Below are 121,896 nucleotides of genomic sequence, written 5' to 3'. Positions count from 1 at the left end.
TTCTTTGTTGCGAGAGAGTGCTGGGAGAATTGTATTCCTTTATAAACCAAATGGGGATTAATGTTCTTTCTTCTGAGTCTGTAAGCTTTTGTTGACGGGCTTTTGGGCAGATCGGCGCGAGGGGGTTGAGAGAGAGGATGCAATGCTGTAAGCTGGGCGAGGAACGGATCCCAAGCGGGGGTCCGAGGCCGGGAGGTATTCCGAGGAGGGGGGGATGAAGCTAGATGTGCTTGGTTGACCACTCGGAGGGTCCTGAGCTGTTTGGAGAGTCGAGGAGTTCGGAGGGTCCTGAGCTGCGAGTCGAGGAGTTCGGAGGGGATCGAATGGTGGCCAGAAGACTTCAGTAATTGAGCTCCAACGGTTGTGCACGAAGTGGTTTGGACTTTGATAAGTTTGGCGCCTTTTCTTTATTTTTTCTCTTCATATATACTGTATCGTTATTAATCACTTAGTTATAGTAACCTTTATAAATTGTACTCATTTAATCGCTTATGGTGTCCTGTCTGTTTTTGGGCGAGGCGGGGACATCACACAGCATCCGCACCAGCTGATTACCCAGTTTGGCGGGGCCGAAGGCTGCTCCCCCTAGACGAAACGAGCTGAGCGAGCCTGAGGCGACCCAGGGGGTTACAGATATAAAGCAGCTTCTTTATTAGACAACACAAGGTTCAGCAGGCATCATATGGGACAGACGCTTTCGGTAGTCTGTACAATTCCATATCCACAAAGTATAGATCATGCTTTCTTTTGAAGCTACATACATTCTTCACACCTCCCGATTACACTCATCCCATAGACGCCTGCAGATCTGGATTGCTATTCACAGATTTTGGGAAATGCATTGTTACAAGGAACAGAAGACTGGTGTCTGAAGCCATTAGCTAAGTGTGAATGACCTCAACCCAAAAACTCACACGAACACACCGATTCTGCACATCCACATGCCTGGTTGGGGTGGGTGGGATTTTGGGCTCTCCAGCCTTAAAGGATTCCCTTCTAAGATTCTAGAAAACATTGAGCACCAACTTCTTGCCAGGAAATCTGTTGCAAGCTTTAGGGCTGAGGTTAAGGAACCAGTACTTGTCTGTTTGCAAAACTAGTAACACTGAAACTCATTATCCTGCCACACTGAATATTCACTAATATTCAACAGAACTGCTCTGCAACAGATGCCATAGCATCAGTCGTGCACCTGGCCCTGACACATCTAGAAACAAGGACACACATTAGAATGCTGTTTCTGGATTTCAGTACTATCATCCCAGAGACCTTGGTTCTTGATGCTCCACTGCTCCTCCCTCTCCATCATCCTCAACATGGGTACCCCCCTCCACAGCTATGAGCTGATCCACTGCCGTACACTCTGTTCACACGATTGCACAGCCAAACAGCTGATCAATTACACTGTCAAGACAGTCGTTGAGCTCATCACTAACAAAGATGAGATGACCTTTAGAGAGGAGATGGAAGAGCTAGAAGCCTGGTGGCAGGAAAATAAGTTCTTCCTCAATGTCAACAAGATGAGAGATTGTTAGTGATTTCAGGAAAATTCACACCGCTAACACCCTTCACATTGGCGGCACAGCAGTGGAAAATGCGAGCAGTTTCAAACTCCTAGGAGTGCTCTTCTCACACAACCTCATGTTCCCAGAGAACATACCCCAGTCAGAAAGTTCACTACTGTCTCTATTTTCTGAGAAAGCTGGACTATGCACACAATACTCTCAGAGATTCCCAATATACTGCATCACTGTGTGGTACAGAAACTGCACTGTGTGGACAGTGGGCTCTACAAAGTACAACATAGCACCAGCCTATCCACCATCAAGGACATGTATACAGAAAGGTGTTGGGAAAAAAGCCAGTAATATAACAAAGGATCTCACCCACCATGCTCATGAACTGTTTATCCCATTCCCAGCGGGCAGGGATGAGACTACAGTGGGACCACCAGACTCAAATTTTTTATTAACCACCTGGATGTGGGGGTAGAAGGGTGGGTTGGCAAGTTTGCAGATGACACACAGGTTGGTGGTGTTGTAGATAGTGTAGAGGATTGTCAAAGATTGCAGAGAGACATTGATAGGATGCAGACATTGGCTGAGCAGTGGCAGATGGAATTCAACCCGGAGAAGTGTGAGGTGGTACACTTTGGAAGGACAAAGTCCATGGCAGAGTACAAAGTAAATGGCAGGACTCTTGGTAGTGTGGAGGAGCAGAGGGATCTGGGGGTACATGTCCAGAGATCCCTGAAAGTTGCCTCACAGGTAGATAGGGTAGTTAAAAGAAAGCTTATGGGGTGTTAGCTTTCCTAAGCCGAGGGATAGAGTTTAAGAGTCACGATGTAATGATGCAGCTCTGTAAAACTCTAGTTAGGCCACACACTGTGTCCAGTTCTGGTCGCCTCACTATAGGAAGGATGTGGAAGCATTGGAAAGGGTATAGAGGAGATTTACCAGGATGCTGCCTGGTTTAGAGAGTATGGATTATGATCAGAGATTAAGGGAGCTAGGGCTTTACTGTTTGGAGAGAAGGAGGATGAGAGGAGACATGATAGAGGTGTACAAGATATTAAGGCAAATATAGAGTGTACAGCCAGCACCTCTTCCCCAGGGCACCACTGCTCAATACAAGAGGACATGGCTTTAAGGTAAGGGGAGGGAAGTTCAAGGGGGATATTAGAGGAAGGTTTTTCACTCAAGAGTGGTTGGTGCGTGGAATGCACTGCCTGAGACAGTGGTGAAGGCAGACACACTAGTGAAGTTTAAGAGTCTACTAGACAAGTATATGGAGGAATTTAAGGTGGGGGGGTTATATGAGAGGCAGGGTTTGAGGGTCAGCACAACATTGTGGGCTGAAGGGCCTGTAATGTGCTGTACTGTTCTATGTTCTAAAAACAATTACTTCCCCAAAGCTGTTGGGCTGATTAACCCCTTCCACAACGCACAAGAAAAAAATGTCCTTGCCTACTTTCAGTACTTAGAACAGCAAGGATGGAACTCAAGCAACACAAAGTGTCTCTGTAATTTAATCTGTTGGTAACCCATTAACCCACCCATAACACCCCCCTGCCACCACTACTTTATCATTCCCTGTCAAGAATGTCACACTTTTGTAATGCATTGGATCTGCAATAACAATCATTCTGTTCTCCTTTACACTTGTGTACTGAAGAATGACAATCTTGAATCTCAGTTGTTTTGTCAATTCTTTATATCAGATTTGAAAGAAGGCTGATACTTGATAAGTTGCCCCCTCCACCCCAGAAAGCAATAATTCAAGAGAAAACCGGTGGCCAGAAAGAGAACACAAGCCATTGGTTCGTGACACATAAAGACGTCTTGTTTGAGTTGTAAATCAGCAAAGCTAATTTTATAATCAGATATTTAAGTGTCTGCTTGTCTTTCAAGTTCTCTGTAGTTGAAACATCAGCAGCATCTAGTAATCAAAGTTGACTACAAATATGCAGTACTCAATTAAAAATAAAACAAATAAATTATGTAACCTTAGAAGGCACTGTTGGAAAAATAACAGACTGAACTGCCATTATTTCCATGCAAATTTTCTCTTGCACTCATATTTTCAAAATGCAAGTAACTGGTATTATATTTTCCAAGAGATTTTGTCAGTCGTTTATATTCCATATAATCCATGGGTATTTCTTCTCAATGCATAAAGAACTGAGGACAGTTTCATCGCTTTCAGCCTAGCAATTTCCTTTACAGTATACAAGCCAAGTCCTGGGTGGGAATAGGTACAAATTCCTTTAGAAACCTGAAAGCAAAGCAAACATACATTATGTTTAGGTTCAAATATTTACTTCCAGTACCCTGCAAAGTAATTTTTAATGTTAAGTAGTAGTAAGAGCATGTACAAAGGAATTTTAGTTTTGTTGCATTTATAGTAAAATCTTATCTGCTTTCCAGCATTGTGAAAAAGTACCTGGCTCTCATCTACATTACTGCCACTTTGATGAAAAATTATCTAAGTACCATCAAGCAGAGCAGTAGTAAAAGGGCGTTTCTTTGTCTGGAGTTTAAAGTGGGTATTCTGAGGTTTGCTAGGGGGACCTCTGATTTTAATATAGATTAATGAAGTGGACAATTTTAAATAACCTAGAGATGTAGTGAACATTAAATGGAGATAATAGGATTCAAAAGCTTAGATACAAGGCAGATTGTAGAGTGGGCAGATGGGTGGTGGGTAAAATTTAATGGAGGGAGATGCAAAGGGTCATGTTCCAGTTAGAAGAACAAAGGGGCAATATAAATCAACACTGGTTCACCTGCATCTGAAGTGATTATTTCCAATTCTATGTGCTTCATTTCAGAAAAAGACAGGAAGCCCTTAGAGTGCAGAGAGGGACTTTAGTTACATAAATAGGCTTCAGAATTTGCGGACAGAGGAAGTTGCAAAGTACAGATAGTTACAATCATGAGCATAGCAATATTAGAAACTTTACACTGGCAGAAGGATTGAGGTCTAGAAATACTGAGGGATATGCAGTACATCATCTGGAATGCAGGGTGGAGCAGTGGCAAAAGGAATTTAATCCAGAAAAATAAGGTAATACATTTTGGGATGTCACATACCAGTAAGACATAGTAAATGATGGGAAACTCAGAAGTGCTGATGTACGGAGGAACTTGGAGTGCAAATTCATAGCTCTCTGAAAATGGCTTTATACACGGACAGACTACAGCAGTGAACAGAAGAATTGGGATGTCACATTGCAGCCATGCAACATGGTAGTTGGGCGCTACAACTCTGATCCTCCATAGACTTTCAGTATTTTAACCATTTTAAATTCTGTCCAGATTTTCAAATAGACATCAAGATTGTATGTGTGTGTGCGTACTATGTATGAAATGCACATTTCAGTAAGCTTACAACTTCTGCTTTTATCTTTGGAGCTATTACAACATAGGAAATATGAAAATTGTACAACTGACCCCTCTAGGTAAAAAGTATGGTGCATCAGTCTCTACAACAATCCGTTCCATTGGGATTTTTCTGACTGCTTCCTTGGTCACACCAGCAGATGGGTAGGTGATTAAGGCTGTGAATCCAACGGATAAATTTGGAAATTCATGTAGAAATGGTTCAATCACCTCGTAAGAGCCTGTGAAGCAATGCCTGCAGAACCAAATTAAAACACAAGCAAATGCAACAAAATTATTGTTTCTCACAGGGATGAAGTTTCCTTAAGTATTTTTTAAAATTCATCTTTTGCCTGGGAACATATATGCTGGAGAAAAAAATATATTGCCCTTAGTAAAACTCAACACCATGTTACTAGTTAAAAATTCACTTCACTGTGACATCTGTGCACCTCTAGGATCAGGAGTGTGGTTGTTCTCGTATCCTTGTTGTGCAGTCAACTTACTGCAACAGTTTATCAATCTTGAAAATATGGACTATTTCTGATTTTGGACAGACCACATCTGAGAAATGGTAGTTAGATTGTTCTAAACCTATGGAACATATCATATTCTGAAGTGGTTCTGTTTGCCTGAACATGTCATGACGAAATTTTCCACCGAACTTACTCTCTTTTTGCTCTGGAGGTGCTTCTCTCAGTCAGGGGTAAGTGCAGGAGGGTGTTTCCACCTCCCTCTGCTCTTTATACTCATTATTTCTCTTGGTCCAGACATTGGCAAATTTCATCAAATTTAAAGAGATAGGAATTGTTCTTGTATCAACAGAGCATATTGTAGTGTCAGTGAAGTTGTTGGGAAAATTCTCCATTGGCTAGTCATACCTAGTACAAACTATTGGGAGGTCATTCAACTTCAGGACCTTGCTAGAAGAGTTCCTTACCACAGTATAATAAGCTCTATTATAATCAAATATTCCATCAATCACCTTCTCGACATCATAAAGGCTAAGAGTGGGAATGTTTGCTGTTGATTGCAAGTTCAGTTCCATTCACAACTATGCTAATAAAGCAGCTGTATCTGCATGTTGCATGGACTGAAAGTTAATTATCAAATGTAACAAAATCTCTATTGTCCACCTGTCCTGGACATTCAATGGTATAGATAGTCATTGCTCAGAAACTTAAAAGGACCTGGACACATCAATAGCACGACACTATTTTGGGATGAGACTCTGTTGACTCCCAATGTCTTATAATAAGAGCATGATGGAATGCTTACTATTTACGAGTTCGGCCACAATAATGTCCAAGAACAAAACAGCATTTTGGATAGAACAGCTGCCACATTGACCACTGTTGTCCTCCACACCAAAGCATTGTGGCTTAAGTACAAACCACCTCGAGGATGCAATTCAGCAACTAACTATAGCTCTTTGTATCTTCTCCTAAATCCACCACTCTACTACCTAGAATGGCAGAAATAATTGGTAGAACACCATCATTTGCAAAGGTTCTTATTCCCTGTTTGGATAAATTTGGAAACTGCAGAAAGGATATAGACAATAGGTGCAGAAGTAGACCATTCGGCCCTTCGAGCCTGCACTGCCATTTTGAGATCATGGCTGATCATCTACTATCAACACCCGGTTCCTGCCTTGTCCCCATATCCCTTGATTCCCCTATCCATAAGATACCTATCTAGCTCCTTCTTGAAAGCATCCAGAGAAATGGCCTCCACTACCTTCCGAGGCAGTGCATTGCAGACCCCACAACTCTCTGGGAGAAGTAGTTTTTCCTTAACTCTGTCCTAAATGACCTACCCCTTATTCTCAAACCATGCCCTCTGGTACTGGACTCTCCCAGCATCTGGAACATATTTCCTGCCTCTATCTTGTCCAATCCCTTAATAATCTTATATGTTTCAATCAGATCCCCTCTCAATCTCCTTAATTCCAGCGTGTAGAAGCCCAATCTCTCTAACCTTTCTGCATAAGACAGTCCAGACATCCCAGGAATTAACCTCGTGAATCTACGCTATCATACCTGATGAAAAAGGTGGAGCTTGTCATTGAAATATTGGTTAAAATTGACATGTAACGGGCTGGAAGGCAAAGAGCTTATGCATCATATACACAGGGAAAGCACTAGATCCTTTATGTAACAGTTTATTCTGCATTCTGTTATTGTTTTACCTTGTGTTACCTCAATGCACTGATGTGCTGAATTGATCTGTATGAGTAGTAATAAGGTTTTCACTGTATCTGGGCATGTGTGATAATAATAGAGCAATTTACACCTGATACACAGTAATATACCCAATGGAGCCAATGAGCATGTATATATATTAACAATAAAATAATCCACCTGACCACTTCTTCTTGTTTCCAATCCTGCACTATGAGGAATAGGTCTTGCACAAATCTCCAGAATGTTTTTAATTCTGGAAGTGTTCTTTAAGACAAATTTCCGACAGCCAAACAAAAGAAATACAAATTACCTACAAATTCCTTATATTATGTACCCTATAAAATATGAAGCCTCAAGACCATTTTACCATCAGGGAAACATAGCTGAATCATTGGTTGATAAAAACACTAAATAAAACTAAAACACAAATATAATGACCTTTTACCTATGAATTTTGTAGTCCTTTGGCACGTTGATTTTCATTATCTCAAAAAGATCCTGATCAGCGTCCCTGCAGTGGATAACGAGTGGCTTTTTTAATGCCACCGCCAGTTTCAGCTGCCTCTCAAAGACCTGGCATAAACAAAAACCTAATTATTTATAAATAATTTTTCTCGTATTCATTTACCCCTTCCCGCTTACCACTCCACCTTTGTGTGAGTACCTGTATTTTATTGATTTATTTATAACCTGATTCTAATTGTGACATTTAATTTTTTAAATTCATGGATTAATGGTGTGAATTTCAAGAAAACCGAATATTTAATGGCTTTTGAAGGACAGATTTTAGCAAATCTTATAAGTCAGCAGACAAATTCACTTGTTGATGAACAAGTTGTCCCACTTGTTTTTCCACTTACCTGTTTTTGTTTAGGGATGTCTGTTGTACACTTGTATGAATAGTCCAAACCCATCTCTCCAAAAGCAACAGCTTTTGGGTGTCTCAGTGCTTGGATAATTGTGCCTTCTTGTACATTTGTGTAGTAACGGGCAAAATGTGGATGACAGCCAAAAGCACCCCAGACAACAGGGTCTTCCAGTAAACTTTCCCATAACTTTCCAAGAACTAGATGGCGAGGGTCACAGAAATCGGTGATACAGCCATGAAACTCAGCTGGAAACGTGCTGTCATAAACTTTCATAAACTTTGCAAAAGTCCCCTTAAAAGATAATTTAGAGTATAAAAAGTCCAAATGACAATGTGTATCCACAAAGCCTTTCCTCTGGTAATTCAGTCCCCAGTTATGGTCCAAACATTCTGAATCTTCAAATGAAGAGTTGAAAGAACCTTTACTAAAATCCATGCTATTGCTATGATCAAACTGATGTGAGTAACTTAATGACTCAAAAGACAAATTATTGCAAGTAGCAGATGATGAGCCTTGTGAACATTTTTTTGAATGTCTTGAGGAAGATTCTGTTTCATCGTCACTAAGGTTAAGATAACAGCAGACATCATTAAATCTGTTGGTTAATGAAGGTCGCTGAGGTGTTTCAGGACTTGAACAATGTTTTGAACCTGGATAGGAAGGTGTAGAATACATGAAAGATGGTTGTATGATATTTTCGGCATTCGATGGTGTACCAGATTTGGAACTTTTCAAGTTAATCACTGGACTGGAATCTTCTTGTGAAAAAGTAGCTATTACAGCAGTATCTTCAACATCAGACCAGTCACTTCCAGCAGATGCATCATCATCAAAGTTCAGTGTCTATTTTTTTTTAAAAAAAAGAAGAGATGTCATAATTTTGACAAAATCAAGTTCAAAACAAAATAGAAATATGCAAACAGCTAAGGCAATACATTTGTATTTCAAGAGGTGAATATACACTATACTTTTTGGGCTTCAAAAAATTAACCACTGAAAACAAAAGATTAAGTCATAATAAGATTTGCTTTAATATCTCTGCAACTATCTGCTGACTAGTAATTGGAAAATAGAGAAAATGTCTTTGAACAACCGGCTCAATGAAAACAAAGAAAATATACCTTCTACTCATTCACAGGCAACGTTCACAAAATATAAATATTTTTGTAAAAGAGTTAAATAGGATAAATTAAAATAAATTAAAATGTTGAAGGATCAGTGGACAGAAGTAGCTGGCTTCAGGCAAAATTGAATTTTACCCCCTTAACCTGAAAATAAGAACTCCCATCAAATGGTTTTTCATTGACTTTTAACAAAACATTAATTAACAGAATACACACCATGGAAAACATTCTGAAAAGTTAGTTATAAGCAAGTAAAATAAATATCTTTCACTCAACTTGTCTGTGTGTATCCATACACCACAAGATTCCAATCCCATGCGCTTGCCCTGTTCTAAACTTATATTTTCATTCAAACACCTATTCAGTGTAATACAAGACAGTCTGCTTCAGTCACTGAAACCCTAGTAGCATATTCCACCAACCTTTCTGTCAGGTCAGTTTCTCACTCTTACTTTTCTAAATCTTGCATCCTATCTTTTTTTGCTCTAGACTTAGCCCCTTATTTACCATGTCCCATATTATTTTTAAATACCCATCAGACAGTGTTGAAATCTCCTACTAGTGGAGGATTTTTTCTTTTATATTTCCTCACTTAGGTAGACTTCTATTTAATATTTTCTGCATCCTTAGTATTCCTTCAATATTCTTTATTTGCAAATGAAGTCAGAAGATTTGTATAGATTTATAACTCACAATTCTTATAATTTATACTTTGTCATAAAATTGGTATTTCATTAAAATGTCGAAGGCTTTTGTCTTTTTCCACTTGGCACACTGCTTTTAAAATCATTTGAACCCCAGCTCACACAACAGCTCCCTTCTCATCCACAGCACTTAGATGTTTTTAATTATGATTACTAAAAAAAAGGGGAGATAAGCCAAAACTGGATAAGATCAGTTGCAACGAAGTGGGGAATTCAAGGAAATGTCAAATAAGTATATCCAAAAACAAATGGACACCCTGAAAGACTGGAAAAGGTAAAAATGTAATTTCTAATTACATTTAAAAGTACCTGGACATACACCTAGGAATGAGGATCAGTCTGAATAATTTTCTGGCCAGCCTAAAGATGATGGGCCAAATGACCTCCTGACTGTAAATATCTATAATTCCCCATACTATCTCCCAGCTACTGGTATTAGGCTCAATTTGTAATTATTTTTTACCCATTTTATCACCCCTCAAGGTCCAACCCTGTGAAGTTGGAAATGTGTAGGGTTGGCCAACAAGGCTCTGGTGATGTTGTATAGGCCAATTCCCTGTAACAATGGATTATGGAAACAGTGATGATCTCCAACCATACCATTGGCTTCAGAGGACAATGGAAATAGGAGGTCATCAATGTCCTTTGCTCCGCTAAGGGTCCAAGTAAGTAAGAACTTTACCATTTTATCATTCATTACTTCATAACCTCTTGCAGTTCTTTAGCTAAACATTTGGAATTAAATGTATTGTTGGTGCTTACTTTCATAAAAATGGTTGCAGGTTGAAACTAGATGATACATACCAGATAGCAAGAGTCTTTTGTAATACTTATGAACATTTTCCTGAAATCTCAGATTCTTAGATTCAAAAATAACATATGCAAAACAATTGTTCCAATTAGCTCTGAAAAGTATACCTCTATCACTATATAACATTGAGATAAAACAAAGTCTAGATATGAATACCTTGTAGCCAACGCTCTCACTTTGTGGACAATCACTGCTTCTTTGTTTCATATGTGTCTTAGCATTCACAGTTACATCTATAGATACCCGTCTTTCACTGGCCTTTAATCCAACATTCCATTTTTGCTCCACAAAATTATTTTCAGAATCATTTTCTTGTTGTTGATTGCTATATTGAGAACAAACCACATGAGATGCTTCCCGATAGCTGTTTTCTTCAGTTTTCTTGCATTCTTTCTTTAGATGTTTAGCCGATCCAGCCAATATCTCCTCCGAACGATCACTGTTTTTGGTACGGCAATGCTGATGTGCTTTCTGGAAATCTCTACCAATTGCTTCTGATATTGCTTTAAGGTAGAGAACCCTAGTACCCTGTGGTGGCACTGCCTTCCGAGCCTTTGGCTGAATGACGCTGTTGTCATCTCTGGTCTGAAATGTAGATTGAGAGCTTTGTTTTGTGGATCTACTTAATGCTGATCGACATTCCTCTGCTTTCACATTCTGAAATTTAGCATTAAAAAGTAACATTAATAACAATGCAAATAACAAAGAGCAAGTAACAGGTTTTTTTTAAAAATAGGGATTTTGCTTGTATGCATTCAACCAAACAGAACATCCTTCAGGTACTTTAATATATATAGTGCAACCTTTGTTAATCATAGTTAGAGTTGTCAGCACCTTTTATGCTATTCTTTTATAATCCTAAAACTTTCAATTTCTCATGCTAACTAATCTTTTTGTGTCTGATGTATGAAAAAGTGTTTTTCAAATGGGGCAATGAAACTGTCCAGGCTCCTTGCATATTTGGGAATACACTCTGATAAAGCAAACACGAATTTGGCTTCTTTCCCCCACCCCCCCAGAGACTTGGTGAAAACTTTCAGAAATGGTTACCAGCACTTCACAACAAAATGGTGATGATTTGTGTGCTTCATATAACATTTCATTGCTCATCACATTCTTGTTTGTCCAACAGATGGGGCACCAATGATGGAATCAACTATGGGGTTATTACTTTCTTAAAAAAGCTGTACTGAACATATTTGCCATTCACTATGCTGTAAACAACCCAAGTGATCGGCTGCACAAATCATTAAATACTTTTATCACAGAGTTAAATAAAATCAAGTCCCATACTCTCAACAATTTTGAGAGCTTTATATTTAGAATGATGAACATTTTAATTGTTTGCTTTTTGCACACACAATTCAGATGGTTCTCAAAAGGAAATTGCCTGAGACTCTTTTTGAGACGGTAATAAAATGCTTTGAAGACTCAAGCGCTTCATTCAATAATCAACTCAATAGTATTAGGCATGACATTGCTTATTTGTCAGAATTATTGGCAAAGTTTAATTATATCAATCTTCAATTGCAAGGAAATAATGTGAATTTAATCAAAGTCAAATTGGTCATCTCCACCTTTCTGTCCAAGTTAACCTTATATAAATTATTGCCATCACAATCTTTTCCAATTTCTGAGCAATTCTGAGTTGGAAGAGAAAGAAGAGAATACCAGATGATGATCTTTAAGAATATTGTGCCCACCTGGGTAAGCTAAATAAAGGCATATCAAAGAGATGTTAGGGCCTTCGCTCAATCCAACTTCTGGATTAGATAATAAATCTGTTCTTGAACACTTGTAATGAAGAATTAACAAGGATGGAGGAAGAACTGATCTCGCAACAAAATGATTTTGAGCTAAAGCTGAAATTTAAAAAAAATCATATCAAGACTTTTGGTTGCAGAAAGATATCGCTGAACACTATCTGCACTGTGGAAAAAGGTCAAGCGTTCTTTATTACTTTTCCAACATATATTAAGTGGAGCGCAGTTTTGGTGCAGTCACCCAACTTCTTTCAAAGCAATAAAACTGCAAATTACTGAATGTGGAGATCTGAGACGCATTCTGAGTGACATTCACCCTGATGTTCAGAAGCAGATATCACTGCACCAAGCCTGTGCATTTCATTGAAAGGGTTGGACTACTAATGTACACTCTAAAATTGCTGATGAAAACTATTGTTTTTTCAATTAATTAATGAAATAACTTTATTTGTAGCTTTGAATGGATCTGAAAAATTTTTGCAATTATTTGTTACTGCTTTCAATTTGCAGTTTCCTATTTTCTTTTACTATGCATTGTAAATCAAAATTCTTTATAGTTTTTATGTAATGGCCAGAAAGGGAAAGGGGGCACTAGGGCAGTGGCCAGGAAGCCAAGGGGGTGGTAGCCCAAAAGTTTAGGAACCACTAATCCAAGATAATCCTAGGCAATAATGGCTTTATACTTAATAGCCCTTCTACTCCTAATTTCTTTCAACAGTTTAGTTTGCTTTCCATAGGCTTTGCTCATTCTCATAGTAATGCTGTAAGCTAAGGGGAATGCCTACTAAAAACATGTGACTGGTTTGCACAAATTGTGAACTCACTAAATAGTTGTGCAAACATTGCTATATCATTTCCATTGACTTTACAACTGGAAAGATGATAGAATGCAGTAAACTGTAAATCATTCAGCAATCAACTTGCAGGCAATTGAGTTCTTTAAATGTTTGTGGTAAGGAGTTTCTCTTGCTGGTTAATACATGATCAATGTACAAGTGTAAAAGACAGTATAGGTTGGAGTGCTGATCTACAAAGAGGCAGCAATGCACATGAAGATCAGAATTTTCCTGTTCTTCATAACTTAATGGACAGGTGCTAGTTCCATCAGTCAGTGAAATTAATGTTAAACATGGGAAGATAATTTGTTTCATAAGTAACTCATGTCAGGACTATTAAAAAACAACCCCTGATGCTGATTTGGTGTTTAGAAATGTACTTTCGAAATGGTAATTGAGATAATAGCATTACAGTTAACCAAATCTTGAACAAGAGCTTCAGAGCAGGAAGAAAGCTCTGTCAAGTTGATCTTGGGTTGTAGCTTAAATTGGCCAACTCGCTTTCCTAGAATGCAAATGATTATCAATGACATACAACTAATTGTATGATTAAATTATTTAAAGTCTGCCATGCACAAAGTTATGAAGGCAGTTTGAGAAATTGCACAAATGAAAAACCAGGCACTAGGTGGAGATACAGTGCCACCCAGGGAAGGACATGCACATTTCTAAACACAGGTTTGGAACTGCATGACTGCTGGAAATGTAACATATGACAGAAAAATCATGTATTTTTACCTTGCATATAATTTATTTTTCCTAGTCATAAGGGACTCAGACATGGACATCACATTTCTGAACAATTTCCATTAGCAATAAATTACACAAGTTATGCAGCTAAAATCACCAGATTGCGAAAAGAATTGTTCCAGTGGTGCACACCTTTTCTTAAAATAGAGGGCTAGATTATACTGTTTGGAGAAAAGTACAGCCTTTCTAGATTGAATTCACACAAAAGTATTTTTTATTTGCATTACAGTACTGGTCACTGACAGTTTTCTAGCAGGAATCAAACAATCTTAGATAAATTTTGCAGCCAAATCTATTCCCACACTTCCCCCCGCCCCAGTGTAACTGCATTTATAGCAGAAACAACAAATCACTTCAGACAATCACAGATGTGAAACAAGTTAGCCATACTGAGATTCTTACCTATGCATTTGCTTACAAATGCCAGCCTAGTTTCTGTTTAGATTGCTATGAATCAACAAGTCAATAACAGTTTTGTTGTTTAAAATGCATGAAATTATGACTTGTTTTTTACTTGACAGCACAATTTGCACAGTCAGGTTTAGTCTTTACAAGTGCAGACAATTGACAAAATTTAATTGTCTGCTTATTTGATGCATCTGATAACAACTAAATCTAAATTCCACACCCAAGATTGGTCTTGTCAAATATGCTACACATCCTGCATTTAAACCAGTAAATTTAGAATATAACATTAAAAAAATCAAGAGCAGTAGCAGGCACGTGTGGTTTCCTTCTGGTGTTCCTTCCCCCTTCTTCTTTCTTCCATGGCCTTCTATGTCTTTCACCAATCAACCTCCCAGCTTATCACACACATCTGCTCTTACCAGACCCACCGACCAGCCTACCAGGGACAGCATTCCTCTTGCCCTCACCTACCACCCCACCAGCCTCCGCGTCCAACACATAATTCTCCGAAACTTCTGCCACCTCCAACAGGATCCCACCACCAAGCACATCTTTCGCTGCTCCCCACTTTCTGCTTTCCTCAGTGATCACTCCCTACGTGACTCCCTTGTCCATTCATCTCTTCACACTGATCTGCTTCCTGGCACTTATCCTTGCAAGCGGAACAAGTGCTACACCTGCCCTTAAACCTCCTCCCTACCATCTAGGGCCCTAAACAATCCTTCCAGGTGAGGTAACAATTCACCTGTGAATCTGTTGGGGGTCATTTACTGTGTTTGGAGCTCCTGGTGTGGCCAGCGAAATGTTCCCCATGCCACTGGCTGCAACACAAGCCCAAAGCATGATCAATCCAGCTCTGTGCTTAACAGTTGGAGAGGGGTTCTTTTCTCCAAATCCTTTCCTGCGTCCTCACCACAAAATTCAGCACCAGAAGTTTGCAAAGGAACATCAAACAAGCCTGATGCACTTTGGAAACAAGTCCTGTGGACTGATGAAGTTAAAATAGAACTTCTTGGCCACAATAAGCAAAGGCATGTTTGGAGAAAAAAAGGGTGCCGAATTTCAGGAAAAACCTCTCCGACTGTTAACCACAGGGGTGGATCGATCATGCTTTGGGCTTGTGTTGCAGCCAGTGGCACGGGGAATATTTCACTGGTAGAGGGAAAAATGAATTCAATTAAATACCAGCAAATTCTAGAAGCAAACATCACACCACCTGTAAAAAAGCTGACAATGCAAAAAGGATGGCTTCTACAACAGGATAATGATCCTAAACACACCTCAAAATCCACAATGGACTACCTCAAGAGGCGCAAGCTGAAGGTTTTGCCACAGCCCTCACAGTCCCCTGACCTAAACATAATTGAAAATCTGTGGATAGACCTCAAAAGAGCAGTGCATGCAAGAAGGCCCAAGAATCTCACAGAACCAGAAGCCTTTTGCAAGAAAGAATGGGTGAAAATCCCCCAAACAAGAATGGAAAGACACTTAGCTGGCTACAAAAAGCATTTACAAGCTGTGATACTTGCCAAAGGGGGTGTTACTAAGTACTGACTATGCAGGGTGCCCAAACTTTTCATTTGTTGTTATTTTGAAACTGTAAATGACAGAAATAAAAAAGTAATCTTGCTTAAAATATTAAAGAAATGTGTCATCTTTAAAACATTATGCCTTTTGGAAATCAGGTCATCTTCTACTCGCTTAGCTATTCACAGTAACAGAAATTTTGACCAGAGGTACCCAAACTTTTGCATGCCACTGTATGTACTTCTTCACTGGACAACAAAGATTTTGCTTCCTGTATATCTTTAGGTGTATCTTATGAAATTTGGGCTACTGATCATGAAAATCACCAGGAAATTTCCCTATTCCACACCATTTTTTAATAAACATGTTTATTATTTCAATTCATAATTCAAGTCAATTAAAATGTTGCCTACAATATAATCCAGAAAGTTTCCTATTTTGTCCAGGCATGCTTGGGCATGCTTAGGCTGCTGCATGGTAGGACAGGTTATAGTAATAATTATTGTGTTCAGGATGGAATTTGCTATCACCGGGCACAAAAATTTCTATGAAGGATTTTGATAAGCTTCCCAGAATAACTGATGCCAAGATTAAGCAAAGCATTTTTGTTGGTCCACAAATCAAACAGGCCATCAATGACAGGCAATTTGACGAATTTCTAGTGGGACCAGAGAAAATCATGTGGAAGGCATTCAAGGAAGCTGTTGAAATTTTTCTCAGCACCTACAGAGCACCAAACTACATGCAGCTGATTGAAAGCATGCTTCAAGCATATAAAACCATGAAATGCAACACATCACTAAAGATTAATTTTCTGCATCCCCATTTAGACTTCTTCCCTGCAAATCTTGGTGCTGTTAGTGACGAGCATAGTGAAAGGTTTCACCAGGACATTGTGGTCATGGAGAAAAGATACCAGGGCAACTGGAATCCATCAATGTTGGCGAATGATTGTTGGACACTTAAGTGAGAAGCCTCAATACAAATGAAAATTATTAACGAAATATTTTTAACTTAGTTGAACTATTACAAAGCATCAACACCATCATGCAATCAAACATATTATATACAATAAAAGTTAATCTGTTGTTTCTCCAAACTCCTACGTGATACAAGTAGTCTGAAATAATGTGTTCATCTTCAAGCAGTCTACCATAAACAAAAAATTTTGAGGAAGCAATTGAAAAAATTTGTTGTCCTGTGTAATAAATTTACTTTGAACTTTGATCACCTAAGCACAGACAGCCATGAAATAAGGGAATGAGGTAACCCTAACCCAAGGGTCGGCAACCCGCGGCTCCGGAGCCGCATGCGCCTCTTTGATCTCTGTGCTGCGGCTCCCCGTAGTTTGTTAGTTTTTGAAATGTAGTTCGAAATTTGAAGATTATGGTGATCTTGTACAATCTAAAAACGTTGTGGAGACCCCATTTCCTGGCACATCCGAACCGGCTCACAATTAGCCACCGTTCCGGCTAAGGGAGATAGCCTACGGGGGTTTGTGAGTACGTGTCTTTTGGAGCATCCGCGCCCACAGGGACGGGTTGAGGGAGGCTTTAAAGCAAGGCTGTTTAGTTCGAATAAAGTTACCTTTGACTGCAGTGTCTTTATTTTAGCGCTGCATGTAGCGCTACACCGCTACAACGTGTTTTTTATCGCTATTAATATACATCACCACTGCCAATGCCTGACACCCGCCAGTGCGCGCTTTCTTTTAATTCTTCGATCCAAGGTAGGCTACCTATGGAGTAACCTTCAACCCAACGTCTTTTTTTCGGAGTTCAAAATGTTTTTGTTGCATACAGAAATGTAATTTCGTTTTCTCTGCAGGAGTTCATCAATTTCATAAATGCAACACATTATAGTTTGTTTATACATAGCATAAAGGCAAAAAAAACTGTTGTATGCAGTGTTATTTCATTTTAAATGTCAAACGGGTTTTGTGGCTCCCAGTGTTTTCTTTTCTGTGGGAAATGGGTCCATATTGGCTCTTTCAGTGGTAAACGTTGCCGACCCCTGCCCGAACCCATCCACAAAACTCACTACATGTTAGACAGGGTCATTAAATTATAACATTTTAAATGATTAAGATAGGCTGTATTAATCGTAAACTCAGATTAATAGAGCATAGAAACAGACCATTTAGCCCAATCCATCCACGCTGATCAGTGGCATTATCCATTTTAATCCCACCTTCCAACCATTCGTTCATAGTCATCCATGCCTAGGCAATTCAAGTGTTCACCTAAACACCTCTTCAATGGTCTTAGTGACACAGCTTCAGCCACTCTCAAGCCAAGTACATACTACTTTCTAGGTGAAGAGAGATTCCACCCCCTCAGGTCTCCTCCAAATCTCTGCTCACTTACCTGATGTCTAGTTTTATACACCTCTGAAAAGGGGAAAGTTTCCCTACATGTACCCCTCATGTTTCCTCACTCCTGAGAGAAATGACCCATCTTCTCCAGTGTCTCTTCATATCAGAACTGCTCCATCCCACACACAATCCTGCTGAATCTCCTCTGTACCCTTTCTATTGCTATCACATTTATCCCATTGTATGCTGATCAGAAATCCATGTAGTGCTCCTGTTTAGGTCTGTTCAAAGTTTTAGAAGGCTGGAGCGTAACCTCCCTACTGTATTCAATGCCCTGACAAATGAAAGCCAGTATCCCATAAGCCTTCCTAATCACTTAACTACCTGTGTTCCACCTTCAAGGATCTATGGACTTGAAACTCATGCCCCTCCATTTCTCAATACCTTACCGTTCCTGGTGTTTGTCCCAGGCTCAGAAATAGTTGAAAGCGCATCACCTGACACTTGGATTAAAACCTCAACTGCCATTTTTCAGCCCGTTTCACCAGTACATCAATCTTTCAGCTACCTAAACATCCATTCTATCAACAACTCCAGCAATTTTGTATCATCTGCAAATCTCCTGATGTCTCTGACTTCAATTTCATTCAGATATAATTCAAACAGCAAAGGATCCAAAACAGAACCTTGTGTGACACTAGTCACATGCATTCCATCAGAATAAAATAATCCTCTACCTTCAAATGTCTCCTACTGCCAAGTCAATTTTGGATCCAATTGCCATCTTGACATGAGGGACTTGTCAAATGCTTTACTGATCACTTATATGATACTGCCTTCATCAATAAACCTTGTTATCACCTTAGAGCCATGCTTGCCATCTTTGATTAGCCCTACCTTTCAAGTGATCATTTATTCTCTCCGAGAAAAATTTCCACTATCTTCTGCACCACTTATGTTAGGATAATAGGGCTTGAGTGCTCGGTGGAGGGCGCATATGCTTTTCTTGCTGGTGGGGGAGGGGAAGTTGTTGCTTTGCTGCTGCTTATGCATGGGAGGGGGGCTTTGGGTTCTAACATTTAACTGACTTTCATTCTTTGGCGCACTCCTGTTTTCATGATGTTTGCAAAGAAGGATTTCAGTAAGTATATTGTACACATTTCTCTGACATTAAATGTACCTATTGAAACTATAATTATCATGCTTTATCCTGTTGTCTTTCTTGAGAAGGGATAGCATGGTATTTTCATTTGTATAAGATTTAAAAATCTTAAATCAGAAGTCTTCCCTTGCGTCCCATAACAGACTGGCATAAATCCCATTCCGTCCTGGGGAGTTTTCCACCTTTAACCCCATTGAGGCATAAAGTACTTCCTTAATTATGAAGAACTATGATTTGCCTTCATACGAAGGGGATCTGAACTAAATGTTAGGACTTGCAATCCAGCTGCCCGCACTGGAGTCAGCAATGGCTGAGTAGACAAAAAGACCCTGCGAACCAGCTGCAGGCGGTACATCATGCACCAATGAACTATCCCATCTCACATCACAAAAAGGAACTCATCAATTTAATTGTGTACATTTACAGGGATTATAGGTTTTGTTTCACCTACCTGATAGGTGATTTTTTTTTAAGAAACAAATCCTTTTGCACATAATGTTAAGTCCAAATAACTGCAACCATCAGATTAATGCAATATGGGTTCATAGCTCTTTAACTACAAAATAGAAGATGATACTGTCATAAAGTACCTTATCAGGCTCCACCATCACAGATCTTGACACAAAACTTCGTCGATGGTAACTTTTGTCACTAAATGAAGTTTTTTTCAGTGGATAACACCTTTCTTGTTTATCATAGAAACTGTGGCCTCGTGAATGATCAGAGTTTTCAGAAGGAATTATATTTGATGTGACATTCATTTGTTCATTATGGATATCAACTGGCTGCTGTCCTTTGCCAGTTTTCTGAATGATCTTCCTTGTGTGATCACATCCTAAGCCGCCACTATCATCTGTTTGGTCCTGTTGGAGCTGAATTGTGTATTTCCTGTATTGTAACGGAGAGGCAGTGATGGTATCATCCCTGAACATCTTTTGCTTCTGACAACTCGGCCTCAAAGCTAGTTCACTGCAATAAAATAAAATCTTGGTTATCAAGCATTCAAAGACTCTGATATAAATGAATGACTTCAGCATCAATACAAAGATAGCAAACACACAGGCAATTATTCACGATCACACCCATATTCATTGTCTATTTCAATGGATATAATATGGACAGTGAAGCTGTTTGCAAAAATTAATGACATAGATCCCCTGATCATAGACACTATATACTTCTCTAAATTCAATAAGGATTTTTTAAAAAACTTCAGATGATGTAAGTCTGCAATGAAAAACAAAAATGCAGTAAACATTCAATAGGTCATGAAGCATCTGTGGAAAAATAAATGTATCTGAAAGAGGTGAGAAAGAAGGGTACTGAAACAAAGACTGTTCTGGGGGCCGCAGAGAGGCATAACAGCCATGTCATAACTTGATCCTGACTTCTGGTGCTGTCTCCATAGAGAGACAGTAGAGCTTGCACTTTCTTCCTGTGCAATTCTGTGGGCTTTTCCTGTGTTCCTCCCGTATCAAAGATGTGGGCTGGCTACGATGAGTTGTCCATATGTACTGAAGAGTGTTAGAATTTGTGTGATGGGCATAAGAAATGAGTAAAATACATTAGTGCAAATGTGGATGCTTGATGGTCAATGTGGATTTGGTGTGCTGATGGTCCTGTTTCTGTGCTGTATCTTTCCAAATACTCCACAAATGAACAGATATAGGTGGGCCTATGAGAGTTCCCATAGCTACTTCCTTGATCTGGTGAAAGTAGACCTGAAGAAGTTCATCAATGCAAGATCAAGTCCAAGTATGTGAAAACATGTGTTGGTGGAGAGAATTAAGACCATCTAAGAATGGAATTGAAGTGTAAAGTGTTTGTATGTCCATGGTAAAGATGGACCAAATTGGCTCAGGAAGTTGAAAAAGGCCAAATGGCGGACAGTACAAGACATACTATATTTGTATCAGATGAAAAAGGATGGAATCAAATTAGGAAGAAATAAATTTGATGGAGGACTAGATGGTGTTCTCCGAAAGTCCTGCTCGTGGATCTTGATTATGACATCAAGCTAGCCATACAAGGATATGAGATTATAGTGCTGGAAGATATAAAGGGAAGATCTAAGGAAATATTACGGCTGATATTGATTAATGGGGTAATGGTCTACATGGAGATGAACTAGTATCTGAAAGATGATGCTTGGCCTCCTGCAAGAAAGAAATAATTTCAAAGTGTTATACTGCCAGTAAGTTTGAAGATGGTACTTACTTGGTCCTGAGTGAATGCAATGCTGTAAGATCAGAAAGAGATAGGGTAGAATGAGCAAGGGATGTGGAAAAATCAAAGAGGTCAATATTGTGTCAGTGATTAGTAAGAATAGGTCTGAAGAAGAGACCAGGAAGATGATCCAGGTGAATTGGGAATTCTGGAGAAGGACATAAATTAACAGTGATATGTTTTTATCTACAATGGCAAATGAATGCCCTCCAACATCAATATGTCCTTGGCTACGTAGCATTTTAGCATGTAGGACCTCCAAAACATACACTATTACTACTGTCTCAGATTTTGCAAAGGAATCCCTGTCTCATTCCTCTGTGTACTTGAATTCTCATTGCTTAAGCCTAAATTGTACATTACCTATCGTTGTTCTTATCCAAGGTGTCTCTCCTCATCCTCACTTCCCCAATACCTTAGACAATCTTAACTCATAACTGCTATTTATACTTGCTATCTTTCCCCCCAGAACACCCTCAATGTTCACCTGTACAAAACTAGTAACCTACACTCTTACTCAGTCTTTCTCATTTTCCCTTTATGCTTACTTTAAACCTCCATCTTCACTTTGAACATCATCATACCCCAGGCCCCCGCCAGCATCACCTCACCGCTCCTGATTTCCGCTCCTTGAATTCAATATCAGTCTCATACCCCAAAAGCACCTCCTCAGACTTGCTCTCACTCATGGGGACCTCCCACCATACATCACTCCTCACGTTAATTCTCTCCTCCCCATTAATTCTGCCCACCCCACCCCACCCCAGCCACGCAGTGCAGGCCATGACACCCTAAAGCCCATTTTGGAGCTCGTCATTCGCCTCTCATCTTCCACAGCAACCTTTTCCTCACCCTCGCACTTAATTGGGACAACACGTTTCGCGCACCTTCTCTCCTCCAGCCCCAGCACGCACACCTTCTCTTTCCTACCCCGACCTGTCCTCCCCTCCCCCGCACGCACCCTCTCTCCTACCCCGACCTGTCCTCCCCTCCCCCGCACACACCCTCGCTCCTACCCCGACCTGTCCCCTCCCCTCCCCCGCACACCCTCTCTCCTACCCCGACCTGTCCTCCCCTCCCCCGCACACACCCTCTCTCCTACCCCGACCTGTCCCTTCCCCTCCCCCGCACACACCCTCTCCTACCCCGACCTGTCCTCCCCTCCCCCGCGTGCACCCTCTCCTACCCCGACCTGTCCTCCCCTCCCCCGCACACACCCTCTCTCTCCTACCCCAACCTGTCCTCCCCTCCCCCCGCACACACCCTCTCTCCTACCCCGACCTGCCCTCCCCTCCCCCCGCACACACCCTCTCTCCTACCCCGACCTGTCCTCCCCTCCCCCGCACACACCCTCTCTCCTACCCCGACCTGCCCTCCCCTCCCCCGCACACACCCTCTCTCCTACCTCGACCTGCCCTCCCCTCCCCCCGCACACACCCTCTCTCTCCTACCCCAACCTGTCCTCCCCTCCCCCCGCACACACCCTCTCTCCTACCCCGACCTGCCCTCCGCACACACCCTCTCTCTCCTACCCCGACGTCCCCTCCCCTGCGTGCACCCTCTCTCCTACCCCGACCTGTCCTCCCCCGCGCGCGCACACGCTCTCCTACCCCGACCTGTCCTCCCCCGCGCGCGCACACGCTCTCCTACCCCGACCTGTCCTCCCCCGCGCGCGCACACGTTCTCCTACCCCGGCCTGTCCTCCACCGCGCGCGCACACGCTCTCCTACCCCGGCCTGTCCTCCACCGCGCGCGCACACGCTCTCCTACCCCGGCCTTTCTGCCCGTCCGGGCGGACCCCCTGCTTCTATCTCTCCGCTTGCGTGCACCGTCTGCACCCCGCTTCCCCACCCGTACTCACCCACTCTCCGGATAGTTTCGCTTTCTCCTCGCCGCTCGCTGGACGGAGGAAGGCGAACTGCTGCCAGTCGGAGATGCTGAATGCGTAATAGTTTTCTTTTGTAATGTAAATAAGCGGAAACCGGTCGAGCCGGAGGTTAGACTGCTCCCGGCCAATGGCGTGCGGGGCCATTTTAACTCCGGCCTGAGAAGCCCCAGTGTTGGTCAGGGAGACAATAATGACGCAGATCTCTCTTTTGAATTAAGAACGTGTTGTTATGGATCAGCCTCACCAGCGGTCTTAAAGCCCGAAGCTGAAGTTGTGATTATGTTGTGGTGCTGTTAAATCTTCCCCAATCTGGTCATTACTGGATTACCTTTACATCGATGCAGATTATAGTTAGAAACGGTTTGTTGGGTTAACTTGAGGATTGTTCTGTCGGTCTGGTGGGTGGTGTAATGGCATCAGCACAGATCTTTGAGGTACTGAATCCGACAGGGTCCCCAATCTGGGCAGCAGTATCTGCGTGGAAGAAAGGCAGGTAGCCCTGGAGACAACTACTAATCTATCCCATAGGGTAGCCATGATTGACAGCACTCAACAACAACATAGAGTTGGTCATCCAAGAGTGTTCGGAGCACTGCATTAGTAAGGTCTTGCATTTTGGGTTGATGGGAAATGAATGGGCACAAAATCTTGAGCTGTTTAATGTGGATTATGGCCCCAGTTGATTTGGGCCTTCAGGAAAAGATCATAATGAGGAATGATTATTTAGCAGTGGCACATGAAGTTCAGCAAGGCAGATATTATTGACTGTTGCATTTATGTATTAATTTATGGGACGTGGGCATCGCCAGCTAAGCCAGCATTTATTGACCATCTCTAGTGGCCCTTCAGAAGATGGTTCAACAGATCCAGTGACAGATCATTCAGCTGTTTCTGATTATGTTCCAATGTTTCACGTGACTAATGAGAAAATATTATCAGACTAAGACTAAAATATTATCTGAGATTGTTGCTATCATTTTAGCAATGGAATGGGTCAAAGAAGTCGGCCCTAATTATGTACTTCTGTGTTCTAATTCGTTCACTGTGTTGACATCTATTAAAACAGATACCTCAAATTGTAGGCCAGACATTCTTGTTGAGATTGGACAACATCTTTTGAGGCTACAGGGTCTAGGCCTGTGTGTCCATTTCATTTGGGTTCCTGCCCATTGATTGAAAGAAACGAGGTGGGAGACATGCCAGGCAATCACTTAAAATTAAGGATATAAATGTAGTTGTGTGTACAACACACTGGAGGAACTCAGCAGGTCGGGCAGCATCCCTGGAAACGAGCAGTCAATGTTTCAGGCTGAGACCCCTCGTCAGGACTGAAGAGAGAGGGGGCAGGGGCCCTATAAAGAAGGTGGGAAGGAGAACGCTGGTAGGAGCCAGTTGGAAAACCAGTAAGAGGAAAGATCAAGGGGTGGGGGAGGGGATAGGCAGGTAAGATAGGCAGAGTGAAACTGGGATGGGGGAAGGGAGGGGGAGGGCTCTCATGATTCTGCTGCCTTCTACTACCCATAATGCTTTCCCCTTACATTCCTTCTTCTCCTTTCCTGCCTATCCTCTCCCCCACCCCTTGATCTTTCCTCTTACTGGTTTTCCAACTGGCACCTACCAGCGTTCTCCTTCCCAACTTCTTTAAACATGTTGCTTTGACCCCAGCATCTGCAGTGTACTTTGTGTAAATGTAGTGGTGCCTTTGCACAAAGGGGAGATGAAAACCATAATTTAAAAGTCTATTCAATCATTGTAGCAAAAAAGTTGGGATAATGAAAATAAATGATAGCTTTTATATAAAATTCAAAAGATGGTAGGAACTCAAATGGGAATGGGTATAAGAGGAAAGAAGAAGTCAAACTTACATATTTACTTATTGAACATACTAGGCTTAATAATTCCCTGTTCAGAATTGATATGCATGATACTGGCATCTGTCAAGGGATGGTGCGGTATATAGTGTTTCGGTGCAGTTCCAATGAGACGTAAAGGAAACATAATTGTTAAAGTGAGATCTTTGGGACAGATATAATTTCATATGAAAAGTTCTTTAGGATATCACTGCTATTGTAATGTATATAAGAGGGTATTTGACTGTCTGAAAAGCATTAGACTTTTTAAACTTATTTGTGTCTTTTGGGTGGCGGGCAGAGAACTTAATGGGTATACTTCCTGTCTCTTGGCTCCACACTCCAACTCAGTAGGTGGCAAAATGTACTTTATGTTGGTTTGCCAATGGCTGTTAAACTTTACAATAAGAAGAGCCCAGAGTGGTTAGAGGGATAGGTGGCATTAGAAATAGGGAGTGGGGATGGGGCTGGAGTGGGGACAGGAGCTTGGGGATGGGTGGGCAAGACCAGAGTGGGGGCGGGATCAGGGGATGGGTGGGCGGGCTTAGATTGAAGTTAAGGGATGGGTGGGCATGAGGGAGCAATTGTGAATATTCAGCATGCTGGTTGCAGAAATTTAAGATAAAGTGCGGCATTCATTTTTAAAAAGAAATTTGTGGTGATAGAGTGCTGATCATGTAGCAGCAGAGAAATTCATTGATGAGTTTGCCAAAATTGTCACTGATGAAAATCCAACACACTGAACATTAGTACATATCTGTAAGACAAAGATTGCTAATTGGTAGCACACCAATTCAGAGTCTGAAATGATGGTGATACCAAACTGCCACTGGCTGACCATCTGGTTGGCTGAGGTAGTGATAGCTTACCTTTCTGTTGGTTCAATGTGCACATTATTGTTTCATGCACAAGATTATTAAAAATATACAAAACTACCTTCAGGGTATATGTATAGGCTTTATATGTCATGTAAATGGGTTTTGTGTTTAGAGTTGGGTCCCATCCCCAAGGTATCTCATTATATAGATGCAAATATTCTAAAATCTGAAATCCCAAAGACTTATAGCCCTAAGCATTTTAGATAAGGGGTGTTCAACATGTATCCACATATCTGCCTTTATCCTATACCTAGAAATAATTAATTTACTTGAATGCTTTTGGAAAAAATGTCAAATTCCTACCACCCTTTGCAATTATGAAAATTTTGGGTCTCATGTTTGTTAAATATTTTAAATCAAAGAATGTTATAAAAAGTACATTAGCTATATTTTCAGAATCACAAGTGCTCATCACCAGATCTAACCAACAGGAACCAATATCTTTCTTGGCTGGCGGTGAGAGGGACTCTCCCGGTCAGATGCTTCATGCATGCCCAGAACGTCATTCCCTCCATGTGCTACACCTCCTCTCTTACCACCATTCAGGGCCCCAAACAGTCCTTCCAGGTGAGGCAACACTTCACTTGTGAGTCTGTTGGGGGAATCTATTGCATCCGGTGCTCCCGGTGCAGCCTCCTCTACATCGGCGAGACCCAACGCAGATTGGGGGACCGCTTCGTCGAGCACCTCTGCTCCGTCCGCCACAACAGACAAGATCTCTGGGTTGCCACCCCACTTCAACTCTCCTTCACATTCCCATTCGGATATGTCCATCCATGGCCTCCTCTACTGCCATGATGAAGCCAAACTTCCGTTGGAGGAACAACATCTCATATACCGTCTGGGTAGACTCCAACCCCTTGGTATGAACATCGAATTCTCCAACTTCCAGTAATTCCCTCCCTCTCCCTTCCCCCATCCCACCTTCACTCTGTCTCCTCTGCTAGCTGCCTATCACCTCTCATGACTCTGCCTTCTTCTACTACCCATAGTGCTTTCCCCTTAGATTCCTTCTTCACCTCTCCTGCCTATCCCCCTCCCTGCTTCCCCTCCCCCACCCCTTGATCTTTCCTCTGATTGGTTTTTCACCTGGCACATTCCACCCTCCCCCCACCTTCTTTATAGGGCCCCTGCCCCCTCCTTCTTCAGTCCTGATGAAGGGTCTCGGACGGAAACGTTGACTGCTCCTTTCAACGGATGCTGCCTGACCTGCTGAATTCATCCAGCCTTTTTGTACGTCTTGATTTGACCACAGCATCTGCAGTGTACTTTGTGTTTACTATTCCCTCCATGTGCTGCTGCGGGATGACAAGTGGGGAAGAGACTCTTTGCAGACTGGCTCTCTGTTTAGGTGGAGGGGCCTCGACTTTTCCTCGCCTCTGCTTGCCTCAAATCTGCCTGATCTTCATGTTGATTTCTCCTTGTACCTGCTTGCATCAACCCTTGACTCTTCCTACCCATATCTGCTAGAGGCAATATACAGTGGCAAATTAGTTTAGCAACGCATATTCGTTATGGCGATAGCAACTGCAGCATACAGGGAAATCCATATGCTCACAAATAGAATGTGAAATCTTCACACAGCATCCAACGTCAGAATTAAACCTGGCTTGCTGTCTTGGGTGATCTCCACTTAGAAAGGCAGGGATTGATCAGGGATAATCAGCACAAACTTGTTGATGGAAGATCCTCTGACAAACTTATTTGAGATTTTTGAAATGTATGCACTGTTTACATGGAGTTTAGACAATAGACAATAGGTGCAAAAGTAGACCATTCGGCCCTTCGAGCCTGCACCACCATTTTGAGATCATGGCTGATCATCTACTATCAATACCCGATTCCTGCCTTGTCCCCATATCCCTTGATTCTCCTATCCATAAGATACCTATCTAGCTCCTTCTTGAAAGCATCCAGAGAATTGGCCTCCACTACCTTCTGAGGCAGTGCATTCCAGACACCCACAACTCTCTGGGAGAAGAAGCTTTTCCTTAACTCTATCCTAAATGACCTACCCCTTATTCTCAAACCATGCTCTCTGGTACTGGACTCTCCAAGCATCTGGAATATATTTCCTGCCTCTATCTTGTCCAATCCCTTAATAATCTTATATGTTTCAATCAGATCCCCTCTCAATCTCCTTAATTCCAGCGTGTACAAGCCCAGTCTCTTTAACCTCTCTGCATAAGACAGTCCAGACATCCCAGGAATTAACCTCGTGAATCTACGCTTCCTCTACAGCCAGGATGTCCTTCCTGAACCCTGGAGACCAAAACTGTACACAATACTGCAGGTGTGGTCTCACCAGGGCTCTGTACAAATGCAAGAGGATTTCCTTGCTCTTGTACTCAATTCCCTTTGTAACAAAGGCCAACATTCTATTAGCCTTCTTCACTGCCTGCTGCACTTGCTCATTCTCCTTCAGTGACTGATGAACAAGGATTTCTCCCTTACCTAACTCTACACCGTTCAGATAATAACCTGCCTTCCTGTTCTTACTCCCAAAGTGGATAACCTCACACTTATTCACATTAAATGTCATCTGCCAAGTATCTGCCCACTCACCCAGCCTATCCAAGTCACCCTGAATTCTCCTAACATCCTCATCACATGTTACACTGCCACCCAGCTTAGTATCATCAGCAAATTAGCTGATGTTATTCTCAATGCCTTCATCTAAATCATTGACGTAAATTATAAACAGCTGTGGTCCCAATACCGAGCCCTGTGGCACTCCACTAGTCACCACCTGCCATTCCAAAAAACACCCATTCACCGCTACCCTTTGCTTTCTATCTGCCAACCAGTTTTCTATCCATGTCAATGTCTTCCCCCCGATGCCCTGAGCTTTGATTTTACCCACCAATCTCCTATGTGGGACCTTATCAAATGCCTTCTGAAAATCGAGGTACACTACATCCACTGGATCTCCCCCATCTAACTTCCTGGTTACATCCTCGAAAAACTCCCAACAGATTAGTCAAGCATGATTTACCCTTGGTAAATCCATGCTGGCTTGGCCCAATCCTATCACTGCTATCTAGATATGCCACTATTTCATCCTTAATAATGGACTCTAGCATCTTCCCCACCACCGATGTCAGGCTGACAGGTCGATAGTTCTCTGTTTTCTCCCTCCCTCCTTTCTTAAAAAGTGGGATAACATTAGCCATTTTCCAATCCTCAGGAACTGATCCTGAATCTAAGGAACATTGGAAAATGATTACCAATGCATCCACAATTTCCAGGGCCACCTCCTTTAGTACTCTAGGATGCAGACCATCTGGACCTGGGGATTTGTCAGCCTTCAGTCCCATCAGTCTACTCATCACCGTTTCCTTCCTAATGTCAATCTGTTTCATTTCCTCTGTTACCCCATGTCCTTGGCCCATCCATACATCTGGGAGATTGCTTGTGTCTTTCTTAGTGAAAACAGATCTAAAGTACTCATTAAATTCTTCTGCCATTTCTCTATTTCCCATAACAATTTCGCCCAATTCATTCTTCAAGGGCCCAACATTGTTCTTAACTATCTTCTTTCTCTTCACATACCTAAAAAAGCTTTTGATATCTTCCTTTATATTCCTGGCTAGCTTGCGTTCGTACCTCATTTTTTCTCCCCGTATTGCCTTTTTAGTTAAGTTCTGTTGTTCCTTAAAAACTTCCCAATCATCTGTCCTCCCACTCACCTTAGCTCTGTCATACTTCCTTTTTTTTAATGCTATGCAATCTCTGACTTCCTCTGTCAACCACTGTGGCCCCTTTCCCCTCTTTGAATCCTTCCTTCTCTGGGGGGGATGAACAGATTTTGCACCTTGTGCATTATTTCCAAGAATACCTGCAATTGCTGTTCCACTGTCTTTTCTGCTAGGCTTTCCATGCAGTCAACTTTGGCCAGCTCCTCCCTCATGGCTCCATAGTTTCCCCTGTTCAATTGCAACACTGACACCTCCGAGCTGCCCTTATCCTTCTCAAATAGCAGATAAAAACTTATCATATTATGATCACTACCTCCTAATGGCTCCTTTACTGCAAGATCACTTATCAAATCCTGTTCATTACATAACACTAAATCCAGAATAGTCTTGTCCCTGGTCGGCCCTCATACAAGCTGTTCCAAGAATGCATCCCGTAGGCACTCTACAAACTCCCTATCCTGTGGTCCAGCACTAGCCTGATTCTCCCAGTTCACCTGCATGTTGAAATCCCCCATAACTACTGCGACATTAACTTTGCCACATGCCAATGTTAACCTCCTTTTCAACTTGCACCCAATATCCATGCTACTGTTTGGTGGCCTGTAGACAACACCCATTTGGGTCCTTTTGCCCTTACTGTTCCTCAGTTCTAACCACACAGACTCTACTTCTCCTGACCCTATGTCCCCCCTTGCAAAGGACTGAATCTCATTCCTCACCAACAGGGCCACCCCACCCCCTCTGCCCACATTTCTGTCCCTACGATAGCACGTATACCCTTGTACATTCATTTCCCAGGTCTGGTCTCCCTGCAGCCATGTCTCCATTAACCCAACAACAGCATAGTTACCCATTCGCACCTGAGCTTCAAGCTCATCCGCCTTATTTCTGACACTTCGTGCATTCAGATATAGAATTTTTAGCCCATTTCTCCTCCTTCTGTTTGAATCGCTGCCTATTGCGCTTAACCCAGCTCCCTGAACTCTCATTGGGCTATACGCCCCTAGAATTTTGTTGTCCTTCTTAAATTTACTTATTCTTTCAACACATTTAACTTCATGTTCCGTCAGACCATCCCTCTGGATATGTGTCCTCCTTATCACTTGTTCTGCCTCACCTTTCTCTGCTACACACTTAATATTCCAGAACCGTGTAGTCCCCACCTGTCCTTTATTCTTCCCCTCCCTATCCTCTCTCACATTCTGGATCCCCGCACCCTGCAAATTTAGTTTAACCCCCCCCCAAGAAGCACTAGCAAACTTCCCTGCAAGAATGTTAGTACCGCTCCAGTTCAGGTGTAAACTGTCCCTTCAGAACAGATCCCACCTTCCCAGAACAAAGCCCAATTATCTACAAACCTGAAGCTCTCCCTCCTGCACCATCCTCTCAGCCACATATTAATCTTTATAATCCTCCTGTTCCTTGCCTCACTCACACGTGGCACAGGTAGCAATCCTAAGATTGTTACCCTGGAGGTCCTGCTCTTCAGCTTCGCACCTAACTCCCTGAACTCCCTACGCAGGACCCCCTCACTCATCTTACCCACGTCATTGGTCCCTACATGGACCACATCATCTGGATTCTTGCCCTCCCTCTCGAGAATAACCTGCACCCGATCTGAGATGTCTCGGACCCCGGCCCCAGGGAAGCAACATACCATCCAAGACTCCCAATCTTCCCCACAAAATCTCCTATCCGCCCCCCTGACTATACAATCCCCCATCAATACCGCTCTCTTCTCTTCCCTCTTCCCCTTCCTAGTCGAGGGTCCAACCTCAGTGCCAGAGACAGGACCACTGCAGCTTGTTCCTGGTAGGTCATCCCACCAACAGTATCCAAAACGGTATACTTATTTTTGATGGGAACGGCCATTAGTAAGGCTTTCAGAAGGTGCCCCATGACAAATTGTTTCCACAGGCTAAGGCTAAAGCAAACGGGTTCCAAGGCAAGTTGACAAAGTGGATCTAAAACGTGCTGTGACCTTTGCTTATTATACATTAATTGCAGGTGGTGGGATGGGGAGGAGTGGCTAATATGGTAGGACATACTGCATAGTATGAACGGTAGGAACCCAGTGAGTATTGAAGAACAAAAGGATTTGGGTAAGCATCCAAAGTTCTCTGAAGGTGACCACAGGATAGAATAGTGAAGATAGCATTCAGGAAACTAGCCTTCATTAGTTGGTGCAATATAAGAGTAGGGCAGTCTTTATACAACTTAAAGCATCGGTTAGGCCACATATTGTGTGCATTTCTGGTCACTGTACTATAGGAAGAACATGATTAGTTGAGGTTGTAGAGGAGAAGTACACAATATTTGCCTAGGATGCAACATTTTTTTATGAGCATATATCAGACAGGCTACATTTGTTTTCCCTGGAGAAATGGAGGCTAGGGTTTGGCCTAGTAGAGATACATAAAATTATGGGTGGCTTAGAGTGACTTCATCCCATAGCAGATGTAAGGCAAGGACATAGATTTAAGATGAGGAGTTAGAGATTAAGAGGGAATCTGAGAAACAATGTTTACTGAATCTGGAATGCACTGCTTGAGTGGCAGAAGCAGGTAATCTCACAATTTAAGAAGCATTCAGTACAGACTAAATGCTGGTAAATGGGATTATGATAGTCATCATGGACATGGTGAACCAAAATGTCTGATCCTGAACTATGGGTTCTGTGCCAAGCCCTTAGTTTAGACCCATTTCAATTAATTCCAAGCTCGACATTGCCTAGATGTTTTGGCCAGGACTCTTCATCCCAAAGCATGGACTCTCACCCACATCTTCAGTACTGCTGATTCGTCTGTACGTCTCCTGCTGGCCCATTACCCTCAGATCTATTCATTGCTAACCACTGATGTGATAATCATTGTTTTGACTCTTCTACACCTGTCTGAATATAGCAATTTATTAACTAGTAATACACCCTGATAGGACTATCAAAACTGTTGTATTGGTGGTGCTGTTGTGATCTGGTGAACTAAGCTCTAACTCACAGATATTATCTTGTGCTTTCCCATGCTCACACTTATAACATCCTCTGTTTACACAAAAAAAGAAAACACGAGTTTGTTTATTTTTAATAGTTTAATTTTTAAAAACAGGAATCTGCTGTTCTCTCATTACAAGCACATTTTCAACTAACATTGCTGAGTTTATTAATCTTACTTTTAAATATGATTAAAAGATTGACATAAAATATTTTACAAGAATTTCATATGATTTATTTAAATAAAATTTTGCAGCATACTGAGGTTAATATCAGTATCCAAAATCCTGAGCTTATAAAAGGAATCAACAATCTTAAAATTCAGCCTGATAATCAGCATCTTCCAGAATTTCCCAGAATAGCACACCTCAAACCCTATTATGTTTATTTTTTAACCTTATTATGCCCTATTATGTTATTTTTAATTTCTTTTGCTCTAAAAGATTTTGCAGCTGCAAATTATTGGCACTGTTAGAAAATTACAAGGTACCCAGGAGTAAAATGAAACATGAGTTATCTCTTAACCAAGTGTATTTAGTGACAAAGAACAAAATAAAAAAGTAACTGATGAAAACAGGACAAGCTAGATAAGAAAACAGAGGGGAAGATAGGTAAGAAAGACCAAACTGAAAAAGTTATAATTTAAGATGTTTAGAAACTTCATGCAGAAGGACAATTCCACAATTTCAATTATTTTTGTGGCACTCTGAGGTTGACTCATTTTACAAGAATGTAGAATTAGTTATGAGAAAAGTTTTTGCATTGTTAAACACCAAACTCAACTCTCTGAATTTAATTAGTTATAATAGCCAAAATGCAGTGTTTTTCTTCAAAACTCACGCAAAGATTAATGGTAAGTTTCTTTTTATCCTCCTGACCAAAATCTGTGGTGATTTGAGATTCATGGCATATCCTTGTCATAGAATTTGTTAAAATAGACATTAACTATGCCAAGAAAGCTTAACTGGAACTACTTTCTAGTCAATTAGAGGCCATTCTGCTGTAGCGTGTGCAGATCAGTTTATAAAAGGTTGGGAAGCAATCAGTCTACTTTGGATCAGTTGGAACTAAAACAATTTACAAAGCTATAATATAGTTTTGATGCAATGAACTGTTTCATCAACTTATTTTTACTCAGTCATTCAACAGCATTGTACACCACGGTAGCATAGCAGTTAGTGTGATGTTATTACAGCTCTGGGCACCGGAGTTTAATTCCAGCGCCGTCTGTAAGTCCTCCCCATGGAAGTATAGGTTTTCCCCATGTGATCCGCTTTCCTCCCACAGTCCAAAGATGTGCCGGGTAGATTAATTGGTCCTTGTAAATTGTCCCATGATTAAGTTAGGGTTAATTCTGTGTTGTTGGAGGTTGCTGGGGTTGCACAGCTCGAAGTGCTGGAAGGGCCTTCTCCACACTGTATCACTAAATAAAATAAATAAAAAGCGTCACTTGGATTGATTAGAATGTGCAGTCTATCTGGTATTGTCAGATTTAGAATAACAAAGTGATTCCTATCGTCTTATCAGAATGGCCTGGAACAGTGATGATGAATAATTTCATAAAAACAAAACTGCTCTTTAGTCACCTGCATTGTGAATCTTCCTACATCAAGAATAAAAATAAGAGACTTGTTTCTTTTTTAACCTTAAGTTTTCAAACTGCTTTGTGCTAATTTCTGGAAAAAAAAGATAAATGAGCAGCTTGTATCAGCTCCTAATAAAACTTTAATGATTCTCCATTCTCTGTTCTTCCTTTCAAATACTTTGCTTAATAGTAGAGGTTACTGAACCCAGTTTAATCCTGCAGTTATTTGATATTCACACACAGATACTTTCAGGAGATGTGTTGATCAGGTGCAGAAACTTCACTAATCCAGAGATACTAAAGCCTTATTCAGTACTCCAGCTGAAATTGGAAAACTCTGCCTTTTCTAAAGATGGAACCTGGAGTCTGGTAGTTAGCATTTAAATTAAACATAAAGTAATGCAACATAACCTCAGGAACAGACATAAAAATTAGGATGAATTTATTTTAACTGAAAGACTTCTAATACCCCATGTTATTCAGATGCCTCCATCTGTGGGTCTAGAGGCATTAAATGGGATATTTATGAATGGGATAGCCCTGATAGGTCTTGACTTTTTTGAAATATGATAACATATTAACCTTTTTACATAGTCAGCCATCAAATACTTCTAATAACTGAAAATTTTTTAAAAAAATCACTTTTAGATTGTGATTTAGCCATTTCAAAGTTCACAGCTTTTGAATATGGTTTTAGGGAGTCTTGTTTGAAGTGGGTACTCTAGGAATAATGATATGAGCAAACAGAAGAAATATGAAATGTTACAGTCTAGATTTTTTGATTTACTAAGTAAAAGATCTGAAAAACGCACAAATGTAAAATAAAAGCCAAGAATAGATTAGTACTACAGAGATGCAAGAACCTCTCAAAGTCCACCCCATGTCCCAGTCGTGAGAAGTTAGAACGGGTAAGGCCAACCAACATGCTCGCTCTGGTGAAGCTGTATAGGCTAATTCCCTGTACCGTAGATACAACAGATTACAGTAACATTGATGAACTCCAACCATACTGTCAACTTTGTGAAAAGAGGCTCATTATCAAGTGAGCACATGACACAGCGCAGGGAAAGTCATCAGGATCCTGTACAGCTAACAACTCTTTTGTCCCCACTGTCCATACCAACATTGGTAACCATTTACCAGGCAGGAAGATCTACCATCATAGCAAATGAGATGAAAAGGTACAAACTGTCAATTCTTGGATTGAGTGAGACAAGATGGACGTCACCTACAGAGGCTCGACTGACAGGTGAGATAAGTATCATCTACTCAGGCCATCAGAGCAATGATGCACCACATACAGAGGGTGTAGCCTTCGTGATGACACCAGAAGCACATACAGCCATGATCGCATGGGAGCCATCAGTTCCAGAATCATCACTGCTAGCTTTAAAACCAAGCACAAGAAGATAACACCTCCAGTTTTACAATGTAATGCATCAACAAAAAATGCTAGTGAAGAAGACAAATTCGAGTTCTACAACACACTCAGTGGAGACATCAGCAGAGGAAAGAAAAAGATGTGACCATTGTGATTAAACCCAAAAGAGGCAGGGATAATGCAGGTGACGGGAAAACATGGTCTCAGAGAAATGAACAAAAATGGGGAATGATTTGCTGAAACTTGTGCTGACTTTAAGCTAGTTATTGGAGGAAGCTTATTCCCACACAAGCAAATACACAAGGCAACATGGCTGTCACCAAACAAGGTAACAGAGAAGCAGATTGACTATGTATGCATCTCGAAGAAGTTTCGAAGGTCAGTCCATGATGTAAGAGTGAAGCGTGGTACAGATGCAGGATCAGGCCACCGTCTTCTAATTTGCAAAGTACAAATGAAGCTAAAAAGAAGCTATGCACCACCCAATCAGTGACTGAAGTACAATATGAACTACCTGAAAGACAAAGAAACAACTTACAGATTGGTCCTCACACTTTCCAACAGCTTCCAGGTAATTGAGGACCTAAATATCGAAGATGAATAGACTGCTGTCAAAGAGGCAGTAAATTAAATTTGTGAGGAAGTGCTGGGAAAAGGACTCTTGAGCATAAGATACAGAAGCAGAATTAGGCTATTTGGCCAATTGAGTGTACTCTGCCACTTCATCATGGCTGATCCAATTTTCTTCTCATCCCTAATCTCGTACCTTCTTGTATCTCTACAATCAAGAATCTATTTAACACCAGGGATGATGGAAGCAGTCAAGAAGAAGAGAACACTGAAAAAAATGCATTAGAAGCAGAACTAGGAATGAGAAAGCGGAGACACAGAGAGAAAATGACAGGCGCACAAGCAAGCAAGCAAGCAGAAACATCAAGAGGGGCAGGAGAGAGTTCATCAGCACCCTTGTGTCCCAAGCAGAAGAAGCCCCAACAAACGGGAATACGGAAGAACTATATGATACTACCAAGAAACTAGCAGGCAAATTCAACCAGATCAATACCCAAGTGAAGGATAAGGATGGAGGTGACTCAACTAAAAAAAGATGAACAGCTCTGACGTAGGGTACAGTTCTTCAATGAGCTTCTGAGCAGACCAACTCCTCCAGAATCCAGAAGCACTATCAGACTTGGATGTCAACTGTGCCAAGCCATCAAAGAAGTAAATCATACAGGCAATCAAGAGGCTAAAGTCAGGAAAAGCAGCTGGCCTAGACAGCATACAACCAGAGGCATTGAAGGCAGACCCTAAACTTTTGGCAGATATCCTATATACCCTGTTCTGCAACATCTTGGACAAAGAAGAGGTACTACAAGAGTGGAAGGAAAGTCACATAATCAAGCTTCCAAAGATCGTCACCCACAAGACTAAAAATTACAGAGGTGTATCTTTAACGTCTGTGGTTGGAAAGGTGCTAAACAGAATTATTCTGCAACACCTTCAACAAGCTGTTGACACAACATTACGGGACCAGCAAGCAGATTTTAGGAAAGATTGCTCCTGCACGGACCAGATAGCTACTTATGAATAATCATAGAAAAGTCAGTCAAAAGAAATTCAACTTCATTGACTATGAGAAAGCCTTCGATAGCTTAGACAGAAACACCCTAAGGAAACTTATAAAACATTATGGAATACCGCAGAAATTTATCAATATCTTTAGGAACTCCTACAATGTCATGCAAAGTCATACATGCAGGAAAACTGTCAGAAAGCTTCACTGTCAACACTGGGATGAAGCGGGGATGTTTGATGGCTCCTTTCCTGTTCCTATTGGGAATAGACTGGGTTATGAAACAGACAAGTCAAAAATGAAATGGAATCCAGTGGAATATTCAGCAATAACTCAATGACCTAGAACTTGCAGATGACATCGCCCTACTGTCTAGCTCTAACCAACAGATGTAAGAGAAATCAACACCCTTGACCGCTAACTCTGCCATGCTGGGTCTAAGATCAAATGTAGATAAAACAAAAATGATGAAGCCAAACTGCACCAACAATAGACCATAGTGTTGAGAGATTCAGCACTGGAAGAAATGACTTCCTTTGTCTATCTTGGAAGCATTGTCAGTACATATGGTGGAAGGGATGAGGATGTCAACATCAGGGTCAACAAGACCAGAGTAGTCTTCAACATCTTGAAAAATGTGTGGACATCCAGAGTCAAATTAAGGAAAACCAAAATCAGAATCTTCAACTCAAATGTTAAAGCAGTGCTCCTAGATGGCTCTGAAACCTTGAGAATATCACAGACACTACAAAAACTGCAGGCTTTCATCAACCAGTGCCTGAGAAGGATCCTAAACATCAGGTAGGCTGACAATGTAACCACTGTGGGAAAACACCAACCAGGAATCCATTGAGATACAAATATGGAAATGGTACAAAAATGGAAATGAAGGTGGATTGGCCAGACATTGAGGAAGCCAAACAGCGACATTACCAGGCAACATTAAAATGGAATCCCCCAAGTAAAGAGGAAAAAGGTATGTCCAAAGAATACACAGAGGAGAGACATTGAGGTCAGAATTAGATTCTGGTCCACCCTTGAGAAACTGGCTCAGAACAAAGGATGACAGAGACGGGAGGTCATCGATGGCCTACGCTCCACTGGGAACTAAGGGCTCAACAACAACAACAGGGACATGAGAGAAATTAGGTTTCTAATTCCTGTGTAAGAAGGAGATTTACTTGATCTACGAGTCATTTTTTTTTATCCATGCAGAAAATCTGTATAAAGAATAGAAAAGCTCATCTAAAATACTTAGAATGAGTCAGCTCCCATCACCTGCCAGGGCAGAGAATTCTAGAAATTTGCCACTTTCTGTGGGGAGAAATTCCTATGTACCTCACTCATATGTAGTTTCACTTCATTTGGATAATCATCAACTTTTGCTTCCTTTTACCAAAGTGTATGACCTCACTTTTCCCATATTAAACACCATTTGCAAGTCTTTTGCCTGCTCTCTTTAAATATCTATCTATATCCTGTTGCTAAATCACAGTACCTTATCACTTCGTGCCATTTCCCATATTTTCATATCATTAGCAAAAGTGAAAATGTATATACTGTTCCTTCTGTCAGGTCACTAATTTAAATAGCATAGAATTGAAAGCCAAGAGCTGATGCCTGTTGTAATGCACTTGTTGCCTCCTTCCAATCTCAAACAGGACCTCTTTATTCTAACACTCAGTTTTCTGATACAGATAGCTTTCAATCTGTTCCAACACGTCCTACAATACCATGGCTTTTAATTTATATACTAGCCTCCTATGTAGCAACTGGTCAAATGTGATATGAAAATCTAAATACACTGCATCTACAGGTTCCCCTCTATCAACTCTCCCTGTTATATCCTCAAAGAATTTGAACAAATTTGCCAAATGTGATTTACATTTCATAAAACCATGTCAAATAGGTTTAATTATATTCAGATTTCCTAAATAATTAGCTACAGTATTTCCTTTTTTGAATATTGACTCTAGTATGTTGCCAATAATGGGGTGGCACAGTAGCATAATACTTTACAGTACCAATGACTCGGGTCTATTTCCCATCACCGCCTGTAAGGAGTGTGTGTATTCTGCCTTTGACCACCTGGGTTTCCTCCGACTGCATTGGTTTACTCCCACAGTCCAAAGACATACTGGTTGGTAGGTTATTTGGTCACTGTAAATTTTTCTGTAATTAGGCTAGGATTGAATCGGGGGATTTCTGGGCAGTGTGACTCAAAAGGCTGGAAGGCCCCCACTGTATGTAGATAGATTTATAGATAGCTGCTAAACTAATTGTCTTTTGCCCTTTCTGAACAAGGAAATCACATTGGCTGCTTTCCAAACTGAGAAGCATAGATTGAGTGGACACCAGAGACTTTTCCCCAGGACATCCCATATATGGCTAATACAAGGGGCCATAACTTTTAAGGTGTTGGGAGGGGAGTATGGAGGGGTGATGTCAGAGATAAGTATTTTTTCTTAAATAGAGAGTGGTGGGTGCATGTAATACACTGCTGGATTGGTAGTGGAGGCAGATACAATAGGGATATTTAAGAAACTCTTACATAGGTACTTGGATGAATGAAAAGTGGAGAGGAAAGGGTCAGATTGATCTTGGAGTAGGTTAAAGGGTTGGCACATCATAAGTGCCAACGGGCCTGTACTGTAATGTTCTATACAATTAGAGTTTTATTTTATTTCGAGATATGGCACATTAATAAGCCCTTCTTGTCCAATAAGCCCACATGATCCCATTACAGCCATGTGACCAATTACCCTACTAACCCATACATCTTTGGAATGTGGGAGAAAACTGGAATAAAATTGCTTAAATTGAAGGCACTAGTCTGCCCTAAGGTGTTCATCCTTATAGTGGAGTTCTACCATTTTGTTGGTGATTGAATCTACAAGATAAAGATTCCTGAGGGGATCCTTAACCACAAGCTCTCTGATTTAACCCTCCTCAACCCAAATCTAAAGTAGCCTCTATCTAGGTAGGCTCCTCAATGTAATGTGCTAAAAGCATTTCTTGATGCATTGCACAAATTTTACAATACCCTTGCCAGTTTATGGGGAGGCCAACTGACATAGTCTGTTATTAAGCCGTTGCCATTTTAGCTTATATTGCGGTTTTAGCTTATGAAGCTTATATTGCGGTTTGGCCTTTGCATAGCTCAGGCTTACAACAAATTAACTTTTAAATAACATTAATGTGGTTAAGGTGAAAATAAATCCGAAGGGTTTCTACAGTTATATTAATAGCTAAAGGACAGTGAGGGATAAAATTAGTTTCTTAGAGAATCAGAGTGGACAGCTATGTGTGGAGCTGAAAGAGATGGGGGAGATTTTGAACAATTTCTTTTCTTCAGTATTCACTAAGGAGAAGGATATTGAATTGTGTAAGGTAAGGGAAACAGGTAGGGAAGTTATGGAAACTATGACAATAAAAGAGGAGGAAGTACTGGCGCTTTTAAGGAATATAAAAGTGGATAAATCTCCAGATTCTGACAGGATATTCCCTAGGACCTTGAGGGAAGTTAGTGTAGAAATAGCAGGGGCTCTGACAGAAATATTCCAAATGTCATTAGAAATGGGGATGGTGCCGGAGGATTGGCGTACTGCTCATGTGGTTCCATTGTTTAAAAAGGGTTCTAAGAGTAAACCTAGCAATTATAGGCCTGTCAGTTTGACATCAGTGGTGGGTAAATTATAGAAAGTATTCTTAGAGATAGTATATATAATTATCTGGATAGACATGATTTGATTAGGAACAGTCAGCATGGATTTGTGCATGGATGGTCGTGTTTGACAAATCTTATTGAATTTTTTGAAGAGGTTACAAGGAAAGTTGACAAGGGTAAAGCAGCGGATGTTGCCTATATGTACTTCGGTAAGGCCTTTGACAAGGTTCTGCACGGAAGGTTAGTTAGGAAGGTTCAATCGTTAGGTATTAATATTGAAGTAGTAAAATGCATTCAACAGTGGCTGGATGGGAGATGCCAGAGAGTAGTGGTGGATAACTGTTTGTCAGGTTGGAGGCCGGTGACCAGTAGTGTGCCTCAGGGATCTGTACTGGGTCCAATGTAGTTTGTCATATACATTATGATCTGGATGATGGGGTGGTAAATGCAGATGATACTAAGGTAGGTGGCGTTGTGGATAATGAAGTAGGTTTTCAAAGCTTGCAGAGAGGTTTAGGCCAGTTAGAAGAGTGGGCTGAACGATGGCAGATGCAGTTTAATGCTGATAAGTGTGAGGTGCTACATTTTGATAGGGATAATCCAAATAGAACATACATGGTAAATGGTAGGGCATTGAAGAATGCAGTAGATCAGAGTGATCTAGGAATAATGGTGCATAGTTCCCTAAAGGTGGAATCTCATGTGGATAGGGTGGTGAAGAAAGCTTTTGGTATGCTGGCCTTTATAAATCAGAGCATTGAGTATAGGAGTTGGGATGTAATATTAAAATTGTACAAGGCATTGGTAAGGCTGAATTTGGAGTATTGTGTACAGTTCTGGTCACCGAATTATAGGAAAGATGTCAACAAAATAGAGAGAGTACAGAGAAGATATACTAGAATGTTACCTGGGTTTCAGCACCTAAGTTACAGGGAAAGGTTGAACAAGTTAGGCCTTTATTCTTTGGAGCGTAGAAGGTTGAGGGGGGACTTGATAAAGGTATTTAAAATTATGAGGGGGATAGACAGAGTTGACATGGATAGGCTTTTTCCATTGAGAGTAGGGGGAGATTCAAACAAGAGGACATGAGTTGAGAGTTAGGAGGCAAAAGTTTAGGGGTAACACGAGGGGGAATTTCTTTACTCAGAGAGTGGTAGATGTGTGGTACAAGCTTCCAGTAGAAGTGGTAGAGGCAGGTTTGGTATTGTCATTTAAAGTAAAATTGGATAGGTATATGGACAGAAAAGGAATGGAGGGTTATGGGCCGAGTATGGGTCAGTGGGATTAGGTGAGAGTAAGTGTTCAGCACGGACTAGAAGGGCCAAGATGGCCTGTTTCCGTGCTGTAATTGTTATATGGTTTATACGGTTATTTGGTTGAGATTTTGAATGACATTTATGAATTTTAAAATATTGGCAAATGTAAAATAGAGCTTGTAATCGATATCAACAAACCAATTTTGCATATTGTTTAAGAACATTTCTATCAGACCAGTCCATTTTATTGCACCATGAAAAATATTTAGGGTGCTGGTCATGCACTTTGTTAAAAGCTAGATTAAGGCTCCACAAAAAAGGATATTCTAAAGTTTATATGATTCGTCACTTTAGTTTCCATTGTTTCTAAGTGAAGCATCTCAACATATTTCAGTGAAGATGAACAAAAATTAAGTAGTATTAAGACTAGGTAGTTTATATCTTCTTAATTGCTTTAATTTTTAGACAGAGTTTGTGGTATTGGACTGCTGAAATTGGAAGTCCAGGTTCCTTTATCAATTTTGAAAAGGGCAGCAAGGTATACTTGTTTTCTTACCTTTCAAGCTTGCATTATTCATTGCTAAATATAAGAAATGCAAGAGACAGCAGAACCAACAATAAATTTGTTGGAGGAACTTGAAGGGTTGAGCAACATCTGTCGGGGAGGACTTGTCAATGTTTCAGATTGAAACCCTCCATCAGGACTGAAACTAGACAGGAGAAGTAGCCAGTGTATAGGGGAAAGAAGAACAGTTTCAATCCGTAACATTGGCAATTATTTCTGCCCCACAGATGCTGTTTGATCTGTTTTATTTCTGCAGCAGATAGTTTGTTGCATTAAAACCTTAATTGCCTTAGGGATAATGTTATAAATGATGTTCTCTTGGAGTGGTGTTTTCTGAGTGTAATTTTAGTGGGCAGTTCATTGGAAGTCATGTTTTCTGAAAATAACAGTTCCCATTATGTCAATTCTTCACATGTGCAAAATGAAATTATTTGCAATCATTAGATATTTGAAGTCATTGAAACATATAAACCTATCATTTGGACACAATGAAAATACAGTATCTTCAGACTTCTGGCTTGACTCTATAAATTCCATCATGTTTTTTTTATTGTAGTTCAACATTCTGGCTCATTCTGTTTAAAAATAATCTAATATTAAATCTTGAAGATCACATTTGAAAACAAGCTGAAGTTTTGCAGCATACCAGGCTAAAATTTGCTGTTTGTATTCCTGGGAAGCAATTATGAAGGTACAAACATTGATATAGACAATACACTACTCAGAATTGATTGGTGATATGATCAGCAAGAGCAGCCAATCAGAAAGCAGTCTGTAAATCTACATTGGCACATTCAATGAGACAACGCAATTTCACATTTTCTCTTTCATTGTAGTAATTATTACCTCAATGATGTTAATCTACCTCTATGAATAAACACTTAAGAAACAATATTTTAGGCTTTATCCATCAACAGGTTATACAAATTCCAATGATATTTTGCTCCTGTTTGATAAAAGGCACTGAAATTCTTGCATGACTGAAGGGTGAACTGAGAAAGGTTCTCTTTTCATTATCCCAGGCACACCATGAAACCTACTCAGTGATCAGTCACATTCAAAGACACTGGATATAGGGAGGCAATGATCAGTTATGTTGTGATACAGGTCAAAATTTATCAACAACAAATATGGCAAGAAAGCCCTCCAAAGAGGGGATTACATGAATCACCCCGATAATAGGCAGCCACCATACATACCCTCAGTTACAAAGGGAGCCGAGAGGAGTTCAGTAGTATTGATCTGTTCCTCTTCATATAAAATGATTTTATCTACTAGTTTCTTTTTGTGAGGATTGATCTCAATACTTGAGGAAGACGATGTTACTTCTGTAAAATGAAGACAAAGAAATTTAATGTGGCATAACCACTTGGGTAATTAACACAAAACAAATTGTATTCCCTGTTTTAATAAGAGGGAACACTGACCTAAAACAGGACTATGAAAGTAGTGCTGCCCATTTGTGAACTTAAGGTTGTTATAGCTGGGGTGAAAATGCGGACAAGCTCCCAGTACATATTAAATGCTCCCAACAGCATGCGGCTCAAATAGCCTCTGACAACCAAGCCCAGCTTCTGGCCTTGGTTTAGCTAATAACCCCGGTGGAATCATTTCCACTGACAAGAGAAGGGGCAAAAGTGGTAAAAAGCAGTTGCTTCGGGTAGATGGGGCTCATCTGCCATGGCTGGCAGCTCGTCTAGGAGAAGGAAAACTCTGATCTCAAACCTCCGCTGCTTTGCGATTCTTCCCACTCATGGGGAAGGCTTCAGGAGTAAACCCAGAAGGAAAAATCTGGAGCTGGAGTCCCCAAGGCAGTCCTACATTGAGTTCAATGCTGACTGGCATCTCCTGTGATGCTTCTGGTACCAACTACTCCTTTGGATTCATCAGATGCATGGAGAAGGGAAGCTTGCTACAATGGGCTCTCCATATCGTATTGCCCAAGCTTGCATATCTAGACAGCTAGAGCACAATATCCATGGCCAACTCTGACCAACGGAGCCTCAACTCAATCACACCACCTTTTGCAACAAAGTAACATTTCTGGGAAGCCATGCCAAGACGCAAGTTTATTCCATATAGCTAGATAAGAATTGTTTGAACTGATTAAGGATACAAACTCTATATAACCACTGCCAGCCCTCTTCATACAAATAAAAATAGATATAAAATTTATAGCTTTACAAACATTGAACTTTTACATACTCAGCTATTAAATACTTTACTGTCGACGTTTCGGGCCGAGACCCTTCGTCTGTCCTGACGAAGGGTCCCGGCAGAAATGTCGACAGTGCTTCTCCCTATAGATGCTGCCTGGCCTGCTGTGTTCCACCAGCATTTTGTGTGTGTTGTTGTTTGTATTTCCAGCATCTGCAGATTTCCTCGTGTTTGCTTTTTAAATACTTTACTGATTTGGCCACCAATGAGTTGTAACCGATGTTAAGTTTATTGAACAGTCCTTGTTGTGTTGCAGCCTGAATCAAATTTGTTATCAATCTTTTTGTCAGTTGTCCCACCATGCACTCCACAAATGCGACAAATTAGATTTAAGTAACATTACATTTATGCTTTTCTGTATTTATTCAGATCAGATATACTTTTAAGGCAAAGTACAGTTCTAATAACAGTCTCAGAACAGGGACAAATATTTATTAAATAACTGTATTAAATAAAGGCATCCATAAAAATTATTGTAACCGATGATTTCTAGAGAACAGAAATCTTGAACAGTGTCACGAGCTTCTTAAACAAAAACTTCACACCATTTTAGAAGTTTCTTCCTGTAGGCAGTTAATCTGATCAACCATTCTATTCAGCCCTCCTGACTCCCCTCTATTACCTCAATCACAGCACTGTACTGTAAACATTTTAAACCACTTTTTAAAATGCTGTCTTCATTGTTAATAAATGCTGACATTTATGTATTAATGCACATTTTATTCTATATCCATATTTTAAAAGCAATCACGAGGAAATCTGGAAATGCTGGAAATTTAAGCAACATACACAAAATGCTGGTGGAATGCAGCAAGCCAGGCAGCATCTATAGGGAGAAGCACTGTCAACGTTTCGGGTCAGGACGTAGGGTCTTGGCCCGAGACATTGACAGTGCTTCTCCCTATAGATGCTGCCGGGCCTGCTGCGTTCCACCAGCATTTTGTGTGTGTTGCCGACCATATTTTAAACCCCTGATTTTATTTTTATGTAATTCTTTATTCTTTAGAATTGTTGAAGATTAGTGTTTTTTGGTGCACATTATGCCAACATACCACAGAAAATTATTAATACATGTAAATGTGTATGGTGAATAAAGTTGATTTAACCTTACAGATGGTGGCCTTTCCATTTATTGAATAGGTACATAATAGAATTGCCTTTTTGCAGCACACTTTAACACTCCAATGTACTTTTAAAAAAAATTTTCTCTGGAGTGCTGTGATTGCTCACTTCTGTTGGGGTCAGTTGATGTTCTGACCCAGATCCTGTTCTTCAAGAATGTGACTTGGGAAAATAAAGGCTTGTTTTCCCTTTGAGAGGTTGGTCATGGCCCGAATCAACTCCTGCCTAAGCAAGATGCTGGAGCCATTGCTGCTGACCTATCGCCACGATAGGTCTACTGCAGATACAATCTCACTGGCTTGTCACTCGGCCTTGGATCACCTGGACAATAGCAATACCTACATCAAACTGCTGTCTATTTATTACAGCCCGGTGTTCAACACAATCATATCCTCAGTTCTAATCAACAAGGTCCAAAGCTCTGTACCTTTTACTGCAGCTCTGACTTCCTCACTGGAGACCACAGCCAGTGCAGATCGGAAATAACATCTCCTCCTCGCTAACACTGCACCTCAGGGATGCGTGCTCAGACCACTGCTCTACTCTCTCTATGTCCATGATTGCATGGCTTGGTACAGCTCAAATGCCATCTATAAATTTGCTGATTAAACAACCACTATTGGCAGAGTTGTAAATGGTGATGAGAAGACATACAGGAGCAAGATAAATCAGCTGGTATAGTGGTGTCACAACAACAACCTTGCACTCAACATCAGTAAGACCAACAAACTACTCAGGAAGAGGAAGTCAAGGAAGCACACACCAGTCCTCATCGAGGGATGAGGGGGTAAGCAGCTTCAAGTTCCTAGGTGTCAGTTTCTCTGAGATCGATCTTGGGTCCAACATATTGATGTAATTACAAGGAAGGCAGAATAGTAACTACATTTCATTCAGAGTTTGAGGAACTTGGTATGAATCTAAAGACTCACAAATTTCTACAAATGTATCTTGGAGAGCATTCTAACTGGTTGCATCACCGTCTGATATGGTGGGGGTGGGGCAATGCACAAGATTGTAACAAGCCACAGAACTTTGTAAACTCAGCCTGCTCCATCATATACACTAGCCTCCCCAGCAGCGAGGACACAGTCAAAAGGATATGCCTCAAAAGTTGGCATCCATTATTAAGGACTCCCATCACCCACAACACGTCCTTGTCTCATTGCTGACCGAGGAGGTAAGGGATTCTGAAGACACTTAACATTTCAGGAAGAGCTTCTTCCCCACCGCCATCGGCTTTCTGAATGAACAATGAACCCTTGAACACCACCTCAAGGTAGTTTTTGTTCTCTTTTTGAACTACTTACTTAATTTAATGTTTTTTTAAAGTACTGTGCATTGTTGTATTTTTTTGTACAGTCTTAGACACATAGGCTAGAGTGGCCCAAGACTTTTGCACAGTGCTGCAGTAATTTTATGTATTGCACAGTTCTGCTGCAAGAAAAACAAATTTCATGACATATGTGAGTGATGATAAACCTGATTCTGATATGGGTCTCTATGGTGGACCAAGAGTGGGAAGAGGACAGGGAGAGAGGAATCATGGTTGTGAAAATGTGAAGGGAGAGGAAAGGGAGCATGAAGCACCAGAGGGACATTTTGTAATAAGCAATAAACCAATTGTTTGGAAACAAAGGACCCTGCCTGGTGTCCAAGAGCTGTATGTGTCTCTACTAGTGCCACCCACTGCCCCAGGCACTCCTTCTCTGCCATCTGTCCCACACCCCTCCCATGGTGCTCCACCCTTGCCAGATTTACAAATTCACTCTGCCCACTTGCACAAATACAATACTGTGCAAAAGTCTTAGGCACCCTTACTATATATATGCACCACAGACACATATATATATGCCACATTTGTGCTCCTGACTTGTTCTCTAGTGATCTGCATTGGTTGGGTACACCAAAGCCATTAACCTTCAAGGGTCTGTGTCCAAACTTGAAACTTCCAGGAAGCAAGGGCAAAATACTTTTCAATTGTGTGCACATACATCTGCTTTCACAGAACTGAACATTACCTGGACTCGTGCCATTGGGCATTGCTGGGCAATTTCCCACAGGATTCTCTGAAGTACATGCTTCATGACAGAGTTCATTGATGTTATAATTCCAGTAGGAAAGATCTCTTGAGGGGGTCTTTGAATTTGCAGATCCTGAATTGATTATTGCTTTGTCTCTGCTCTGAAGAGACAGCATAGGAGAATCATCAGAGCTACAGCAATAGTTTTTCAAACAGTCTTTGTCGTTGTCACCAACGTGGTTCAAAGTATTTGCTGTCCTGCCTTTTGGATATGGAGCAAATTCACAAACACCGTTTGATGCAGTACTAGAATAGTCATGTGAAACATAAGGTTTATCTAAGACCCTGTATCTTGGTGGAGATAATTCTTGAACAAAATGTTTCTTGGGCCTGCGACCAGATGTTTTGATTTTTGAATTGTCTTCAGATTTGTTACAGCAACAGGTGTACTCACTGTACATACACTTTGTCTTAACGTTGCTTGCTTTGTAAGACAAATGGCAAGGGTTTTCCAGCTCAGGGTAGGAAGAAAACATGTCAGACTCATCTGATTCACATGGTACATTAAGCAATTCTGGATCAGGTGGCTGTTCTGAGTCTCCTTTTAAGTCTTTGAAAATGGTTGGACTTTGGGGTAGTGAAAACTTAATGCCATTATTAGGGTCTAGAAAAGGAGAGAGGATCTCCCTTTTTTCCAGTGGAGACAAGGCCAATTGATTTAGCTTGCATGCAACATCATCTGTCTCCTCAGGAGGGCTGTGCACATCATAGTGATTAAGGTCATGCTCTAGACTTTCCAGCAGAGAGTAAACCTGTAAAATACAGACAATACATGTTAGATAACTCTGGCTCAATGCATGTAATATGATTGTAGAAGAAATGAACATATTTGGACTGCATACCTCTATCAGGAGAAGTACAATCCATTCTCTTTCTAAAATATTGTATCAAACCGTGAATGTATTCTTTTTACGTTTTCCATATTAACCAACATTGATACAGTATTGACATCTTTTAAAGGCTTAGCTGGTTTACAAAGCAAATAGTTATCTTATATAGAAAATTGTTCTGCCAAATGTGACAATGCGGGATTCTCAAGACTCTCAAATTGTGTTATACATAAATATCATAACAGTATTGCACAACCACCTTTCATCAAAAGCTTTTAAAGTTTTTTAAAGTTATTTAAAGTAATACTTGGCTTTTGTCTTACAGATTTTGATCCCAGGGAGAAATTGATGATAGATTTCAGATTGCAAAGCAAATAGTTGAAGATGTTGGTGCAGAATACAATATACCAAAGCCGTTCTGGCAATGACATCATTGTGCAGCCAATGACTCATCCTGCAACAAATTTGGTTGACATGGTTTCCATTATATCACTCCTCAATCTAACAGGTTGGTTCTTCGTGCATTACAATCTAGGCAGAGATGCTATCTTCTAAGTATCTAGTTACTGGTTTTTCCATGCAGATAGTGGTGCTTACCTGAACCAAGCTATCAGAAAAGGTGATAGAGCCAGGTACAGTTATGTTTCAAAGGCATTTGAATGATAATTGAATAGGAAAGGCACAGGGATGCAGACAAATAAGAACAGAGTGGATGCGCATCAAGATGAACATTGATGAGGTGGTCTGCTTCTGTACTGAATGATTCAGTACTGAATGGAAAAGGAGATTTTCAGGCAGATGGGGCTTACCAGCCGTGGTTGGCAGTTCACCTAGGAGAAGGAAAACTCTGATCTCAAACCTCCGCTGTCTTGCAACTATACCTACTCATGGGGAAGGCTTCGGGAATAAACCCTAAGGGAAAATTATGGAGTCCTTAAGGCAGTCCAAAGTTGAGTTCAACGTTGACTGGCAACTCCCGTAATACTGCTGGTGACAAGCTGTCTGCCATTCCTTTGAATTCATCAGCTGTGTGGAGTGAAGGAGCCTGCTGTATGGGCAACAGCTTGCTCTTCCTAACGTACTGCCCAGGCTTGTGTATCATGTAGATGGCTAGCACGCAACATCCATGCATGACTCCAACCAACAGAGGGCCTTACAGGAGAAGATTGCACCACCACAGGCAAAATGCATTAAGGCATCTGCACTGAAATCTGATACAGCTTCAAAAATGTATTCTTATCTACACATAGGTGACATACAATACTGTAGTGAGAAAGATTTGAATTAAGTGTGACAATGATAGTCTTGTTTGACTCCAGTCTTTATAGGGTTCTAAATACATTTATTATACAAATACGTATGTAATATACAACCCTGAGATTTGACAGCCACAAAACAAAGAACCATGGAACCCATTCAAAGAAAAACATCAAATGCCCCTCCCCTGTCACAAAAAAAAGCAAATCATGTAAATGGCAACAAAAAAGAGCAGAAACACAGAATATAAAACACAAAATCAAAAGGCATATTTCAGCTCAGTTCAGAGTTCGTGATTTGCAGGCAGCCCCGCTTCAAAAATCACCCAAAAATAGCAACCGAGAAAAGGAACGACCAGAAAATAGAACATTGTAGCGGTGTGCTACACGCAGCGCTAAAATTACGACACGGAGTCGGTAACTGCAGTCGAAGGAAAAAACTTTATTCAAAAACTTCAGCCTCACTTTTAAGCCTCTGTCAACCGGCCCCCCATGGCGCAGAGGCTCCAAAGCTCTGTGCTCGCAAACCCCCGTAGGCTATCTAATTGTGAGTCGGTTCGGATACGCCAGGAAATGGGTCGCCACAACATATCATAATGTGAATTAGAGTCCAATCTACAAATGGCATTGATTAAACCTTGCCCTGGCACCATTATCCAACAGCATCTTTATTGAGATTGGTTAATACGCTGGCTTTTTTGCCCTCATTGACCAAATTTCTATGGGCTAAACTTGAGGAGGGCATTCCACAGTCCTTCCCAAGTGACAGGCTTTAATGAGGTTAGATAGCAAGGCAGTCTAATCCCTGAGAGATAATGAGAAATTCTGTATTGGATCTGTGTGACTCCGGACGCCACTGCAACTGTGCCCAATTTTACATTTGAAATCATAGGTAAAATTATTTTAAACGGTTACCCTACAGAAAAACAGATGCAACACATACAAAATGCTGCCTGGCCTGCTGCGTTCCACCAGCATTTTGTGTGCGTTGCTTGAATTTCCAGCATCTGCAGATTTCCCCGTGTTTGCGAGGAAAACAGATGCTTCATTTTCAAAGCACAGCATTGCTAACAATGCAGAATTACAATAATTCCATGTAACTCAGAACATTCAACCCAACAAATCCTTGTAGGTAATTATCTTCTACAGAACCTCCAGTTATAATTCTATATAACTGTCTTGTCCCCATGTTCCTGTATTTCCCTTGCCTTAAGTAATCTACCTAACTTGCTAATTGTTAATATGGTCAATTTTCCCAGCACCACAAATCTGTCTAATAACCCCAAATTTTTTCTTCTTCTTCATATAGCAAGGCATTTTTTAAATTTACCTCTTTCATCTTGGGTCTTTTCTTTTTGATGCACAGACAGGCAATTGCAGCAAACCTAACTGCAAAATGAAGGGGAAGCAGTCCAGCTTTTGGATCCAGATACATCTGACACATTTTGAATGCCACTTTCTCTGGATCTGCACAATTTTTCATTTGCTTTTCTGCCTCCAGTTCTCCCAACATGAAATCTTTCTGTTGACAGGAAGATTAAGTAATGCATCATCTCCAGATATTTGTAAACATTTTCAAGTATTAAATATCTTAGTGCTGATTAAGGCAACAAATGTGAATGAGAAAATAATACGTCAGCATGAAACATTAAAAGAGCACATTTGAGTAAAGCTACCTCTGCCAGGCCACAGTATAAATAGATCCCCAAATCATATACACAATGAATATTATTTTGAAGTTAATAAATCATTCACAAATGAAGATCTTAAGAAAATGCTGCCATATGATTATGATAAAGATAGAAGGAAAAGAAAAGGGTAAAGGTACAAAGGAGAGCTTAAAACAGAACTCTCAGAATGTCTTGTGAGATTGGCATAAACAGAGACAAAACAAAGAGGCCAGTCTCCAAGATAGGGATGCCATGGTAGTGTAGCAGTTTGCACAACACGATTACAGCTTCGGGTGGAGTTCAGAGTTCAAACCCAGCGCCAGCTGTAAGGAGTTTATACGTTCTCCCCATGACCAAGTGGGTTTCCTCTGGGTGCTCCACTTTCCTCCCACAGTCCAAAGACATATTGATTAGTAGGTTAATTGCTCATCTTAAATTGTACTATGATTAGGCAAGGGTTAAGTAGGTGGGTTGTTGGGTGGTGCAGGTCATTGGGCCAAATCATCTCTGGTTAAGTTAAATAAATAAATAGATAGATAGATAGATAGAATTATTTGTGGCATTGTATATTCATTATCCAGTCAATAGCTACTTTATTAGGTACACCTGCTTGTTAATGCAAATATCTAATCAGCCAATCATGTGGCAGTAACTCAATGCATAAAAACATGCGGGCATGATCAAGAGTTTCAATTGTTGTTTAGACTAAATATCAGAATGGAGAAAAAAATGTGCCCACAGCAACTTTGACTGTGGAATGATTGTTGGTGCCAGACAGGGTGGTTTGAGTATCAGAAACTGCTGATCTCCTGGGATTCTCACATACAACAGTCTCTAGAGTTTACAGAGAATGATGCAAAAAACAAAAAAAAAATCATCCAGTGAGTGGCGGTTTTCTGGGTGAAGACGGCATGTTAGTGAGAGAAATCAGCGGAGAGTGGCCAAGCTGACAGGAAGGTGATAATGACTCAAATAATCACACATTACAAGAGTGATGTGCAGAACAGCATCTCTGAATGTATGACACATCAAACCTTGAAGTGGATGGGCTACAGCAGCAGAAGACACAAACACACACTGAGTGGCCATTTTATTAGATTCAGGAGGTACTTAATAAAGTGGCCACTGAGTGTAAATCAAATATAAAGTGATTGCTGAACAGCTTAGAGTAAAGCTGGTTTGACCAGATCTCTCTTGATGTCATATGGATTAATCTAATCAATAAACCTAATCAAAACATACATTCTCAGGTTAGGAGCGTTATAAATCTCATGGGTTATTTTGTCAGACTTCTGACTTTTGAGCTAACAGAAAGGCAGACTTTGGAGAGGGTGCAAAAGAGATTTATCTGGATGTTGTTACATTCTCTGGAGCAGTAGAGTCCGAGGAGAAGATCTGATAGAGGTTTATAAGATAATGAAGAGCATGATAGTGTAGAAAGCTGATATCTTTTTTTCCCAGGGTCGAAATACTTAATACTAGAGGGCACACATTTAGGTGAGATGGGTTAAGTTAAAAGCAGATGTGCAAGACAGTTTTTGTTTTTCAAGAAGTGGTAGGGCAGGGGTAGCGGTGGAGGCAAATACATTACAGGGATTTGAAAAGCTCTTCTACAAGCATTTGAATGTACAGAAAGTGGAAGGATATGGACATTGTGTGGGCAAAAGTGATCAGTTCAGTTAGACATTTAATCGCTAATTTAGTTAGTTCAGTACAACATTGTGGGCAAAGGGGCATGTTCCTGCCCTGCACTGTTCTACCTCAACTGTCTGTAATGCTGCTAACTAATATTTGAACAACTATAGTTGGAGTACACATGCAGGTTGTAAGCAAATGATTTTTCAGAACCTTTGCACTGAGTGGGCCTTGCCCATCTTACCTACATGCTCACTTGTGGAGAGACAACTAAGGGATGAAAAGGTCCTTAAATTAGATATAAATGGCACAAGAGATTCTGCAGATGCTGCAAAGCTTGAGCAACACACACAAAATGTTGAAAGAATTTAGCAGGTCAGGCAGCATCTATGGAGAAGATTAAACAGTCAATGATTTGGGCCATGATACCTCATCAGTACTGGGGCAGAAACTAGATCAAGTTGGTAGGGGAAGGGAGGAAGAAGAATAAATGCTGGCAGGTGATAGTTGAGAGGGAAGGTGAGGGAACATGATGTAAGAAGCTAGGAGGTGATAGATGGAAGTAGTAAAAGCCTGGAGGAGGAGGAATCTAATAAGAGAGTTAGATATAAAAGAGATGGTTTTCTTTAACAGAATCAGAAGAAAGCAAGAAACGGAGAAAACTCAAGTAGTCATCTCATTTGCAGTTGGACAAAGGTAGTAACTGGAAGGTATCCACTACTCAGTGAACTGACGAGTCTTGTTCCATATAAAGATGGAAATGTGTATAAACAAGGTAGTAAACTACTGCTTAATAAATTTTTTGTAAATGCCGATGCAATGAACTATTATCACTTAGCAGAATGTTATCAATGTACATCCCCTGTGAAACTTAATTGTATATTATCAGTTCTTACCAGAAATGCTGGTTGCCTGCTCTCATCCACCGCTTTCATACCAGTCAGAATTTCAGCAAGGACCTGTGATAAAATTATAATGGTACTTGAGCCATAAAGAATTATGGAAAAAGCACCTGTATGAAATAATCATGATTTTAAAACATGGTTTGTTGATTGTTCTCTATAAAGAATGAAGGAAGGGACAGGTATATTGTGGGTAGAGTCTCACAATCTCATCGAACAGTTAAAAGTGGGTTTGTGTCAGTGAATTCTTCTTAATTTCGGGAAGGAGAACCCTGGATGAAGTCAAACCAGCTACCAATTAGAACCTGAGGAACAGGGTATTCATTCAAATAACTGAGTTCTCATATCATTCTTAAAACTGTAAAGTACAATCAGTTATTTTTAAAGTATTTCTACTAAAAGAATATGTTTGCACCTACTACCCTGTAATATTTCCAGTTTAAAAAAAAATGATATTCAGTGACTTCTTATTGTGACTTACTGCATTTCACAATGCACCCTCTCACAGAATACTTATGTTCACTGTCAAGCTGCAAACACACCAGTTTTCAAACTGCAGCATGGAAACTCAGTAGCTCAATATTATGTCGGATAGAAAATGCAAAAAAATGGAAGATCTGAATTATATTCAAATTTCCTCTTTTAATGAAAATAAACACAAAGTTCTGCCCTCTGTAGTAAAACACCAGAGAGCAACACAGTTAATGAAGGATTATCAGACAAAGGGCTTTCTACATGAAGCATCACTAATTCTCTTTCCATGCATACTGACTCACCTACTCAGTGTTTCTAGCATTTTTCATTTTTGTTGCCTTCCACCCCAAAGGAAATAAATTCTGACGTCTCCCCGAGTCAGGCTTCAAAATTCCAAATGTTATTTTATACAAATGCATTAATACCCAAAAGTAAGCTGGAAGCCTATCATTATTCTGAATGAAACCGCACCCAAGATTACCCGAGATCAGATTAATTTAATTAATAATCAAAAACATTATGCAGAAATCACTTACTATTCCAAAACTGAAGGTATCAATTTTTTCAGACAGCCACCTGTGTCGTACAAACTCATCTGGTAAGTAGGCTAGATGTCTCTGTAAAGTCTTGGTCTTTAATGTGGTATGGCTGTTGATCTGACTTGCATCTTTGCTAAGAGGTCCCATTTTCACCAGCCCAAAGTCTCCCAATTTTGGTGTAAGATATTCATCTAGCAGGATATTTGAACTGTAGAAAGAAGACATTTTATCAAATATGATTATTATGTTAATTAAGCTAAATGATAGCCTTAAATTTCCAGTTATATTCTTTGATGCTCAGTATGTTTTGATACTTGATGTCTACATTAAATATTAAATACTACTAAAAATGTCTCCTTGGATGGAGTTGCTATCCCATCCATCTCTGAGAAACCAGTCAAGAGCCTGAGGAAGCTCTTTGACTGCAGCCTGAGAGATACAGCTGCCATCCGGAAGACCACCAAGCAGTTAGAAGTCTGGCTCACCAGTGTGGACAAGTCAGGCCTCCCTGGCAAGTTCAAGGCCTGGATCTATCTGAACCCTCTGGCCCGTGCTGATATTTGAGGTAGCCACGTCAACAGCTGAGGCTCTTGAAAGAAAATCAATGGCTACCTTTGAAGAGGGCTCAGCCTCCCACATAGCTTGAACAGCATTCCTGTCTCTACGGGAAGAGAAATAAACTGCAGCTTCCCTTCAACAGCTTGAACAAGGAGTTCATGGTTTCCTGTATAAGAGAATTGCTGCTGTAAAGAGATTCCAGCAACCCCAAAGCCTCATCAGCAGCTATTGAGGTCCGGACGGACAGGAAGTGGAAGGCCAAGGACGTAAGGGAGATGGCTGAGTCACGTCTGAGACACAGGGATCTGGTAGGGATAGTGGCATCTGGTTAGGTGGGGCTGGACAGCTTCCCTTCAACCCACTTCAACAAGGCCCAGGGCAGGGACAGACACAAACTGGTCCAGGAAGAGGTGCAAGCAGCTTTCAACGAAGGGACAGGGGAAGCTTGGACAAGATGGGAGAGTGTGCTGAAGCAGAAGATCTCCTGGTCCAACATCTGATAGGCAGAAACCCTCACATCCAAGCTGTGGATGACATCCTGCCTAGTCCAACGAACCTTTTTGCTTGGGGCAAAAGTGAGGCACCATTATGTCCTCTCTACCCTGGCAGAGGGACCCTGGAATATATTCTCAGCAGCTGCCCAAAAGCCCTGGGAGAAGGCTGTTACCTCTGGCGTCGTGACCAGGTGCTGAAGGCAGTGGCAGAAGTTACCTCCTCAGCCATTAACAACATTAAGCACCTCCACCATCCCAGAAAGCCCATAGGCTTTGTCAAAGCTGGAGACCAACCACAGCCTCAGCCCAGATCACCAACAGGCTTGCTGGCCATGGCATCTGACTGGCAACTAAAAGTCAATCTTGGCAAGCAACTAAAGTTCCTGACTTCATCACACCAACATCACTGAGGCGTGACATGGAAGTTCTGTCAGAAACCTTGAAGCAGGTGGTCCTGGTACAATTAATAGCGCCTTGGCAAGACCCAATTGAGGAGATGTTCGAGAGTCAAATATCAGGAGCTGGTAGAGGGGTGCCAGAGTCAGGGGTGGATGGCATAATGCAAGCCTATGGTAGTGAGGTAGAGTGTAGAGGTTATGCTGGCGGTACACTCTGCATTACAGGGGCAGCAAAGTAAAGTGCCATCGGAACTGTCACAGAGGCTGCTAAGCAAGCCTCCAGATGGCTGTGGATCAAGAGGTGTGATCCATAGACCAGTCTGCTGGGACACAAGCCAGGGCCTGGTCAACAATGGCTCGGTCGCCTGGGTGAGGGTAGTCTGATGTCAGAAGACCCAAAACACCCAGTGACCCCAGATTACATCACCGATGTGTCCCAGCATCATGATACTTGATGTCTACAATTACTACTGAATATTAAATAGTACTAAAGAAAAGTCCTTCCCAAGTTCTCAATGAATAGTGAAAATTAATAAGAATATTGTTTTATTTTAGAAATCTCATCTCATGGTGAAAAACTGTGTCACTCTGAATATGTGGAATGGTGATTACATTATCATTTCAGCAACATCACAAACCCCCAAAATCTATAGGTTCAGCTGAGGCACAGATCATTTTGACACAGGATTCAGTGCCCTCAAAGTGCAGGATCTTACATTCTAAATGAAGGCAATTTGATAAGATAATAGCTGAACTATAACTTTATATTTGAAGAACTGAATAAACTAAACTGTAAAAAGAAATCAAGACAGGCTTTGCAGTGCAATCATTCTGCTGCATCAACAGAACACAGGAGCTTAAGCAATAATGCCAGTCGTAGGCGTTTGCAGGTCTAGGAACTTGCATTCTGAGCTGATGAACTGGGTCTTGGACATGGCAATATTCAGGAAAGGGGCACATTACGAGGACTCTTTGTTCCAGGAGCAGTCACCCTCCTGCATCAAGTACTGCAGAATTGGTCAGTTATGGAGGACTGGAGGAGTTGGGGTGGCTATGAGCAAACCAGATTTGAGGCAAATCAGCTCTTGCAATTGTTCACCAGGTCGTGTATGTAAGCATTAAATAGAGGCTTCGTGAAGGATGAATAAATTGTCCATAGCACTGTGTCCAGGGAGGCATTTAAGCTTGGGAAGTTTTTTTGTTTAAGTTTTGTTTTTGTTTAAGTTTTATACCAATAAAAATAAATAGGAGTGATCTGTAACCGTCAACTGACCATGACTGGGAATTAAATTTCAGGATTCTTATCTCTTAGGTAATAGGCAAAACGGAAAAAGACGAGGAGTAGCTTTTTTTTTAAAATACATTTTCTACATAACTACAGATAAAAAAAAACCCAGATCAAAATGAAGGACATTGATACAGTGCAAAAATAAGCATACAATAACAATCTGATACAGAGAAAGATAATTGAAAAAGCACCCAAATTGAAGACAAGTAAAATTAGTATCCTCCCCAAGACCCACAACACAAAACTAAAAAAGGAAACTCCGGACCACCCACAACACACTATAGAGAATATAAATCAGGACAATCAAACCCCCAAACTGTGAATACACTTAGCAACAGAAGATAATAATGCCTACTACCAAAAGAAAAAGGTGCTGAAAGCAAGGGACCGAAAAAAAACCTTGGTTAAGAGGAAGGTTATGAAAGTACTCAATAAAAGGTCCCCTGACCGTATGGAACTTTAAGTCCGAATTAAGAATTGAATAATGAACTTTTTCAAGGTCCAAGCAGGTCATAATATCATTAAGCCATTGAGCATGCGTGGGCGGGGTAACATCTTTCCATCTAAGGAGGATTAAACGTCTAGCCAGGAGAGAGGCAAATGATAATATTCGACACTTAGACGAACTCAGACGTAAATCTGTCTCACCCCAGAAACCGAACAAAGCAATTAAAGGGTTTGGTTCTAGGTGGTGATTCAGAATATACGATAACGTTATGAAGACATCTTTCCAAAATTTCTCCAAGCTAGGACAAAACCAGTACATATGAATGAGAGAGGCCTCGCCCCTTTTGCATTTATCACAAAGTGGACTGATGTTAGGGTAAAATCGAGATAATTTAAATTTAGACATATGGGCTCTATGAACAATCTTAAACTGTAAGAGGCAATAGCGAGCACAAAGGGAGGTTGTATTAACTGATTTGAGAATCGAGTCCCAAGTCTCATGAGATAAGGAGGTATTTAAATCCTGCTCCCATGCCATTTTAATTTTATCCACAGGGGCACGTCGTAAGGCTAAGGAGTAGCCTTTATATTAAAAGTTGAGATAAAACCAGTGAACAGAAAGAATGTTAGCCAGGTGAATCAGCTAGAAAATCATAAGAGGTGGAAATCACTGATGGGAAATAAATGATAAAGCAAGTTTATAAAAGACAGTTTTCTTTTCTGGGAGATGACTTGATGGAAATGTACAATAAGAGGCAGAAATTGAGTGGCCAGACAGATTTTTTTCCCAGGGCTGAAATGGCTAATACGAGGGGGCATAATTTTAAGGTGATTGAGGTGAAGTAAAGGGGAAATGTCAGAGGTTTTTATTCAACAGAGTGGCAGGTATGTGAAATGCCCTGCCAGGGTGGTGGTAAGAGAGAGACACATTAGGGACACTTAAGCAACTCTGACATAGTTAGATGGATGATAGAAACTGGAGGGCTGTTGTAGGAGGGAAAGGTTAGATTTATCTTAGAGAAGGTTAAAAAGTCGGCACAACATTGTGGACCGAAAGGCCTGTCCTATGCTGTAATGTTCTATACACTCTTTGTTCTTGATCAGAGAACTGAGAAACCAGTGAAGGAACAGCCTATTTTGAATCCAATAATGTGCAATGAGAAATACTCATTACTTAAAGGTCCTTTTGGAAAGCATGATCATAATGTGATATTATATTATGAAATTATAATCTTACATACAGATTGAGAGAAATTTAGTTCAATGTGAAACAAGGCAAGCTATGAAGTAGGAGGCATGGGTTGGCTTTGGTAGATTGAGAAGCTACTACCATACACAAGTATCCAAGCTTCCAATACCCTACAGAGTACTGATTGGTATACTAGACAGGGAGAGCAGATAAAAAGCTTTGATAATATCCATCTGAACAATACTGGCATCACAGTATTGTTCAGATGGAACAATAGTGCCATCTGAGTTCACTAGTGCTCTTCATCATTGAGTCCTGCTGTACTCCCACAGATGTATACTTCAGAGCAGATGCCTGGATGCTAGGAACCTGGAACCAACATCTCCCCTCCCACTATTAATGTTGCTATTCTGGAACCTGAGTGGTGAGAAGCCAATGCAAACCACTGCTACATACTGCAATGCCTGGGACCTACATCCGCAATCCCATTGCGAAACTCTGCTCTCTGCAGTCTCTCGTGACCTCATGGCTGCGTGTGGAAAAACTGCCCAAATGGGCCTGGCGTAACATAGGTTGGGGAGAAGGGTGCAGCCACTAGGTGTTGTGATGTGAAGTTCAGGAGTACACTTTGGCTGATTCGTGAATGTGGGTGATAACCGTGGACCAACAGTGCCTGCTCCATGTGTTTGCAGACCACCTGGGTCCTATGGCCTCCCTCATCACCACCCACTGGATGTGATGGAAGCTGCCATCTCCCCCCCTGTGTGTCTACCTGCAGAGCTTTCTCTAACCCAGACTTTATTATTTCACATATGTTCAACTAAAAGACTTTAAAAGTTCTTAGCTACACCGTGCAATAAATTCTATCATACCTGTACCTGTTCAGGTACACTCAAAGGATAAAGAGTTGGATCCTGATACTTCTGCCATCCAAAGGTTCTTTAGAAGTTATGAATGATGTATAAAACCTATTGCTAATGATCATTTCATTAAATGTTACGAGTGGAAGAGGAACATGTAAGAGGAGCCAAGACAAACGAAAAAGCAGTCATGGTCATCTTCTACTCTGACTAGAGTTAACCGAATTTCCATTGGTAACAATTAACCTATAAAATAGCCAGAATGAGGTAACCTGACATGTGCTACTAAAAACTATAAAGTCTCTACAGAAAAACAGAAGCAACCATCTTGTAATTACTGAAAATTTCACTGAACAATAACAAGCATATAGGTGATTATATAATACAAGCAAGCATAGGAAAGCTACACTACGAGAAAAATAACAATATACACCTAATTCCTACAGGAAAAAAATGAAAAACTCAGCACAACTTGGGAACACTGTGAAATTAACAGGATTTTGAGGAAGAATCTTGGGAAACATAAAACACTGTTTCAAAAATAAAAGAATATTTGGTTGTTAATAATTGTGTTAGAAAATTAAATGAATGGGTAAGGCATCAGAATGGCTAACAGCATTCATCAGGGTTCATACCTTCAGAAGTAGATTATGAAGAAAGTCTGGGAAAACACAATGCAGGATGGGAGCACGTCACATTTTCACATTTCTGCATATACCCAAAACTACAGCCTGTGACCAGCAGCCCTAAATATGCTATACAGTAGAGATCACATTTTGCAACCTGTTGAATTTCAGAATCCGAGTGGCGCACTCGGTTGCAGTGTGTATAACCTCAGTGGCCACTTAATTACATGCTTCCTGAACCTAATAAAGTGGGCACTGAGTCTGTTTGTTGTCTTCCACTGTTGGTGTAGCCCATCCTCTTCAAGCTTCAATGTGCTGTGTGTTCAGAGATGTTCTGCACAGCTCTGTTGTAATGTGCAGTTTTTTCTTGTGTTATTGTCACCTTCCTGTCAACTTGAACCAGTCTCTGACCTCTCTCATTAACAAGGCGTTTTCACCCACAGAACTACCTGGATGATTTTTGTTTTTCACACCATTCTCTGTAAACTGTTGTATGAGAAAGCCCCAAGTGATCAGCAGTTTCTGAGATATTCAGACTACCATGTCTGGCACCACCAATCATTGCGTAGATCACATTTCTTCCCCATTCTGATGTTTAGCCTGAACAACAGTTGAACCTCTTGACCATGTCTGCCTGCTTTTATATATTGAGTTGCTGCCACGATTGACTGATTAGATATTTACATTAACAAGCAGCAGGTGTACAGGTGTACCTAATAAAGTGGCCACTGAATGTCTATAGTGTATATACGTGTAGTGTTACATACCTGGAAACTTAACTCATTACTTTTCCAATTAGAACACAAGTAACTTAGAGGATTATGTACATGTGTGGGCGGATGTGTGAGTGGGAGAGAGGGAGGAACAGGTCTCGTTTCATGTTTCTCGTTTCTTGACGTCAGTGGTGGGAAAGATGCTGGAGTCAATTATAAAAGAGGAAATTACGACACATTTGGATAGCAGTAGAAGGATCAGTCCGAGTCAGCATGGATTTATGAAGGGAAAATCATGCTTGACTAATCTTCTGGAGTTTTTTGAGGATGTAACTATGAAAATGGACAAGGGAGAGCCAGTGGATATAGTGTACCTGGACTTCCAGAAAGCTTTGGATAAAGTCCCACATAGGAGATTAATGGGCAAAATTAGGGCACATGGTATTGGGGGCAGAGTACTGACATGGATTGAAAATTGGCTGGCTGACAGGAAACAAAAAGTAGTGATTAATGGGTCCCTTTCGGAATGGCAGGCTGTGACCAGTGGGGTACCGCAAGGTTTGGTGCTGGGACCGCAGCTGTTTACAATATACATTAATGATTTAGATGAAGGGATGAAAAGTAACATTAGCAAATTTGCTGATGACACAAAGCTGTGAAATGTCAGGAGGATGTTATGAGAATGCAGGGTGACTTGGACAGGTTGGGTGAGTGGGCAAATGTATGGCAGATGCAGTTTAATGTGGATAAATGTGAGGTTATCCACTTTGATGGCAAGAACAGGAAGGCAGATTACTATCTAAATGGAGTCAAGTTAGAAAAAGGGGAACTACAACGAGATCTAGGTGTTCTTGTACATCAGTCAATGAAAGCAAGCATGCAGGTACAGCAGGCAGTGAAGAAAGCTAATGGCATGCTGGCCTTTATAACAAGAGGAATTGAGTACAGGAGTAAAGAGGTCCTTCTGCAGCTGTACAGGGCCCTGGTGAGACCCCACCTGGAGTATTGTGTGCAGTTTTGGTCTCCAAATTTGAGGAAGGACATTCTTGCTATTGAGAGAGTGCAGCGTAGGTTCACAAGTTTAATTCCCGGAATGGCGGGACTGTCATATGTTGAAAGATTGGAGCGACTGGGCTTGTATACACTGGAATTTAGAAGGATGAGAGGGGATCTGATTGAAACATATAAGATTATTAAGGGATTGGACAAGCTGGAGGCAGGAGGCATGTTCCCGCTGATGGGTGAGTCCAGAACTAGAGGCCACAGTTTAAGAATAAGGGGTAGGCCATTTAGAACAGAGATACAGAAAAACTTTTTTACCCAGCGAGTGGTGGATATGTGGAATGCTCTGCCTCAGAAGGCAGTGGAGGCCAAGTCTCTGGATGCATTCAAGAGAGAGTTAGATAGAGCTCTTATAGATAGCGGGGTCAAGGGATATGGGAGGAGGGCAGGAACGGGGTACTGATTGTGCATGATCAGCCATGATCACAGTGAATGGCGGTGCTGGCTAGAAGGGCCGAATGGCCTACTCCTGCACCTACTGTCTAATGTCTATTATGTTGTTGTTTTCCTGCTTGCTATGTTCTGGTCTGTAGTTTCTGTGCTGTTTTGCTGAACATTTCGGGCACACTGCGTTGGCGTCAGAATGTGTGGCGATACTTTTGGGCTTGGGTGGTACGTCTGGTACATCCTCGGGTGTGTTGGTTATTAACACAAAGGACACAATGTGCATGTGATAAATAAATCCGGATCTGAACCGGAAGTTCTGACACAATTCTACCTTTTAATATTTCCATGAATTAGAGGTACATCACACTGATGCAGATATTGTATCGCCCTTGCTGTTCCAACTGCAATCTTAAGACGTGCTTCCCATAAAATCACATCAGCAGGGTTCTGAAACAGAAGAGATTTTTAAAACTGGATTAGAAAAAGACAAAGCAAGATCATTATGGATAAATGGTAACCTCGGGCCTGTTTTGAAGTGTATGTCTATTGGTAGGTCCTCAGGTGGCTGTAGAGCCTGATCTGGGATCCACATATGCAATGTGGACATTTATAAGTGGTGGCTGTAGTTAATGTCTGGATCTTCTGGTTGTTCATTCTCTCCTTTCGCAGTTACCACTTTTTCTCTGTGGCACAGAGGAGGTCACTCTCATGTAATACGTCCCCCAGCTGCATCAATTGAGTGCAAAGTCTTCCCGGTGTTTAGATGGAACATTGAATTTCTCCAGAATGATCTTCATATCTCTGAAGCGTTTCCTTTGCCCACCATGGTCTTGCTGACCTTCCTTCAACTGGGAGTGAAGGAATTGTTTGGAGAGATGTGAACTAGGTACCTGAATGACATGACCTATCCATCGGAGTTGGTATTGCTTTATCATAGTGGAGATGCTGTTCATGTTCACCTCCTCCACTACGCTGATGTTAGTGTGCCTGTCCTTCCAGCTGATCCTCAATCCTTTGTAAGGTTTTTGGTGGCATTGTTACAGAGGTTTTAGGTGTTTGTGTGGTCCATGATTCAGCTCTATACAGTAATGTTGGAAGGATTACTGCTTTATAGACCAAAGGTTTTGTACGAACGTGTAGGTCACAATCTTCAAAGGCTGTTTTCCTTAATATTGCATAGGCTTCTCTAGCACTACTGCGGTGTTGGTTGATCTTTGAGTTGATGTCTGCTTTTGAGGAGAGAGTGCTGCCAAAGTAGGGAAAGTGGTCTACGTTTTCAAGCACAATATCGTCAACTTTTATCAAGGACTAAATGAATGGCTGCTTCGGCAATGGCTGATAATAGGACCTGCATCTTTTTAATATTCAGAACAAGACCTAGGGCCCTGCATACCTTGGCAAAGGCATTCAGGATACACTGGAGATGTATTGAGCACAAACCAACATGCAATATCCTCAGTGTTCATAAGTACTTGTCAGGACAGTCGTGTCTTGATAGTACACACCAGAATGCTTGGAGGTCAACTGTATCAAATGCCTCTGACAAATCTATGAAAGCCAAGTACAAGGATTGTCTTAGCCCATGGCACTGTTCCTGTAATTGGCGTGCTGTGAAGATCATGTCTGCAGTACCTCAAGGTGGGCAGCAACCACACTGTGATTCATGGAGTACTTCCTCAGGTAGCAGAAGGAGTTGGCTGATAAGGAAATGTGCAAGCACTTTGCCTGTTGAGGACAGGAGGGAGATGCCTTTGTAATTACCACAATCTGCCTTGTCTCCCTTCTTGAGAGCATCCCTGAGCTCTAAGGGCGGCTGTTACTTTTCCCAGACCTTCAGGACCAGCAGACCCTTAAGCTGGTCCATCTTCCTTAAGGACCTCTGCTGGAATCTCATCAGCAACAGTGGCTTTGTTACTGTGTTCCAGGTTCCTGATGGCATCATGGACCTCCTCCATACTGGGAGGTTTCCCCATGTCTTCTCTCACAGATCTCTGGAGGATTTGGTTAGTAACCTCTGGTTCAGCAGTGCTGTTCTGGTTAAGAATTCCCTGAACGTGCTCTCTGCACTGATCATTGATATCCTTCTAATCTTTTAGTAAGTTCTTCCCATCCTTTGAGCACTTGCAGCCAGTCCGTGCCATTGAGAGCTTTGGCAGAATCATCTACTCTCCCTCCTCCGATATTGCCTCTCACACATCAGTTCTTACTACTGCTAGAGATGCTCATGAATGCTGCTGTTGCTGCTGCCTGAAATGCCCAGGCCAAGTGCTACTGCTTCTTAAAAGGAGTAAGCCACAATAAAGATAAAACAAGCATTTTCCAATTTCACGATATCTTTGCTGGCTCCCATTCATCAAAAATCAAATACCTGTTTTGCACAGTAATCCAATTTCTGTGAAAGCATTTTAGCAACTGAGCCTTTTGAGAATGTCTGCATGATTTTATGCATTGAGTTGCTTCCGCACGTTTGGTTGATTAGATATTTGCATTATTGAGCAGGTGTACAGGGGTACCTGATAAAGAGTGTATTTTCTCTCTTTCCCAATTGTGACAAAGAGGCCTTGACCAGAAAAATTAACTTACTGCTTTGCAGATGATGCTTGACAAATGAGTGCTTCCAATACTTTGTTTTTATTACGATTTCCAGCATCTGCAAGTTTTTTAAATTAATTTTTGTACTTCAACCAATGGGAATGCTGATGAGATTCAAGTGGAGTCAAAGCTTCCATTGCATTGGACACACAGAGAGGGATGTTCAGAATCAGATTTGATAGCAGGTTTAGGTGTCCTGGATAATATTTGTTCATGAACATCTTGAAATAAATCATTGCTGTAAACCAGTCAGCTACTGTTTCCCAATGTTAAAACAAGGACGGCACTTCAAAAAAGCTTTTTTTTTAAACTGTGATGTGTTTCAGGAAACGGAGATGCATTGACATTCTACCGAAATAAAAATCCTCCTTTCCTTAAGTATTTACACCAAATGGCTGCTAAGGCTACAAAGTATTGTTTATTGGAGTTCATCGGATTATAGAGAGGAATGCAAATGTTCTTACCGTAAATGACCTTTGAGTAAAGAGTTATATAATCACTTACCTCGCAGTGAAGCTTGTTCTCAAGAGAGCCATTGGACATATACTGATAAATCAGGCAGTAAGAATCGTTTTCAGCACAGTAGCCTTCTAGAGCTATAATGTTGGAGTGCCGATACCTGAGGAGCAAGAGGGAAAATTAAGTTCAACAAACTTTAATAAGAAGCCAGTATTTCCTTAGGCGTCACCACAGCAGCAAATCACACCCTCCACATGTGTACAAGATGATAAGAGGCATAGATCAAGTTGGTACCCACAGACTTTTTTCCAGGGTGGAACAAGGGGACATAATTGTAACGTAATTGGAGGAAAGTACAGAGGGGATGTCAGGGATAAGTTTTTTTTCACATAGAGGGCAGTGGGTGCACAGAATGCCCAGCCAGGGGTGGTGGTAGAGTCAGATACATTAGGCACATTTGAGGAACACTTAGGCACATGGATGATAGAAAAATTGAGAGCAATGTGGGAAGGAAGGGTTTGATTGATCTTTGAGTAGGTTAAAGGTTGACCCATCATGGGCTGAAGGGCCTGTACTATTCTGAAGTGTTCTATGTTCTATATCCTTTTGTGCAAAGATCTTCCACTTTATACATCTCATTTTGAGGAGCTGGAAAAAAAGCTAATGTAATTTTGTTGCTTAGATTCATGGAATGTTCAATTAGATTGTAAAATTGTAAATATAAATCCTTTTATTCAAAAAGTGATGGAGAAAGATAACAGAAATATTAACATTTGTCATAGGGAAAACATTAGAAGCTATTGTTTAAAAAAAGTTTCAAAATAATTTTGTGTGCCATAGTTCTGAGGAGATACTAGATTGTGTAGAGCTAGTAGAGAGAGAGAGAGAGAGAGAGAGAGAGAGAGAGTTTAAAAAAGCCAATGGGGGCAGTCAGCACATTGTCATGGAGATGTTGGATTGTGCATAATTAGGTACTTTGCAAGCACCAATAAAAAGAATTCAGGTTTAAGTGGAGTGGCCAGCCTTGGAGTGGGGAGTTGAGGCTTTGGCTTATTGAGGGTTCCGCAAGGAGAAGTGTAGGCTGTAGGTAGATTTTTTTCTTTATTTATTTTTTTATTTCTTTCTTATTGCAGTCTTAAGGCAGTGAAGAAGCCAGATAGGATACTGGGATTCTTCCCTTCTGGGATTTGGAAGGCAGAGAGACCTCCAGTGTCCCTGACATCTACACCTGAAAGAAGTGCATCCAGCTACAGCTTCTATCAGACCATGTTAAGGATTTGGAGCTGAAACTGGATCATTCAGGAGGCTGAGTGATTAATGAACAGAATATACAGAGAGGTACATACACACAGTCTCAACTTGCAATGATCTCTGACAGCTAGAAACAAAGTTCTTGACAACATTTTGGTACACGTGCCAACAATAAACCAATTACACATGACCCAAGCACAGACAAATGAGCCAACTTTAAGGCCAAGCTTACCAAAACATTTTCTCTATCTAATGATAAATTACGAGCTATCACCTATAGAGGTGATCAATAGGTAAACATTTACTCCTAGGCTCTTTATCTTATTTTGTTATTCCTATTATTCATGGCCATGGAAGGAATTCCCTCTAATCGCACCTGATTATCTTGACCCCCTGTATCGCTCAAGGCAATACAATTAAGATCAGGAGTCAGGGATGTGAGTTCCCATGTAGACTGGGAAGCTCATTCTGTAAAAGGGCTGGATGGTTTAGAGTTTGTGAAATGTGTGCAGGATAGTTTTTTGCGACAATACATAGAAGTACCGACTAGAGATGGGGCAGTGTTGGATCTCCTGTTAGGGAATGCGATAGGTCAGCTAACAGATGTATGTGTTGGGGAGCACTTCGGGTCCAGTGATCACAATAGCATTAGCTTCAATATAATTATGGAGAAGGACAGGACTGGACCTAGAGTTGAGATTTTTGATTGGAGAAAGGCTAACTTTGAGGAGATGCGAAGGGATTTAGAGAGAGTGGATTGGGTCAAGTTGTTTTATGGGAAGGATGTAATAGAGAAATGGAGGTCATTTAAGGGTGAAATTATGAGGGTACAGAATCTTTATGTTCCTGTTAGGTTGAAAGGAAAGGTTAAAGGTTTGAAAGCACCATGGTTTTCAAGGGATATTAGAAATTTGGTTTGGAAAAAGAGGGATGTCTACAATAGATATAGGCAGCATGGAGTAAAGGAATTGCTCGAGGAATATAAAGAATGTAAAAGGAACCTTAAGAAAGTGATTAGAAAAGCTAAAAGAAGATACGAGGTTGGTTTGGCAAATAAGGTGAAAGTAAATCCGGAAGGTTTCTACAGTTATATTAAAAGCAAGAGGATAGTGAGGGATAAAATTGGCCCCTTAGAGAATCAGAGTGGTCAGCTATGTGTGGAGCCGAGGGAGATGGAAGAGATTTTGAACGATTTCTTCTCTTCGGTATTCACTAAGGAGAAGGATATTGAATTGTCTAAGGTGTGGGAAACAAGTAAGGAAGTTATGGAACCTATGACAATTAAAGAGGTGGAAGTACTGGTGCTTTTAAGAAATTTAAAAGTGGATAAATCTCCGGGTCCTGACAGGATATTCCCCAGGACCTTGAGGGAAGCTTGTGTAGAAATAGCAGGAGCTCTGATCTTTTAGATGTCTTTAGAAACGGGGATTGTGCCAGAGGATTGGCGTATTGCTCATGTGGTTCCATTATTTAAAAAGGGTTCTAGAAGTAAGCCTAGCAATTATAGACCTGTCAGTTTGACATCAGTGGTAGGTAAATTAATGGAAAGTATTCGTAGAGATAGTATTAATAATTATCTGGATAGACAGGATCTGATTAGGAGTAGCCAGCATGGATTTGTGCGTGGAAGGTCATGTTTGACAAACTTTATTGAATTTTTTGAAGAAGTTACGAGGAATGTTGACGAGGGTAAGGCAGTGGATGTAGTCTATATGGACTTCAGCAAAGCCTTTGACAAAGTTCCACATGGAAGGTTAGTTAAGAAGGTTCAGTCGTTAGGTATTAATGCTGGAGTAATAAAATGGATTCAACAGTGGCTAGATGGGAGATGCCAGAGAGTAGTGGTGGATAATTGTTTATCGGGATGGAGGCCGGTGACTAGCGGGGTGCCTCAGGGATCTGTTTTGGGCCCAACATTGTTTGTAATATACATAAATGATCTGGATGATGGGGTGGTAAATTGGACTAGTAAGTATGCCGATGATACTAAGGTAGGAGGTGTTGTGGATAATGAGGTGGGTTTTCAAAGCTTGCAGGGAGATTTATGCCAGTTAGAAGAATGGGCTGAACGTTGGCAGATGGAGTTTAATGCTGAGAAGTATGAGCATTTTGGCAGGAATAATCCAAATAGAACATACAGGGTAAATGTTAGGGCATTGAGGAATGCAGAGGAACAGAGAGATCTAGGAATAACAGTGCATAGTTCCCTGAAGGTGGAGTCTCATGTAGATAGGGTGGTGAAGAGGGCTTTTGGAATGCTGGCCTTTATAAATCAAAGCATTGAGTACAGAAGTTGGGATGTAATGCTAAAATTGTACAAGGCATTGGTAAGGCCAAATTTAGAATATTGTGTGCAGTTCTGGTCACCGAATTATAGGAAAGATATCAATAAATTAGAGAGAGTGCAGAGACGATTTACTAGAATGTTACCTGGGTTTCAGCACTTAAGTTTCAGAGAAAGGTTGAACAAGTTAGGTCTCTATTCATTGGAGCGTAGAAGGTTGAGGGGGGATTTGATCGAGGTATTTAAAATTTTGAGAGGGATAGATAGAGTTGACATGAATAGGCTGTTTCCATTGAGAGTAGGGGAGATTCAAACGAGAGGACATGATTTGAGAGTTAGGGGGCAGAAGTTTAAGGGAAACACGAGGGGGTATTTCTTTACTCAGAGAGTGATAGCTGTGTGGAATCAGCTTCCTGTAGAAGTAGTAGAGGCCAGTTCAGTTGTGCCATTTAAGGTAAAATTGGATAGGTATATGGACAGGAAAGGAGTGGAGGGTTATGGGCTGAGTGCGGGTAGGTGGGACTAGGTGAGATTAAGAGTTCGGCACGGACTAGGAGGGCCGTGATGGCCTGTTTCCGTGTTGTGATTGTTATATGGTTATATGGTTATAATGGTGCTGCTACCATGTTAGTTTCATTTTCTCATTACTCAAGGCATTCTAATGTCTTGTCGCATAGCCACAGTGTACTTACTGGTACAAACTTTCAACCTCTCTGCAAAAAAATTCCCGAGCGGTTTCCAAGTTGACGTCTTGCAGCTGTTCAAAAGAAAGCTCAACACTATAACACATAGAGCATTGAACATAAAACATCACAGCACAGCACAGAAAAAGCCCTTGGGTCTATCATTTTGGGAGGACCTTTTAACTTGCTCTAGGATAAATCTAACTCTCCCCTCAAAGTAAATTTATTATCAAAGTACATATATGCTGTCATATACCATCCTAAGATTCATTTTCTTGTGGGCATGCTCAATAAATCCACAGAATAAGAACCACAACAGAATCAGTGAAGACCGCACCAAACTTGTGTGTTCAATAAACTGAGCAAATACAAAAATATATAATAATAATAATAATAATAATAATAACAATAAAGCAATAAATATCAAGAATATGAAACAAAGAGTCCTTGAAAATGAGTCCACTAGTTGTAGGAACATTTTACTGATGGGGCAAGTGAAGTCACATAGCCCTACATAGCCCTCTATTTTTCTATCATCCATGTGCATAGTTAAGAGTTTATTAAATGCCCCTAATATTCCTGCCTCTACCAGCACCCCTGGCAAGGCGCTCCATGCATGCACCACTCTCTGCGTAAAAAAGGTTTACCTCTGACATGCACACTAAAGATTCCTCTAATCACCTTAAAATTATGCCCCTTTGCATTAGGCATTTCTGCCCTGGGGAAGAGTCTCTGCTATCCACTCGACCTATGCCGCTTATCAATACAAAAAACCAAAGTGATAAAACAGAGGCTTCTGCTCAGGGCTTTTTTCCACACACCAAGGTGGATGCATAGTGACACACCTCAAAGCATTTGAAACAGAAAACAAAACAGCTCAAAAGGTGAAGGCTAGGAAGGCAAAACGTAAATTTAGTCAAAGATGGATAATGTTACAAAGAAGTGTTCTATAATGGGTTTGGAAGTTCCACTGAATCAGGATCCTGGGCCAGGGTTACCAGAGACAGAATGGAAATAGCCATTAGGGTTGAAGAAAGAGCTCCACTGCCAGCCCGAAGAGAACATCACATTGAGGAGAAAAATAAGTTAAACATACCATAATATATTGTAGAAATAATCTGATGGAAGATTAGCAAAGAAGACTTAGGTGGACATCCTTCCTATTCCACTTAATACCTAATTATTCAGGCCAACACTATAAAATATTGGAGCAGAATTAGGCCATTCAGCTCTTTGAGTCTGCCTCAAGAACTAATGCTCAGAACCCTGAGAGTCTGCCTCAAGAACTAATGCTCAGAATCTAGGCTCTGTTGTTCAGACAAACTCCTAAGGGCTGATCTGAACCCTACCTTCCCAGCACAATACCATGTTGGTAGTTAAAATGACTGCAGTAACTTCCCCACCTGGCTCACAATATTTTCCCTGAGCTTGGATAGATGAGGGAAGTACCTACAGGGCTCATGACTAAATGCACTATATGGATTCCAAAACTAGAAATCCAAAGAAATCCAAAGAATGGTACTCAGACCATGAGTACAAGAATGGTGCATGTGGAGTCACTCGGAATCTCCTAAGGTATCCCAAAATCCTGGACTGTCCCTCTAACTATGCTGTCTTCCCAACTTTTCCTTCTGGAATTTGTTCCTTTAGCACCCCCAATTGTTGCCTTCTGTTGCTTGAAGCCCATATCTCTCCATAGAGGGATGATGTGAGAAAATGAAGGTGCCTTTGCAGGTGAAGTCCATGAGTTAAAATCTGCAAGGATGGGATAGTTTGCTGTCTAACTTGATGTATGTGGAAACAGTCTCCCTCCACACACCTAACCTGAAAATCTATTAAAAGACATTCTTTGATCTCAAGTATTAATTTAATTTCCCCTCATGTATTTTGTAAAACTACACAGATTGCTAAAGCATTGTACAGAATATTCCTCCAATTACTATATCTTTGTAATATCTCAATACAACATTTATATTCAGATAGTGAAAAGCAAGCTGCCCATTGGCAGCACTCAAAGCCACCTCTCACACACAATGAAGAGACTTACCTTATCTAACAGTTTTATGGCATAGTCAGTATTAAACCGGTTGGCTTTGTAGACACAGCCAAATGTACCTTGACCAATCTTAAAACTTTCATTGAAATTATCAGTGGCTTGTTTCAAGTCCACCAAGGACCACATGCAGCTGAGTATCTTGGCAGGTTGAATAGTTTCCTGGTGGGGTCTGTGGTTAATATCATCCTGAACAAAGAAAGAAAACAAAAATTATACTGCCTTGGAGGGGAACTGAAAGTACAACCCATATACGTATACAGATTTTAAGTGAACACAGCTGGTAATACTTAAGTATTGGATGTAGAGTCGGAGTTAGAAACTGAGAGGAGATAATACGATGCATTTTGTAGTTGGTAGACATTGCAGTCACAATGTACCAGTGATGGAGAGAGTGAATGTTTAAAGCAGAGCCAACCAAGCAGACTGCTTTGACCTAATTGGTGTTGAATTTCTTGAGTGTTGTTGAAACTATGTTCCTCCACACATGGAGAATATTACGTTGCACTTCTGATTAATACTTTGTAGTTAATGCGAAGGCTTCATTGACTACAACCTTAGATCCCGTGCAGATCAGCTGGGGGGGAGGGGAACAGTATTTGCAGACATTTTTAACTTCTCCCTACTTAAATTTGAGGTTCCCACCTATCATCCCAGTAGTTAAGAAAAGTAAGATAATATACCTTAATTACTACAGCCATGTGGCTCTGACATCCAGCATCATGAAATGCTTTGAGAGGCTGGTCATGGTATACATGAACTCCAGCCTCCCAGACAACCTCAAGACACTGCAATTCACAGACCCATGGTAGATGTCATCTCCCTGGTGATACTCATAGTAAAGAAACCTGCATCAGTCTATTATTTGTTGACTTCAATACTATAACTCCAAGCAAACCCATCACCAAACTTCTATACATGGGACTCAAATTCTCTTTCCAACTGGCTCCTTGACATTCTGACCAACAGACCACAATAAGTAAGGACAGGCAGTAATACCTTTGCCACAATTATTCTCAACACTACAAGGCCACATCCTCAGCCCCCTGCTCTACTCCCTGTACACTGCAGGGCCAGGTGCTGCTTTAACCCCTCTTGCAAGTGTGTAGGTGCCACCACCATAACGGGCGGGATCTCAAATAACGATGGGTCAAAGGAGATGGAGCACCTAGTGACATATTGTCATGACAACAGCTTTTCCCTCACCGTCAGCAAGACAAAAGAGTGGGTCACTGACTTCAAGAAGGGGCAGGGCAAACACAAAACCACAAGAAACTACAAAGAGTTCTGGACACAGCTGAGCATGTCACAGAAACCAACCTCCCCTCCATGCACTCTGTCAACACTTCTCACTCCCTTGGTAATGCAGCCAGCATTATCAAAGACCCTATCCATCCCAGATATTCTCTCTTCTCACCCCTCCGTCCCATCAGGCAGAAGATATAAAGAAAGCCCCAAAGCACATACCACTGGGCGCAAGAACAGGTTCTGTATTGTTGTTATAAGACCACCAAACGATCTGCTTGTATGGCAAGATGGGTACTTGACCTCTCAAATTACCCCGTTATGGGCTTGCAGCAAACTGACTGCTTGCATTGTACTTTCTCTGTAATTCAAACACATTACTCTGCATTCCATTATTGTTGCATTCTGCACCATTGTGATGAAATTATCTGTTTGGATGCATGCAAAACATGTGACAACAATAACCCAGTTTTACAATGTGTGGTGTCAGGAGGCAACTTACTCACTGCAGAATACACAGCCCTGACCTGCATGGCCCTTTACAGCTTTTGGTCAATCATATATCCAGTGGGTTGATGGTGAGTGACATCTTTGGATATTTAATAATCACTATTTGTTGGAAAATTTTAACTAGTCTCACTGAAATGCCAAAATGCATAGCTATTTCTGTCTAATCTTACCATCCCTGATGGTATATCAAGTCTGTCACAGTTCGGCTTGGAGTTCAAGTAACTGGGAGGGCTCGATGGTCCAGGAAGTAGATCAAGCTTGTGTACTGTAGGTTAAAAAATAAATAATGATTACAAGAAACAACAACAAAATAACAAGGCAGAACTCTAATTTGGAACTGGTTTGCACAACTCTATGTCTGTAAGAGGTACATTCAATAAAATACTTTACAGGTAGATTCAAATTTATTACATGCACATTAAAATGTACAGTGAAACATGTCTTTTGGGTTAACAACCAGCACAGCCTTAGTGATGTGCTGGGAGCAGCCCACAAGTGTCGCGACACAGTCTGGTGCCAATATACCATGCCCACTATGCTTGGCAGAACAACACAGATCACAACAGGAAACAAAATAACAGCAAAACAAACTCCTTTCCTCCCTCCTTCCCACCCACACCATGTACACAGTGCTCTAACTCCAGGAGAGGCCATCTACGGCCTTCAGCATTGTAGATACGAAAACACTAGACTTTCAAATTCCACAGCAGACTTGTAAAGAATTGCAGACCTGGAGGTCCGGCCAAGGGGCCTCGACTTCTGGACTTCCAATCGAACTTTGTGTTTCGATCTGGACTTCCAGTTGATCTTTGCGCTTCGATCTTTGACACTGAAGCAGGACTTGATGTCCCTAACAAATGAAGTCTCTGGATGAGGACTCAAACTCCAGTCTCGCCAGTGATGGGAACTCAAACATCCTCTCCGGTATGCCGATGCAACATCAACTATGTCCACGTTGTTGGCCTTCAAACACGAAAATGAGACAAACTCTGGTTTGTCCTCTAATTCCCCCACATTCCTATAGTTAAAGTCAAAACCTGACCTCGAACTGTCCTCTCTGTCCTTCGGTCCTCTAAACTATCTCTAAAACCTAAAAGAAAGTTTATTTCTAACTATTCTTTATGTGTCTTAATATTTTAATATCTTTGGGATGGAATGTTATGTTGAAGTTGTACAAGACATCATTGAGGAAGAATTTGAAACATTGTGTGCGATTTTGGTTAACTAGCTGCAGGAAAGATGTAAATAAGGTTGAAAGAGTACAAAGGATGTTGCTGGGACTGAGTTATGAGGAAAGATAGGATAGGTTAGGACCTTATTCCTTCGAATGTTGAAGATTAAGAGGTATACAAAATTATGAGGGGCATACTGTGGGTGGGGTAAATGCAAGCAGGCTTTTCCCACTGAGGTTGGGTGGGACTACAACTAGATGTCTTGGGTTAAGGGTGAAAGGTGAGAAGTTTAAGGGAATATGAGGGGAAACTTTTCCACTCAGAGGGTCATGAGAGTGTGGAAAAAGCTGCCAACACAAGTACTGCAAGTGAGCTCAATTTCAACAGTTAACAGAAGCTTGGATAGGTACATGAAGGGATATGGTCCTGGTGCAAGTCAATGGGAGTAGGCAGTTTAATTGGTTCACCATGGACTGGATGGGCTGAAGGGCTTTTTCTTTGCTGTATTTTCTATGACTCTTTGTTGCAATGAATGTTCAGGCTAACACAACACGGACTGGTTCATGGATTATAAAGCAAGGCAGAATGGACAGTTAAGTTGGAGATAGTGCTAACTACAAATAATGCACCGAAACAGTATCTTGCTAAAAGTTGCAAGGTTTAAAAGTCATGGTTCTGATATAGTTGATGATATTATTTTGAAGCAGACCGATAGCCTGGAACAGAATAACTACACATCCTCCCCAGGTCATGGACCCCTGTCTTATGTACAGCCCATACACAGGAATCAGCATCTGGGAGTCTGACCATCTGACCTGTCCTGGTTATGAACAGATCAAAGGAAGATAGCCCTGTCGTGACCTGGACAGGACCTGTACATTACATTGTCGCATGAGGAGAGGTTGAGCTTTTTCTCTCTGGAGCAAAGGACGATAAGAGGTGACTTGATAGAGGTATTCAACACAACAAGAAGCATAGATGGAGTGGACAGCCAAATGATTTTTCCCAGGGTGGAAATAACTAATATGAGGGGGTGTAATTTAGAGTGATTGGAAGAACGTATTGGGGGATGTCAGAGGTCAAGTATTTTTTACACGTGGAGTGGTGGTGGTAAAGGCAGATATATTAGGGGCATTTAAAAATCTCCTAGGCGCATGGATAATTGACAAATGAAGATCTGTATAGGAAGGAAAAATTAGATTGATCTTGGAGAATGTTAAAAAGTTATCAAAGGACCTGTTCTGTAGTGTTCAATGTTCGACAGTATACTACAGGAACGTGCTGACAAAGCATTTGAAATCTGTGCTCTGGCCTTGTTAAGAGACAGATCAAGGAAAGGGTTGTGTTACGATCCAGCAAAACTGAATGTAGAATTGAGACAGGTTTTTATAAACAAATAAAACATTTATTAAACACTGCTCAAAAAAAACCCCAAAAGTAAACAAACACCTAACTTAACCGGAAGTCGGCTGCTATACGGCAGCTCGAACAGCCCTTAAAATGAGAAATGCGAACAGTTCTTTAAAAGTAGTAATGCAAAAGTCCAAATGATTTACACAGTCAGTTAGGAGAGATTTTCCTTGAAGTAATAAATTCTCTTACAACACGACATTACTGCTGATCCCAGCTGAAATATGCCTTGCCCGAAGGATTTACAATGAAGGAAATAAAACGGCTTAAAGGCACTGACCTTTCCTTGGCGAAACCCTGCTCCAGCCCTTTCAATAGTCTCTGCTCTTTAGCAGGGACTATCTTGGATTTGCAGGTTACTAATTCCTTCCGAATGAGGATCAAATAAGTTCGAACCTGTTTTACTGCCAACAACACCAACTTTTCTCAATCCTTTGAGTTTTCCGTACTTCAATAAAATTCTTCACTCTCCAACTGGCAGCGATTTTCAGAACTGCCGGCACAACAATTCTTACAGTAGAAATTAAAACTCCACTTTTAAAACGAAACTGCGGCATAAAATCAGGTACGCAGCAGCACGGAGTCACTGATTAATTAAGCCACAAACTGACTGGCATCACAGGGATGCTTGCTCCTTTTATACCCTGTTGAAAGAGGCTATCACATGACATCTCATTGGCAGGAAAATTACATCACAAGACCATTACATCATTCCCAGCGAGCCTCAATTACATCATGGTCATGTGACAGTCAAAAGATACCCATGGGTACGTAACAGTTGAAACTAAAGGGCCACTTCAATTAAAATTTCTTATAGAATGCTAGACAATTCATAGAGGGCAGCATTGAAGGAGTAGTTCAGTCTACAAGAAATTTAACAGGTGTATTGGCTAACTCTGTAGAAAAATATGGGGTTAGCAAGATCAAGGATTAGGGATCAATTGTGTTCACCATATACATTTACAGGTATTAAGTATGAAATCCAGATCAATTTTAACTGGATCATCTACAAATCTGTTAATGAACTGCAGTGAATTCAGAAAACTTTGTGTTATGATTTTGAGAAATGACTTGACCAGCCTTTTAAAAGTCTCCCATTATGACTGATGTGAGTGCAACTGGTCTGTAGTCAATGAGCCCAATGATTGGTGATTTTTTGGGGACTCGAGAAATAACAGATTTCTTGAAACACGCTGGAACAGTGCATAGTTTAAGAGACTGATTGGAAGTGTCTGTGCAGACTAGACGGCTGGTTAGTGCAGTGTTTAAAGGTGACAGGGGAAACAGAGTCAGGGCCAGCAGCCTTCTTGATATTTTTCCTTCCTGAACAAGTTTCTCACCTCCTCTTCCTTGATAACAAAGGTTGTGGGGCATTGGTGATGGTCTGGCTGAAATACAAAATGTGTTAATGTATTTTTGAAAGGGACAAGGGTAAAGTTGCTCTGGAAACTAGGGGTAGGAAGACTGCAAGATCAAAGAGAAAAAATAAATCTCAAAAACATAAGTGTGACCAGAAAGAACTTGGCACAGCATATTGAAATAAAGACCTGTGCAGCTAGCCACCAGATTATGAGAAGGGCACTGTGTTTATCATCTTTGTTTATTATTGCTCCTTTACACTGAAAATAAGTCTATTGTAACCATCTTACCTGTTTGTTGTCATGAACAACTCTCACAAATTAGGTTAAAGTATAAACTGGTAAATCTGTCAAGGCCCAATCTGTATAACCTCAGTTTATTGCACTTCATTGACGATTCCCTCACGTTTTCCTTTTGTCACACATTTCTTAATAAAACTGGACACATCTGGTTTGTTAAATAGATCATAGATCATTGAACACTACAGCACAGTGAAGGACCTTTGGCCCATTATGGTGTGCCAACTTCATAACATCTCTAAGATCATTTTAACCCTTCCCTCCCACATAGCCCATTTTTCTAACACCCATGTGCCGATCTAAGAATTTGTTAAATACCCCTAACTGCATCTGCATCTAACATGAAGCTGGGTGCTCCACATACCCACCACTCACCGTGTGAAAAAATTTTACCTCTGACATTCCCCTATACTTTCCTCTAGTCAGCTTAAAATTATGCCCCCTCATACTAACCATTTCTGCCCTAGGAAAATGTCTCTGTCTATCTGCTCGATCTATGCCTTCTTATCCTATTACATGTTTCTATCTTACTGTAAATGTGTGACACTGTAGCAAGGTTATTGAATGTATATGGGGTTAATTGTTTTGTTCCAAATTGTTCTGTGGGGACATAGCTAAATATGCTTCATGTGATTCAGTAAACCTTGTGAAACTGAGACAGCTTTACATGAACAGAATAAAGAGGTTATACTGAATCCAGCTCGCATATTTTCCTGACCCGATCCACCTCACTGATAACTACCAAGAATTAATATAATTACCATTGATATCTGAGTCCACATAATCCATCAGTGGTCTGGAGGTAACTGAAGACTGAAGCATCTTGGCAGTTTCTGGCAGAGGTATGTGAGAGGAAGCAGACTGAGCAATGAAAGAACCTTCAGGCTTCCCTGAAAGATAAGATTCCCTATTAATACTATAACACACTTAAAACTAGTAAACCCTTAATATTGACAATGAATCTTACCACCCAGTCACCCACAGCTCCAATCTGCTAATTAAAATTGCTGACAATACTACATTGATTGGCCTTATCTCAAATAATAACAAGGCAGCCTACAGAGAAGACATCACCACCCTGACACAGTGCTGTCAAGAAAACAACCTCTCCCTCAATGTCACAAAAACAAAGGAGCTGGTTGTGGATTACAGGCGGAATGGAGACAGACTGACCCCTATTGACATCAATGGATCTGGGGTTGAGAGGGTGAACAGCTTTAAGTTCCTCAGCATACACATCACCAAGGATCTCACGTGGTCTGTACATACTGGCTGTGTGGTGATAAAAAGCACAACAGCACCTCTTTCACCTCAGACAGTTAAAGAAGTTTGGCATAATTCCCCAAATCCTAAGGACTTTCTACAGGGACACAATTGAGAGCATCCTGACTGGCTGCATCACTGCCTGGTGTGGGAACTGTACTTCCCTCAATCGCAGGTCTCTGCAGGAGGTGGTGCGGACAGCCCAGCGCATCTGTAGATGTGACCTTCCCACTATTCAGGACATTTACAGAGAAAGGTGCATAACAAGGGCCCGAAGGTCACCCCAACCACAAACTGTTCCAGCTGCTACCATCCAGAACACGGTACCGCAGCATAAACGCCAGGACCAACAGGCTCCAGGACAGCTTCTTCCACCAGGCCATCAGACTGATTAACTCACACTGATACAATTGTATTTCTATGCTTTATTTACTGTCCTGTTGCACATACTATTTATTACAAATTGTTTTAAATTACACATTTAGATGGAGGCATAACATAAAGATTTTTACTCCTTACGTATGTGAAAGTTGTAAGAGATAAAGTCAATTCAATTCAGTTCAATGGGCACCATCCCCATGGTCGGATGGTGGTGCAGAATTGCTATTTTTTTTGTAGCTTAACTTTTCTATGCTTGTTTGTATTTTTATGTAATCACCTATATACATATAATCTCTCAGTGAATTTTCTAGCAATTATGCTTGCTTCTGTAGTTTTCAAGAAGCCTCTTATTTGTCCTGTAGCTGTTGTCACGTCACTTGAATCTGGCTATTTTATCGGTAAATTGATCGCACTGGTATGCTTGTTAAATCTAGCCTGAGAATGAGAAAACCACAACTACCTTTTCCCTATTCCATTTATGTGATTTCTCATCTCTCTTTGTTTGTTTTCCTCTCTTATAAAACTTAATAAAACGATCGTAAGCAACAGGTTTTATGCCATATTCTTGGCTTCCAAAGGATCTCTGATCACAAAAGCATCAGGATTCAACACCAGGTAATCCTCACTGAAAATTTTGCATGAAATGAGATTTAAATTAAAAATTGAATGCTATCCCAGTTATCAACGACAATCCAAACCCAGAGATTTCTACATATTTTAAATTATATTTTCAATAAAACAGCTTTTAAATCACTTGACACACACAAAATGCTGATGGAACACAGCAGGCCAGGCAGCATCTATAAGGAGAAGCACTGTTGACGTTTCAGGCCGAGACCCTTCGTCAGGACTAACTAAAAAGAAAGATAGTAAGAGATTTAAATCACTTGGTCAGTTTATCAACTAATCTGAAACCCTCTTCATGTGTCCTCCAAGCAAACTCTGATTCTTGACAACCAAAATTAGAAGAAGCTTTATATCCTCACAAAAATTGGAAGTTCCACCCAGTGATCTACTTGGCTCAAGAAGCTGGACACTTGACATACATGGACTGAATTCTCTTAATATGATAAAGAAGGCTGAAGGGCAATGGAGAATGCCAGAGTACCTAAAGGTTTAAAAAATTAAAGATTAGCTTTATTTGTCACAAGTACAATGAAACATACAGTAAATTGTGTTGTTTGCATCAAATCGATTCAGTTCCTAGGTGGCACTGGGCAGCCCACAAGTGATGCCATGCTTTGAGTGCCAACATAGCATGCCCACAACTGTATGTCTTTGGAAAGTGGGAGCATCCAAGTCAAACTCACGCAGTCACAGGGAGAATGTATGAACTTCTTTCAGATAGTGGTGGGAGTTGAGCCCTGTCTTAGAGCTGGCTGCCATTGTGCTAACTATGCTGCCACTTTTTGATTGAGGTCAGAAATAATCGTTTTCCCTTTGCTCTTCGGAAGTGGAAAGGTTGAGTGATGTGGCCGTTTTGTATGCCTCTAATGCAAATGAGAGAAACAATCCCAACCCGGAGCGTAATCAAAGGGCTTGTCCTGTACTGACACAAGTACGCAGCCTCTGCCACATGTTGAGTATAGTTCTATAACCAGATGTGTCTATGTTTATCATTGAGTTGGATACTGAAATACAAATAGAAAGCATAAAAATTACCCAGGAGGTAAGTCAGCAGCTCTGGAGAGAGAAACAAGCTCGACTTTGTGGCCAGAGGCAAAAGAACAAAAGAAAGATGCCCTCAAAGATTTGGTGATTCATAGCATAGAATTCCTGACACAAGTTAGTGGCAAGCTTCATTTCATCAGGGTCCCTGGCATCATGGTAGGGAACAACATGCTGCCCTCATGATGGATACACTGGAAATGCCCATCTCCTTTTGGCACATGCATTTACTGGAACAGTTTGGGAAGAGGTGCAGAGGTACATATTTAAGTTTGTCCCAAAAAGCCACATACCACAGGCTGTGCCGACTATTCCCAGGTATGAACACTGAGCTAAGCAGCCAACTGTGAATGTCTTTGGCCACATCTGGGAGCCACTGGAATTCCAGAGGTTGTTATTGTCCTTGATGGAAACTAGCATGGTGTGAGGCATAGGACCATGCAATGAGAAAGGTGCTGAAACTGGATGCAGCCACTACAAAGGCACAGCTTCCAGTCCTCCCACGACGACATAGTAATTGGTTAGAACTCAGCTTAAAGCCTCATGAACTATCGACTCAAGCTGTACGGTACTGGGTAAACATCTCAGGCACATGTAAAATAAATTCTGTAAAGTGACGATGCTTTCAAAAATAACGAAATGAAAATTTTGAAGTATCAAAAAATATGATAAAGAGCAATAAACAGTAAAAAAAAAGAAATCAGATCAATATTTGGTGTGACCATCCTTTGCCTTTAAAACTACACCAGCTCTCTTAAGTACACTGTTGTGCAGGTTTTATAAGAGAGTCAGCTGGTAGGTTTTTCCAAGAACTTTGGAGAACTTGTGCACAGTTCTTCTGCAGACTTTGGCTGTCTTGCTTGCTTCTGTCTCTCCAGGTAATCTCAGACAGCCTCACTGATGGTGAGGTCAGGGCTCTGTGGAGGCCAGAAAACATCTAGGGTTTGAACAGTACTGTATATATGTGATATTTGGAATAATTGGAATTATGATGTAAATGTTGACTGAAACATTATGTAGCATAAAGATCTGTCTTGGATTAATTTAGAAATTTAAAAAAGGGAACCAGAGTTGTTTCGGTCCTTTAGAAATGTATCAAATGATCACACCCTCAGCACAGCTAAAAAAAAATAAGCAGGAAAAAGGGCCTTTTTATTAAGTTTCCAAAATGAGGATCTTACTTTTGCAGAACTAAAACCAGCTTCAGTTCTCCTAATTTCTTGTTACCACAATGAATTAAAGGCTTAACAATCAGCAGAACTAAGAGGCTAAACAAAATCATTGTTCATCTTTATTGCTGTTTTACATATTTCCTCAATTGCCGTTAATATTGTACTGAAACTTGAAATTGGACAGCAAAATTGAAATGTTAAAGCTGGCTATTTTAATCATCTCATAAAAAGAAACAGAACTGAGTTTGTTTTCTTTTGATTTTTGTTTTTATGATAACTGTATACATACTTACTAACTTCTCGGTGGATTGTCACCTTGTCGTGGTGGAGAAGCTTGTGTGATCCTGAGATCCCGAGAGCAATGCTGTCTGGAGCTATGCTCCTGGTAGGGTCACCCATGGCAGTAAGGTCGAGGGTGAGGTCCCTGACAAAGAACAATCCAACCAAGACCTCAACAGTGGAACAGGTGGACGAAGTTACTTCAAACTCAACGGCTGTGAAGGCGGATGAAGGCTGCAACAAATCCATCAGCTCCAATCGTCATGGTTTCCATGCCATTGGAATCAGTTGGTTTATTTGTGAAGTATCATGTGCTTCTTGGAGTGCAACATCAAGTACATGTTAAACAAATACACGCAAGGCGTCTTTGCTCTGTGAGCCCATAAATAGATCAACAGAACGAAGACCATTATCCTTGACCTTGAGGGATAGCCATGACAATAATTATTAGCATATCAGCAAGATCTTCTGGTAAGAGGGCAGTGTGTGTGAGTGCAGCAGCCTCTTGCGGGCCAACCGGAGATGCTTTTTGCTTTGTAGAATGTGCTTTTTACAATCCAAAGACAAATCTACTCCAAGAACTTTGGGCAATGCATAGCTACTCCATCAGTGAGCTGCCCGCTGATCAGAGTAAATGGACTGGAGTTGGTGACAGAGCCGGCCAAGGTGTCAAAGGGGTCGGCTGAGGTGTCAAAGGAGCAGCTCAGGATCTCAGAGGTGCCCGCTGATGTGTCAGAGGAGTTGGTCGGGTTATTGGAGGTGCTGATCTGGCTGGAGACCGTGTTGCTGCCCGCTACTTGGAAGCATTGGAGTTGGTGCGGTTAACCATGGGAGATGGTCTTGGACATTTCACTTGCGATTGCAAGACTCTGTTGCACAGTGATAATACAAGTTGCCACAGGCCTGTAACCTTTGTCTGGTAGTGGGACAGTCGTCATGGGAGCTGTGTGGCTTCAGTTGCAGCGAGAACTAGGCCTCAAACCTCGGGCTTTCCCGCTGCTGCAGATCTGGTGAGAGACGTGGAAGCACGACAGCGTGGTTGAGCCGGGCTGGGGCCTGGCCCCACCCATCGGTGCAGCCCACCCATGTTCAAGCGGTGGAATGACAGGCTGAATTGCGTGCGTCTGCGCCCTGCTGGAAGACTGTACCATCGATTGCTGGACATTGCCATCAGGGTCTTGGACTATATAGGTTTTATTTTCAGGTGAATATGCTTCTTTGCTCAATATTTGAATTATATTACTCACGCTCTTTGTATGTCTGCTTGCTATTTTGAATGTTTTGCACCTTGGCCCCAGAAGAACACTGAATTGTTCGGCTATATCTATGTATAGTTTGAATGATAATCAAACTTCATTTAATTTGATTTGATATTTGAGATAAGTTGAATCCAGATTTCCAGAATAAAAATAGTTCTGATTGTTAGGTTAATGTTGAAAATGCTTGGATCTCGACCCTTTCTCTAAGCTGTTTGCAAGCACTGCAAGATCCTTCCTACTGGAGCTTTGTGAGTTATATGGTTACACATTGTGGCAATGGAACCCCAGACACCCTGACAAGTTAGTTAAATCAAAGAGGAGATTTACTAAGTTCCACTCTAAGTCACATACCATCCAAGTCTGGCATCATAAATTCCAACCTTCAGGGTCCAAATACCAAACTTTGCTTTGAGCAGCGGTTTGAGAAGACATTAAGGGGAATAGATAGAGTGGACAGCCAGCGCCTCTTCCCCAGGGCTCCACTGCTCAATACAAGAAGACATGGCTTTAAGGTAAGGGGTGGGAAGTTCAAGGGGGATATTAGAGGAAGGTTTTTTACTCAGAGAGTGGTTGGTGCGAGGAATGCACTGCCTGAGTCAGTGGTGGAGGCAGATACACTAGTGAAGTTTAAGAGACTACTAGACAGGTATATGGAGGAATTTAAGGTGGAGGGTTATATGGAAGGCAGGGTTTAAGGGTTGGCTCAACATTGTGGGCCGAAGGGCCTGTACTGTGCTGTATTGTTCTATGTTCTATAATTCACTCAGGTTTTCTGATCAAGAATAAAAAGCGAGCAACTCACAGCAGTTTTTGAAGCTTTGAGTCCAGGAGATGGGATGTAATGCTGAGGTTGTGTAAGACATTGATGAAACCTAATTTGAACTATCGTGCAAAGTTTTGGTCACCTACCTACAGGAAAGGTGTAAATAAGTTTGAAGGAGTACAGAGAAAATTTACAAGGATGTTGCTGGGTCGGGAGGACACAAGTTATAAGGAAAGATTGAATAGGTTGGGAATTTATTCTTTAGAACATAGAAGGTTGAGAGGAGATTTGTTAGGAGTGAATTATGAGGGGTACAGAAAGGGTAAATGCAAGCAGGCCTTTTCCACTGAGGCTACACTGAGGCTACACCAGCACAAGTGGTGGCTGTGAGCTTGATTTCAATGTTTTTTCTTCCTTTTCGGCTGTCCATCAGTTTCTGCTGAGAATTTCCTGGATTTCAATGTTCAAGTGAATTATGGGTAGGTACGTAGATAGTAGTGGTATAGAGGGCTGGGTACAGGTCCATGAGAATAGGCAGTTTAAATGGTTTTGGCATGGATTAGGTGGGCCGAAGGTCCTGTTTCTGTGCCGTACTTCTCTGTGGCTCTGTGACTCAAACGTTGCTGGATCGAGATACAGGAACTTGCTACTCAGCCGCAGATGAGCATCTTTTTGAGACTCACCCTACGTTGCCAAAGGGAACAATGTGGAAAATCATCGACAGCTTTGCCAGTACATCCGCCTCTTTAAGAAGCTACTCATAGTAAGTAACATTAGGAAGCTGCAATGCTCAAGGATCAACTTTATTCACCATATACATGTACATGTACCAGCAATTTGCTGTGGTGTGTTGGTGCAACATTCAACAAAAAACAATATTCAAAAATTATAAAAATAAAAATATGTAAAAAAATTAACTTGGAGATTAAAGAATAGATTTGAAATAAAATGTGCATGAATACTTAAATACCGACAAGTATTTGCATAATAACATCATTGTAAAAGGTGATGGTGCTTTTACAGTGCAGTGCAGTGACAGGGGTAATACATAGAGCGGGGCTGGGGTGCTATCTGGAATGGTTGGTTAGATTAACTGCCTGGGGGAAGAAACTTCTAAGATGGTGTGATTTCTTTTCTTTTAATAGCCCTGTAGTGCTTTCCAGAAGAGAGTTTTTGGAAAAGGCCGTTTGCCAGGTGGATAGTGTCCACAATGATTTTTCTTGTTCTGGACAGATCCTGCGGTGATGGTAGACTTCAGCCAATGACCTTTCTGCTGACCTGAGATTTCACTGTAGCTTTCCTGTATTGTGAGAGGATGCTGCATCGAACCAGACATTTGTGACTGATGTGAGGATGGTGGTGTAGAATCGCACCAGTATGTCCTGGGAAAGATGGAATTTTACCAACTGCTGCAAAGGGTACATCCTCTGTTGAGCCTTTTTGTTACTGAAGGAGATATGGTTCTCCCACATGAGGTCCTGAAAAATAATGATGCCCAGGATCCTGAATGTTGAAACGGTGCTAACTGTAGAGTTGTTGACGATGAGTGGGTGGAGATGAGACAGCACTATTCCAAATCATCAATGCAAGCACCGTAAATAATCCTAAAGGTATCGTTACTAGACTTCACATACATAGTTCATAAGTAATTATTTTAACAGGTTGCACCACAGCTGATTAATTGTCTCACAGTGTGTTGTCCAGGTCACACACAGCATGCTATGTACAGTTTAGTTCCCTTATTTAAGGCAGAAGACATTAGCTCTGGCAGCAGTTCAGAAGAAATTTGCTAGCCTTATACCTGGGATGAGATGGTTGTCCTGTCAGGAACAGCTATAAATTTAGATCTGTTTTCTTTGGAGTTCAGTAGAATGAAGGGTGATTATACTGAGCCATACAAGATTTTAAGTAGACACAATATGGTAGAGACGTCTCTATTAGCGTGAGAATGAGATGAAAAAGTGATGAGGTTGGTAGGGATGTTCTATTAAAAGCAGGTCCATAGGAATTTCTTCTCACAAAGGTTGGCAAATCTATGGGATTCTCAGTCTTGGAAGATTGTGAAGGCTAGATTACTCAAGAAATTTACACTGGAGATAGAGATTCTGTTTAGAAAGACTGGCAAATTGATGGCTACTTAATAAAAGTTGAAGCCAAGGTTAGATCAGCAATGACCATAGTGAATGACAGGACTAACACCTTGTAGTGATGAACATTCTCTTTTTCCAAGAACCTATTCTACTTCTGCTCAGCTCAAATAAAAAATAAACAGTAAATATTGGAGATAAAGCTTAATAGCTGTGATCTTTGTGGTAAAACTCAATCTTTATGGTGATGGACTCTCCAACCAAGCCACTGGAAGAGCTTTTTGCTTAAGTTAAGCTACCTCCAGCTTTTTGAGTGAGATGAACATAGAAGAAATAAATCAGAGGTGAGGAAGAGAAACAGGATTTTATTGTGTAAGTCTCTGCAAAGTTGACAAAAGGTGCTTTAAAATTGCCTTAGTATTAACATGACATTTCTAGACTTTTTGACTGATTGGCCTCATCGGCTCGTGAGAATTGTATGTATTCTCCAAGAATTTCAGTCTTGGAGGATGACAGCAGAGAAACAAGGACTGTCACATCCATACCAACCTTTTTTGCCCATCTACATTAATCCCATCAGCCTGTGTTAGAAACACACCCTTCAATATCTTATATGTATAAATTAAACTGGTTTGTTAAACAAGTTCTATTTAACCAGAGCTTACGTTGCCACTAATCAGCAGGAACTCAAGAAACTCAGCTACGACGTGCGCAAAGTCATCAAGGCAGCAAAACAATAATACAGGGACAAGATTCAGACACAACGCTCCACCAACACCACACACAGCTTATGGCAAGGTGTTGCACACTATTGCAGACTTCAAAGCTAAACACAGTGGTGTTTCCAACATTCCAATATCTTTTTTACTCTCGGTTTGATTTTGCCAACACTGAGCCCCTGAGGAGAGCCGCCAATGTGACCTGCACCTTGGTCATCTTTGAGGCTGAAGTACGCAGGTGTTTCCAATGAGTGGACAGTCGCAAGGCTGCGGGACCGGATGGCATCCCAAGATAAGTACTTCGAGTGTGCACGGCACAACTGACAGGTATGTTTACAGACATTTTTAATCTCTCCCTCTCCCAGTGTAGAGTGCCCTCCTGCTTCAAATGATCCACCATTGTTCCTGTACCTAAAAAGACCAGGGTAATATGTCTGAATGACTGGCATCCTGTCACAGTCACCTCAATAATAAGCAAATGCTTTGAGAGGCTGGTCAAGGACTACATCTGCAGTATGCTACCACCCAAACTGGACCCCTTACAATTCAACTACCGACACAACCGATCGACAGATGATGCCACAGCTCTACACAATATTCTTACACATCTGGAGAAAAAGGATGCTTATGTGAGAATAGTGTTCTTGGACTACAGTTCAGCATTCTATGCCATAGTTCCATCCAGGCTCGACAAGAAGCTAAGAGACCTCGGCCTTCACCCTGCCTTGTGCACTTGCATCCTGGACTTCCTGTCAGATCGCCAGCAGGTGTAAGAGTGGGCTCACTCACATCTGCCCCCTGACCCTCAACACTGGAGCCCCCTAGGGCTGTCCTAAGCCCCCTCCTTTACTCTCTATATACCCTTGACTGCGTTGCCACCCATAGCTCCAATCTGTCAATTAAATTTGCTGACAATTTTACACTGATTGGCCTAATCTCAAATAATTATGAGGCAGCCTACTGAGAAGTCATCACCCTGACACAGTGGTGTCAAGAAAACAACCTCTCCCTCAATGTTTCAAAAACAAAGGAGCTGGTTGTGGATTACAGGAGGAATGGAGATGGGATAACTCCTATTGACATCAATGGATCTGGGTTTGACAGGGTGAACAGCTTTAAGTTCCTCGGTTTACACATTATGAGGATTTCATACCGGCTGTGTAAAAAGGCCCAACAACACCTCTTTCACCTCAGATGGCTGAAGAAGTTTGGTATGGTCCCCCAAATCCCAAGAACTTTCTACAGGGGCACAATTGAGAGCACCCTGACTGGCTGCATCACTACCTGGTATGGGAACTGTACTCAATCACAGGACTCTGCAGGGAGTGGTGCAAACAGCCCAGCGCATCTGTAGATGTGATCTTCCCATTATTCAGGACATTTATAGTAACAGGTGTGTAAAAAGGGCCCAAAGGATCATTGGGGACCTGAGTCACCCCAACCACAAACTGTTCCAGCTGCTATCATCCAGGAAACGGTACCGCAGCATAAAAGCCAGGAACAACAGGCTCTGGGACAGCTTCCTCCACCAGGCCATCAGACTGATGCACTCACACTAATACAATTGTATTTCTAGGTTATATTGACTATCCTGCCATACATACGATTTATTACAAATTACTATAAATTGTACATTGCACATTTAGACAGAGACATCACGTAAAGACTTTTACTCCTCATGTATGTGAAGGATGTAAGTAACAAATTCATTTTAATTGAAAAAAAGAGGAACTAATTTAAGATGGTATTTTAAGATTGTATCTGATTCTACCACCTCTTCTGCCAGTGCACTTGAAACGTCAACCACTCATACATTTAGAAATGTTTTCAGATCCTCTTTGCAACTCCTTCCTCTCTGCTTAACTCTATATGGCATGCTAGCATAGTGGTAAGGATAATGCTATTACAGCACCCACCACTGTCTCTAAAGAAATTGTACGTTCTCCCTGTGACCACATGGGTTCCCTCCAGGTGCTCTGGTTTCCTCCCACATTCCAAAGATGTACAGTGAGGGTTAGTGAATTATGGGCATGCTATGTTGATGCCAGAAGCACGGCAAAACTTGGGGTCTGCCCAGCACAATCCTCACTGATTAGATTTGTTACAAAACAATGTATTTCACAACTGTATGTGTACTGTATAGCTGCTGTATAATATGGGACTACTTTATGTTGTAGGGACATATTGTTGAATGTGCTATTAGGAGCATATTGATCTGTATGTGTGTGTTCAGTCCGGTTTCAGTCAGTAAAGAACCCTGTTAACTTAGCTCCCCTCTCCAGTGTTTTTATTTATAGCTTTGTTGTGTAACCAGGCCACATACACAACAAATTGGTGAAGAGGTTAATGAACCTACATCATATTGGAACGCTGTGTTTTAATTGATAACAACACTTGGAAGAAGAGCACAAGGTACGAGCCAAGGCAGAGCGAATCCGTGAGTCAAAAGGAAATGGAAGCACAGCCACAGGTCGGGAACGTCGGGAGACCAAGAGACACAGTCGGAGCTGCAGCGTGTCCAGGCGAGACCACAGCTGGCGCTGACCCCAGGGACTAAGGGTCTGCCTGTCCCAGAAGCGAGATAAAAAGCACCACACACATCTAGATGGAGTGCGCTCATGGCGCTTGCAAAAAGGACATGGGAGTCAAAAAGGAAAATAAGGAGAGAATGGGCTTAATTAACATAACAAAGATGGCAATGATTGGAACCATTACAGCATTTGATAGTGGCATTGAAGACCGGGCAACTTACATTGAAAGAGTGGAGTTTAAGTGTTTATGATGAAAAGAAAGCCAGCGTCTTACTCAGTATTATGGGAGCAAAAACAAAAGGGCTGCTACGGAGTTTGTTAACCCCCGAAAGGCCAGCTGACAAAACGTTCAAGCAAATAGTAGACACTCTCCAACAACAGTTAAAGACCAAACCACTGGTCATTGCTGAAAGATGTAAATATTACAAATGGAATCAGAGCAAAAATGAAAGCTTTTCTGAATATTGTGCTGAATTGCGCAAATTATAAGAACATTGTCAATTTGGTGCTGGTCTATCGGATACATTGAGGGACAGGTTAGTGTGTGGCACGCACTGTGAAACCACACAGAAGAAGCTCCTCTGTGAAAAAGACCTTACTTTAGAGAAGGTGCTAAACATCTCAATATCATTAGAAATAGCCACACAAGGTGCTTCCGATCTACAACAAAAATCTCTGGAATATGCCACGAATAAAATGTCACTGAGCAGAAAAAAAGGAAGAAATGTTACCATTGTGGGAAAAGGTCACATGGCCCTGAGGACTGTTAGTTTAAAGATAAAGAATGCAGAAACTGTGGCAAACAGGGCCACATTGGCAGAGCATGCAAAGCTAGTAAACAGCAGAAAAAGGACAAAATACAGAGAACCAAGAAACTCCAGAAAGGAAAACACAACAATGTACACAAATTGGAAGAAAGCAGTTCTGATGAAAATGACTCAGACAAAAGTGAATTGTCTAGTATGCAACTTCACAGTGTGGAAGAGACAGATGATCGAAGAGTAATAAGGATCACTCCACAAGTGGCAGGCGTGAGACTGAAAATGGAGTTGGGCTCAGCTTAATAGTGATCTCTGTACATGACTACAAATGACTGTTTCTCACATACCTCTGAAACGAACTAAACTACTGCTAAAGACTTACACAGGACAGAAAGTGCGTCCCAATGGTAACATTAAAGTGTCAGTGACCTATGGAGACAAAGCACAGCAGCTGAACCTCTATGTACTGAAAAATGGAGGATCACCGTTGCTGGGACGTGAATGGCTCAGGAAAATCCAGTTGGATTTACACATCATCAAGGTACTAGATGTGTCATCAAAGGAGGGCAGCTTGGTGGGGAGGATGTCTGCAGCTCTCCTCTCACCCATTGTCAACTATTATAACAACAAGGAGGAGCTATACAGTGTCAATGATGAGGATGAACGTGGTATCTGTGGCCGCGACTCGTATGAAGATACAGAGGATGCAAGGGAGACAGATATTGCCAATAAGCAGGATGATGAAGACTACCTGGAAGTAAAAGAGCAGATGTACCAGGAGAAATTGACATCTCTGAAAAGACAGCGACAGCAGTTACAGGAAGGCACTTTGCAGGAGTATCAGAAAAGGATGAAGAAACTAGATCAACAATACAAGGAAAGAATGCAAAATGCAGAGCTTTTTCTGCAACTGGAGACAGAACAAGTGGAAAGAAATTACATTAAAGATAAAAAGCAGCTGTGAAGGAATTTGAAGATAAGAAAATTGAGTTAGAAGAAAAAGATGATTGAGAATGAGATGCTAATGATGGAACTCACAGGAGATTCTATGAAGGTAAAGCCAATTATGACTAGGAAACTAAAGAGGAGACCTAATGACCCTGTTCCATTAAAGACAAAAGACGAAAACCTGCACCCATGCAGTTAAATTACTTGTTAACAGATGAACAGATAATAGAAGATCTGCGAACTCTCAATAAGATTAAATCTCAGAAAAGAGCAGCATCTCTGTCTTCTCCTGAACAATTTCCTTGGGAAAGATCCATGAGAATTGGTCACCCCTTAAAAGCACTTGGACAAAATCAATTCCATTCAAACAGAACAGCTTTCACACAAGGTAAATCTTGAACCAATCATTTCCTCCATTGAGAGTCATACAGATAATCCTTTGCAGGCACGTTTCTTTTGCACATACATATTTTGAATCCTCAGCTAATGTGTCTTTTTTTGCACAAAGAAGTTGGGGAACAGCATCAAAACAGAGGCGAATTCTGGCAACAAACTGTGAGGTTTCTGTCGTCGTATTTCCACACGTGCTGAATGTGCATCTGAAGGAATTCTCCCTCTTGAGCTAGGTACACAATCTTTTCTTGCACTGTGCACAACTGGGATTTTTCATACATAGAATCCTCCAAACAATTCAGAAACAGTGCTTAGAGTTCAATCTCATTTTCTTGACCAAGATTTGGTTATTTTTTGGAACTTCAAACAGATAGCACTGCAGGTAATCCTTAATATCAGCAAAACTGGACTTTAACAGCAGCTTAAGAACAATGGACCGAACAACATGATTTCCATCAACTGCTGCACCAAACGGTGAAAGATTACTGGTAAAGTACTGATCTTCCTGTGAGTCATTGGATTGCCCTGACTTTTGAATAACTAGCAGAGACAGCAGATCACCAACCACTTCTTTCAGAAACCAAAGCTACAAAAAATGCATCACACCTCTTGTGAAAAATGACTAATTTTGCTAATTGACATTTCTTCTGTTACCACTGGTACATAATCATCATCTAGAGAAGTACGGCACAGTGGGTAGAGACCCCCCTACCCCTCCCCCCAGAGACTTGAGTTACAAATGGGTCTTAGACCAAAAGTACAAAAAAAGCTTGTTATAATTTAATATTATTACATTACTTTGTTATAATTTGATATTATTAAGTTACTAAGTAAACAATTGGTAACTGTTTGTATGTTAAGGGTAAACATACATCCTTTAAATTTGAAACATCCTTTAAATTTGAAGAAACCTGGTGACCTTTTATTCAATATTTTCATATGGTTTGATATATTCCTCTTCCAGTTACTTTCTCAAAACTTTGGATTTGATCAGAAAGTTTCTCTTTTTTCTTGCTTTTACTGTCAGTATGGGCTGCCCAGTCTCTTTTTTTTCTCTTTTTCTTTTTTTCTTCTTTTTTTTTGTTTAGTGGGGTTTTTATGTATATAAAAATTATAAAAGTTTCTTTATCTTTTTTCTTCTTTTCATGGAATGATAAGAGGAGAATTGATGATCTTTTAACAATGGAAGGGTATCAGAATTAGTGAAACAGTTGCTCACTTTGTTACATAACTAAATTGTCTGGGGGCTCGTTTGTGCAGCTGAAATGCATTCAATATTCAGGCAGGCTTGGCAAAGCAAGAGGGGAGGAAGCCTGGTGCTGAGTGAATATCTTGACTAAAGACACTCACTGGGCAGTTACAGGATTAACAGTGAGAGTTAAAAGAAGCTTTCCAGTGTACCCAGTATCTGGTTAACTCAATGGTACTAAGGGAAAGAGTGACTTCAGGAGTGAACATCATTCCATCCTGAACCACAGATGCCATGGTCAAGAAAGTTGACCAGTGCCCCTACTCCCTCAGGAGGCTAAAAAACATCGGCATGTCCTCTTTGCCCCTCACCAATTCTTATTGATGCACCATGGAAAATATCCTAAACACAAGAGATTGTGCAGTGGAACACAAACAAGATTCTGGAGGGACTCAGCAGATCAGACAACAATTATGAAGAGGAATAAAGCTGATGAAGGGTCTCAGCCCAAAACGATGACTGTGCATTCCTACATAGAAAGCATCTGATCCAGGTGCACCACGATTTGGTATAGCAACTGGTCTGCCTATGACCACAAGGAACTGCATGGAGACTGCTGTGAACACAGCTCAGTACATCACAGAAACTGGCATTCCATTCCGTAGCCTCCTTCCTCACTTCTTGATAAGGTAACTACGGACTCACAAAATCACAGTCTACCCTGTTAATGCCTTTAATCTTACCATCTTCCTACACTTCCTCTGTAGCTCTTTATTCTGCATTCTGGTTTCCTTGCAGCTGGTATAAACCTCAGTAAGGTGGGACAAATATTCCTAAAGCATTGAACAAATCTGATCACATTGTATAATTGAGAGGATAGGTGCTCAGGCTTTTATTTTTAAATATAGCCCTTCAAATTTTTATCTTGATAGTGCTGAGACTTTAATTTTGAAATTCAGTCAAACCACGTCAGGAGGGCAGCCATTTTGTTTCTGATGGAGTTCATATGCACAAACCTGTGTCGTCATCTTTCGTTTGCACCATCAAAATCATTGTCTGTAGATATTGCTTTAGTTCATAATGGAGAAATGCTATCTGAGCAATATTTTGCATTAATATTATGTAAAAGTTTGTTCCTGATTATCAGTAAAATGTTTAACCAGCCTTGGTAACTTAAGGAAAAATATAAGAGATGTCCAGTCCCTAGACACTTCCATACCCCACCAGTAAGGCCTCAGTAAGGTTTCTTTCTAGACACCAGCCATAATCAATTCTCCTCCATCACTACTCTCCTCCACCTTGCAGAACTCGTCCTCACTCTCAATAATTACTCTTTTGGCTCCTCCCACTTTCTTCAAACACGAGGTGCAGCAATGGGCACCAGCATGTCCCAGTTATGCCTGCCTTTTTGTCGGTTACGTGAAACAGTCTATGTTCCAAGCCTATACTGGTGTCACCTCCCCACTTTTCTTACACTGCATGAACAGGTGCTGCTTCCTGGACTCATACTGAACTCGCTGAATTCATCAACTTTGCCTCCAACTTCCACCCCGCCCTCAAATTTACCTGGTCCATTTCCGACACCTCCCTTCCCTTTCTCGATCTCTCTGTCTCTGTCTCTGGAGACAGCTTATCCACTTATGTCTATTATAAACACACTGACTCTCACAGCTACCTGGACTATACCTCTTCCCACATTGTTATTTGTAAAAATGCCATCTATTCTCTCAATTCCTCCGTCTCCACCACATCAGCTGTCAGGAGGAGGCTTTTCATTCCCGAACTAAGGAGATGTCCTATTTCTTCAAAGAAGGGGCTTGCCTTCTTCCACCATCAACGCTGCCCTCAACCACATCTCTTCCATTTTGCACACTTCTGCCCTAACCCCATTTTCCTGCAACCCCACCAGAGATAGGGGTCCTCTTGTCCTCACCTACCACCCAACCAGCCTCCACATCCAGCACATAATTCTCCAAACTTCCGCCATCTCAAGCGGGATCCCACCACCAAGCACATCTTTCCCTCCTCCCCACTTTCCACAGGGATCGCTCCCAATGTGACTCCCTTGTCCAGTCATCCCTCTCCACTGACCTAGCTCCTGGCACTTATCCTTGCAAGTAGAACAAGAGCTACACCTGCCCCCATACCTCCTCCGTCAGAGGCCTAAACGGTCCTTCCAGGTGAGGTGACTCTTCGCTTGTGAGTCTGTTGGGGTCATGTACTGCGTCTAGTGTTCCCGGTGTGGCCTTCTGTATATCGGTGAGACCTGATGTAGATTGGGAGACCGCTTCACCGATCACATACACTCTGTCCTCCAGAAAAAGCAGTATCTTCCAGTGGCCACCCATTTTAATTTCACTTCCCATTCCTACATGTCCATCCATGGCCTCCTCTATGTCACAATGAGGCCACACTCAGGTTGGTAAAACAACATCTTATATTCCATCTGGGTAGCCTCCAACCTGATGGCATGAACCCCTCCCCCTCCCAGTTTCACCTTTCAGCTAGTTTTTTTTTCCTCCCCTCCCTTCTAACTCTGACTCCTCATCTGTTTTTCTCCAGTCCTGCTGAAGGGTATCATCTTGAAAGGCCAACAGAACTCTTTTCGATATATGCTCCCTGGCCTGCTGAGTTCCTTCAGCATTTTGTGTGTGTTGCTTGGTACTTTAAGGAATGCTTATATGATATTAATCTTCAATACTTTAAAACATTGCTTACTCATGTTGTGTATAAGTTTTGGACTTTTTACATGCAAATCTAGTTTCATATATTTCTAACTCCTTATGAATGTATAACTTAATTGTCATAAGTTTGCTGCACTAAGTGCTTATTGAACTTCTCTGGTTCTCTCTCAGTTTTACTCTATTCAGTTGTAATGAATGAGCATCGGCCAATTTAGCACCCAAAGCTTGGGGGCTAAATCCTGACTCCAGTGTTTAAATGAGTGGAGTTTGGCTTACTGATGAATTCTATATTTCACTCTTAACACACAAGCAGAGCTGCACAGAAGGCTTAAAGGTATAATAATAATAGTCCGCTGGAATGTTCTTTTGAAAATAATGTTCCTGTAATTGAGGCCAGAAGTCTTTATCATAAAGTCAATTTTGGGCTGAGAGAAGCATAATGTTAAAAAAGGCAATATAGATCAAGATAGGAGAGATTTCATAGAACCCTTGTCTGAGCTAGATGGGGAAACGAGATTAATGGACTGTGTATTGCATTGCAGGGAGTACTGATGAACCTGAAACAGGAGAGTAGGGAGGAGTCAACACAAGGGCAGAAATTAGGTTAGTGCACAATGAGTTTAGGTGAATGCTTAATGTCTGGCACAGGCTCAATAGGCGAAAGGGCATGTTTACGCACTGTATGATTCAACAGCTCTCCCAACAAGTGTAATAGTTTATACTTCCGGTATTAATCAGACAGTGATGTGGCTGAATAAGTATGCCACACAGTTTTGCAATGTGGGCTCATTTTCCTCCCAGGGAATTCCAACTCTACAATTTATGCAAATGGCATAGACAGAATCCGTTGTCACTTGCAGCAGTAACATCACAGTTCCAATCAATATGCTCAGTATTAACCATTCGAAAGCAAGCACTGTGGTAAGTGCTTTTATCTAAATGGAGCACACTTACATGACATGATTACACTGGCAGCTCTGTACAGCTGCAGCTCATTCAGGACGTCCAGAAGCTGTTGGACAGTGGCTTGTTTCATTCCCCAAGCCCACATCAGCTCTCTGGTTTTGCTGCTGGGCTTTCGGCCACAAGATTCAATGTTCCTTAATTCCGTCTGGTCAGTGATGATGCGAGAGCCTGTAAGGGAAGTTTTAAGAGAATGAATTTATTTTCCTTCCCTTTCACCAACAAAAAATGCAAGCAAAAGGATTGGAAACAAGCTGATGTTCAATATGCTATGACTAACCCTGCCAGCCAACATCAAAAAAAGACAACAAATTAAAAGAGTCCAATCACAAAAAGAGAAAATCTGCTAATGCTGCAAATCAAAGCAACACACGCAAAATGCTGGAGGAACTCAGCAGGCCAGGCAGCATCTATGGAAAAAAGTACAGTCGACATTTCGGACTGAGACCCTTCATCAGGACTGGAAAAAAAGATGAGGGGCCAGAATAAGTAAGTGGGGGAAGGGAGAAAGAACCACAAGGTGAGAGGTGATACCAGGAGGCAGGGAAGGGGTGAAGTACAGAGCAGGGAAATGGATTGGGGAAAGAGATACAAGGCTGGAGAAGGGCAAATCTGATAGGAGAGGAAGAAGGACATGGAAGAAAGAAAAAGGGGGAGGAGCACCACGAGGTGATGGGCAGCTAAGGAGATAAGTTGAGAGAGGAAAATGGGAATGGGGAATGGTGAAGGAGAGGTGGGAGGCATCATTGGAAGTTCAAGAAATTGATGTTCATGACATCAGGTTGTAGGTTACCCAGATGGAATACAAACTGTTGCTCCTCCAACCTTACATTCTGCCTGAGTAGCCTCCAACCTGATGGCATTAACATCGATTTCTCGAATTTCTGACAATGCCCCATCCCTTCACCATCGTCTCTTCTCCAGCTCTGTATCTCTTTCACAAATCAACTTCCCAGCTCTTTACTTCATCCCTCTGCACCCCCTCCCAGCTTCACCTATCACCTTGTGGTTCCTCTTCCCCTTCCCCCACCTTCAAACTCTGACTCTTCATCTGCTTTTCCAGTCCTGGTGAAGGCTCTTGGGCCGAAACATCAACTGTACTCTTTTCCATAGATGCTGCCTGGCCTGCTGAGTTCCTCCAGCATTTTGTGTGTGTTGCAAATTAAAAGAGGATGGATTTAGTTATCACTGGGCACAATTGCAGAACATCCAAAAAACTCAACAGAGAAAGAGTTTCGAAGAATCATCACTGCTAGCATGTAGGGAATGTTTAAAAGCAAACAATTTATAAACAGAAGAGATCCTGGAGATGCTGGAAATCCAGAGCAACACACACAAAATGCTGGAGGAACTCAGCAGGTCAGGCAGCAACTATGGAGTGGAATAACAGTCAACGTTTCGTGCTGAGACCCTTCATCCAGACTGGGACACATCTCAAACAGACTTCACAGGGGAGAAGCAAATGATATATACAAGAGATTCTGCAGATACTAGAAATCCAGAGCAACACTCAACATGCTGGAGGAACTCAGCAAAATCTCATGTTTATGATTTGCTGTTCAATTGGAATTCTAAATGATTTGTTAGGCAGGATTTCCCCATAAGGAAATCATGTTGACTTTGGTCTCCAATAACTCAAAACCTCAACTTTAATAATTCACTTTTAATGCCTTTCCAACCACTGAAGTCAGGCTAACTGGCCTATAATTTCCTGTTTTTCCTCCTTGCTCACTTTTTATAGAATGGAGTGATGTTGCAGTTTTCTAGACTTCCAAAACTATTTCAGAATCTGGTGATTCTTAAAAGATCAGTCCTAATTGCCTCCACAATGTCTTCAGCAACTTCTTTCAAAACTCTGGGGTTAGTCCATTTGGTCCAGGTGAATTATCTACCTTCAAACTTTTCAGCTTCCCAAGCACCTTCTCCTTAGTAATAGTGACTACACTCACTTCTGCCTCTTGACATACCTGAATTTCTGGCATGCTGCTGGTGCCTTCGACAGTGAGGACTAACACAAAATACTTATTCACTCACCATGTCCCCAATTACTACCTCTCCAGCATCATTTTCTAGTGATGCACACAAAATGCTGGAGTCTAATAACCATTCTCATCTCTCTTTTACTCTTTATACATCTGAAAATCTTTGGTATCCTTCTTTACATTATTGGCTAGCTTACTCTTATATTTCACCTTTTCTCTCCTTATTGCTTTATCAATTTATTTTTGTTGGTTTTTAAAAACTTCACAATCCTCTAGCTTCCCACTAATTTTTGCTATGTTGTATGGCCTCACTTTAGCTTTTATGCTGTCATTGATTTCTATTGTCTCACCTACTGTTTAGAATGTTTCTTCTTCTTTGGGATCAACCAATTCTGAAACTTCAGTCATTGCTGTTCTGCTGTCATCCCTGATAATGTTCCCTTTCCTAACAACTTTGGCCAGCTACTCTTTCATGCCTCTGCATTTTTCATTACTCACTGTAACACCAGCACATCTGATTAGCTCTCCTCTCAAAGTGCAGAGTGAATTACAATCACTGCCTCCTAAGGGTTCATTTACCTTAAGATCTTTAATCAGATCTGGTTCATTATACAACACCCAGTCCAGAATTGCCTTTTCCCTAGAGAGCTCGACCACAAGCTGCTTTAACAAGCCACGTTGTTGACATTCTACAAATTCCTTCTCTTAGGATCCAGCACCAACCTGATTCTCCCAGTCTACCCGTATATGAAATCCTCCATGATCATCATAGCATTGCCCTTTTTTAACTACCATTTTAATTTATACTCCATACCAGGCCACTGTTTGGAGGCCAGTGTACAACTCCCAAGAGATGTAAGTAAGTACTCGATAAGCCAAAAGGCCTGGCTCTGTGTTATGTGACTATATGACTCAGCAGGTCAGGCAAGATCCAAGGCTCCTCAACCTGAAACATTCATGCTGCTTCTCTCACCTCAGATTCTGCCTGACCAGTTGCATGTATACAGCATTTTCTGATGATATTTCAGAGTTCCATACATGTGCTTGAAATTGGCCCAATTCCACCAAAGCATTGTCTGCCAAGATTCAATGTTATTTGTCTTGTGTATATCAAAACACAGTGAAATGTGCTGCTTGCATTAAAGACCAACATACCCAAGCATGTGCTGAGGGCAGCCCTCAAGGGTCACCAGACATTCCAGTGCCCACACAGGATGCCCACAATGTTCAGCAGAAAAAGACGACACCATAGATCCTCAGGGAGAGTAAGCTCCTGAGAGAAATGTTCCCTAGGAAGGGTGGGCTTTATTGGGAGATGAATATATTGCATCTTGAATCAACAATCTTTCGTTGATGAAAGGCCATCAACCCAAGTCTTCAACTCTGCTTCTCTTTCCACAGATGCTGCCTGACCATAGTGTTTCTCTAGCATGTCCTGTTCTCTTTGCAACAGGCATCATTGAGGAAAAGCACATATGCCTGCATGCTTTTAATGCAACCCATAATCAAAGCAATCTGACCTTAACTCTTGCATACTCCCCTAGCTGACATATCAAAATGTCTGCATTTGAGTACAAGAATTTTTAAAAAGTGTTAAAATTAGGTGTTAAGGCAAAAGTTTAATGGTGGAGTCACTGAGTGAAGTTGAGGTTGGGTATACCTGTTTAAAGCATACTTTATCAAAAAATCTATTTAAAAATAGGAAGTAAATATTTAAAAAAGAGGAAATAGTATTTGTGCAAGGAAACAATATTTGAAAAATTTTATTATGAATAATGTTTGACAATCTGTCCCTTATAAAGTAATCTAGCATAATAGACAATAGACAATAGGTGCAGAAGTAGACCATTCAGCCCTTCGAGCCTGCACTGCCATTTTGAGATCATGGCTGATCAATTACTATCAATACCGGGTTCCTGCCTTGTCCCCATATCCCCTGATTCCCGCATCCATAAGATACCTATCTAGCTCCTTCTTGAAAGCATCCAGAGAATTGGCCTCACTACCTTCTGAGGCAGTGCATTCCAGACCCCCACAACTCTCTGGGAAAAGAAGTTTTTCCTTAACTCTGTCCTAAATGACCTACCCCTTATTCTCAAACCATGCCTTCTGGTACTGGACTCTCCTAGCATCTGGAACATATTTCCTGCCTCTATCTTGTCCAATCCCTTAATAATCATATATGTTTCAATCAGATCCCCTCTCAATCTCCTTAATTCCAGCATGTACAAGCCCAGTCTCTCTAACCTCTCTGTGTAAGACAGTCCAGACATCCCAGGAATTAACCTCGTGAATCTACGCTTCCTCTACAGCCAGGATGTCCTTCCTTAACCCTGGAGACCAAAACTGTACACAATACTCCAGGTGTGGTCTCACCAGGGCTCTGTACAAATGCAAGAGGATTTCCTTGCTCTTGTACTCAATTCCCCTTGTAATAAAGGCCAACATTCCATTAGCCTTCCTCACTGCCTGCTGCACTTGCTCATTAACCTTCAGTGACTAATGAACAAGGACTCCGAGATCTCTTTGTATTTCTCCCATACCCAACTCTACACCGTTTCAGATAATAATCTGCCTTCCTGTTCTTACTCCCAAAGTGGATAACCTCACACTTATTCACATTAAACGCCATCTGCCAAGTATCTGCCCATTCACCCAGCCTATCCAAGTGTGGTGAACTATGTGCCTGTCTGGTCTCGCCCCCTGCTGACTGCTCCTGTGGCTCCTCCCACAGGCCTCTGTATAAAGGCGATCGAGGTCTGATCCTCTGCCTCATTCTCCAGGATGGAATATGATGGTCACTTATTGCTGGTTCCTTCTTCAGTCAATAAAAGCCGATATCTCGCCTTACGTCTCAGTGTGAGTTATTGATGGTGCATCAATTTTATTGACTGAAAGTTTTAAAACATGGAAACCGTTTTACGTCCGGAAAGGTTGGATTTGGACCCTCAAGACCCTGAAGCAGCTCTTGCTTTTGAACTCTGGCTTGCATGCTTCCAATCATACTTGGCGGAGCTTCGTGCGACTGACCCTGCCGTTATGTACAGAATTCTCCTCTCGAGGGTCACCCCAAAAGTTTATTCCATTATCTGGGACCTGCCGGCCTACGAAGGGACACTGGACACCCTCAAAAGACAGTACCTGCGGCTGGTGAACACCATCTACGCAAGACATCGTTTAGCTACCCGGCGACAGCGGCCTGGAGAATCGAGCGCCGAGTTTCTCTGAGCACTACAGACACTCGTCCGAGCTTGTGACTGCAAGACGCTCATGGCAGAACAGCATGCGGAGCTGCTAGTGCGAGACGCCTTTGTGACGGGACTGAGGTCAGTGTACGTGCGCCAGCGGCTGCTGGAACACTCAGATCTTACCTTACGCTCGGCGATCGAGACGGCCAACGCTCTGGAAGCTGCGCTGCACAACGCTGATGCTGTCCAGTCGCGCGATTCCCCGCTGGTTCCGTGGACGCCTCAGACCCCACCATCGCCAGCTCCCGGGAGCGAATTCGCCGCTGCCAGTCGAGATTCCACGAGCACCCCGAACCCGACCATGGCGGTGGCCCGTCAGAAGCCTGTGCTTTGTTATTTCTGTGACCACAAAAAGCACTCTCGAAAACGCTGTCCAGCGCGAGAAGCGACCTGCTCCAGCTGCGGAAAGCGGGGCCATTTCGCCAAGGTCTGTAAGTCTAAACTGCGAGCGGAATGCAGCACTGCGGGTGAGACAAGGGGGCCGCCATCTTGCATGCCCGGATGTGGACGGCCATCTTTGTCGGCGTCAGCATGCCCCGCCCCCGACCCTCCGATGCTTACCGGGTACCCCGGATGTGGGCGGCCATCTTTGTCGACGTCAGCATGCCCCGCCCCCGGCCCTCCGATGCTGACCGGGCACCCCGACGGCGATTCAACTCTGGCCACTGTAACTCTCGACCAAAGCGCCCCACACTCGCTTGCAAGGTCCATGATGGACATCCGGGTGGAGGGGCACAGGACTAGATGCCTGTTTGACACGGGCAGCACTGGGAGTTTTATTCACCCGGACACAGTGCAACGCTGCGGACTTGCAACGCGGCCGGTAAGTCGGAGGTTCCATTTGGCTTCTGGGTCGCAGTCCACAGACATCCGGGCAGGTTGTGTAGCGACTTTGGTGGTGCAAGGCACAGAATATCGGAACTTTGAGCTCCTGGTCATGCCTAATCTGTGCGCACCTGTGCTATTGGGGCTGGACTTCCAGAGCCATCTCGAAAGTGTGACTATGGCATATGACGGGCCCCTCCCACCACTCACTGTCAGGAATCCTCAGTTTTGTGGGACTTCTTCACATACCCCGCTACTGACCACACACACACACGGACACACACATCCCATCCAGAACCAGGCCAACAGCTGCGCTACCGACACCACTTGCAGCCTCTCCACTCTCAAGATCCCTCCCCCACCGCTGTTTGCCAACCTGACCCCTGACTGTAAGCCTGTGGCAACTAAAAGCAGGCGGTACAGTGCGGAGGACAGGGCCTTCATTCAGTCAGAGGTGCAGTGGCTGCTCAGGGAGGGGATCATTGAGCCAATCACAAGCCCTTGGAGGGCCCAGGTGGTCGGATGGTGGCCCCACCCCCCCCCCCCTCACGAACTCCTATTCTCTTTTCCCAGGAAGTCTGTCACTCTACCAGTTTGGCTGATGTCCCCGGGGCCAGTGCTGCTCCGGAAACATGTGAGGAGCAATAAATACTCCCCGCTGGTCAAGAGGGTTCACCTTCTGCATGCGAACCCCCAGTATGCTTACGTGGTCTTACCTGATGGGTGGGAGGACACGGTCTCCATCCACGACCTGGCGCCCGCAGGTGCAGCAGACCACTACCCTGAACACTCTCCGGTAACTATGAACCCTGTACCCGAGGTGGCACCGCGCTCACCAGGCCCTACATGGACTCCTCATGACACTTATATACCAGGTGCCGCGCACATGCATGAGCTGGAACCAGCACAACCTCCGTCTCCTGTGCAATCACCAATGTTGCCGGCATCGGTGCAATCACAGCCGGTGCTACATAGATCGCAGCGACAGATTCGACCACCTGATAGCCTTGACCTGTAAGAAACTTCGCCACATGGGGACTGAGGAGGGTTGAATGTGGTGAACTATGTGCCTGTCTGGACACGCCCCCTTCTGACTGCTCCTGTGGCTCCTCCCACAGGCCCCTGTATAAAGGCGATCGAGGTCTGATCCTCTGCCTCATTCTCCAGGATGGAATATGATGGTCACTTATTGCTGGTTCCTTCTTCAGTCAATAAAAGCCGATATCTCGCCTTACGTCTCAGAGTGAGTTATTGATGGTGCATCACCAAGTCACCCTGAATTCTCCTAACATCCTCATCACATGTCACACTGCCACCCAGCTTAGTATCATCAGCAAACTTGCTGATGTTATTTTCTATGCCTTCATCCAACTCATTAATGTAAATGGTAAACAGCTGTGGTCCCAATACCGAGCCCTGTGTCACCCCACTAGTCACCACCTGCCATTCCGAGAAACACCCATTCACCACTACCCTTTGCTTTCTATCTGCCAACCAGTTTTCTATCCAAGTCAATGCCTTCCCCCCGATGCCCTGAGCTTTGATTTTACCCACCAATCTCCTATGTGGGACCTTATCAAATGCCTTCTGAAAATCGAGGTACACTACATGCACTGGATCTCCCCCGTCTAACTTCCTGGTTACATCCTTGAAAAACTCCAAAAGATTAGTCAAGCATGATTTACCCTTGGTAAATCCATGCTGGCTCGGCCCAATCTTATCACTGCTATCTAGATATGCCACTATTTCATCCTTAATAATGGACTCTAGCATCCTTCCCACCACCGATGTCAGGCTGACAGGTCGATAGTTCTCTGTTTTCTCCCTCCCTCCTTTCTTAAAAAGTGGGATAACTTTGGGATAAAAAGTGGGATTAGCCATTCTCCAATCCTCAGGAACTGATCCTGAATCTAAGGAACATTGGAAAATGATTACCAATGCATCCGCAATTTCCAGGGCCACCTCCTTTAGTACCCTAGGGTGCAGACCATCTGGACCTGGGGATTTGTCAGCCTTTAGTCCCATCAGTCTTCTCATCACCATTTCCTTCCTAATGTCAATCTGTTTCATTTCCTCTGTTACCCTATGTCCTTGGCCCATCCATACATCTGAGACTGCTTGTGCCTTCCTTAGTGAAAACAGATCTAAAGTACTCATTAAATTCTTCTGCCTTTTCTCTGTTTCCATAACAATTTCACCCAATTCATTCTTCAAGGGCCCAACATTGTTCTTAACTATCTTCTTTCTCTTCACATACCTAAAAAAGCTTTTGATATCTTCCTTTATATTCCTGGCTAGCTTGCGTTCGTACCTCATTTTTTCTCCCCGTATTGCCTTTTTAGTTAAGTTCTGTTGTTCCTTAAAAGCTTCCCAATCATCTGTCCTCCCACTCACCTTAGCTCTGTCATACTTCCTTTTTTTTAATGCTATGCAATCTCTGACTTCCTCTGTCAACCACTGTGGCCCCTTTCCCCCCTTTGAATCCTTCCTTCTCTTGGGGATGAACTGATTTTGCACCTTGCACATTATTCCCAGGAATACCTGCCATTGCTGTTCCACTGTCTTTTCTGCTAGGCTATCCATCCAGTCAACTTTGGCCAGCTCCTCCCTCATGGCTCCATAGTCTCCCCTGTTCATCTGCAACACTGACACCTCCGAGCTGCCCTTATCCTTCTCAAATTGCAGATAAAAGCTTATCATATTATGGTCACTATCTCCTAATGGCTCCTTTACTGCGAGATCGCTTATCAAATCGTAACACTACGTAACACTAAATCCAGAATAGTCTTGCCCTGGTCAGCTCTCTTACAAGCTGTTCCAAGAATGCATCCCGTAGGCACTCTCCAAACTCCCTATCCTGTGGTCCAGCACCAACCTGATTCTCCCAGTTCACCTGCATGTTGAAATCCCCCATAACTACTGTGACATTACCTTTGCCACATGCCACTGTTAACTCCCTATTCAACTTGCACCCAATATCCATGCTACTGTTTGGTGGCCTGTAGACAACACCCATTTGGGTCCTTTTGCCCTTACTGTTCCTCAGTTCTATCCACACAGACTCTACTTCTCCTGATCTTATGTCCCCTCTTGCAAAGGACTGAATCTCATTCCTCACCAACAGGGCCACCCCACCCCCTCTGCCAACATTTCTGTCCCTACGATAGCACATATACCCTTGTACATTCATTTCCCAGGTCTGATCTCCCTGCAGCCATGTCTCCGTTATCCTTACAACATCATAGTTACCCATTCGTACCTGGGCTTCAAGCTCATCCACCTTATTTCTGACACTTCGTGCATTCAGATATAGAATTTTAACCCATTTCTCCTCTCTCTGTTTGAATCGCTGCCTATTGTGCTTAACCCAGCTCCCTGAACTCCCATCGGGCTATACGCCCCTAGAATTTTGTTGTCCTCCCTAAATTTACTTATTCTTTCAACACATTTAACTCCATGTTCCGTCAGACCATCCCTCTGTACATGCGTCCTCTTTATCACTTGTTCCGCCCCACCTTCCTCTACTACACACATAATATTCTGGAACCGTATAGTCCCCACCTGTCCTTTATTCTTCCCCTCCCTATTCTCTCTCACATTCTGGATCCCCGACCCCTGCAAATTTAGTTTAAACCCCCCCCCAAGAAGCACTGGCAAACTTCCCTGCAAGAATGTTAGTACCGCTCCAGTTCAGGTGTAAACCGTCCCTTCGGAACAGATCCCATCTTCCCTGGAACAAAGCCCAATTATCTACAAACCTGAAGCCCTCCCTCCTGCACCATCCTCTCAGCCACGTATTAATCTTTATAATCCTCCTGTTCCTTGCCTCACTCACACGTGTCACAGGTAGCAATCCTGAGATTGTTACCCTGCAGGTCCTGCTCTTCAGCTTCGCACCTAACTCCCTGAACTCCCTACGCAGGACCCCCTCACTCATCCTACCCATGTCATTGGTCCCTACATGGACCACAACATCTGGATTCTTGCCCTCCCTCTCGAGAATAACCTGCACCCGATCTGAGATGTCTCGGACCCCGGCCCCAGGGAAGCAACATACCATCCAAGACTCCCAATCTTCCCCACAAAATCTCCTATCCGCCCCCCTGACTATACAATCCCCCATCAATACCGCTCTCTTCTCTTCCCTCCTCCCCTTCCTAGTCGAGGGTCCAACCTCAGTGCCAGAGACAGGACCACAGCAGCTTGTTCCTGGTAGGTCATCCCACCAACAGTATCCAAAACGGTATACTTATTTTTGATGGGAACGGCCACAGGGGTGCTCTTCTCTCTCTGTCTGCACCCCCTGCCTCTCTTGACTGTCACTCATTTGCCTACCTCCTGTCTTTTCGGTGTGACTGCCTCCCGATAACTCTTATCTATCTCTGCCTCTGCCTCCCCAATGGTCCGTAGTTCATCCAGCTCCTGCTCCACTTCCCTAACTCGGTCTGATAGGAGCTGCAGCTGGATGCACCTATTGCAGGTGTGGTCATCAGGGACAACTGTGTTGACCCTGACCTCCCACATACTGCATACGGAGCACACCACTGTTCTAACTGTCTCCCCCATTACCTGATCCTAGATTAGTCAGAATAAATGAAAAGCAGGCTCCTTGTCGAAGTCCTCTTGCGCCGAAGCCCACTGAGCCAAAGCCCAGCACTCTGCTCCTGCGCACTCTGCGGCCTGCACCGACGCTGCCCGCTCCTGAAAGTGGGTCGCTTTTCAAAGCCCACGCTCGCCGCTGATGTCACCTGCGCTTGCGCAGCTTTACCTTCCTCCTCAGGTACTCTCCAGGTAGGTCCGATTGTCGATTGTAATTTACAACTAAACACTGACTGGAAGTGCTGAGTTAGCTATACGGGGGGGGGGGGGGGGGGGGTGATTGATAAGTTCATGGCCTAAGGTAGAAGGAGTCAATTTTAGAAAACCTAGCACATTTATTTTTCAACATAGTCCCCTCCCCTACATTTACACACTTAGTCCAGCGGTCATGGAGCATACGGACCTTGGACCTTCAGAAAGCGTCCACAGCATGGGTGATTGATAAGTTCGTGGCCTACAGTAGAAGAAGATGTTATTAACTTCAAACTTTCTACATAATCACTGCATGTGCATGTAACAAGAGTGATATAACTCATCTCCTTCTACCGTAGGCCACAAACTTATCAATCATGCATGCTGTGGACACTTTCTGGAGGGCAAAGATCCGTATGCTCCACGACCGCTGGACTAAGTGTGTAAATGTAGGAGGGGACTATGTTGAAAAATAAATGTGCTAGGTTTTCTAAAATTGGCTCCTTCTACCTTAGGCCACAAACTTATCAATCACCCCTTGTACAAGGAGATACATAATTAGAATAGTATCAGTTTATTATCACTGACATATGTCATGAAATTTGTTGTGTTTTACAGCAGCAGTACAGTGCAATAGATAAAAACACATACAGAAGTTAGAATAAGAAATATTTTAAAAATGTAGAATAAAATGAGAGCAAAATGTGAGGTAGAGTTCATGGGTTTCTTGTCCATTCAGAAATCTGCTGGCATTAAGTGTGTGTCTTCAGGTTCCAGTACCTTCCCCCTGATGGTAGCAAAGAGAAGAGGATATGTCCTGGACGATGAAGGTCCTTAAAGATGGATGCCACCTTCTTGAGGAATTGCCTATTGAAGATGCTCTCGATGCTGGAGAGGCCAATGCCCATGATGGAGCTGGCTGAGTTTAAAACCCTCTGCACCTTTTTTTCGATCCTGTGCAGTGGCCCCTCCAAGCCAGACTAGTGCAAATGCTCCCCATGGTGCATCTGTAGAAATGACATAGCAAATCTCCTGAAAGACCCCAAATGCAATATAGCTACTGATGTGCATTCTTCATAAGTGCTTCAAGATGTTGGGCCCAGGAAAGATCTTCAAGGATGCTGACACTGAGAAACTTGAAACTGCTCACTCCTTGCACTACTGACCCCTCAGCATTCTCTCGACTTCCCCCTCCTGAAGTCCACAATCATTTTGTTGGTCTCATTGACGCTGAGAGCAAGGCGGTTGTTGCAAAATCACTCAACTTCCTGATCTATCTCACTCTTGTAAGCCTCCATGTATCCATCCGAGACAATAACAGTTGTTATCAGCAAAATTGATAGATGGCATTTGAACTGTGCTGAGTCAATTAAACAGGTTACAGTATCTTAGATCTAGATTACAGATACATAGGTTTAAATTTTTACTGAGCTATCTCCTGTGGAACTTGAAAGACTGAATTAGTATTACCACCACTCACTAACACAGTCTAGAGACCCACAAGATTCACACAACACTTGAGTCTTTAACATCAGAAGAGAAATTAGGTCCATTTTACCAGCACCAATTTTCTGGCAGAGGGAGCTTTCTGTCATTTACCTATTCTTTTTGACCTTTGCCTTTTCATCTATTTTTCCAATTCCTTTTAAAGATTAAATATTGAATGTGTTTTCCACTATCACCTCGGGCAATCTAAAAGTACAGATGGAAAATAAAAGGAAGATCAAAGTTCAAAGTATTTTTTATTAAAGTATCTATATGTTACCATTAACTCTCTTAAGATTTATTTTCTTGCAGGTGTGTACAGTAATTCACAGGGGCAGGCAGGAGTGTAGCAGTTAGCACAATACTCTACAGTGTCACTGTAAGATTGGGGTTCAACTCCCACCGCTGTCTGTAAGGAGTTTGTACGTTCTCTCTGTAGCCATGTGGATTTCCTCAGAGTGTTCTGGTTTCCTTCTACATTCCAAAGGTGGATGGTTAGGGTTAGTGAATTGTGGGCATGCTACGTTGGTGCTGGAAGTTTGCTGACATTTGTGGACTGCCCAGCTCAACCCTCGCTGATCGGATTTGAAGCAAACAGGCACTTCACTATATGTTTTAATGTAAATGTGATAAATAAAGCTAATCTTTAATCTTTCAAAAGAAAAAAAATCAGAATTTATGAAAACAATACATAAACAAAAACAACCAATTTCCAAAAAAAGATAAACTGCAATTTTTTTTTTAAAAAAATCCTGAGAACACGAGTTATAAAAAGTCCTTGGAAGTCCTTGATATGGCACTGCCATTGACACCAGTGTCAGATGGGCATATTGTAAAACTGGCCCTATATACACATTACAGAGACCAATACATCATCTGTCTTGCATGAAGGACAATGAGTACCTAGGATGTGGTCTACACTGACAAGCTCTATAAAAAGACCTTCTGCCAAAGCCCAAAGAAGTCACGCAATGTCTGCAATACAAAGGTTTGTGGGAGATATTTCATCATAAATTTATTTTTGTTGTTGGCATACAAGATAAAGTATAATTGACACAAAATTAGCTTTTAGAGTCACAGGGAACCACAGTGCAGAAGCAGGCTCTTCAGTCCATAAAGTCCATGCTGAACTGTTATTCTGCCTCATCCCATCGACTGGCACCTGGACCATAGCCCTCCATACACCTCCCATCCATGTACTCTTCTTAAATGTTAAAATTGAGCCTACATCTATCACCTCCACAGCAGCAACAAAGTATGTCACACAATGAGTACTAACACGTTAACAAATTATATATTAACTTAACACGTGTGCAAGTAGTCAGAGGGGCGGAGGGGCATAGCAAAGTCAAGATGGCACTAAATGGCAATTCCTTTGCTTGCATCTTTGGAATCATATCTATTTCTATCTTTGATATCTCTTTTGTTTTCCTTTTCAAGGTTCTTTTGAGGACCCTGACCTAGAGTTACACTCTGTCTTTTGTTCTTTGTGGAAATGGGACTTGCTCTCAGGGCCTCCTGACCAGCCTGGAAGGCAAGCGCAACTTCAGGGTTCTGGATTTTTGTGGCTCTGGAGATGGGCTGATTCTTGGCTGACGCCCCTGACAGAGACAGAACATGGGGAGTAGCAGGTTAGCTGCTGGGGGTTGTGTGTCCAGAGACCTGAGCCTTTCTGGGACCGACTCTCTGGGCGCAGAGCTCACAAAAAGTGATGCGTTAGATTTTTAACATTGTAAATCAGCAAGTTGTTTGTTACGTCTCCCCTCTTACTGAGAAATGGGGACTCCTCTTTTTCCCTTATCAGGGAGAGAGAGCCTGTGGTATGTCAAATCGCTGGGTGAATGAGTAGTTTCCGTGTCTTGTTTCATGTAAATTTGCCAATGACACAATTGTCAGGAGACTCTCAGATGGTGACAAGGGGGTGTACAGGACTGAGGTAGATCAGCTGGTTGAGTGGTATCACAACAACAACCTTGCACTCCACATCAGTCAGACCAAAAAGTTGAATGTGGACTTCAGGAAAAGGAAGTTGAGGGAGCACACACCAGACCTCATCAAGGGGTCAACACTGGAAAGAGTGAACAGCTTCAAGTTCCTGGGGTGGCAACTTCTCTAAGATCTATCCTGGGCCCAACAAATTGATGCAATTATGAAGAAGGCACACCAGCAGCTTTAGTTCATTAGGAATCCAAGGAAATAGCGTATGTCACGTAATACTCTAACAAATTTCTGTAATGTACCATGGACAGCATTCCAACTGGATGCGTCATCATCTGGCATGGAGGGGCCAATACACAGGATCAGAAAAATTCTGCAGAGGGTTGTAAATTCAGTCAGATCCATCATGAGCACTAGCCACCCCACTATCAAGGACATCTTCAAAAGGTGATGCCTCAAAAGTGGCAGCATCCATCATTCAGGACTCATACCAATAAAGCCATCCCTTCTCATTACTACCATTAGGGTGGAGGTACAGGAGCCTGAAGACACACACTCAATGTTTTAGGCACAGCTTCTTCACATCCACCATCAGATTTCCGAATGGATAATGAACCATGAATATTACCTCACTATTTTTGCTCTCTTTTTGCACTAGTTATTTTGAATATATTTCATTATAATTTATAGTATGTATTCTATACTACGACCACAAAGCAGTAAACTTCAAAACATACGGCAGTGATAATCAGCTTGATTCCGATTCAATCAATTTCAGAATGCAAGCAAGCCATTCTCGATCCCAAGAGACGGTCATTGAAAAAGGCAACGAGCCTTCCGTACGGATGTTCAGCTAATAATTCTGCCTCTGTTTAATCACCCCCGTTTGCAGCAACATAACGAAATCGCAGACTATGAACCTTCGAAAGGTTCATAGGCCAGGGAATGATGCCCTGACACCCCAGTTATACCTGAATTTCACGGGGGAGTGTCGCTCCGCCAAAGTAATTAAATAAATAATGTTCTCGGTAATTCCGATTTGACCAGAATTTAGATATAACGAAATTAGGAGCCAGAAGCGTCAAGTCTGATTTCGCAAAATTTATTGAGCAAGAAAGCAGCCGTGCAAGTAACGCTGGTATTGAAGAGGGCGTTGCTGGGGGGGACCAGCTGCCCTTTACGCATCCGGTTACCTCATTGTTTCCCAATTGCACATGACTGAAGCATGAATGAAATCTGAAAAACTTCCCTGACGCTAATGACATAGCGACACTGCAAGGGTTACCATAAATCAGTACTGAATAATGGCGAATTAAGTCAGTATAAACAAAAGCTCTTGTCAAATCGGGTGAAAATTGCTGGAAACACTCTGGAGGCCAAGCGGCATCGGTGGAGAGAGAAACTGAGCTAATGTAGAGTAGTAACCACGAGGAAATCTGCAGATGCTGGAAATTCGAACAACAACACACACAAAATGCTGGAGGAACACAGCAGGTCAGGCAGCATCTATCAGGAGAAGCGCTGTCGACGTTTCGGGCCGTGACCCTTCGTCAGGACGGTGTGTAATGTAGAGTAGTATACCCTTCATTTATTTTTCTCTCTCTACAAATGGTCCCAGACCTCTGAGCGTTTCAAACTCTTTTTAATTCCAGGTATGGTTTTTGAGTTTTAGTTTTCTGACCACGAAGATGCTTCGGCGGTGATCAGCAAAAAGGACCGGTGGAACACAGTCTCAAACAGCGAGGACTGATATATCCAAAAGTCGGGGGCTCCTGAAATACTTTAAAACTGACCCCCCCCCCCCCCCCGCCAAGCAGCAATTATTCTTAACAACTGACCCGCAATCACTCACCAAACTGACGCCATACTCCGGTAGCCAAGGTGTCCATCAGCAAATAAAACTCTTCCATAATTTTGGCGGGAATGTCATAAATAAAATATTGAGAAGTCAGTGTATTTCTCTGCTGCTGACTCCTCTGTCTCCCACTTAAATCCATCCTGATTGAAAACCACCAACTGACTGGCAGAGCGGAAGACACACAATTTTCTTCAGTATTTCGAAAGGAAATACTCTGACAGATTGCACCCCTCCTTCGCGTCACGGAGAGGAAATGCCGAACTGAAACTGCGTGTTATCAGCAGCAAGTGATGTGTTTGGTGACTGTACTGTATCGAGTATTTCCCCAGTTCCCAGTGCATCGAAGCTACATACTAGACGCTTGTTCCGTATAAAAAACAAAACACCGCAGGGGCTGAACACTGGAAATATAACAGAAATTAAAAAAAAACTTTTCTGTGTTTGTACTTCGTACAGCCACCCGAGTATGGTCAATACCACAGACCTGGACGTTGGCGCTCGTTAGTCATCTTGCTATCGGGCAGGAGGAGGAAGTGGGCTGATCCCTCCGCCTCAGAGGCACGGACCCTGTCAACGCCTGAGGGAGTTACTCCGGCCCTGATGTTGTCTGACCTGCTGAGATATACAGCAAAGAAATGACCCCTTCAGCGTATTCCATTCATGCCAGCTATCAAATACCTGTACGAATCCCCATTGCAAGCCCCTCCTGTGCAGCACGTGGGTTCAGTTTTAACAAGGTCCTTAATTAGAATTTGACCATAAATAGGAAAATATACAGAGTCATTCACTCTCCACACCTCCACAGTATTGCAATGACTGGCTTAAAATGCACCCAAGATTCAGATTAATTTATTTACTGAAATGTACAGTAAAATGCATGGTTTGTGTTAAAGTGCAAGTGTTGCCAAACTTTCCAGAGCCAAAATAGCTCCGCAGAACAACAACAGCAAAACAAACTCCTTTCCTCCCTCCTATCACAAGATGGAGAGAGTGACAGGGAGAGAAAGGGAACTCCTGGCATTCGTAGGAAGTGACATAATACTTACAGTGAAATCTTGAACTTGATAGCATTCAACTCATTTGTATGCCTTGGTGTTGGTGAATTGGACGTTATTAACCTGGGAGCAGCCTGTATTGGGACCTGATTCATAATCTTGCATGCCTTGGCAATTCAAGTGTAGGCTACACCTTTCTTAGGTGCTGTGAGAGTCTACCTCCAACAACCTCTCAGGCTGTGCACTCCAGATTCCAGCCACTCTGCAAGAAAATATTCTTACTCCCATCCTCTCTAAACCCCTTGTCCCTTGAACCTATGCCCTCAAGTTGATGTGCCCAGAACAGTTCAGTACAACAAGCACTCTGATCCCCAAATATTGTGTCTAACTAATTAAAATAGCAATTAAGTACCAAACTAAATTAATCCCTTCCGTCTTCACAATATACACATCCCTCTATTCTCTTCACATTCATATGTGTAACTAAAAACCTTTTAAAAGCTTGTATTGTATTTACCTTTCACCACTGGCAGCACTTTCCCAGCACCTGTCGATATCTCTTTAAAAACTCACCTCGCAGATCTCATTTAAACTTAACCCTTCTCACCTTAAATGCGTGGCCATTGGTATTAGACATATCAACCCCGGGGGAAAAAGATACTGATTACCTTCCGATTGCTATGTTGGAGTCAGAATCAGAATCAGATTTAATACCACCGGCATATATTATGAAATTTGATAACTGTATGTCTTTCGTAATCCTATAAACATGTCAGATTTCTATCGTTTATCCAGAGATCTATCAGATCTCTGATTGTGTAGAAGAGAGGCTAAGAAAGTAGCTGTTTATAGATCAATTGCAGATAAGGGCAGAGAAATAGCAGATGCAGTTTAAGCCAGCTAAATATGAAGAGTTGCACCTTGGTAGCTTAAATATAAAGAGATGGTTCACTGTTAAGCGCAAAAGCCCTGTTGTTGAGCGGATGGATCTTGGGGTCCAGGTTCATAGCTCCTTGAAAGTGGGTACACAGGTTGGTGGGGGTTGTTAACAAAGCATATGGCAATACTTGCCTTCGTTAGTCATGGCACTAAGTTCAAAATTCAAGAAGTTATGTTGCAGCTTTATAAAACTCTAGAGTAGAGTATTGTATACAGTTCTGGCTGGTCCATTATAGGAAGGATGTTGAAGCTTTGGAGAGGGTGCAGAAGAGGTTTACCAGGATGCCTCCTGGATTAGAGAACGTGCACTGTAGTAAGAGATTGGATATCTTGGATTGTTTTCTCTGGAGCTGTGGAGACTGAGGGGAGATCTGATGGAAGTTTATAAGATTATGAGAGGAATAATTAGAGTAGACAGACAGTATCTTTTTTCCCAGGATTGAAATGTCTACTACTAGAGGGCATGCATTTAAAGTGAGAGGAGGTAAGTTCAAAGGAAATGTGAGGGGCATTTTTTTTTACACAGCAAGTGATAGGTGCCTGGAATGTGCTGGCTAGGGTGGCGGTAGCAACAGATACATTAGGGACATTTAAGAGATGTTTAGACAGGCAATAGATGTGAGGGGAATGGAAGGATATTGACATTGTTTAGGCTGAAGGGATTAGTTTCATTGGCCATTTGGTTACTAATTTAATTGGTTCATTACAATAGTGTGGGCTGAAGGGACTGTTCTATGTTCTATATTCCATCCCCTCTCAATCTCTATCATTCGAGAGAAAACAACCCAAGATTCTCCAACCTTTTATTGCAGCTCATTCCCTCTATTGCAATAGGCATCCTGGTAATCCTCCCCAAACTCCACATTCTTCCATGAATAGGGCAACCAGAACTGTATGTAATACTGCAAATGTGGCCTAACCAGAGTTTTATAAATCTCCAATATAACTTCCTGAGTTATGGGGAAAAGCATCCTGCTATTTATCCTGTCTCTCAAATTATACTGTATGTACCTCCCCTCCTCTGTCCCAAGGAAAATAATCCAACTTTTCTGGGATTTATTTGAAACTAAGTTTGTAGACGGCATCTTTTCAATGCTTCGGAAAATTAAAGAGCTGGGAATGCTGACTGTGCATGTCAGGATATTGAATATAGGAGTTGGGCCATTATGTTGCAGTTGTTGAGGCTGCACTTGATTTCAAAACCAGGGGAGATAACACTGGACTTGGTTTATACAAACACACCACAGGCATACAAAGCAGTCCCCCGCCCCCATCTTGGCCACTCTAGCCACATATCTGTCATGATAACACCAGCATATAAACCACTGCTTAAACGAGTGAGAGCAGAGAAAAGACAGATAAGGGTCTGGCCGGAAGGAGCAGCCTCAGCACTGCAAGACTGTTTTTTGCACACAGACTGGGACATATTCAAAACAGCAGCCTCCTGTGATGACCATATAGACATTGAGGAGGATGCGGAGGCAGTAATCAGCTACACAGCCAAATGCACGGAGGATGTCACTGTGATGAAAACCTTCACCGCACGTGGTTATAAAAAGCCATGGATGACAACAGAGGTTGGTTCTTTACTGAAGGCCCGTGACACAGCCCACAGATCGGGGGACAGGGATGCATTTCGCTCAGCCAGGACTGCGCTCTCACTAGGGATCAGGAAAGCGAAAAGGGCCTACGCAGGCAAAATACATGGACACTTCTGTGACACAGGTGACACCAGACAGATGTGGCAGGGAATTAAAGCTCTAACAGACTACAAGATCAGGCACAAAACTGATGACAGTGACACCTCTCTTCTGGACAGGCTCAACAAATTCTTTGCACGCTTCGAAGCATCAAACACTACAGCAAGGGGAAGAGCCAGTCCCTTCTTACCATCTGACCAACCGGCTCCAATCACTGATTCAGAGCACGGAGGACCCTTGCCAGGGTTAACCCACAAAAAGCGGGAGGTCCCGACAACATCCCTGGATGTGTGCTCAAGGAATGCGCTGATGTATTAGCAGATGTCCTGACAGACATTTTCAACATCTCCCTTAGTCAAGCCATTGTCCCCAAATGCTTCAAAACCTCCACAATCATCCTTGTAGCAAATAAATCAGTTGTAGCCTGTCTGAATGATTACCGTCCCGTCGCCCTGACCCCCATAGTGATGAAATGTTTCGAACGGCTTGTCAAGCCTCATATCACAGCCAGCCTCCCCTCATCGCTGGATCCTCTACAGTTTGCTTATCGTCCAAATTGCTCTTCAGAGGACGCAATATCCACCACACTGCACACAGTGTGCAATTGGACAACAAAGACACTTATGCCAGAATCCTGTACATTGATTTCAGTTCAGCGTTCAATACCATCATGCCACAGAGACTAGTGGAGAAACTGTCGCTGCTTGGCCGTAACACTGCCATGTGTCGCTGGATTCTGGATTTCTTAACAGAGAGACCACAGTCAGTCTGTGTTGGCAGGAACATCTCTGACTCCATCACACTGAGCACTGGATCCCCACAAGGCTGTGTGCTTAGCCCATTGCTGTTTACACTGCTAACACATGACTGTGCAGCCAGATTCAAGGAGAACCTGATCATTAAATTTGCTGATGATACCACAGTGATGGGGCTCGACAGCAAAAATGAAACAGAGAGGAGGTCAAACACCTAGAGAGCTGGTGCAATGACAACAACTTGATGCTTAATGTCACCAAAACCAAGCAGATGATCATTGATTTCAGACGGTCTCAGCCTGAGCACACACCCTCAGCATCAGCGGCTCCACAGTGGACAGAGTGGGAAACATCAAGTTCCTTGGGGTTCAGATCTTGGACAATCTCACCTGGTCCAGGAACACCACTGGGATTGTGAAATGAGCCCGGCAGAGATTGCACTTTCTGAGGAAGCTTAAACAAGCATCACTCCCCACTAACATCTTAACTACATTCTACAGAGGCGTGGTTGAGAGTGTGCTGACCTTTTGCATCACAACCTGGTACTCCAGCAGCAGTGCTACCGACAAAAAAGCCTTGCAGAGGGTGGTTGGGGGAGCAGAGCAGGTTATTGGGGTCTCCCTACCTTCTGTCCAAGACCTCTTTCAGAGGCGATGCCTCCAGAAGACACGGTACATCATTAAAGACCCCCCACACCCTCTCCATGAATTGTTTGTTCTTCTGCCATCAGGTAAACAGTACAGGAGCATCAAAACTAAAACCACAAGGCTACTAAACAGCTTCCTCCCACAGGCAGTCAGACTGCTAAATAGCTGCTCTACTTGACTCTGCTTTGGACACTTTTAACTTGCACTGGACACTTATAACCTGTTTTTAACTGACATGTGGCTGTTGTGTTTTACTATTTATTGTTATTTTTTTTTAGGTATGTGAAGAGAAAGAAGATGGTTAGGAACAATGTTGGGCCCTTGAAGAATGAATTGGGTGAAATTGTTATGGGAAACAGAGAAATGGCAGAAGAATTTAATGAGTACTTTAGATCTGTTTTCACTAAGGAAGACACACACAAGCAATCTCCCAGATGTATGGATGGGCCAAGGACATAGGGTAACAGAGGAAATGAAACAGATTGACATTAGGAAGGGAACGATGATGAGAAGACTGATGGGACTGAACGCTGACAAATCCCCAGGTCCGGATGGTCTGCATCCTAGGGTACTAAAGGAGGTGGCCCTGGAAATTGCGGATGCATTGCTAATCATTTTCCAATGTTCCTTAGATTCAGGATCAGTTCCTCAGGATTGGAGAATGGCTAATGTTATCCCACTTTTTAAGAAAGGAGGGAGGGAGAAAACAGAGAACTATCGACCTGTCAGCCTGTCATCGGTGGTGGGGAAGATGCTAGAGTCCATTATTAAGGATGAAATAGTGGCATATCTAGATAGCAATGATAGGATTGGGCTGAGCCAGCATGGATTTACTAAGGGTAAATCATGCTTGACTAATCTGTTGGAGTTTTTTGAGGATGTAACCAGGAAGTTAGACGGGGGAGATCCAGTGGATGTAGTGTACCTCGATTTTCAGAAGGCATTTGATAAGGTCCCACATAGGAGATTTGTGGGTAAAATCAAAGCTCAGGGCATCGGGGGGAAGGCATTGACATGGATAGAAAACTGGTTGGCAGATAGAAAGCAAAGGGTAGTGGTGAATGGGTGTTTCTCGGAATGGCAGGTGGTGACTAGTGGGGTGACACAGGGCTCGGTATTGGGACCACAGCTGTTTACAATTTACGTCAATGATTTGGATGAAGGCATTGAAAATAACATCAGCAAATTTGCTGATGATACTAAGCTGGGTGGCAGGGTGACGTGATGAGGATGTTAGGAGAATTCAGGGTGACTTGGATAGGCTGGATGAGTGGGCAGACACTTGGCAGATGACGTTTAATGTGAATAAGTGTGAGGTTATCCACTTTGGGAGTAAGAACAGGAAGGCAGATTGTTATCTGAACAGTGTAGAGTTAGGTAAGGGAGAATACAAAGAGATCTAGGAGTCCTTGTTCATCAGTCACTGAAGGTGAATGAGCAAGTGCAGCAGGCAGTGAAGAAGGCTAATGGAATGTTGGCCTTTATTACAAAGGGAATTGAGTACAAGAGCAAGGAAATCCTCTTGCATTTGTATGGAGCCCTGGTGAGACCACACCTGGAGTATTGTGTACAGTTTTGGTCTCCAGGGTTAAGGAAGGACATCCTGGCTGTAGAGGAAGTGCAGCGTAGGTTCACGAGGTTAATTCCTGGGATGTCTGGACTGTCTTAAGCAGAGAGGTTGGAGAGACTGGGCTTGTACACGCTGGAATTAAGGAGATTGAGAGGGGATCTGATTGAAACATGTAAGATTATTAAGGGATTGGACAAGATAGAGGCAGGAAATATGTTCCAGATGCTTGGAGAGTCCAGTAGAGGGCATAGTTTGGGAATAAGGGGTAGGTCATTTAGGACAGAGTTAAGGGAAAACTTCTTCTCCCAGAGAGCTGTGGGGATGTGGAATGCACTGCCTCGGAAGGTAGTGGAGGTTAATTCTCTGGATGCTTTCAAGAAGGAGCTAGATAGGTATCTTATGGATAGGGGAATCAAGGGATATGGGGACAAGGTATTGATAGTAGTTGATCAGCCATGATCTCAAAATGGCGGTGCAGGCTCGAAGGGCTGAATGGTCTACTTCTGCACCTATTGTCTATTGTCTATTGTTTATTATTTAGTGTTGTGTTTGTTATGTTATGATTGCACTGCTCCTGGGAAATGCTGTCTCATTCTGCCTTGCAGAGCTGATGTAAAGTTAGAATGATAATAAAGTTTTTGTATTTTTGAATCTTTGAAATAATGTGGATAGTTTTGGTTACTGTGTTATAGGAAAGACATCATTAAGCTGGAAAGAGTGCAGATAAGATTTCTGATAACATTGGAAGAACATGAGGGCCCGATTTACAGGGAGAGTTTGGGCAGACTAGAACTTTATTCACAAGATCGAGAGGAGATCATGTAGAAGTACATAAGATGATGAAGGGCATAGAGGGTGAATGCACACAGTCTTTTTCTGAGGGAAAGGGAACCCAAAACTAGATGGCATAGGTTTAAGGTGTGAGGGGTAAGATTTAGAACATAAAACATCAAAGCATTGTAGAGGCCTGTCAGCCCACAGGTTGTGCCGACCTTTTAAACTACTCTAAAATCAATCTACATAGCTCTCCAATTTCTATAATCCAACTTTCTTAAATGTCCTTAATGTATCTGCCTCTACCACCACCCCTGGCAGGATGATCCACGCAGCCATCACTCCCCGTGGGAAAAAAATTACCTTTGACATCCC

At 42.0% G+C, this 121,896-nt stretch overlaps 3 protein-coding genes and 1 long non-coding RNA gene across 6 annotated transcripts; 2 read left to right on the top strand and 2 right to left on the bottom strand.

Moving 5' to 3' along the window:
• Positions 1-3,320: 3,320 nt before the first annotated feature.
• Positions 3,321-22,324, bottom strand: tatdn2 (TatD DNase domain containing 2). 2 transcript variants are annotated; one of them, XM_059944415.1, is made up of 7 exons: positions 22,109-22,324; positions 19,925-20,303; positions 10,731-11,231; positions 7,927-8,778; positions 7,512-7,639; positions 4,953-5,136; positions 3,321-3,774 (listed from the first exon to the last, which is right to left on the bottom strand). In XM_059944415.1, exons 2-7 carry the CDS (start codon positions 20,264-20,266, stop codon positions 3,634-3,636), a joined length of 2,148 nt encoding a protein of 715 aa, XP_059800398.1. In that variant the 5' UTR covers positions 20,267-20,303; positions 22,109-22,324; the 3' UTR covers positions 3,321-3,633. The 2 variants fall into 2 exon arrangements, with proteins under 2 accessions (XP_059800398.1, XP_059800397.1); XM_059944414.1 differs by lacking the exon at positions 22,109-22,324 and adding an exon at positions 21,924-22,098.
• A 1,066-nt stretch (positions 22,325-23,390) lies between these two features.
• LOC132377928 (uncharacterized) lies at positions 23,391-55,280 on the top strand. Its single transcript, XR_009506848.1, has 3 exons — positions 23,391-23,505; positions 49,465-49,647; positions 54,334-55,280. It is a non-coding gene; the product is annotated as an uncharacterized LOC132377928 (long non-coding RNA).
• Positions 28,657-114,290, bottom strand: LOC132377925 (interleukin-1 receptor-associated kinase-like 2). 2 transcript variants are annotated; one of them, XM_059944412.1, is made up of 14 exons: positions 114,136-114,290; positions 98,006-98,185; positions 79,716-79,844; positions 74,885-74,979; positions 72,954-73,148; positions 70,916-70,980; positions 66,734-66,848; positions 63,969-64,084; positions 55,613-55,823; positions 54,597-54,659; positions 51,726-51,917; positions 48,248-49,061; positions 44,090-44,218; positions 28,657-34,286 (listed from the first exon to the last, which is right to left on the bottom strand). In XM_059944412.1, exons 1-14 carry the CDS (start codon positions 114,278-114,280, stop codon positions 34,201-34,203), a joined length of 2,535 nt encoding a protein of 844 aa, XP_059800395.1. In that variant the 5' UTR covers positions 114,281-114,290; the 3' UTR covers positions 28,657-34,200. The 2 variants fall into 2 exon arrangements, with proteins under 2 accessions (XP_059800395.1, XP_059800396.1); XM_059944413.1 differs by lacking the exons at positions 98,006-98,185; positions 114,136-114,290 and adding an exon at positions 81,585-81,778.
• LOC132378149 (sin3 histone deacetylase corepressor complex component SDS3-like) lies at positions 92,421-92,871 on the top strand. Its single transcript, XM_059944886.1, has one exon. The coding sequence runs from the start codon at positions 92,421-92,423 to the stop codon at positions 92,799-92,801; it is 381 nt and encodes a 126-aa protein (XP_059800869.1). The 3' UTR covers positions 92,802-92,871.
• Positions 114,291-121,896: the final 7,606 nt, after the last annotated feature.

Source organism: Hypanus sabinus, chromosome 19 (genome assembly GCF_030144855.1).
Source record: "Hypanus sabinus isolate sHypSab1 chromosome 19, sHypSab1.hap1, whole genome shotgun sequence".
Taxonomy (NCBI): Eukaryota; Metazoa; Chordata; class Chondrichthyes; order Myliobatiformes; family Dasyatidae; genus Hypanus; species Hypanus sabinus.
The sequence above is the reverse complement of the archived record's forward strand: the minus strand, read 5'-3'. Positions and strand labels throughout refer to the sequence as shown.

What these genes read in the sequence shown, in the direction of transcription:
- tatdn2 (XM_059944414.1), bottom strand. Translation starts at nt 21,958, where the DNA reads ATGAGGAGAGACACCTTGGATAAGAACAACGATAG. An exon ending in TTGGATAAGAACAACGATAG is followed by an intron (nt 20,304 to 21,923) that starts GTAATGTACAAT and finishes ATTTTATTGCAG; the next exon opens with TGAACTAGCTTTGAGGCCGA. An exon ending in TGATGGTGGAGCCTGATAAG is followed by an intron (nt 11,232 to 19,924) that starts GTACTTTATGAC and finishes GCTAAATTTCAG; the next exon opens with AATGTGAAAGCAGAGGAATG.
- LOC132378149 (XM_059944886.1), top strand. Translation starts at nt 92,421, where the DNA reads ATGTCTGCAGCTCTCCTCTCACCCATTGTCAACTATTATAACAACAAG.
- LOC132377925 (XM_059944412.1), bottom strand. Translation starts at nt 114,280, where the DNA reads ATGGATTTAAGTGGGAGACAGAGGAGTCAGCAGCAGAGAAATACACTG. An exon ending in CGGAGTATGGCGTCAGTTTG is followed by an intron (nt 98,186 to 114,135) that starts GTGAGTGATTGC and finishes CTTCCCTTACAG; the next exon opens with GCTCTCGCATCATCACTGAC. An exon ending in TGTGGACTCAGATATCAATG is followed by an intron (nt 74,980 to 79,715) that starts GTAATTATATTA and finishes TTTAACCTACAG; the next exon opens with TACACAAGCTTGATCTACTT.